This window comes from Phyllobates terribilis, unplaced genomic scaffold, assembly GCF_046119375.1.
Source record: "Phyllobates terribilis strain yellow unplaced genomic scaffold, ASM4611937v1 Scaffold_2__4_contigs__length_985480577, whole genome shotgun sequence".
NCBI lineage: Eukaryota > Metazoa > Chordata > Amphibia > Anura > Dendrobatidae > Phyllobates > Phyllobates terribilis.
The window spans coordinates 891,544,539-891,688,717 of NW_027362762.1; positions in this window are offsets into that span (position 1 = coordinate 891,544,539).

Below are 144,179 nucleotides of genomic sequence, written 5' to 3' on the forward strand. Positions count from 1 at the left end.
CAAGAAGCCCAAATATTTTTTCAGAGCTAGATGCAGAAAAAAATTATATTCAATTTGCAACCTGATGGGAGGTCACTATAGATGGACTAATAGAACAAGTCCCACACACAGCTAGAAGCCCAAATATTTTTTCAGAGGTAGATGCAGAAAAAAATTATATTCAATTTGCAACCTGATGGAGGTCAGTATAGATGGACTAATAGATCAAGTCCCACACACTGCTAGAAGGCCAAATATTTTTTCAGAGCTAGATGCAGAAAAATATTATATTCAATTTGCAACCTGACGGAGGTCAGTATAGATGGACTAATAGAGCAAGTCCCACACACTGCTAGAAGGCCAAATATTTTTTCAGAGCTAGATGCAGAAAAATATTATATTCAATTTGCAACGTGGTGGAGGTCAGTATAGATGGACTAATAGAACAAGTCCCACACACAGCTAGAAGCCAAAATATTTTTTCAGAGGTAGATGCAGAAAAAAATGTAATTCAATTTGCAACCTGATGGAGGTCAGTATAAATGGACTAATAGATCAAGTCCCACATACTGCTAGAAGGCCAAATATTTTTTCAGAGCTAGATGCAGAAAAATATTATATTCAATTTGCAACGTGATGGAGGTCAGTATAGATGGACTAATAGAACAAGTCCCACACACTGCTAGAAGGCCAAATATTTTTTCAGAGCTAGATGCAGAAAAAAATTATATTCAATTTGCAACCTGATGGAGGTCAGTATAGATGGACTAATAGTACAAATACCACACACAGCTAGAAGCCCAAATATTTTTTCAGAGGTAGATGCAGAAAAAAATTATATTCAATTTGCAACCTTATGGAGGTCAGAATAGATGGACTAATAGAATGATGCTATGCCCAAAAGGTTTTACTTCTCTAGGTGCAGCAAAAAAATTGGTATTCTATACACAGGTGGTGTAGCTTGCAACACAGATAGGCTACTCCACTGACTAACACACTCTGCAATAGGCCAAAAAGGATTAGCTTTGTTAGATTTAGCCAAATGTTGTGAAAAAAACTTGCACAGCACTGGCACACACCTGCCTGTCAAAAACTGATAGGAACTGATCTAACTTAGTCCTGAAAAGGACTGCAATTACAATTAGTCTTTACTCCCAACCTATCTATTTAAGAGCACAGACCTGCCTGATAAAAGTCATAGGAAATGCTGTAACCTAGTCCTTAAATGGACTGCAATCACAACTATTCCCTACTCCCAAGCTATCTGTAGATTTGTGCGAAAATTGGCTTGAAATTAACAAGGTATAAGCGCACACAGCAACAGCGGTGCCGTCTAACACGCAGCTGCAGCAGTGAGAAAATGGTGGCGATGGGGAAAATGGCTGGGTCTTATAGGGCAAGGACATGTGACATACACTGCCAATGACACATGCCCTTGCTTGTGTGAAAAAAAGCACTTCGCTCCGTGTGTGCGCTGCTGATAGGCTGACAGATTGAACCTCCCCACTGTAAATGCGGGAAAGAGAAAAAAAAAATGGAGATCTTCATTATTCCTGCAGAGATCCATCCCCTGCCCCTCTCCCCGCCCCGCTGTACACTCAAACTGCGTATTAACGTTAATTATCATCATTACTGAGAAAAAATCCAGTTATGATTTTGGTGCACGAACAGTTATCGAACATAACCTCGAACAGCCGAATTTTTTTCAAATCGTTCGTGTTCGACGAACGGCTCGAACACCGCCCAAAACAGCTCGAATTTGAGATTGGCGAACAGTTCAAGTCGAACACCGCTCATCTCTAGTCATAAGTAGAGATGAGCTGTGTTGGACTTGAACTGTTCGCCAAATTGAATATAATATTTTTCTGCATCTAGCTCTGAAAAAATATTTGGGCTTCTAGCAGTGTGTGGGAGTTGTTCTATTAGTCCATCTATACTGACCTCCATCAGGTTGCAAATTGAATATAATATTTTTCTGCATCTAGCTCTGAAAAAATATTTGGGCTTCTAGCAGTGTGTGGGACTTGTTCTATTAGTCCATCTATACTGACCTCCATCAGGTTGCAAATTGAATATAACATTTTTCTGCATCTAGCTCTGAAAAAATAATTGGGCTTCTAGCAGTGTGTGGGACTTGTTCTATTTGTCCATCTATACTGACCTCCATCAGGTTGCAAATTGAATATAATTTTTTTCTGCATCTAGCTCTGAAAAAATATTTGGCCTTCTAGCAGTGTGTGGGACTTGTTCTATTAGTCCATCTATACTGAACTCCATCAGGTTGCAAATTGAATATAATTTTTTTCTGCATCTAGCTCTGAAAAAATATTTGGCCTTCTAGCAGTGTGTGGGACTTGTTCTATTAGTCCATCTATACTGACCTCCATCAGGTTGCAAATTGAATATAATATTTTTCTGCATCTAGCTCTGAAAAAATATTTGGCCTTCTAGCAGTGTGTGGGACTTGTTCTATTAGTCCATCTATACTGATCTCCATCAGGTTGCAAATTGAATATAATTTTTTTCTGCATCTAGCTCAGAAAAAATATTTGGCCTTCTAGCAGTGTGTGGGACTTGTTCTATTAGTCCATCTATACTGACCTCCATCAGGTTGCAAATTGAATATAATATTTTTCTGCATCTAGCTCTGAAAAAATATTTGGCCTTCTAGCAGTGTGTGGGACTTGTTCTATTAGTCCATCTATACTGACCTCCATCAGGTTGCAAATTGAATATAATTTTTTTCTGCATCTAGCTCTGAAAAAATATTTGGCCTTCTAGCAGCGTGTGGGACTTGTTCTATTAGTCCATCTATACTGACCTCCATCAGGTTGCAAACTGAATATAATTTTTTTCTGCATCTACCTCTGAAAATATATTTGGGCTTCTAGCTGTGTGATGGACCTGTTCTATTAGTCCATCTATACTGACCTCTATTAGGTTGCAAATTGAATATAATATTTTTCTGCATCTAGCTCTGAAAAAATATTTGGCCTTCTAGCAGTGTGTGGGACTTGTTCTATTAGTCCATCTATACTGACCTCCATCAGGTTGCAAATTGAATATAATATTTTTCAGCATCTAGCTCTGAAAAAATATTGGCCTTCTAGCAGTGTGTGGGACTTGTTCTATTAGTCCATCTATACTGACCTCCATCACGTTGCAAATTGAATATAATTTTTTCTGCATCTAGCTCTGAAAAAATATTTGTCCTTCTACAAGTGTGTGGGACTTGTTTTATTAGTCCATCTATACTGACCTCCACCAGGTTGCAAATTGAATATAATTTTTTTCTGCATCTACCTCTGAAAAAATATTTGGGCTTCTAGCAGTGTGTGGGACTTGTTCTATTAGTCCATCTATACTGACCTCCATCAGGTTGCAAATTGAATATAATATTTTTCTGCATCTAGCTCTGAAAAAATATTTGGCCTTCTAGCAGTGTGTGGGACTTGTTCTATTAGTCCATCTATACTGACCTCCATCAGGTTGCAAATTGAATATAATATTTTTCTGCATCTAGCTCTGAAAAAATATTTGGGCTTCTAGCAGTGTGTGGGACTTGTTATATTAGTCCATCTATACTGACCTCCATCAGGTTGCAAACTGAATATAATTTTTTTCTGCATCTAGCTCTGAAAAAATATTTGGGCTTCTAGCAGTGTGTGGGACTTGTTCTATTAGTCCATCTATACTGACCTCCATCAGGTTGCAAATTGAATATAATTTGTTTCTGCATCTACCTCTGAAAAAATATTTGGGCTTCTAGCTGTGTGTGGGACTTGTTCTATTAGTCCATCTATACTGACCTCCATCAGGTTGCAAATTGAATATAATATTTATCTGCATCTAGCTCTGAAAAAATATTTGGCCTTCTAGAAGTGTGTGGGACTTGTTCTATTAGTCCATCTCTACTGACCTCCATCAGGTTGCAAATTGAATATAATATTTTTCTGCATCTAGCTCTGAAAAAAATATTTGGCCTTCTAGTAGTGTGTGGGACTTGTTCTATTAGTCCATCTATACTGACCTCCATCACGTTGCAAATTGATTATAATTTTTTTCTGCATCTAGCTCTGAAAAAATATTTGGCCTTCTAGAAGTGTGTGGGACTTGTTCTATTAGTCCATCTCTACTGACCTCCATCAGGTTGCAAATTGAATATAATATTTTTCTGCATCTAGCTCTGAAAAAATATTTGGCCTTCTAGCAGTGTGTGGGACTTGTTCTATTAGTCCATCTATACTGACCTCCATCACGTTGCAAATTGATTATAATTTTTTTCTGCATCTAGCTCTGAAAAAATATTTGGCCTTCTAGCTGTGTGTGGGACTTGTTCTATTAGTCCATCTATACTGACCTCCATCAGGCTGCAAATTGAATATAATATTTTTCGGCATCTAGCTCTGAAAAAATATTTGGCTTCTAGCATTGTGTGGGACTTGTTCTATTAGTCCATCTATACTGACCTCCATCAGGTTGCAAATTGAATATAATATTTTTCGGCATCTAGCTCTGAAAAAATATTTGGCCTTCTAGCACTGTGTGGGACTTGTTCTATTAGTCCATCTATACTGACCTCCATCAGGTTGTAAATTGAATATAATATTTTTCTGCATATAGCTCTGTAAAAATATTTGGCCTTCCAGCAGTGTGTGGGACTTGTTCTATTAGTCCATCTATACTGACCTCCATCAGGTTGCAAATTGAATATAATTTTTTTCTGCATCTAGCTTTGAAAAAATATTTGGGCTTCTAACAGTGTGTGGGACTTGTTCTATTAGTCCATTTATACTGACCTCCATCAGGTTGGAAATTGAATATAATTTTTTTCTGCATCTAGCTCTGAAAAAATATTTGGCCTTCTAGCAGTGTGTGGGACTTGTTCTATTAGACCATCTATACTGACCTCCATCAGGTTACAAACTGAATATAATTTTTTTCTGCATCTAACCCAGACAATAGTTTTGGCCTAATACCACAGTTTGGCCAGTCAGCTCTGCTCGGTTCCCATCCATTGTTTTTTTGTGCAAACAACTCCAGAGTTGTGAATTAGTTAACCACCAAAATGAGTGGAAAAAGGCCTGCTGCTGGTGGAAAGGGGAATAGGCGTGTTGGGAAGGGGAAAAAAGGTTGTGTCCGTGGAGTAGGTGTTAAAGCAACAGTAACATCTGCAGAAGAAAGACCATCTTAGAGCAAAACTAAAATGTCTACTTCTTTTAGAGGACAATGTGATAAGATCCCTTTCTTACGGCCACGCCAATCACTACAAATTCCAGATGAGGCACAAAAACAGCAGGTGCTTCAACGGATATCAAGTGCTCCTTTAAGTGGGCTCTCCTCCACATCAACTTCAACATCACAAATAATCCAGTCCTCAAAGGTGTCACCCCAATCGCACTTGCTTCCTCACAGCTCCCAAATCTCCAGTTGCCCGTCTGAGTATGAGGTAGAACAGATGGTTGAGTCTGCAGAGCTGTTTACTCATATTATAGCCTGGGAATCAGAGGTCGACTCCAGGGCTTCTGTGAATCCAGACAAGGAAATGATCTGCACTGATGCCCAGAATCTTTATGAGTCGGATCCAGGACCAGAATCAGAATGTTCTGACCATAATGTAGACCCTCATTCACAAACTGTAACTCCTGTTGGTGGAGACAATGAGGAAGACGATGATGAGACTCAAATACCTGATTGGAGCGACAACTTTAGTTTTTTGTCAGGGCAGGAACAGGTTGTCTCTGAGGACGACGGGTGTGATCACACACAGGGTGATGATGATGGTGTTGGAGATCCCACTTACTGTCAACCCACAGTCAGCCAAGAGATGAGGTCAGCAGAGGAGGTGGAGGAGGATGCTATTGACGACGAGGTCAGGTTGCGCCTTCCTGGACAGAGACGTATTACTGGAAGCACGTCAACAACTGCATCCTCAAACACAACTCTGCCTCGGATCACAAGTCGTGGTGGCTCTTCAGGTCGCATGGGTGCTAAGCCTTGCATAGCCTGGGCATTTTTTCAGATCGATAAAGATGACCCAACTCGTGTTATCTGTAACATTTGTCAGCAAAAGCTAAGTAGAGGCCAAAAAATACATAGTTTGAGTACTTCATGCATGAACCGGCACATGGACATGAAGCATAAGTTGCAGTGGGAAGCTCACTGTGCTACAATGCGGCCTAGTCGGCCGGGCCAACCACCGTCTGCCCCATCTTGTGCATCTGCGGCCTCTTCATCCTCTGTGACTGGGGTGACAGCAGTCACACCTGTTTTGGGACGCAGACCTGTCACCTCTTTACCCGCAACAGCCAGTGTGATTGTCAGGTCATCATTTTCTTTGGAGGTGGTAACACCAGCTGGTGTTGAGCGCTGTCCGACATCGATAATACCACCTTTGGATCAAGGCAACCTAACATGTCCGCCTGCATCTTCCTCACAGACCGGCAGTTTGCCGGGGACACCCTTATCAACCCCGTCTAAGCACAACAGCCAGCCCTCAGTCCCTCAGATGTGGACAAGTAAAAGACCATTTCCTCCTAGCCATGAGAAAGCTAAGAGGTTGAATTTCACCATCTGCAAGCTCTTGGCTACAGAAATGCTGCCTTTCCGCCTGGTGGACACAGAGGATTTTCCAGACCTTTTGTCCGTCGCAGTGCCCCAGTACCAGATGCCCAGTCGGCACTACTTCTCAAAGAAAGGTGTGCCTGCGCTCCACCAGCATGTCGCACACAACATCACCGCTTCTTTGAGAAACTCTGTGTGTCACAGGGTGCATTTCACCACAGACACTTGGACGAGTAGGCATGGACAGGGGCGTTACATGTCGCTGACTGGGCACTGGGTAACTATGGTGACAGCAGGACAAGGGGCTGCTGTCCAAGTCTTGCCGTCCCCACGAGTTGTGCGTCAATCCTCTTTATGTCAAAGTTCCTCCACTGCTTCTGCCTCCTCAACCTCCTCTCGGTCCTCCACCTGCACCCAAAGCCTGTCTGGTCATGCCACAAGCTTTCTAACTGCGCAGAAGGGATCCTGCACACCTCCTTACTATGCTGGCAGTAGGGCTCAACGTCATCAGGCAGTTTTTACTTTGAAATGTCTGGGAAATGTGAGTCACACAGCTGAGGAGTTGTGGTCAGCTCTGGAGAACCAATTCCATGAATGGTTGTCTCCACTGGACCTGAAACCAGGGAAGGCTGTGTGAGACAATGCTGCAAACCTGGGTGCGGCCCTTCGCCGGGGCAATGTCACACACGTGCCTTGTATGGCTCACGTGTTGAACCTGGTTGTCCAGCAATTTTTAGCCCACTATCCCAGACTAGGTGGCCTTCTGCAGAGGGCACGGTCGCTGTGTGCTCACTTCCGCCGTTCGCATCCCGCAGCTCAGCGACTTACATCTCTACAGAAGTCGTTGGGCCTGCCACTTCACCGTCTAAAATGCGATGTGCCTACCCGATGGAATTCAACTCTGCACATGTTGCAGCGACTGTGGCAGCACCGACAAGCCCTGGTGCAATACGTTCTGACGTAAAGCCTGGGCCAACGGGATCCAGAAGTTGGGCAAATCACGCTGGAGGAGTGGTCTCAGATAAGGGACCTATGCACCCTTCTGCACAGTTTTGAAATGGCGACGAAGATGTTTAGTGGTGACGATGCCATTATCAGCATGAGTATTCCGGTTATTTACATGCTGGAGCACATGTTAAACAGAATTCGGAGTCAGGTGGTGGCACAAGAGCAGGTGGAGGAAGTAGAGGAGGAGGAGCTGTGTGCGGAAGGGCTAACATCTGCAAGGTCCAGACGGTCGGCAGCACCAAGGCGGCAGGCATGTGAGGGTGGGGGAGATGGTTTTACCAGGGCGCATGGTAGCAGCCAAACTAGTGATGAAGGTGCAGGAGCCCAGGAAGAAGTGGAGGACGAACTGATGGAAGACTCATCAGATGAGGGAGACCTTGATCACATTTCTGTTGTGCGAGGTTGGGGGGAGAGGACAGAGGAAGGAAGCATGATTGTTACCCCGCCACCAACACAACAGGGACTTGGTGCTCCTGGATGTGCAAGACACATGAGTGCCTTCTTGCTGCACTACCTGCAACATGACCCTCGAATTGGGAGAATTAGAAATAATCCTGACTACTGGGTTGCCACACTGTTAGATCCCCGATACAAAAGTAAATTTGCAGAAATAATTCCTGCCATAGAAAGGGATGCATGCATGCAGGAGCATTAGCAGAGACTGTTGCAGAATCTTACATGAGCTTTTCCACAAAACACCAGTGGTGCACGTAGTGAATCTCACAGTTCCAACTTGCCAACCGTGTGACCGTCGAGTGTTCAGCACTCAAACCGTAGCAGAAACACAGTATCTGCTGGTAACATCAATTTTGCGGAATCATTTCACCACTTTTTTAGCTCATCCTTTGTAAGGCCACAGGAGACAAGAAGTCTGACACATAGTCAACGCCTAGTGACGATGGTACAGGAGTTTCTCCAAGTAAACATTGAAGCCATGACTGTGTCACTGGACCCTTGCTCTTTTTGGGCTTCCAATCTGGATAAATGGCCGGAGCTCGCCACTTACGCCTTGGAGAATTTGTCATGCCCCACAGCCAGCGTACTGTCTGAACGTGTGTTCAGCGCTGCTGGTGGTGTGCTGACAGATAAGCGCACGCGGCTCTCCACTGATAATGTAGACAGACTCACGTTCATAAAGATGAACAAATCATGGATCCAAAACGACTTTTCTACCCCTGTGTCATCCTGGGGAGAGTAAAAGCTTGATGATTGGTTAAAATCACCTCACCAACCATTTTAAGCTTTCAAATTACTTATCATGTTTATCTGTATCTTGGCTGGAAAATAATTTGGGCTTTGTAGCAGTGTGCAGTACTGATTCTATTAGGCCATCTATACTAAGCTCCACCAGATTTAAAATTAATAATAATTTTTAGCTGCATCTAGCCCGGAAAATAATTTTTGGGCTACGAGATGCGCAAGACACATAAGTGCCTTCTTGCTGCTCTACCTGCAACATGACCCTCAGATTGTCAGAATTCGAAGTAATCCTGACTTCTGGGTTGCCACACTCTTAGATCCCCCACACTCTTCGATCAACCTTTTCATTTTATAAAGACCAAAAAAATGGTCATTTTTGAAATTATAAGCATTAGCAGGTTATTAGAAACTGAAATCAAACAGTTTTCAACTCAAAACTTTGTTCTAGGTGATGTTACATTTGCACATAGGACCCCTTGTTCGAAAGGAGCTTCTGAACTCTCTCGTCCATTGAATTTGTCAGGTTTTGGATGGTTTCTGCTTCAATTGTTTTGCATGAGGACAGAATACCCTCCCAGAGCTGTAACTTAGATGGGAACTGCCTACCGCCATCATAGACACTCCTTTTGATGATGCTCCAGAGGTTCTGAATGGGGTAGAGGTCAGGGGAGCATGGGGGTCACACCATAAGTTTGTCCCCTTTTATGCCCATATCAGCCAGAGATGCAGATGTGTTATGTGCAGCACGAGACAGTGCATTATCATGCATGAAAATGATCTTGCTGCGGAATACACGGTTCTTCTTCTTGAACCATGGCAGGAAGTGCTGTTTGAGAAACTCCACATACATTATGGAGTTCATCTTTACCCCTTCAGGGAACCTAAAGGGGCTGACAATCTCTCTCCCCATGATTCCAGCCCAAAACATTACTCCACCTCCTCCTTGTTGGCGCTGTAGCCGTGTTTGCGTGGGGTGTCCATCAACCATCCATCCTCCACTCCATCCATCTGGACCATCGAGCGTTGCACGGCACTCATCCGTGAACAAAACAGTTTTGAAATCAGTCTTCATGTAATGTTTGGCCCACTGGAGCCGTTTCTGCTTGTGTGCAGTGGATAGAGGAGGTTGACAGGATGGCGTACGCACAGCTGCAAACCTCTGAAGGACCCTGCATCTTGTTGTTCGGGGGACGTCGGAGGCACCAGCAGCTTCAAAAACTTGTCTGCTGCTATGACAAGGCTTTTTTGCCGCTGCTCTTTCAACCTGACGTAATAGCCTGTAGGAAAGAGTCCTCAATTTGCCCTTATCAGCACGCACACGTGTGTACTGTGATTCAGCTACATACTTCTTTATTGCCAAGACACTTCATCCTGATCATCGCACAATGTTGATTGTAGTCATTCCTTGACCTAAACACTCCACAATTTGTTGCTTCTCAGCAGCCGACACATCCTTTTTCTTTCCCATTTTGGCAGAAAATGTAGGCTGCTTAATAATGTGGGACAGCCTTCTTAAGTAGTCTTGCCATTCATTGGACACACCTGCCAAACTAATTAGCACAGGTGTCTGCAATTGCTTACAGTGATATAAAGAGCCCTGACACACATCACCATCAATGAGTTTAATTGACAAACAAACAAATTCTTCCCTTATCACTCCTAAACACTTTTTGCATAATAATTTGGAACACAGTGCACATGTGCTTTTCCGCAAAACACCAGTGGTTCACGTAGCGAATCTTACAGTTCTAACTTGCCCACCGTGGTCTGTATGGAGTTGTTCAATAAAGGGCCCAAAATTAAGATAACATAGACGAGAGAGGTCTCTATGAATAGGAATTCCTAAGAATTTGATACCCTGTGAGGGCCAGGCAAAGGGAAAGTTGGACTTGATGGAATCTTGTATGGATTTGGGGAGGGAGACATCGAGGGCCTCAGACTTCGCTGTAATGATTTTAAAATTTGTCCATTTAACAAAGTGATCTATTTCAGCCATAACAGCAGGGATGGATATATGTGATTGAGTGATATATACTAGGACATCATCAGCAAATAGAGAGCACTTGTACTCGGTGCCTCCCACCTCAATCCACCTAATATTGGGGTTATGGCGAATTGATGAGAGCAGGTGCTCCGTCACTAGGATGTATAAGAGAGGGGAAAGAGGATATCCCTGCCTTGTCCCATTGGTGATTATGAAAGGTGATGAAAATGTTCTGACGCGCCCCCTGGACCTTGGGACATCCGGAGCCGGACCCGTTTTGGTGGATGCTGGTGGTTGTAGTCTCCGTGGCGGCGACCCGGTTCCGTGGCTCAGGGCGGTCAAACCAGTGGCGGAACTATTTATGTGGTTTTGATGTTTAAATGTCTGACTACGCCCCCCGTGGATTGCGGTCAGAGTGAACCGCCGCTGCAGGGCAGACCGCTGAGGCTGGTGTTGTGGGTGCAGCAGAGCGTAGCATAACTCCCCACGGGAGGAGTATAGCCTCAGGGCAGTGTATTCGGAGGATGGGGGTGATGGTGCAGGGCAGCAGCAGTAACGACACGGAGTCAGTGATGCAGTCCAGGGCCTTTACTCACAGTTCTTATTATCCAGACCACTTCTACAGGTAACGGCTGCCCACGTCGTACTGTGCTCACCAGGTGAGGGGCTCAGACAACTCCCAGATAATTTTGTCTGGCCTTTCTTACCAACCCTTCTGTCCGGCTGCCTCGGGCCTCCTCTTGGTAAACTTGGCGCCAGCTTCCCTGACCCTATGTGCTGCCCTCCTAGCGGGTGTAGCGAGGGGCTGCGCCAAATAAAATGTCACAGCCTCCGGTTTCTAGCTGAGGGTCGTTTCCCACCTCCACTAGTTTCAGGGACCGGTCTCCCCCTTTGGCCTGACCCCTCCACGCAGGTGGATTCGGGCGTGCGGTGGCGACTCGCCCGTCCACACCCCTGGGATCCCTTCATTCCTCATTCCTGGAGCCTTCTCCGCTCCTCTTCCTTCTCCCTCTTCCAGGCCTGGGCCTCTGTTACTAGGCCCGCCTCTGGAGCAGAGCTCATGCAGAGCCCCTGCTCCCTGTCACTTCTGCTCAGACTTCTCTGCACTGAACTAAGATGGTGCCCACCTTTTATACTCCCTTCCCAATGCACCCAGGAACTGCTTCCTCCCTTCTCCTGCACTACAGGGTTCCCCTTCCTCAGTGTTCCCTCCCCCCACTCCAGCCAGGGACAGGAACTGTCGTGCCCATCTCAGTGGCATATTGGTCGCGCTGCCCCACGGCAATGTGGTGTAATGCATGCAGGTGTCGGGGTCCTGATCCACACTCCATCCTTACCTGAGAGTGAGATATCACACCGCTGGGTGAGGTGCAATACCTCTGCAGCAACCGAGCCCTCGGGGTGCTACAGTTCCATTTATCTTCAGCCTAGGTGACGCATTCCGATACAGGGCCGTGATTTTGACTATAAAAGGGTCCCCTAGACGCCTACCCCAAGCTTTTTAAGAGAATAATATAAGGCGTGCCAGGAGACTCTATGGAATGCTTTCTCAGCATCCAACGAGAGTATCTAATTGCAAATTTTTAACTGCATCTAGCCCAGGAAATACTTTGTGCCTAGTAGCAGTGTCTTCTAGTCAGCGGATTATCCCGGCTGTTAAGCAAGCTACACCACCTGTAGTTTGGACACTTATTTTTTTCAAAGGAAATGCTTCGGGACCACGGGATACTCAGTGAAGAGCATCAGGAGGCACCCCAAGGCATAGGGGCTGGGACTGGCGGTTGGACGCCTTGCGGTGGACAGCCGAGCTCTATCCTTATAAAAGCTTTTCAACTGCAGCAGCTTTAGTGGACGCTACTGGAGCTGGAATTACGCGGCTGCTGGCATGAGACTTGCCCTTCAATAGATCATTGTAAAAGGATTTAAAGTGTATTCATTCAAATTAGAGAGACAATTTAAATTAAAAGCTTAGAGCTGCCTCCACCACAGGGGGGCTCGCTCGACCCACCAGCGGACAGGCACCAGTATTGGGAGAGAGGGGCTGGCCGTCAGGGTCCACCGCGGCTCTGGCACAAACGGAGGTGGCACGGGCATGAACGGACTGGCCGTGTCGGCTTCTCACTTTTTGGATTTTAGAAGGGCATGACATGCCTATATCTGTGTCTCCCCCTCCTTTTACTCCTCCACCTCTTTTCTTTTCGCATGACTATATGTAGTTGTCACTTTTCCATGTGTTAGTTATGTCTTCTGAGCAGTTTGTCAGCTTTTGGACTCCTTTGAAGGTGTTTTCTATGTATTTCTATGTGTTTTTGTTTGCCTGCCATTGGTTTTAACGGTGTTCGAAGGTGTTCGACGAATAGTTCGACGAACAGTTCGGCGAACACAAGGGTGTTCGACGAACCGAACCGAACTCGAACACTACGGGGGTGGCTCAACACTGGTCATAAGCAAGTATTTGTACAGTACAGATATAGAGGACTATTAAAGGGAATCTGTCAGCAGGTTTTTGCTATGTAATCTGAGGACAGAAGGAGATAGAGATTGAAACACAGAATTCAGGGATGTGTCACTTGTCAAATTGTGTGCAGTTGTTTACAAACTGTGAAGAATTTATCACTAAGAGATTAAAATTGCTGGACTAGTATAGAAAATAAGCAGCTCACTGTTTATGGTCTTTATACAACCCCTGGCAAAAATTATGGAATCACCGGGCTCGGAGGATGTTCATTCAGTTGTTTCATGTTGTTGAAAAAAAGCAGATCACAGACATGGCACAAAACTAAAGTCAGTTCAAATGGCAACTTTAGGGCTTTAAGAAACACTAAAAGAAATCAAGATTAAAAATGTGGTACTCGGTAAGGGTAATTTTTTTCAGACAAAGCAGAGGGAAAAAAATTATGGAATCACTCAATTCTTGGGAAAAAATTATGGAATCACCCTGTAAATTTTCATTTCCAAAACTAACACCAGCATCAAATTAGATCTGCTCATTAGTATGCATCTAAAAAGAAGTGATCACACCTTGGAGAGCTGTTTCACGAAGTGGACAGACATGAATCATGGCTCCAACACGAGAGATGTCAATTGAAACAAAGGAGATGATTATCAAACACTTATAAAAAGGCAAATCATCATGCAATGTTGCAAAAGATGTTGGTTGTTCACAGTCAGCTGTGTCTAAAATCTGGACCAAATACATATATTTGATCTGTGATCTGTTTTTTTCAACAACATTAAACAACTGAATGAATATCCTCCGAGCCCGGTGATTCCATAATTTTTGCCAGGGGTTGTACATGGAGAGCCTGGAGTGGACGGGTTTAGCTTTCTCAGCTCTGCTTTATGTAAAATTTTAACTCTCTGCTTGTGTCAAAATGGCTGCACCAAGTAAACTAAGTGATACATAATTAAATTCAGCTTCTCTTTGCCTACATCAAGCTGCTCGCAGATGACGTAGCAAAAACCTGTTGACAGATTCCTTTTAAATGCATGGAGGGTGTGTGAACAGATGCTATGAGGATCCTGATTTGGAAGAATATTTTGTAAGGGAAAAACAAGAATAGTTACATAAGTGAGGTGAGGCGATAGCTAAGTCTAAAGAAAAGTGTTTTTGGGCCACGATTAAACCTGTTGGTATTGGTAATTAATTGAATTGTCCTGAGATGCGAGAAGTCTTGGAGATGGGAGTGGTCGGTTTGGATAATTGAGGACCTTAGGTCTTTAGTGGGATGAAGGGTACTTGTAGAGTGGTAGACAGAGATGAGGGAGGAGATTTAGTGTGGTGAGAATGATAAGTTTATATTGGACCCTGGAGTGGTTGGTTAATCAGTGCAATGACTGGCACAGGGAAGAGACATTGGTGTAGCGTTTGGCGAGGAATATGATTCTGGCTGCTACATTAAGGATGAATTGGAGAGGGGAGAGTTTGGTAAGAGGGAGACCGATTAGTAGAGAATTGCAATAATTCTTGCGAATAGGATTAAGAACAATAGTAAATGTTTTTGTTGAGTCAAAGGTAAGAAAAGGATGAATTGAAGAGATGTTTTTGTAGGTGACATGAGCAAGCAAGTGATCGGATGTTGGAGTTGAATAAAAGATCTGAATGAAATATGACCCCAAGACAGCGGGCATGTTGCTGGGGAGTCATGATAGAATCACACCTGGAAATGGCAATAATAGTAGAGGTGGGAAACACAAGGAGTTTAGTTTTAGACAGAGGAAGGACATAATGTTAGAGTCAGCGGAAAGACAATCACTAGTATTTTGTAGTAATGCATGGGTGATGTCAGGTGATGATGTGTATAATTGTGTCACCAGTGTAGAGATGGTACTGAAAACCGAATCTACTGATAGGGATGGTGTACAAGGAGAAAAGGAGATGACCTAGAACTGAGCTCTGAGGAACCCCAACAGTAAGGGGAAGAGGAGAAGAAGAGGGGCCAACAAAAGATGCAGTGAAGGAGCGGTTAGAGAGGTAGGAGGAAAACCAAGAGAGAGTGGTATCCTTGAGGACGATAGAGCAGAGCATAGTGAGGAGGAGCTGGTGATCCAGTGTCAAATGTGCAGAGAGATCCAGGAAAGCCAGCAAGGAGTAATGATGACCATTAGATTTAGCTGTTAGAAGATCATTAGAGACTTTAGTAAGAGCTGTTTCAATAGAGTGTAAGGAGCGAAACCAGATTGAAAAGTATCAGGAAGAGAGAGTTAAAATAATCACTAATTCTCTTGCATGGATTTCAATTAATGCCATTAAGTAACATAGGCAGGAAAGTCTAGCAATTTCCAGATGCAAAAATAACACAAAGCTATTACTGAATCTTTTTATCATCTAGCATATTGTTCAGTACAAGGCCAAACAATTACTTCTAGGACATGAACCAAACTCGACTAATTACTGCACCGAACAAAGGGCAAACTGGTGGTAGTTTGTCGATATTTATTTATTTGAATAAATTAAGTATACAAATTCTTACTGAACTGTGTGGAACAATAAAAGATGATAAGAAATTATCTTATATCTGGTAACATTTTTATAAAAAAAATATCTAAATAAATATTTTCATGCCCAAAAAAGACAAAAGTTGTGCAAGCTTCTGAAGCACAGAGGCTCTTCATCAGGCGTAATTACACATGCTACAAAAATATAATTTTTCTGGTTCGCCAATAAATCACTCCTAGAATACTTTCATCTTTTTTCAGCTTAAAAGTATTTACAAAGAATACCAAACTGTGTGAAAGAGGTTTTCCAGGACTTTAAGGCAGAAGTCACATGACCGTTGATTCTCTCATGAGAGAGAATTGGATTGATTATGCTGATGACACTGTGATCAGAATTTTAGCCAAGTGTCTGTTTATTGTGATCTGATTTTTTTCACATGAGAGAATAATATCACAGGTTTGTAAAATATGGAAAACTTAATTTCTCCATCTTCTCCATTCTCTGTGTCCAGGTATATTGGACTGCACTCAAATGACATCCAAGTGCAGTCTGAAGTTTCACATGAATCCATAGATTGGAGTGGGTGTGTGTGACCAGAATTACGGAGCCACTCACAGCATGCTGCAATTTTTTTCTCATGCTAAATTGGCATGAGAAAAAAAGCAGATCTCCACTGCCCCATTGTATGACATTAGTCCGAGTGCTATCACACATCAAACATCAGATAGCACTCGTCCGAGTTATACGCTGATTTGAGCGAACCCTAACACTGAGATTTTATCCTTTTCATATGTCATCGATATCAGACTCCCAGAACCCCATCAATCAACTGATGAAACTAGGAGTGGAGAAGGGGTATTTGCACAGATCTATACATTGCATAGTGGCTGTGAACACAAGCTATCTTTTCCTTTCTGTTACAGTGGTGTGAAAAAGTGTTTGCCCCCTTCCTGACTTCTTATTCTTTTGCATGTCTGTCACACTTAAATATTGCAGATCACAAAACAAATTTAAATATTAGACAACGATAATACAAGTAAACACGGAATGCAGTTTTTAAATGAAGGTCTTTATTATTAAAGGACAAAGAAATCCGAACCTACAGGGCCCTGTGGGAAAAAGTGATTGCCTCCCCCACCCCCCATTAAAACATAAATTAACTCTGGTTCATCACATCTTTGGGAATCTGAGTTCAATTTCCCTAGCCACACACACTCCTGATTACTGCCACACCTGTTCTCAATCAAGAAATCACTTAACTAGGACCTGACTGACAAAGTGAAGTAGACCAAAAGATCCTCAAAAGATAGACATCATGCTGAGATCCAAAGAAATTCAGGAACAAATGAGAAACAAAGTAATTGCGATCTATCAGTCTGGAAAAGGTTATACATCCATTTTTAAAGCTTTGAGACTCCAGAAAACCACAATGAGAGGCATTATCCACAAATGGCGAAAACATGGAACAGTGGTGAACCTTCCCAAGAGTGGCCGGCTGACCAAAATGACCCCAAGAGCACAGAGAAAACTCATCCAAGGGGTCACAATAGATCCCACAAAAACATACAAAGAACAGCAGGCCACACTTGCCTCAGTTAAAGTCAGTGTTCATGACTCCACCATAAGAAAGAGACTGGCCAAAAATGGCATGCATGGCAGAGTTCCAAGATGAAAACCACTGCTGAGCAAAAACAACATAAAGGCTCATCTCAGTTTTGCCAGAAAACATCTTGACAATCACCAAGACTTTTGGGAGAATACTCTGTGGACTGACAAAACAAAAGTTGAACTTTTGGAAGTTGTATGTCCCATTACATCTGGCATAGAAGTAACACAGCATTTCAGAAAGGGAACATCATACAAACAGTAAAATATGGTGGTGGCAATGTGATGGTCTGTGGCTTGTTTGCTGCTTCTGGACCTGGAAGACTTGCTGTGGTAAATGGAACCAGGAATTCTGATGTCTACCAAAAAATCCTGACGGAGAATTTCTGGCCATCTGTTCGAGACCTCAAGCTGAAGCGCACTTGGGTTATGCAGCAGAACAGTGATCCAAAACACACCAGCAAGTCCACCTCTGAATGGCTTAAGGAAAACAAAATTAAGACTTTGGAGTGGCCTAGTCAAAGTCCTGACCTTAATCCGATTGAGATGCTGCGACATGACATTAAAAAAGCAGTTCATACTCGGAAACCATCCATTGTGGCTGAATTACAACAATTTTCCAAAGATGAGTTTGCCAAATTTCCTCCAGAGTATTGTAAAAGACTCATTTTCAGTTATTGCAAATGCTTGACTGCAGTTGTTGCTGCTAAAGGCAGCCCAACCAGTTATTAGGTTTAGGGGTAATCACTTTTTCATACAGGGCCCTGTAGGTTTGAATTTCTTTTTCCCTTAATAATAAAGACCTTCATTTAAAAACTGTATTTTGTGTTTACTTGAGTTATCTTTGTCAAATATTTAAATTTGTTTCATGATCTGAAACATTTAAGTGTGACAAACATGTAAAAGAATAAGAAATCGTGAGAAGGCAAACACCTTTTCACACCACTGTATATAGCAAAGAGCTTACAATACTATTTACATTTTTGTTTGTTCAGTCAAACACAGGTTAAATGTTGCTAACCCAGAAATCAAGTGATATTAACATGATTACGTTAGAACTATCTCCATGGCATAAGAGTCTGACCCTAGTTTTGATAATACTGCAGTATGCCTTGTGTTGATGTGGCTTCCCAGCCACTGGTTAAGAAACACTCCTGAGTCATGTTAGTGGTAAAGTTATACTGTACAATGGTAAAAATAGTTATTGGCACTAAATAATTTTCCATGAATAATATTTGGAGATCTATCAGTTTTTTATGTCTTCAATACATAGAAATGTCATTAATTTTAGAAAGGGTGTACTGTATGTCCTAAACAATCAAATTGCCTCCCCCCTTGATCTAGATCAGTTTCATGGTATTAGTGTTAGATGGTACACTTCTTATAAACATTTTAAAAATGGACCAATGGCATTACTAAAATATATACTGTCATCAGTGTTTTCTGCCATCCTCCCTCTTCCAACAATAGCATCAAGTGACCACTGAAGACAAGCAGCAGCTGCTGATAGGATGCAAAAGTCATGTTCTGTCCAAACCAGAAGAAAGAACTAGGAGACTGTTTCTTCAGTCTCAAACAGAACCGTTCTCTCCCAGCCAGAAAACAAACTGAGTAGACTTATGGGGGATGCTGGCAGCAGCATGGAGGAACAGTTAGAAATGAATGAATTGAATTCTAATTGAATTTTACAAAAATTCACTTTCGCCCAAATAAGGATTTTTTGTAATTCACTTCCACACAGAGTAAGCAAAATCACCATTGCCTGCCATTTTTCTAGATCGTAAAGGGCCATCAAAAGGTTAAAATATATATAAAAATACTTATATCCACCTTACTGCTCACCTCTTCGGTCACTCCACTCCTCACTGTCATCCATACGGCTCTTGCAGAATCTTTGATCACCGCTGCTCATCTAAAATCCCCAGCTCTGCAGATGCATGCAAGGTCACGGCACATGTGGTGGCATCATGACTAGTGTTGAGCATTCCGATACTGAAATATCGGGTATCGGCCGATATTCACGGTATCGGAATTCCGATACTTAATTCCGATACTTTTAGAATATCGAATACCAAAATCGGAAGACCCCATAATGCCTGCACTCTGCAGTGTCTCTGAAGGATGACAAGCTGGATGGCAGCACTCAGCTGCGATCTAGCCTGTCATCAGAATGCCATCCCAGCGTGAGACAATTCTCCTGATTGTTTAAAAGCCGGCGGGCGGTAAAAAGCCGGCGGGCGGTAAACAATCACACAGCCCCATACTGCTTCCCCGCAGCCTCCCACCCCGATCCTCCGCTCCCCCCATCCTGATCGTAAGTTAGGACCGGGCGGGGAGCGCAGCACCATGGAGCGGGGAGCAAAGACCCGGGCGGGGAAGCCGGCAGTGAAAAGACTTCACCGCCGGCTTTCCCGTTCTGTGCTGCGCTTTCCCGCCGGTTATTTCAAATGAACAGCTGAGGTATCCGCTGATGCCGATCAGCTGTTCATTTGAAGTAGCCGCGGTGCCCTCAGAGGTTTCATGTGAGTTCATGCTTGACTGCATTGCATGAACTCACATGAACTTTCCCACGGCCGCACAGGTCAGCCTCACCTCCCAGACCATCAGACCCGTCATGATTAGTGTGTGCGGGTGTCTGTGCGATGTCTGAGAGTGTGTGCGGGGTGTCTGTGCGATGTCTGCGGGTGTGTTCGGTGTCTGTGCGGGTGAGCGCGGTGTCTGTGCGATATCTTCGGGTGTACGCGGTGTCTGTGCGATGTCTGCGGGTGTGTGCGTGCAGGCAGACATAGGCCGATGTGACACTACTACTCCCATCGGCCTATGTCTGTCCCCCGTCCACTCGTGCCAGCAGGATCAGCTCGATGGGAGTAGTAGTTCCCATCAGCCTGATCCTGCTATTTAAACTGCCCCATATGTTATTTTGCCCCTATACACATCTTTTATTCTTTTAGGCCCCCATATATATTTGTTTTTGGTCCCCAATAAATTTTAAATACATGTCATTGGTGGCTAGTGGTTACCTAAAATAAATTAGTTTATACATTACCTGTCCCCGCCGATCGCCATCTAAAATGAAGTAAAAAATAAAAAATACACCTATACTCACCTAGACACCTAATTCCCCGAAGCCATCGATCTCCTGTAATAAAATATAAAATAATAAACCACAACCTTATCCTTACCCCTCCGTAGTAGTCCATGAGTGTCCCACGAAGATCTCCAGTTTAGAGCAGCCACATAGAATGTGACCGCTCTGAACCGCTGCCGCCACTAGAATGATGGGGCCGTAAAGCAGCCCCGTCATTGCATAAGCGGGTTCGCCGGAGTTCAGGCAGCGCTGCTCCAGTTAGCTCCTTTACGGCCCTGCTGTACCGTGAGAAATTCCCACGGTACAGCAGGGCCGTAAAGGAGGTCACCGCAGCAGAGCTGCCTGAATGCACTCCGGTGACCTCAGTCAGGGGCTCACGCTGCTGGGAGCGGACGTGTTCCCGGCAGTGTGAGCTTACAGCAGCCATGCACAGCTGTCACCATCTCCAGATGTGACAGCTGTGCATGGGAGATCAGCGCAGGAACGTGGACAGGTAACTATTTTTTTTAGTAAACTAAGAATTAAATAAAATGGTGTGTTTTATTTCAAATAATTTTTTTTTTTCTGGCTGTAGTGTGTGTTTTTTCTTTTTAACACTTTGTAGGTTAGTAATGGGGGTGTCTTATAGATGCCCATCATTACTAACCTGGGCTTCATGGCAGCTGGCGCTGACATGAACCCCACCACTATTACCCCCTGCCACCGCACCAGGGCAGCGTGGAAGAGCGAGGCTAAGTGCCAGAATTGGCGCATCCTATGGATGCGCCATTTCTGGGGCGGCTGATGGCTGGTGTTTCTAGCCTGGGAGGGGGCCAATATTCATGGCACCCTTCCTGGGCTATTAATATCAGCCCCCAGCTGTCTGCCTAGCCTTTGCTAGCTATTAAAATAGGGGGGATCCCACGTCATTTTTTTGGGGGGGTCTCCCATTTTAATAGCTAGTAAAGGCTAGGTATTCAGCTGGGGGCTGATATTAGTAGCCTGGGAAGCTCCGTGGGTATTACCCCCTTCCCAAGCTTCAAACATCTGCCCCAGCCGTCTGCTTAACCTCCCCTAGAGACTAAAATTATGGGGGATCCCACGCCAATTTTTTTTTAATAAATCCTTTATTTTAACACTAAATGACACTTGAGGGGTTAATAAAGATGCAGTCCCTAAATTATTATTTATTTTTTAATTAATTTTTCCCAAAAATGTTGACGTGGGCTTTGCCATATTTTTGTATGCCAGCCAGGTACAGCATCCAGGAATGAGCTGCCCCCAACTCCCAGCTGCCTATTTGTACCTGGCCGGACACAACAATATAGGAAAGCCCTTTTTTTCTTTATTATTTCATGAATTTCATGAAATAATTAAAAAAAAAAAATACGTGGGGCTTCTCCCTATTTTTGTGTCCAGCCAGGTACAGCTAGGCAGCTGGGGGCTGGAATCTGCAGCGCAGGGAGGCCCAAGCTTTCTGGGGCCCCTTCCTGCTGCAAATTGCAGTCCGCAGCCACCCCGGAAATGGCAGGTTTATAGAAGCGCCATTTTCTGGCGCTGTACCCAACTCATCCAGGGCCCTGGTGCGGTGGCTCACTGGGTAATAAAGGGGTTAGGGCAAGCTTGGTATTATCAGCTGGCCCTAAGCCTGAAATTCATGGGGTTACACCAATATTAGACATGACCGCCATGAATTTCTAGCAAAGTATTTTAAAAAAACACAACACCCAGAATAAAGTCCTTTAATTGAAATAAACACACAATTCTTTAATGTTCTCAATTACACCATACTTACAGTCACGCCCATTCCAGCTGAAGCCAACGATCTCCTGCAATAAAAGTAAAATAATAAAGCAACATCATCCTTACCTTTCCATGGTTCCCTGGACAGCTTCAGCTCCGCTACATCGAGATGACAGGCTGGATCACAGCAGAACGCTGCCATCCAGCATGTCATCCCGCAGACACTGAGAAGCGCAGGCATGCTTGCGCTCCTCAGTGTCTGGCTGTGACGGCATCCAGTAGAGCCGAGTCTCTCACGCTCACCGCATGCGCAGGAGAATTCTCTCACGCTGCCAGTGACGTGCAAGAGGTGAGCTGAGTTCATTGTCGGCTCATCTTTATGCCGTCACAGCCAGACACTGAGGAGCGCAAGCATGCCTGCGCTTCTCAGTGTCTGCGGGATGACAGGCTGGATGGCAGCTTTCTGCTGTGATCCAGCCTGTCATCTCGATGTAGCAGAGCTGAAGCCGTCCTGGGAACCGTGGAAAGGTAAGGATGATGTTGCTTTTTTATTTTTCTTTTATTGCAGGAGATCGTTGGCTTCAGCTGGAATGGGCATGATGGTAAGTATGGTTTAATTTAGAACAATAAAGAATTGTGTGCTTATTTCAATTCAAGGATTTTATTCTGGGTGTTTGTGTTTTTTTTAACTTTGACTATGGGGTTAGTAATAGGGGTGTCCCTTCAAAAAGAGAGCGAAAAGTGACGCCGGAAACTATCGGCCGGTGAGTCTGACGTCCGTTGTGGGCAAAATTTTTGAAAGCTTCATTAAAGAGGCAATTACGGAGCATCTTGATGCTAATAATCTTTTAATCCCGAACCAACATGGATTCATGAGGAATCGCTCCTGCCAAACAAACCTGATTGACTTCTACGAGGAGGTTAGCTCTCGAGTAGATCAGGGGGAACCAGTGGATGTCGTGTATCTCGACTTCTCAAAAGCGTTTGATAGCGTGCCACATAATAGGTTGGTATACAAAATGAGAATGATGGGGCTGGGGGAAAATGTCTGCAAGTGGGTAGCTAACTGGCTAAAGGATAGAAGGCAGAGGGTGGTTATAAATGGAATATACTCAGATTGGGTAAGCGTCACTAGTGGGGTACCACAGGGGTCTGTACTAGGCCCAATGTTATTTAATATCTTTATTAACGACATAGTCAACGGGAGAAATAGTAAAATATCAATATTTGCAGATGACACAAAGTTATGTAAAACAATTAATACAAAAGAGGACAGTGCAGACCTACAGAGGGATTTGGATAAGCTGGGTAGGTGGAGCATTAAATGGCAAATGAGGTTTAATGAGGAGAAATGTAAGGTCCTACATATGGGAAGGAAACATGGAAGTCACCAGTACTCACTGAATGGGAAATCATTGGGGAATTCAGAGATGGAGAAGGACTTGGGCATCTTGATTGATAGCAAACTAAATTGGAGTGCCCAAAGTGAGGCCGCTGCTGTAAGGGCAAACAGGGTAATGAGATGTATCAGAAGAGGTATAGCTGCAAAGGATGAGAACATTGTTCTTCCACTGTACAAAGCACTGGTCAGACCACACTTGGAATACTGTGCTCAGTTATGGGCCCCAACATATAGAAAGGATATAAATGAGCTTGAAAAGGTACAAAGGAGGGCAACAAAATTAATAAAGGGAATGGAGGGACTGCAATACCCAGAGAGGTTGGCAAAACTAGAACTATTCAGCCTGGAAAAGAGAAGGTTGAGGGGGGACATAATAAATGTGTACAAATATGTTAGGGGACAGTATAGAGATCTTGCCCAGGATTTGTTCAAAAGGAGGGATATTACGGTAACAAAAGGGCACTCACTAAGACCGGAAGAGAAAAGGTTTCAGCACCAGCATAGGAAGGGGTTCTTTACGGTAAGAGCAGTGAGAATATGGAATTCACTGAGTGAGGAGACGGTAATGTCGGATTCACTACACCAGTTCAAGCGGGGACTGGATGCATTTCTAGATACCAGGCAGATTTCAGCATATACTTAAAAATAAAATAAAATAGTAGGTTGATACAGGGATTTATTCTGACTGCTGGTTTCAGAGTCGGGAGGGAATTTTCCTCAGGTGAAGATTGGCCAAATCATTTGGGGTTTTTGCCCTCCTCTGGATCAACTTTAGCAATTACAGAACTAACAGGTCGAACTTGATGGACGCAAGTCTTTATTCGGCTTTACAAACTATGTTACTATGTTACTATGTTGATGTCAGCTGGCATTATAAGCTTACATCAACCCCAGCCCTATTACCCCACTGCCACCGCTACAGGGCAGTGGGAAGAGCGAGGCTAAGTGCCAGAATTGGATGCGCCATTTCTGGGGCGGCTGACGGCTGGTGTTTCTAGCCTGGGAGGGGGCCAATATTCATGGCACCCTTCCTGGGCTAATAATATCAGCCCCCAGCTGTCTGCCTAGCCTTTGCTAGCTATTAAAATAGGGGGGACCCCACATCATTTTTTTGGGGGGGTCCCCCATTTTAATAGCTAGTAAAGGCTAGGTATTCAGCTGGGGGCTGATATTAGTAGCCTGGGGAGCTCCGTGGGTATTTTCCCCTTCCCAGGCTTCAAACATCTGCCCCAGCCATCTGCTTAACCTCCGCTAGAGACTAAAATTACGGGGAACCCCACGCCATTTTTTTTTTTAATAAATCCTTTATTTTAAAACTAAATGAGATGTACAGTAATCAACACTATCACTGTACTTCTTATATATGTGATTGACATGTTTCTATCTCTCTAATCTATGTGTGATGCTCTATTCTTTCTGTTATAAATTGTCGGGTACCTATGCTGAATTGCCGGCCGGCTTTTTTAAATAGACGGTGCATGAAAACACTGTTATTTTTTTAAATAAATCCTTTGCACTAAATGACAAGTACAGTAAGCAACACTGTCACTGTACTTCATATATATGTGACTGACATGTTTCTATCTATCTAATCTATGTGTGAAGCTCTATTCTTTCTGTTATAAATTGTCGGGTACCGGTGTATGCCGCTGCTGAATTGCCGGCTTTTCATGTTTCACTGTGAGCACTGTTCCCATCGATTTGGGCAACCACCTCCCCCAATACATTCTACATTATTGTTAGTTGTTTTCCTTCATGTAGAATTAACCTACAAGGAAAGAAAGGGTTTATTTTCATTCCGATATTTGTGTCCCATTGACTTTCATTGGTTTCCGGTATCGGAATCGGCGATATCCGATACTTTTTGGGTATCGGCCCAATCCAATCGGATATTTCCTGATATCGGAAGGTATCGCTCAACACTAATCATGACGAAGCGACCTTTCACGCGGTGATAAGAAAATGAGGTGAGGACAGAATGGGTGATAGTGAGGAGTGCAGGAGCTAATGAGGTGCTTGGTAAAGTGAATAGAAGGATTTTTTTTATTTTTTACAACTTACATTTATTATTCTCTGGGGTAAATAGAGACTCCAGAACATAATGAAGGGACATTAAATTCGCAGAGAATAAGTTGTCAGGCTGGGTGCCGGGAAAAAATGCATGAACAGGCAAAATTGAATTTTGCCTGATCTGTATATCTCTAGTTCCCATTGTTTTTTTTTTTATCTTAGATTAGCCATAGACTTATTTTTAAACTGGACATGCATTTTAAGAACACAATGGACTGGCTATTTGCTTTACAAAATAACTCCCAATAGGTATGAAAGCATCATGACCCTTGTGTTAGTTTTCTAATGTTGGGGTGATTCACATCTCAGCTCCCACCTATTAATGGTCACATATGCTACCTCAAGAGGAAAAAAATAAAAACTCACTAGAAACAGAAAGGGTATGTGTAAGCGGTGAGCAGTGGAATCTGCCTAAAAAATATTTCAGAAAGCAGTCAAACGCATAAACATTTACATATTTATGTAAAAACAACTTGCAGTGCATATGTTCAGGCTTTGGAACATCTTCAGGCTCTGGTTGCTAAAAATTCAAAACAGTTAAATGAAGAAACCTGACTATTCTTGATTTGTCTGAAGAAGTGAAGCCAACCCTGATAGCCCACAGGGATCGTGGGACAATGTCATGTAAGCCCCGGGAGAACCAGTACCGACACTGCTGGGATAGCGCCATCACCGAATGTGAGTATACAGTCATGGTCGAAAGTGTTGGAACCTTGAAATTGTTCCAGAAAATAAAGTATTTTTCCCAGAAAATTATTGCAATTACTCACATTTTGTTATATACATGTTTATTTCCTTTGTGTATTGCAGCAACACAAAAAAATTGAGAAAAAAAGGCAAATTGGACATAATTTCACACGACACCATAAAAATGGGTTGGATACAATTGCTTGCACCTTCAACTTAATATTTGGTTTTGCACCCTTTGGAATAAATAATTGCAATCAAGCAGTTTTTCTAACCATCAACAAACTTCTTACACATCTCAACTGGAATTTTGGACCACTCTTCTTTTGCAAACTACTCCACGTCTCTCATATTTGAGGGGTGCCTTCTCCCAACAGCAATTTTAAGATCTTCCCACTGGTGTTCAATGGGATTTAAATCCGGGCTCATTGCTGGCCACTTCAGAACTCATTTTCCTGATGCAAGACCCATGACATAGGACACAAACCCAGCTTTGCTACCCTGGGCAATACATTGCAACCTAAAATCTTTTGGTAATCTTCAGATTTCATCATTCCTTGTACACAGTAAAGGCATCCAGTGCCAGAGGAAGCAAAACAACCCCCCAAAAATATTTGAGCCTCCATCATATTTAACTGTATGTACTATATTCTTTTCTTTATAGGCCTCATTCCATATTAGACTAATGTGCTTTACCAAAAATCTCTATCATTGTCTCATCTGTCCACAAGACACTTTCCCAGAAGGATATTGGCTTTCTCACATACATTTTGGCAAACTGCAGTCTAGTTTTTTTAAGTGTCTGTGTCAGCAGTGGGGTTCTCCTCGATATCCTGCCAAGCCATAGAGTTTCATTTCATTCAAATGTCGACAGATAGTTCCTCCTGACGCTGATGCACCCTGAGCCTGCAGGACTGCTTGAATTTCTTTGGAACTTGATTGAGGCTTTTTTTCCACCATCCGGACTATCCTGTGTTGCAACCTTTCATCAATTTTTTTCTGCTGTCAACGTTCAGGGAGATTAGCTATATTGCAATGGATTGTCAACTTTTTGATTATTTTGCGCACCGTCGACAAAAGAACATCATGATCTTTGGAGATGGACTTTTAACCTTTAGATTATTGATTATTAATTTTCAACAATTTTGGCTCTCAGGTATTCAGACAGTTCTCTTCTCCTTTTTCTGTTCTCCATGCTTAGTATTGTATACACAGACAATCAATGAAAATATTGAGTCAACTTCTCCGCTTTTTAATCTGGCTTCTGGTGTAATTTTCATTTTGTCCACACCTGTTACTTGCCACAGGGGAGTTTGAACAAGCATCTCATGCTTGAAACAAAGATGTGTATCCACAATTTTGTTAAGGTGCCAACAATTTTGTCTGGCTGGTTTTTGGGGCTTTGTGTGAAATTATGTCTATATTGCCTTTTTTCTGTTTTTTTTTGTGTTGTTCCAATACATACAAAGGAAATAAAAATGTATATAACAAAACGTGTAATTGCAACCATTTTCTAGTAGAAATACTTTATCTTCTGAAACAATTACAAGAGTGCCAACAGTTTTGGCCATGTAGGTATTATTATCTTACTAGGGCGAACATAGGTATTTAGAAGCAGCAGACAACCCCTTTAAGTCTATGTCTGACAATAGTGTATTTTCAACATAAATTAGGAACTTAAATATATAATAATATAAATAATTAAAAAAGATATAAAAAAAATGGCTAAAATCATTATATAAAATAATTATAAGGAAGATCTATTTTCTTGTTTCACATCGATTGCATTTATGGTAATGTCTGTGAATAATGTATTTTGTTGAATAGGTTTGAATCTTTAAGCCAGTCTACTACATTCAGTATCGAAAGGTCGTGATATTCAGGCTGTGTGGTCATAAATTAAATAAAGTAAAAATAAAAACTCAAATCTTTCTATTCTGCAATTACACTTTGGGCCAATAATGTATTCACGACCACGATTCCCGTTATCTGTCTAGATAATATCAATGCACAGTAAAATAATAAAAATAAAACTATCTGTCTGCAAATTAGACTCCGGGACTAAGGGTGCGAGCAGTGAAAGTGTAATATGTAAAACATAGCGGTGTGTGACAAACATTTTTGTTGGATAAATACAAAGATTAGAAGGAAACGCGTGATTAATGGAAGATCACTTTACTGGGAAAATTAAAGAATAAGAAAATAATCCTGAAATAATTACATTCTTTAATTAAGATAATTCACCAGTGAATGCTTTCCAGTCCTGAATGAGCGCAGAAGTGACATCCTCATTTTTCAGACAGTCTTGCTGTAGGATATTGAAGACTATATTTAGCTTCTTTTATAATAGCTGCTTCCTTTTACAACAGGATTTTGTGAATTTGGAGATAATAATTGGAAATGTACTGTTTTTTCAGTAGCTTTTTTTTTTTAAGCTGCTGAAAATATACATATAGCAAAGACATGTGTGTAGACCTTGTATGAAGGCACATAGGATTCCTATGAGTCTGTATTATTGAACTGTTAGTTCTCCGTGTGCTGAAATACCTTGCATCATATTGTCCACCTAAAGCAACATTCTACCTCTGTAGCACATGAAAATTAGCAACTTCCAAGAGGAAGAAATCTGACCATCTGGTGCTCCCTATCGAAGGTAGTTACCATATAAGTCAATGTCGAGCCTAATCCAAGCCTAGCCAAATGACGTAGCCAAAAGGAAAATACCTCCATTTGCAGAAAAGTATTTCAGGGTTCTAGAGTTTTTGACTTACAGGATGGTTACCTCCAATAAATAGCACTTGATAGCCATCTTTCTTCCTCTTGAATAGAGATGAGCGTTGTTCTACTCGAACTGTTCGCCAATCTCAAATTCGAGCTGTTTTGGGCGGTGTTCGAGCCGGTCGGCGAACACGAACAATTTGAGAAAAATTCGGCTGTTCGAGGTTATGTTCGATAACTGTTCGTGCACCAAAATCATAACTGGATTTTTTCTCAGTAATGATGAAAATTAATGTTAATACGCAGTTTGAGTGTACAGCGGGGCGGGGGGAGGGGCAGGGGATGGATCTCTGCAGGAACAATGAAGATCTCCATTTTTTTTTCTCTTTCCCGCATTTGCAGTGGGGAGGTGCAATCTGTCAGCCTATCAGCAGCGCACACACGGAGCGAAGTGCTTTTTTTCACACAAGCAAGGGCATGTGTGATTGGCAGTGTATGTCACATGTCCTTGCCCTATAAGACCAAGCCATTTTCCCCGTCGCCACCATTTTCTCACTGCTGCAGCTGCGTGTTAGACGGCACCGCTGTTGCTGTGTGCGCTATACCTTGTTAATTTCAAGCCAATTTTCGCACAAATATACAGATAGCTTGGGAGTAGGGAATAGTTGTGATTGCAGTCCTTTTAAGGACTAGGTTACAGCATTTCCTACGACTTTTATCAGGCAGGTCTGTGCTCTTAAATAGATAGATTGTGGGAGTAAAGACTAATTGTAATTGGAGTCCTTTTCAGGACAAGGTTACATCAGTTCCTATCAGTTTTTGCCAGGCAGGTCTGTGCCAGTGCTGTGCAAGTTTTTTTCACAGCATTTGGCTGAATCTAGCAAAGCTAATCCTTTTTGGCCTATTGCAGAGTGTGTTAGTCAGTGGAGTAGCCTATCTGTGTTGCAAGATATACCACCTGTGTATAGAATACCAATTTTTTTACTGCACCTAGTGAAGTAAAATCTTTTGGGCATAGCATCATTCTATTAGTCCATCTATACTGACCTCCATCAGGTTGCAAACTGAATATAATTTTTTTCTGCATCTAGCTCTGAAAAAATATTTGGGCTTCTAGCAGTGTGTGGGACTTGGTCTATTAGTCCATCTATACTGACCTCCATCAGGTTGCAAATTAAAAATAATTTTTTTCTTCATTTAGCTCTGAAAAAATATTTGGGCTTCTAGCAGTGTGTGGGACTTGTTCTATTAGTCCTTCTATACTGACCTCCAGCAGGTTGCAAATTGAATATAATTTTTTTCTGCATCTAGCTCTGAAAAAATATTTGGGCTTCTAGCGGTGTGTGGGACTTGGTCTATTAGTCCATCTATACTGACCTCCATCAGGTTGCAAATTAAAAATAATTTTTTTCTGCATCTAGCTCTGAAAAAATATTTGGGCTTCTAGCGGTGTGTGGGACTTGGTCTATTAGTCCATCTATACTGACCTCCATCAGGTTGCAAATTGAATAAAAAAATTTTCTGCATCTAGCTCTGAAAAAATATTTGGGCTTCTAGCGGTGTGTGGGACTTGGTCTATTAGTCCATCTATACTGACCTCCATCAGGTTGCAAATTAAAAATAATTTTTTTCTGCATCTAACCCAGCCAATAGTTTTGGCCTAATACCACAGTTTGGCCACTCAGCTCTGCTCGGTTACCATCCATTGTTTTTTTGTGCAAACAACTCCAGAGTTGTGAATTAGTTAACCACCAAAATGAGTGGAAAAAGGCCTGCTGCTGGTGGAAAGGGGAATAGGCGTGTTGGGAAGGGGAAAAAAGGTTGTGTCCGTGGGGTAGGTGCAGAAGAAAGACCATCTTCCAGCCAAACTAAAATGTCTACTTCTTTTAGCGGACAATGTGATAAGATCCCTTTCTTACGGCCACGCCAATCGCTACAAATTCCAGATGAGGCACAAAAACAGCAGGTGCTTCAACGGATATCAAGTGCTCCTTTAAGTGGGCTCTCCTCCACATCAACTTCAACATCACAAATACTCCAGTCCTCAAAGGTGTCACCCAAATCGCACTTGCTTCCTCACAGCTCCCAAATCTCCAGCTGCCCGTCTGAGTATGAGGTAGAACAGATGGTTGAGTCTGCAGAGCTGTTTACTCATACTATAGCCTGGGAATCAGAGGTCGACTCCAGCGCTTCTGTGAATCCAGACGAGGAAATGATCTGCACTGATGCCCAGAATCTTTATGAGTCGGATCCAGGACCAGACGCAGAAGGTTCTGACCATAATGTAGACCCTCATTCCCAAACTGTAACTCCTGTTGGTGGAGACAATGAGGAAGACGATGATAAGACTCAAATACCTGATTGGAGCGACAACTTTAGTTTTTTGTCAGGGCAGGAACAGGTTGGCTCTGAGGACGACGGGTGTGATAACGCACAGGGTGATGATGATGAGGTCGGAGATCCCACTTACTGTCAACCCACAGTCAGCCAAGAGATGAGGTCAGCAGAGGAGGTGGAGGAAGATGCTAGTGACGACGAGGTCAGGTTGCGCCTTCCTGGACAGAGACGTAGTACTGGAAGCACGTCAACAACTGCATCCTCAAACACAACTCTGCCTCTCACCACAAGTCGTGGTGGCTCTTCAGGTCGCATGGGTGCTAAGCCTTGCATAGCCTGGGCATTTTTTCAGATCGATAAAGATGACCCAACTCGTGTTATCTGTAACATTTGTCAGCAAAAGCTAAGTAGGGGCGCAGACCTGCCACCTCTTTACCCGCAACAGCCAGCGTGATTGGCAGGTCATCATTTTCTTTGGAGGTGGTAACACCAGCTGGTCTTGAGCGCTGTCCGACATCGATAGCACCACCTTTGGATCAAGGCAACCTAACATGTCCGCCTGCATCTTCCTCACAGACCGGCAGTTTGCCGGGGACACCCTTATCAACCCCGTCTAAGCACAATAGCCAGCCCTCGGTCCCTCAGATGTGGACAAGTAAAAGACCATTTCCTCCTAGCCATGAGAAAGCTAAGAGGTTGAATTTCACCATCTGCAAGCTCTTGGCTACAGAAATGCTGCCTTTCCGCCTGGTGGACACAGAGGATTTTCGAGACCTTATGTCCGTCGCAGTGCCCCAGTACCAGATGCCCAGTCGGCACTACTTCTCAAAGAAAGGTGTGCCTGCGCTCCACCAGCATGTCGCACACAACATCACCGCTTCTTTGAGAAACTCTGTGTGTGACAGGGTGCATTTCACCACAGACACTTGGACGAGTAGGCATGGACAGGGGCGTTACATGTCGCTGACTGGGCACTGGGTAACTATGGTGACAGCAGGACAAGGGGCTGCTGTCCAAGTCTTGCCGTCCCCACGAGTTGTGCGTCAATCCTCTTTATGTCATTTTTCCTCCACTGCTTCTGCCTCCTCAACCTCCTCTCGGCCTTCCACCTGCACCCAAAGCCTGTCTGGTCATGCCACAAGCTTTCTAACTGCGCAGAAGGGATCCTGCACACCTCCTTACTATGCTGGCAGTAGGGCTCAACGTCATCAGGCGGTTTTTACATTGAAATGTCTGGGAAATGTGAGTCACACAGCTGATGAGTTGTGGTCAGCTCTGGAGAACCAATTTCATGAATGGTTGTCTCCACTGGACCTGAAACCAGGGAAGGCCGTGTGCGACAATGCTGCAAACCTGGGTGCGGCCCTTCGCCGGGGCAATGTCACACACGTGCCTTGTATGGCTCACGTGTTGAACCTGGTTGTCCAGCAATTTTTAGCCCACTATGCCAGACTAGATGGCCTTCTGCAGAGGGCACGGTCGCTGTGTGCTCACTTCCGCCGTTCGCATCCCGCAGCTCAGCTACTTACATCTCTACAGAAGTCGTTGGGCCTGCCACTTCACCGGCTAAAATGCGATGTGCCTACCCGGTGGAATTCAACTCTGCACATGTTGCAGCGACTGTGGCAGCACCGACAAGCCCTGGTGCAATACGTTCTGACGTATAGCCTGGGCCAACGAGATTCAGAGGTGGGGCAAATCACGCTGGAGGAGTGGTCTCAGATCAGGGACCTATGCACCCTTCTGCACAGTTTTGAAATGGCGACGAAGATGTTTAGTGCTGACGATGCCATTATCAGCATGACTATTCCGGTGATTTACATGCTGGAGCACATGTTAAACAGAATTCGGAGTCAGGTGGTGGCACAAGAGGAGGTGGAGGAAGTAGAGGAGGAGGAGTTGTATGCGGAAGGGCTAACATCTGCAAGGTCCAGACGGTCGGCAGCACCAGGGCGGCAGGCATGTGAGAGTGGGGGAGATGATTTTACCAGGGCGCATGGTAGCAGCCAAACTAGTGAGGAAGGTGCAGGAGCCCAGGAAGAAGTGGAGGACGAACTGATGGAAGACTCATCAGATGAGGGAGACCTTGATCACATTTCTGTTGTGCGAGGTTGGGGGGAGAGGACAGAGGAAGGAAGCATGATTGTTACCTCGCCACCAACACAACAGGGACTTGGTGCTCCTGGATGCGCAACACACATGAGTGCCTTCTTGCTGCACTACCTGCAACATGACCCTCGAATTGTGAGAATTAGAAATAATCCTGACTACTGGGTTGCCACACTGTTAGATCCCCGGTACAAAAGTAAATTTGCAGAAATTATTCCTGCCATAGAAAGGGATGCACGCATGCAGGAGTATCAGCAGAGACTGTTGCAGAATCTTACATGTGCTTTTCCACAAAATACCAGTGGTGCACGTAGTGAATCTCACAGTTCCAACTTGCCAACCGTGGGACCGTCAAGTGTTCAGCACTCAAACCGTAACAGAACCACAGTATCTGCTGGTAACATCAATTTTGCGGAATCATTTCACCACTTTTTTAGCCCATCCTTTGCAAGGCCACAGGAGACAAGAAGTCTGACACATAGTCAACGCCTAGAGACGATGGTACAGGAGTATCTCCAAGTAAACATTGAAGCCACGACTGTGTCACTGGACCCTTGCTCTTTTTGGGCTTCCAATCTGGATAAATGGCCGGAGCTAGCCACTTACGCCTTGGAGATCTTGTCATTCCCCGCAGCCAGCGTTCTGTCTGAACGTGTGTTCAGCGCTGCTGGTGGTGTGCTGACAGATAAGCGCACGCGGCTCTCCACTGATAATGTAGACAGACTCACGTTCATAAAGATGAACAAATCATGGATCCGAAACGACTTTTCTACCCCTGTGTCATCCTGGGGAGAGTAAAAGCTTGATGATTGGTTAAAATCACCCTACCAACCGTTTTAAGCTTTCAAATTACTAATCATGTTTATCTGTATCTTGACTGGAAAATAATTTGGGCTTTGTAGCAGTGTGCAGCACTGATCCTATTAGGCCATCTATAATAAGCTTCACCAGATTTAAAATTAAAAATAATTTTTAGCTGCATCTAGCCCGGAAAATAATTTTGGGGCTCCGAGATGCGCAAGACACATAAGTGCCTTCTTGCTGCACTACCTGCAGCATGACCCTCATATTGTCAGAATTCGAAGTAATCATGACTACTGGGTTGCCACACTCTTAGATCCCCCAAACTTTTCGATCAACCTTTTCATTTTAATAAAGACCAAAAAAATGGTCATTTTTGAAATTATAAGCATTAGCAGGTTGTTAGAAACTGAAATCAAACAGTTTTCAACTCAAAACTTTATTCTAGGTGATGTTACATTTTCACATAGGACCCCTTGTTCGAAAGGAGCTTCTGAACTCTCTCGTCCATTGAATTTGTCAGGTTTTGGATGGTTTCTGCTTCAATTGTTTTGCATGAGGACAGAATACCCTCCCAGAGCTGTTGCTTAGATGTGAACTGCCTCCCGCCATCATAGACACTCCTTTTAATGATGCTCCAAAGGTTCTGAATGGGGTAGAGGTCAGGGGAGCATGGGGGTCACACCATAAGTTTGTCCCCTTTTATGCCCATATCAGCCAGAGATGCAGATGTTTTATGTGCAGCATGAGATGGTGCATTATCATGCAGAAAAATGATCTTGCTGTGAAATACACGGTTCTTCTTCTTGAACCATGGCAGGAAGTGCTGTTTGAGAAAATCCACATACATTATGGAGTTCTTTAGCGCCTTCAGGGATCCTAAAGGGGCCGACAATCTCTCTCCCCATGATTCCAGCCCAAAACATTACTCCACCTCCTCCTTGTTGGCGCTGTAGCCGTGTTTGCGTGGGGTGTCCATCAACCAGCCATCCTCCACTCCATTCATCTGGACCATCGAGCGCTGCACGGCACTCATCCGTGAACAAAACAGTTTTGAAATCAGTCTTCATGTAATGTTTGGCCCACTGGAGCCGTTTCTGCTTGTGTGAAGTGGATAGAGGAGGTCGACAGGATGGCGTATGCACAGCTGCAAACCTCTGAAGGACCCTGCATCTTGTTGTTCGGGGGACGTTGGAGGCACATGCAGCTTCAAAAACTTGTCTGCTGCTATGACAAGGCTTTTTTGCCGCTGCTCTTTCAACCTGACGTAATTGCCTGTAGGAAAGAGTCCTCAATTTGCCCTTATCAGCACGCACACGTGTGTACTGTGAATCAGCTACATACTTCTTGATTGCCAAGACACTTCATCCTGATCATCGCACAATGTTGATTGTAGTCATGCCTTGACCTAAACACTCCACAATTTGTTGCTTCTCAGCAGCCGACACATCCTTTTTCTTTCCCATTTTGGCAGAAAATGTAGGCTGCTTAATAATGTGAGAGAGCCTTCTTAAGTAGTCTTGCCTTTCATTGGACAGACCTGCCAAAGTAATTAGCACAGGTGTCTGCAATTGCTTACAGTGATATAAAGAGCCCTGACACACATCACCATCAATGAGTTTAACTGACAAACAAACAAATTCTTCCCTTATCACTCCTAAACACTTTTTGCATAATAATTTGGAATGCGGTGTACATGTGCTTTTCCACAAAACACCAGTGGTTCACGTAGTGAATCTTACAGTTCTAACTTGCCAACCGTGGTCTGTATGGAATTGTTCAATAAAGGGCCCAAAATTAAGATAACATAGATGGGAGAGGTCTCTATGAATAGGAATTCCTAAGTATTTGATACCCTGTGAGGGCCAGGCAAAGGGAAAGTTGGGCTGGATGGAATCCTATATGGATTTAGGGAGGGAGACATCGAGGGCCTCAGACTTCGCTGCATTGATTTTGAAATTTTACCATGTAACAAAGTGATCTATTTCAGCCATAACAGCAGGGATGGATATATGTGATTGAGTGATATATACTAGGACATCATCAGCAAATAGAGAGCACTTGTACTCGGTGCCTCCCACCTCAATCCACCTAATATTGGGGTTATGGCGAATTGATGAGAGCAGGTGCTCCGTCACTAGGATGTATAAGAGAGGGGACAGAGGACATCCCTGCCTTGTCCCATTGGTGATTGTGAAAGGTGATGAAAATGTTCTGACGCACCCCCTGGGCCTTGGGACACCCGGAGCCGGACCCTTTTTGGTGGATGCTGGTGGTTGTAGTCTTCGTGGCGGCGATCCGGTTCCGTGGCTCAGGGCGGTCAAACCAGTGGCGGAACTATTTATGTGGTTTTGATGTTTAAATGTCCGACTACGCCACCCGTGGATTGCGGTCAGAGTGAACCGCCGCTACAGGGCAGACCGCTAAGGCTGGTGTTGTGGGTGCAGCAGAGCGTAGCATAACTCCCCACGGGAGGAGTATAGCCTCAGGGCAGTGTATGCGGAGGATGGGGGTGATGGTGCAGGGCAGCAGCAGTAACGACACGGAGTCAGTGATGCAGTTCAGGGCCTTTACTCACAGTTCTTATTATCCAGACCACGTCTGCAGGTAACGGCTGCCCACGTCGTACTGTGCTCACCAGGTGAGGGGCTCAGACAACTCCCAGATAACTTTGGAGCGCTTCACAGGACCCCCTTTGTGTGTCCTTTGTCTGGCCTTTCTTACCAACACTTCTGTCCGGCTGCCTCGGGCCTCCTCTTGGTAAACTTGGCGCCAGTTTCCCTGACCCTATGTGGTGCCTTCCTAGCGGGTGGAGCAAGGGGCTGCGCCACATAAAATGTCAGAGCCTCCGGTTTCTAGCTGAGGGTCGTTTCCTGCCTCCACTAGTTCGGGGACCGGTCTCCCCCTTTGGCCTGACCCCTCCACGCAGGTGGATTCGGGCGTGCGGTGGCGACTCGCCCGTCCGCACCCCTGGGATCCCTTCATTCCTCGTTCCTGGAGCCTTCTCCGCTCCTCTTCCTTCCTTCTCCCTCTTGCAGGCCTGGGCCTCTGTTACTAGGCCCGCCTCTGGAGCAGAGCTCATGCAGAGCCCCTGCTCCCTGCCACTTCTGCTCAGACTTCTCTGCACTGAACTAAGATGGTGCCCACCTTTTATACTCCCTTCTCAATGCACCCAGGAACTGCTTCCTCCCTGCTCCTGCACTGCAGGGTTCCCCTTCGTCAGTGTTCCCTCCCCCCACTCCAGCCAGGGACAGGGACTGTCGTGCCCATCTCAGGGGCATATTGGTCGCCCTGCCCCACGGCAATGTGGTGTAATGCATGCAGGTGTCGGGTCCTGATCCACACTCCATCCTTATCTGAGAGTGAGATATCACACCTCTGGGTGAGGTGCAATACGTCTGTAGCAACCGAGCCCTCGGTGCTACAGTTCCATTTATCTTCAGCCTAGGTGACGTATTGTGATACAGGGCCGTGATTTTGGCTATAAAAGGGTCCCCTAGACCCCTACCCCAAGCTTTTTAAGAGAATCATATATGGCGTGCCAGGAGACTCTATGGAATGCTTTCTCAGCATCCAACGAGAGTATCTACTTACAAATTTTTAACTGCATCTAGCCCAGGAAATACTTTGTGCCTAGTAGCAGTGTCTGCTAGTCAGCGGATTATCCCGGCTGTTAAGCAAGCTACACCACCTGTAGTTTGGACACTTAATTTTTTCAAAGGAAATGCTTCGGGACCACGGGATACTTAGTGAAGAGCATCAGGAGGCACCCCAAGGCATAGGGGCTGGGACTGGCACTAGGATGCCTTGCGGTGGACAGCCGAGCTCGATCCTTATAAAAGCTTTTTAACTGCAGCAGCTTTAGTGGACGCTACTGGAGCTGGAATTACGCAGCTGCTGGCATGAGACTTGCCCTCCAATAGATCCTTGTAAATGGATTTAAAGTGTATTCATTCAAATTAGAGGGACAATTTAAATTAAAAAGCTTAGAGCTGCCTCCACCACAGGGGGGCTCTCTCGACCCACCAGCGGACAGGCACCAGTATTGGGAGAGGGGGGCTGGCCGTCAGGGTTCACCGCGGCTCTGGCACAAACCCGGCGACACGGAGGTGGCACGGGCAGGAGCGGACTGGCCGTCTCGGCTTCTCACTTTTTGGATTTTAGAAGGGCATGACATGCCTATTGTAACATACCTGGCGGCGTCCTTGCATAGTGGTCCATCTCCCACTGTGCAAGAGCGCGCACTTGATCTCCTGTCCAGAATGTCTCTCTGGCTTCCCTCCATGCTGTCTGTTTGTGTCTGTTTCTGCTGCTTAAGGGCGGCGCCCGATCACTTCCTGCTTTTTGTACCTGCTGTGGGTCACACCTCTTGTGCGTCCTCAGCCTATTGCTGTCTGTCACCTGGTATATAGCTCAGCTGCTCCCATCTATTCCTGCCTGAGCATAGTGTTTCATTCAGTGTGTGCTTGCACTCTGAAGGTGCCAGGTCCTGTTCTGTGTTCTCTTGTCTGCCTATCCTGGAGGCTGTATTTCCAGGCCTGTCTGAACACGCTCCTAGCCTGTTCCTCCTGCCTTCTAGGGGCCGATTACCTAGACCTGCTCCTGTATCTTGTCTGTCCTGTCTGAACACGCACCTTGCCTGTTCGTCCCGCCTCTCTGGGGGCCGTATTCCCAGACCCGCTCCTGTATTCCGCTGCAGTGTCGGTCTCCTCCGTACACTCAGTTCCAGTCTGAACTCTCTCCTATCCTTTACCTGTTTTGCCTCTATGTCCGTTCCCTTCCTTTTTCTGCAGAGTCTGAACTCGTACCTAACTCCTGCTTGTTGTCTCTGTACTCCCGTTTGTGAGTTTGTGGTCCACTCGCTACTTCTCTGCTAGTACCCTGTGGGTGTCTGGCTCTGCCTTTCCCTTCCTGTCTGTTCCGTGTGAACAGAGCCCTGTCCCCCCTACTCAGCCTAGCCTGCTCTGACTCCTTTGCTCACCGCTCCGGTGGTTCTAGCCTGCTCTGACTCCTTTGCTCACCGCTCCGGCGGTTCTAGTCTGCTCTGACTCCTTTGCTTACCGCTCCGGCGGTTCTAGCCTGCCCTGCTTCTGCCCACTGCTCCGGCAGTCCTGTTCTGCCCTGCTTCTGCCCGCTGCTCCGGCAGTCCTGTCCTGCCCTGCTTCTGCCCGCTGCTCCGGCAGTCCTGTCCTGCCCTGCTTCTGCCCGCTGCTCCGGCAGTCCTGTCCTGCCCTGCTTCTGCCCGCTGCTCCGGCAGTCCTGTCCTGCCCTGCTTCTGCCCGCTGCTCCGGCAGTCCTGTCCTGCCCTGCCCTGCTTGTGCTCGCTGCTCCTGCAGCCCCGTCCTGCTCTGTTCTTGCCCACCACTTCGGGCGTTCCCTCTCTGCTGTGGTTGTCTACCGCATCTGCGGTTCTGTGACCCAGTCTGTACTGGGTCTTAACCTTTCTGTGCTCCAGCCCGTCCTTTCGGCCAGTACCTCCCTGCCTGCATACTCGCCTGTATCCACCCATCTGCATACCTGCCGTGTTTGCTTATATCCACCAGTCTGTGCCAGCCTAACCTGCCTGTTCCTGAGTCCCAGTGTGTACTGGGTCCTATCCCGCCTGTGTTCCTACCTGCTAGTGCCTCCCTGTCTGCACTCTAGCTGTGCTAGCCTGTACCCCTCTGCCTGTATTGTTCCTGAGTCCCAGTGTGTACTGGGTCCTATCCCGCCTGTGTTCCTACCTGCTAGTGCCTCCCTGTCTGCACTCTAGCTGCGCTTGCCTTTACCCGCCTGCCTGCATACCAGTCGTGCCTGCCTGTACCCTCCAGTCTGTGCGCCAGCCTAACCAGCCTGATCCAGTAATCCCTGTGTGGGTCAACCCCCGTGTCCGGAGTTTGACCTGGAGTAGCACCTGGTCCCTCTGCCCGGTTTCTCCCTGGTGCACTGGCGTCGTATGCCGTCGTGCCATCTTGGTCGGATCGGGCAGATACTTAGTTACGCCCCTCCAGGCACTCTCCGGTTCATGGTCCAGTGGAATCACTACAATCACACGCACACGCCGCTCAGCCCGGGCGTGTGCATAACAGCAACAGCATCCTCAGGCCATGGTTCCCGTTGAGCCCCACGGCCTTCGCTCTCTGAGAAGTTTTCCAGCGAATACATGCATTAAAATAAATAAATAATTTATTTTTTTTTTTCCTTTAGCTGAGTTCCAGGCGAATTACGCACCCGTCCTGATGGATCTATCTGCTCTCGTTCCCGCGGATCCGCTACGTTATTATGGGGATCGTAGACAAAGTAGTGCATTTGTGGAGCAATGCATGCTACACTTCAAGTTCTACCCTCTATGTTTTACCACCGATCAGGTTAAGGTGGCATTCATTATGTCTTACCTGGCGGGTGATGCCTTGGAATGGATCAACCCCCTATATGAAACACAGGATCCGATCCTCCTGGACCTAATGGCCTTCCTGGTGGCCTTTCTAATGGTCTTCGATGATCCTAACCCGGAGGCTCCTGCTGAAGCTTCACTTCCCAATATCCCGGAGCAGCCCCAATGGGTAATGTGTGTGGGTAGCGCAATAGTCCTCCAGCCCAATGAGACTACTGCCCACCCAGAATCCTCACAGGGTGACTACGCTTTCCGGAATACTTCTCCCAACCTCAAGAGGCAGTCCAGACGTGCTAGACGTAGAGGCAAGCCGTCACGCCAGGGTCTGTCCTCCCTGAGACCTCCTGACCCCAACCTTGAAGTCCCTACTGAAGCTTCATCTCCCTGTATCCCGGAGAAGCCCCAACGGGTAATGTGCGTGGGTAGTGCATCAGTTCTCCTGCCCGAAGAGACTTCTGCCCATCCAGACTCCACACAGGAGAACTTCCTGCACCCGGCATCAGATGCTTCACCCACTTTAACCGGTGTGCATGTCCAAGGATGCTCCAAAGCTGTGGTTACCTCAGAGTCTGTGCACCTCTACTACCTGGCGGAGGACCCCCTGTTGCCTCCTGAATCCTCCGGGATACCACTCGATGACAAATGGAGAGAGAATTCTCTACACCCGGTACTCGATACTTTGTCCGCTTCGTCCTGTGAGCCTGACAATGGGTACCCCAAAGTGGTAGTTACCCCTGAGTCTCTACACCCCTCCGACCAGGCGGAGGACCTCCAGTTGTCTCCTGAACCCTTCGGGGTGCTACCTGGTAGCGAAAGGACAGAGACTCTCCTATACTCTGTACCTGATACCTCGCTCGCTTCGTCCAGTGAGTCCAACCTAGTGTACTCCGAAGCAGAGGTTACTCCCGAGTCTCTACACCCCTCCGACCAGGCGGAGGACCTCCAGTTGTCTCCTGAACCCTTCGGGGTGCTACCTGGTAGCGAAAGGACAGAGACTCTCCTATACTCTGTACCTGATACCTCGCTCGCTTCGTCCAGTGAGTCCAACCTAGTGTACTCTGAAGCAGCGGTTACTCCCGAGTCTCTACACTCCTCTGACCAGGCGGAGGACCTCCAGTTGTCTCCAGAACCCTTCGGGGTGCCACCTGGTGGTAAATGGACAGAGACTTTCCTATATCCTGGATCTGATACCTCGCTTGCTTCGTCCAGTGAGTCCGACCTAGTGTACTCTGAAGCAGAGGTTACCCGTGAGTCTCTACACCCCTCTGACCAGGCGGAGGACCGCCAGTTGTCTCCAGAACCCTTCGGGGTGCCACCTGGTGGAGAATGGACAGAGACTTTCCTATACTCGGTACCCGATACCTCGCCTGCTTCGTCCAGTGAGTCCGATCTAGTGTACTCTGAAGCAGATGTTTTCTCTGAGCCTCTGCACTCTTCTGACCCTGCGGAGGACCTCCAGTTGTTTCCTGAATCCTCCGGGGTACCACCAGAAAACAAAGAGACAGTGACTTTTCCTCATTATGTACCTGATAACCCGTCTATTTCTTCCTGTGAGCTTGACAAGATGTACCTCGAAGCAGAGATTACCCCCAAGTCTCTGTCCCCCTCCAACCCGGTGGAGGACTTCCAGTTGTCTCCTGTACCCTCTGGGGTACCACCTGAAAATATGTGGAGAGAGACTTCCTTGTGTGCTGTTCCTGGTACTCCACCCGTTTCGTTTGTTGCTAAGGGTGGCTGGATGGGAGGTAGCATCCTAGCTACCCAGAGGAGACCAGTTTTTCCGGTGGACAGGGGAAGTGATCTCTTCGAAGTGAAGAATTGGCCCTCGAATTCCCTGTGGAAGATTCTGGCAGGCCTGAAGAAGAGGGGGCGTAAGGGGGGGGGTACTGTAACATACCTGGCGGCGTCCTTGCATAGTGGTCCATCTCCCACTGTGCAAGAGCGCGCACTTGATCTCCTGTCCAGAATGTCTCTCTGGCTTCCCTCCATGCTGTCTGTTTGTGTCTGTTTCTGCTGCTTAAGGGCGGCGCCCGATCACTTCCTGCTTTTTGTACCTGCTGTGGGTCACACCTCTTGTGCGTCCTCAGCCTATTGCTGTCTGTCACCAGGTATATAGCTCAGCTGCTCCCATCTATTCCTGCCTGAGCATAGTGTTTCATTCAGTGTGTGCTTGCACTCTGAAGGTGCCAGGTCCTGTTCTGTGTTCTCTTGTCTGCCTATCCTGGAGGCTGTATTTCCAGGCCTGTCTGAACACGCTCCTAGCCTGTTCCTCCTGCCTTCTAGGGGCCGATTACCTAGACCTACTCCTGTATCTTGTCTGTCCTGTCTGAACACGCACCTTGCCTGTTCGTCCCGCCTCTCTGGGGGCCGTATTCCCAGACCCGCTCCTGTATTCCGCTGCAGTGTCGGTCTCCTCCGTACACTCAGTTCCAGTCTGAACTCTCTCCTATCCTTTACCTGTTTTGCCTCTATGTCCGTTCCCTTCCTTTTTCTGCAGAGTCTGAACTCGTACCTAACTCCTGCTTGTTGTCTCTGTACTCCCGTTTGTGAGTTTGTGGTCCACTCGCTACTTCTCTGCTAGTACCCTGTGGGTGTCTGGCTCTGCCTTTCCCTTCCTGTCTGTTCCGTGTGAACAGAGCCCTGTCCCCCCTACTCAGCCTAGCCTGCTCTGACTCCTTTGCTCACCGCTCCGGTGGTTCTAGCCTGCTCTGACTCCTTTGCTCACCGCTCCGGCGGTTCTAGTCTGCTCTGACTCCTTTGCTTACCGCTCCGGCGGTTCTAGCCTGCCCTGCTTCTGCCCACTGCTCCGGCAGTCCTGTTCTGCCCTGCTTCTGCCCGCTGCTCCGGCAGTCCTGTCCTGCCCTGCTTCTGCCCGCTGCTCCGGCAGTCCTGTCCTGCCCTGCTTCTGCCCGCTGCTCCGGCAGTCCTGTCCTGCCCTGCTTCTGCCCGCTGCTCCGGCAGTCCTGTCCTGCCCTGCTTCTGCCCGCTGCTCCGGCAGTCCTGTCCTGCCCTGCTTCTGCCCGCTGCTCCGGCAGTCCTGTCCTGCCCTGCTTCTGCCCGATGCTCCGGCAGTCCTGTCCTGCCCTGCTTCTGCCCGCTGCTCCGGCAGTCCTGTCCTGCCCTGCTTCTGCCCGCTGCTCCGGCAGTCCTGTCCTGCCTTGCCCTGCTTGTGCTCGCTGCTCCTGCAGCCCCGTCCTGCTCTGTTCTTGCCCACCGCTTCGGGCGTTCCCTCTCTGCTGTGGTTGTCTACCGCATCTGCGGTTCTGTGACCCAGTCTGTACTGGGTCTTAACCTTTCTGTGCTCCAGCCCGTCCTTTCGGCCAGTACCTCCCTGCCTGCATACTCGCCTGTATCCACCCATCTGCATACCTGCCGTGTTTGCTTATATCCACCAGTCTGTGCCAGCCTAACCTGCCTGTTCCTGAGTCCCAGTGTGTACTGGGTCCTATCCCGCCTGTGTTCCTACCTGCTAGTGCCTCCCTGTCTGCACTCTAGCTGTGCTAGCCTGTACCCCTCTGCCTGTATTGTTCCTGAGTCCCAGTGTGTACTGGGTCCTATCCCGCCTGTGTTCCTACCTGCTAGTGCCTCCCTGTCTGCACTCTAGCTGCGCTTGCCTTTACCCGCCTGCCTGCATACCAGTCGTGCCTGCCTGTACCCTCCAGTCTGTGCGCCAGCCTAACCAGCCTGATCCAGTAATCCCTGTGTGGGTCAACCCCCGTGTCCGGAGTTTGACCTGGAGTAGCACCTGGTCCCTCTGCCCGGTTTCTCCCTGGTGCACTGGCGTCGTATGCCGTCGTGCCATCTTGGTCGGATCGGGCAGATACTTAGTTACGCCCCTCCAGGCACTCTCCGGTTCATGGTCCAGTGGAATCACTACAATCACACGCACACGCCGCTCAGCCCGGGCGTGTGCATAACACCTATATCTGTGTCTCCCCCTCCTTTTACTCCTCCACCTCTTTTCTTTTCGCATGACTATATGTACTTGTCACTTTTCCATGTGTTAGTTGCGTCTTCTGAGCAGTTTGTCAGCTTTTGGACACCTTTGAAGGTGTTTTCTATGTGTTTCTATGTGTTTTTGTTTGCCTGCCATTGGTTTTAACGGTGTTCGAAGGTGTTCGACGAACAGTTCGACGAACAGTTCGGCGAACACACGGGTGTTCGACGAACCGAACCGAACTCGAACACTACGGGGGTGGCTCAACACTACTCTTGAATAATTCTAATTTGCATAGATTTTTATGCAGAGAGCATTGCCTCTAAATCTCCTTATGCCTGTTTGGCGCTCTCCTCAAGCACGGGAAAAAACTTCTCTCTAGATCTCTGCAACATTGCATAAAATTAAATTTGCCAATTTTTTTTCTCATGTACTCCAGGTAAAGGTGTAATAACGCCCTTCTCGGGGCTGATTTACCAATGATATCTAATAGTCAGACAGTGGAAAGTTAGGCAGACAGGCTTAAAAGCACCAGATTTATCACACTGTCTCATGCTGTTTGATAAATCTTTAGATTGTCTAATCTTAATTTACACCATCTATTAGTAGGCTTACTTTGGCATACTTTTAGCATAATTTAAGTGCACGAGGCCACAATTTTGATCACTACCCTCTCCCCATCAAAACACACCCCTGATTTGATTAGTCAATGTCAAGATTCTTTCCTAGGTCCTACTTGAAAATGGTTGTCCCTTTCTTTGGGATCCAGCGATGTTCTGCTCCACTTCTCCATGATTTTTCCCCTCTGCAGACTCTGTGGGTCATACTGCGCTCTGCGTGAATCGGAAGTGAATTTAACAATGTAAATCTATGGAACATCAGAATGAGGCTTCATGGATTTACAATGGAAAACAAGCTTCTGGTTCATGTATAGCATTACCCTGATAGTCTGAATTGAGGTGACGTCACTGAAAGGAAGAGTGGATCGGCGCTGGATCCCGGAGAATGCAGCGGTTGATGAGTATATTAATACACTCACACTACACATCATTCACAAATATTCTGTAAAGGGAATTTTTCAGAATGTGAGGCAGTGACTGGGATCATAGATGAGGGACGTTATATATCCCCAGAATGTGTACAGAGACCTATTAAATCCATTGGAGTGCATTGCAGTCACAGACACACCTGCGGCTGGAATGCAGGAATTAAGGTGAGCATTGACCTGGTCAGGCTATCTGGCTAAGGCAGGTTAGTAAAACCCGGCAGGGCCTTCATTTCTTGGAGGAGACTACAGGAAGGCAGTGGGGCGGCCTCCTCCCTCCAACCCAGGTTTTCCAATGGCTCTTGCCACAGGTCCTTTAAAAACCCTGCATTAAGGATTAGTGTTGTTCAGTGTTGGGACCTGCTAGGAGCATAGCAGGAAAGATCGGCGGGGCTGTGTGTAGCTGAACCCACGCCTGGGAAGGCTCTGCACCCGTCAGGCTCTGAGCGGCCCAGCGCGGCCATTGCTCATGGCAACCATTATTTATGGACTTATGTTAACCCCGCTGCGAACCGGACTTTCTCTTTACCCGTAAGTTGCTGAATAAAAGCTGTTTATGTTGGACTTGCTTGGGTCGCTGCCTCAGTTACTGCAGGGTGTGAACACCGCCACCTTACAAAAAGGATCAACCTTCCAAAGCCGTCAATATGGGCATGTAGGTTAAAGAAAGTTGAATAAAATAATACCTTGATACTTGAAATCGGATGTCTTATTCCAGAGAAATCCATGTTTTCTTATACTTATTTTTAATAAAAGGGGTCATTTCCAGTGTCATGTTTAATGGCCGCTCTCTGTTCTGATCTCACTGCAGAGCTGTGTGTGATTATAACTGACACATCTGCAGGTAACTCTCAGCTTCAGCTTCCATCTCACAAGCAGCCAGTGTTGCAATACAGCAGAGCTGTGAGAGCTGCAGCAATTGTATTTGTAAGAAGACAAAGTTCAGTTCTATTGTTCTGTGTTAGCGACATGTCTCACATTGGTAACACCCCCTTTTATTAAAAATAATCTCTGGAAGCAGATTCTTATGCAGATCAGTGTTCGGCCCATAGATTTTAACAGTACATTTACATGTAATAAAAACAAAGATTTATCTGGAATAAGCCATCAGATTGCAGATATTAAAGTATCATTTTATTCAGCATTCTATGACCTACATGTCCATATAGATGGCTTAGAAGGGTTGATCCTACTCACACATTCCCTTTAAAGATGACCTATCATTAGCTCAAAAGCAGCCTCTTGTTGCTCTTGTTTTATTCTCACTGCTCCCCACAGTTTTTTTTTTAAATCCATTATATGGTTCCAGAAATATGTTTTTTTATTTAGCACTCATTTTTATGTTTTTTTCATTGGACAGTGGTTCACAGGATCCTCTGGGGCGTGTCTTTAGTTGCTCTGCATAATTACCCTGTGAACCACGTCTCCTTGGTAAAAACCATAAAAGGCAGCACTAAATAAAAAGAATCATATCTCTGGAACCACACTGTATGAGGGATTTTAGAAAAGCAGAAAATACTTTGGGGAGCAGCAGGAATAAAATAAGAGTAAAAACAGCCCATTTTTGGTTATAGTTTTTTTAAATGGCCAAGATATTGTGTGATGGCAAGCTCCTTAGAACTGGGTGTGGCTATGAAATCTGAATTTATGGTACTATAAAACAGTAGACCCATCACAGAAATTATAGCCACATGTTACCATTTTGAGAATACACTTTTCTGTGGCCATAGACAATTTTTTTAGTGCTCAACATGATATGATTTAATAAGCTAAAATAAACTTTCACTGAAATATTGTAATGTTTGTTAGTATGTATGTTTGTATTTATTACCATCAGGTTCTTACTGGAGAGTCCGTTCTGAATAAAACAGCATATTTATTTAAAATATTCTCTCATGTAAAACTTTCCATAATACTTTGAGCATTAATATTCAACATGCATTGAATTTCTAAAAACACAAATTTTAATCAATAGAGGTATAAAAAAAAGGTAGATGTAATCTCCACATAGTACAGTCAATCCCCCTGTGTTTGCCGGAATATTGTACAACTGAGGGACATATGTAAAGTAGTGTATGAAGGACAGCATCTCAATACTTAAAGTAAGAGCTTTTAGAACAATAGGAAATACTGAAAAACACCGCAGAACATGTAAAATTAAATCTTATCATTAAAACTGTCTCCAAAACAGGAGATTTTTCATATTAGAAATCTAATTCTAAACCCCGGGTTGGACTAGCCCACAGGAGAACAGGAGAATCCTCTGGTGGGCCCCTGTGCAGGAGTGAATCACTATGAAAAACAAAGGCAGCATCTTATTCATTTAACAATCTACCAAGTTCATTGTTATATAGATTTGTGATTGCAGATAATGTCACATTTGCCTGTAGGTGAAAAGTGAGGCCCTGGAGTTTGTTACAGGTGGGCCCTTGGCACCCCAGTCCGACACTGCCTAAATCTAATACTTATTTACTAAGTATTTTTATTTCATCATAACATAAATAATAATATATTTAACTGTCAGCATTTTCTCATAAAACTGTATAGTTATTTAATATACTCTATGCAATCTCAACCTTCCTAGACTTCATATAGCAATGGCATATATCAAGGAGAAGGAACCCCATTGTTAAGATGAGTCCTACATCATGGTGCTAGATTTAATTTATTTCCTTTCTTATTATTATCTTTAGGAAATGTATGAAAACACTATAGGAACATACCCTGCCGATGCAGATGTTTTCCTTGGTGAGATTCAATCCCAGATCCCCAGTGCTGCAAGCAGCAGTGTAATCACTGAGCCACCATGCTTTCGTTTTGCAACTTTTCACAAAGGACCCGCTCACGGGAAAAAAAAAGCAATGGAAGGTTATTACAAAAAATCTCCTTTGCACTGTTTAAATAGATGGGGGCATTATGTAGTGTAGTGGACAACCTCTTTAATCAATATTTTTTGTTGTAGGTGTATTATGTTCCAAACATCTTGGAGAACTAACCACAGATGTTCTTTGGATGTAGCCTTCCGTAAATCCTTCTGTCTTTTCATGTAATTCCAGACAGACTCAATGATGAGATCAGAGCTCTGTGGGGCCACATCATCACTTCCAGAACTCCTTATTATTCTTTACACTGAAGATGGTTCTTAATGACATTGTCAGTATGTTTGGGGGTCGTTGTCCTACTGCAGAATAAATATGGAGCCAGGAAGATGCCCCACCCCGCAGTGGATACGTGTCTGCCTGTATTTCTCATTATTTAGGACATCATTAATCTTGATCAAATCCACAACAACATTTGCTGAAATGCCGCTTCAAATTTCAAGGAACCTCCACCATGCTTGACTGCTGTTTGTAGACACTCATTATTGTACTACACTCCAGGCCTTCGGTGTACAAACCAACTTAAGGAGATCGGACTGACCGCTCTATAGCATGTAGACATTTATGCTCGCTACACACTTTGTCAGTCTCAATATAATCTATTTTTATGAACTGGTGTATGATAAGCATAATGTTTTATGCACTCGCTTTGCATTGCTAGAGTGTGATGTGTACAGTTCATTATGTAGTGGCTACTTTAACCATGGTCCTCATTACTTTTCCCTGTGTGTAATCTACATTTTTTTTTACTAAACTATACACAAGTGCTCACCAAGCTTGTATCAGAGTTTTATTGATAATCTTTGGGGTTTGTGGGCTCCTCAGTTTTTTTAGGCATTTTCAAGAACACATGGAATAGCAGTTGAGCACTTTTGTAAAATCAAAACTTTATTATGATGAATCAACAGATTAAAAATTAATACACAGAGCCATAGTTTGATGTAAAAGAAATGCCAGCATGCTGCACAATTCCAACTACTTAGTTTTTTGTTACAGTAAAGCTCTGGTTTAAGGTAGGGAAGATTTAATTATATAGGTTGCGTTCATGTAAGAAAAGTAATTTATGGAGATTTTTTTTAATGAATAACCACCAGTCACATCTATTTTACTGAAAATTATTATGTTGGGTAGAGAGCAAAGGAGAAGGTCAAGAATATAGACATCAAAGTAGAGGGAGAGAAAAAGAAAAAGAAAGAAGGAAAGTAATAAAGAAGGAAAGAAAAAAGGAAGGAAGAACAAAAAGAGGAACGAAAAAGAAAGATAGAGAATGAAAAGAAGAAAGAAAGAGAAGAAAAGAAAAAAACAGAAAGGAAAGAATAAAAGGAGTAAAGTAAAAATGGAGAAAAGAAAAAAGTAAGAAAGTAAGAAAGAAAGAAAAATGAGGAAAGACAGAGAAAAGACAAACAAAATATACTATAATGAGAGTGATAGAGAAAAAGAAAGAAAGAAAGAAAGAAAGAAAGAACGAAAAAAGATAGACATAAGGAAAGAGAGAGGGGGAGAAAAGGCAAACAAAAAAGACTAGTGGGAGGGAGGAGAGAAAGAGCAAGAGAAGGAATGATTAAAATTTAGAGTACGGTATTTATAGGAAAGTCGTAGAAGAAAGAGAAGGGACAAAAGAATGTTAGGCAAAAGAGGTAGGGTGAAGCGGGAAGAGAAAAGAGAGAAAGAAAGAGAGAAAGAAAGCAGGAAGATAGGGAAAGGGAGATCTTGCACATACTGTAAATACATTCCGAGGTATTGAAATACTAGAGTGATGTTGTCTAAACTTCACTTTCTATTACCATTATGTTTAAAGCGTATACACTATTCTATTTATTAAAAGAAATGCCATCCTCTACAGCACATCATAGGTGGTGTAGTCACTCTAAAACTGCATAATGCATAAATCAAGGTGAAGTGTCAGCAGTTTTCTGCTCAATTGATAATGTGGGGCTTTGAACATATGCCATCTGCAATTTGTCAGGCTACTTTGCCCCTATTTATTCCCGTAAGAATTCATTTTGGAAATTGCAGGAGTTAGGATGAAGTTACACAATGCAGCATTACAAAGAAATATATCAATTTATACTTGCCGAGCTGTCATCTCTCTGCCTTTCCTCTGTGTCAGAACGCCCTCAAGGTATATAGTGTTTAGAAATATAATAGCCTTAAGAAATATATTTATGAGCATCACTTAGAGAATTGAGTTGAATAATTCTGGTTCACATTCACAGGCATTAAAGTTAAAAGCTCGTTCATAGCTCCAACACTGCCAGCCTTCAAGGATAGAATATGAAGTGATAATCTAAAAGCTCAATTTAGCCAGTCGCTATATGAAGAACCAAGAGGAGATGATTGTGTTTTGGCAAGATGTCCACGTATGAGAAAAGCAATATGGAATTTGTGAAAGTAATGCAAATTATTACTTTAATGGACTGAGTATAAAAAATGAAATAATGAAACTAAAAAGCAAAAACTCCAAAAGGAAGACAAGAAATACCCAAGCTCTGTTACCTGGATCCAATATCTCCATTCCATAATGGCAAAAGTAAAGGCCCGAGATGATCACTTTTTTTGAAATTTGTATTTGCAAGCTCCTGCAAATTTTTCCAAAATATTCTAATCATGGCAAAAAAAAAATCACCGCAAATCACAGGTACGAAAATTGCCCTGAAACGATATCTATAGTATTCTAAGGTCTCCTGAGCCTGTATCCAACCCCTTTCAAGCTTTTTAACATAAACACCATCTTGGTAATAACAAAGGAACCTCTTCAAAAAGCCATGGTTAAAGTCTATAACCTTTTATATAACTAAGGTAAAGCAATGTTTTTCAATGCTGTTTTTGGCACACACTATTTGTACAATATATTCAGAGGTTTTTTTGTGTTTTTCTCTATTTCTATTGCTAATTTATGAGTTGTGACATCCTTTCAATAAACAGATTTACCCCAAAATGGTTTCTGCACTGCATCTCCTGCTTTGGCTTTTATACTGGCTATGAAAAGTTGTGATATGCCATATGATGTGCTTTACTATGTGATGGAAAGCCGACCTGATTGTGCTCGAGATCATGTGAGCCTTCTCTGGCTGATGCAATCTTCTGCATTCTGTAAAATAGCAGCAAGCATTTTTGACAATTTGCACAAATCAAATTTTAAAATGGTCAAATTTGCGCATTTCTTTTTATCACATGCTTTAAAAAACATTGAAAAAAATCAACACAATGTCCCTATAGCTTGTTCTCCCACTGATGTCAATATGAAGCTTATTCAAAGAGTATTTGAAGTGTTATTTATATGGATTGCGGATCAGAATCTGCTAAAAAAAAATCCACAATCTGAAAATGTTTCTTGAAAGGCATATTGTTATTTCAAAGATGATTGGAATTAACCCCTTCAACCCCCAGCCTGTTTTGAAATGTTACAATTCTGACCAGTGTCACTTTATGAGGTAATAACTCTGGAACTCTTCAACATATCCTTGAGATTCTGAGACTGTTTTTTTTTCATGACACATTGTACTTAATGGCAGTGGTAAATTTAAGTCAATATTTAAATTTTGCAATTTTCAAACTTTTAATTTTTATGATCATAAATCAAATAGTTAAACAGGCACTACTGCTGTCTGTGAGAGCGGGGGCTCGGGTATCATGTAAGCCGAGCTCCAGCCTGCGATCACAGGGGCATAATCGCTGTGACATACGTATACGTCATCGGTCAGGATCCCCTATCCGACCATAACGTATAGGTACGTCAATTGTCTTGAAGGGGTTAGAAACCTTAAAACATTTTTTTGAACTATAGTATGAAGTTTTGTCTTATTTTCTGTTGTTGAGTCAGGAATCTCCAAGTGTAAATTTCTAAGCATTCGATTTGCTGCATATTATTATTATTATATTATAATTGTAATTATTATATTGTAAAAGTGAAGGAGTATAGTGAAGGAGCGTCTGAATACAATGCTCCTTACTAGGCTATTTTTACTGTTTACATACAATCAGTATTTTATTAGCAGGAGAATATTACTAAAGTGTAAAGTGCGCGAGAGCAGTAGTCATGACCGAACTGCTGTCCGGTTACTCTCAAGCACTTTACATTAGAACAGTGTCCCATTACCCTGTGTGCTGTCAGGTGTTGGGTGCATCACACTCACTTGTAGGCTGCAGGCTTCCACTGTCTCCAGGTCTCCATCCTCAGGAGCCGCCACACACAATTCAGGGAACACCAAGTTCATTGCAACAAGCAAACGTTTACTAGTCAGTCCAAGTCCATCAAGTGGTAACACATGCGATAAGGCACAGCACTTAACATTCTTTGCTTTCTCAACACAACACATCTTCAGCCCTACCATTTGTTCCTCCTTGAGCATCCCTCTGCTCACTGGCTCTGTTAGCCCCAGGGATCTCCCTTCCTGCTTGGTGGTGCACCCGGGATCCATTAACTTCTGTCTTGCTGGGTATCTGTCCACCTTCCCCTGTACATGAAAGAACATGATGTGCCAGGCAGCCCCTATGTCAGACCTTGGGCTCCAGGCATGACAGGAGAGTCTGCTCGGAATTCTAGTTTGGTGTCCCACTGCCTCGACTGGTAGACACATGCTGACCCTAGCAGCCCACTGGACTTGAACTTGGACTTGTCACTGCACTTCTCCATATCACTATATCTCTATATCTATATCAGGAAGTGCCCACCTTTTATTAACACTAGTCCCCTCCTACTGGGCTAGTTCTATCCATTAACTATATCCTATACTTTATTATCCTATAGACTAAACCTATTGTCCTAATCTAATCCTGTGTCTACCCTGCACTATGCAATACTCACATTATATATTAACACTTTACATTACTTATATGCTGTACATTACCTTCACATAACATAGAAGACGCACATCGCTATTCACATTACATAGGGAAATCACATAACACTTGTACACATGGTGCGATTGTTGTCTTCAGGGGGTAGGAATGCAGCAGAACAGTCCATCATTATCACAAAAGGACAATTGGCCTCATGCCTCCTGATCAAGCCAAGCGATTCCCCCCCCCACTCCGGTTTAGCTTTCTGTCACCATATACAGTACACAGTAAGCTGATAATCACGTGTGCGTGTGTGTGTGTGTATGTGTGTGTGTGCGTGTGTGTGTGTGTGTGTGTGTGGACTGGCGGGGTTATACAGAGCTCAACAACTGAGCTCTGCTAGAAATGCAGCAGAGAAAACTGTGATTCTATCATAACTACTGCACCCAGTAACCTAAGTGATACATAGTTGGATTCATGGTGCCAGCTCCTGCATCATGGTACAGTCAGATTACATAGCAAAACTTGCTGGCAGATTCTCTTTTAATAAAAGGAAATTAATGAAATTACTGATTTAAAATCTACCGGAAATATGCAGCAAAATTGACACATCACATTATTTGCAGATTTGATTGAGATAAAGAAAAACTAACAAATATGAGGTCAATCCACAACAGAATTAACATGTTGCAGATTTTTACATTTCTGTACTGACAGATTGAACACATCTAGGTGGCTCAGTGGTTAGCACTGCAGCCTTGCAGCTGTGGGGTCCTAAATTCTAATCCCACCAAGAAAAAATCTGCAAAGCATTTGTATTTTCTCCCAATGCTTGTGAGTGTATCCAGGTTTCCTGCCAGACTCCAAAGACATACTGATAGGGTATTTTGATTGTGAGCCAAAATGGGGACAGTGATGATAATGTCTGTAAAGTGCTGCGGAATTAGTGGCGCTTTATAAGTGAGAAAATAAATAAACTTGCATGCTTCTGCAATACACTGAAACATAAAAATTGATTAGTATTTACAAAACCAATGAACAAAATTTCTATTAAATCAACATAATTGTACGTTAAAAAAATGTAGGTTTTTCTATGCTCTGTGGATTTCACTTGCTGAAATAACCGGGGAATACTTACAAAATATCAGGTTCAAAGTATTAGTGTATACTGTAAAAATCATTTTCTCCTATGATGCCCAACCTTTAGCTGAACATCACATGAAAAATCACATGACAAGCATGGGGGTCTTCAGCCATCCACTGGTGTCAAAACAACCCACTGGTTCCACGTGATCAAGTCACATCAGGGGAAATGTGCATCGGAACGATTGCCCAGGTTGGATCGTGGCTCTTAAATGGCTCTGTTGCTGATTGACAGTGGTAACTAATAGATTAACAGCAGCGATTGGAAATAGCTTTGCTTGCTGCTGTTAATGGCAGATGTCGGCTATGTAATACAGACAACATCTGCACTGTGTGGAGCAGGCTCAGCTTCTGAGCCCGCTTCATAGTTTCTCACACACTTCATGATGTACTAGCATGTCATGGAGTGTTTTGGAGTTAATGAGAGCCTGTCACTAGTGATGAGAGCGTATGTTCGGTTAACCCTATTGGCGACTATGCTCGGGCGAGCACCGAGTATCTTCAGCGTGCTCGATGATATGTTTGAATCACTCCCGTGTGCATGATTTGCGACTGTTTGACAGCTTTAATACATGTGCAGAATGCTTGTTTCTTAAGTATTCCTCACATGTATTAAAGCTCTCAAACAGTCGCAAATCATGCACACAGGAGTGATTCAAACATATCACCGAGCAGCTGTAAATACTTGGTGCTCGCCCTAGCATAGTCGCCAAAAGGGTTAACAGAACATACTCGCTCATCACTACCTGTCACCTATGAAAATACAATTTACCTTCAGACCATTACTATAATGTCTGCAGGTAGATAGCTTTTTTGTAGCTGACAGTTTCCCTTTAAACCATCTTATCCTTGCTTCTTTCTTAAATTTGATATGGTAATCTTGAGGCTGGAGTGCAATAATTGCCATGAAACTTTAGAACAAAACTTGGAATTTGTCCTATTAGGAGTTGGGTACATGGCCAGTACTTGCCTCCAATGCTTTTTTAAGCTTGGATACTACAATGAACTTTAGTAAATTTGTGGTTTTCAGCTGCATTATCTTTAGTGTTTTATTGATTGGTACATTCATTTAAGATTATATTTGATACAGTCTCTAATCTTCTTTTGCAATTGTGTTCTGCTGTAGATTATAACCATTAAGATTGCAGCCTGTCATAAACATTGAGGATTGCAGCTTACACAGAACACAAACACTCAAATAACAATCAATATAAATGGCTGAAATATACAGGTTAAAAAATAATACATTTCTATGTAATTACAACTGAAACTTGAATAAGACATATTAGATCAATTCTAACAGCACTTTAGCTGCTCAATTTGTATGGAAAGGCTGCATCCGATCAGTGGGTGCTGATTGGCTGCAGCGATCATACGACGTTGTTTATGCCAGTGGCATGGCATGGATGATATGGGATATTCATAGATATGGTTGTCCTAGGTGCCAAAGTCTATGGGGATAAAAACTACATGCAATTGTGCCGCCCCGCTGTAAATTATCAGCTACTGCAAACTCCTCTACTTGCAGCGGCACAATGTGAGCCCATCTGGCGCTGCTTATGAAAAGCAGGGTAGGTGAAGTGATCTTTGTCGACTGTTGCTATACACTGCAAAAACTCATGGTACCATGCAAATTTGAACACTTTTTGATTTTATTCACCAGGATCGCAAAAAAAAACCTGCCCGGCCACCATGTTAGTGAATCGTAAAGATTTGGCAAGTGGTAAAAAAAGCAAGAAAAAAATAATATACAAACTCACCACTCACCTCACTAGCCGCCCTGCTGTTCCCTGCTGTGAATCTGGTCCTCTGAACTTCTTCTTTCAGTCATGATGCATCTGCTTGTTCTCAACTATAGGCCAGGACTTCCAGCTGTGACCAGGTCTCAGGGGTCACTATGCGTCATGAGCTTGCCACGTTTTGATGTCACGACGTGTGCTGCAATGCCACAATGTGCTCTTCTTACATGTATTTGCCCACTTTTTTGCCCTCCCCTTCATCTGGCCTCTTCTTTCCTCCTTCTGAGGCTTCCAGCTCCTAGTTGGCCTCTGATGTTACAGTAGACTCTGACTAGGACTTATATGACACACATTGTGACATCATGACCTATGTCATGACATTAGAGGTCTACTCAATGCTGGAAGCCCGAGCATAAAGATGGCCAAAGAAAGCTAGAAGAAGGAGGAAAGAAGAGGAGGGCTGCGGCATTGGGAAAAATGAACAGTGAGGTGAGCATTTTTTTTAGCATTATGTTATGAAGTTTGGAGGGACCCCAGAGAATAATAAGAATAAATTTGCTGCAAAGCAAATTTCCCTGCCAAATTAGAATTTCGTCAGGTTCGCACATTTCCAACAGATATATATTGACATACAGTATTTGCTGTTCCATTCACTTTCTGTTCAGAGCTGCATTCCCTCTATTTGAATATGCATTTTCTGTACAAGCAACATCAATAAAAAATGAAACATATCAGAACACAGCATCAGTAACTGCCACATGGGATTTGTGGCAATAAGATGATGTCAAATTGTATCAGAATCTTATGATACTGTTTTAGATCTATAATAATACTTTTAATAAAGGTCCTGACTTGTGTGTACAGAGAGATTGTTATTGATTATCTAGTTAAACTTTTACGACTCAGTAATTACTCACTAAAAATGATTTGATTAATTTTCTAACTCCCTACCGGCAAACATTTATGATAGCCACAATTAATGGAAAGTGCTTTTCAGAGAACAGGTTTGTTGAACTATGAAGCGTGCAGCGGAAAGTGTTTAGATCAGTAACACCAAGGATAATTCATATTTACTACCCTTTTCCAAATAGTAATATCACATTTTAGGGTGACAGATCCATAAAATTAGATTTTTTCAAAGTTATTGAATAGGAATTTTACATACAATGCCACCTGAAGTGAATTTCAAATACCATATGGTTTATAGATTCAATATTATAGCCCCGATTCATCAATACTGCAATTGTAGAGATGAGTGAATCACTGAATTCTTATCAAATTTCACAAATTCAGAATTGGCAGAATCCATTTTTTTTTTCTTGTGGTTTGATACTGGTACCATTCTGTTGTCTTCAAAAGTGTCTGGAATGGGGTTGAAAAAAAATCACATGTCTCTTGCCCTCATCTTGTCAATGGAGCCCATATCTTGGACATTCCAGTCCAGTCTTGATTCATATGCCACCTGTCTTCTTCATTCCACGGGTCGGGTCTTTGGTGCTTTTGTTAACCACTACGCCTCACAACATCATGAAGTGGTATGTCATGACAATGAGTAAGGCTTAGTGTCATGGGTGTGTCAGGTGTAACAGACAGTTGCTCTGGTTCTGGCGACAGAAGGTCACTGCATTTGCATTGCAGATGCCTTCTTAATCCTTCTTACTTTTGGACCCAGCAGCAACCTCCCTCCTGCTCTGATTGACACACCCTGGTCTGGGTGTTTATAAACTCTCAGTCTGCTTCAGGGAGTCGCCAGTGATATTCTAAGTTTCCCTTGTGCAGACTTGGTCAATAGCAGTTGGCTAGCTTCCTCTCTGGTGCCCTTGGAGGACGTTTGGTGTTATCTCCCTGGTGTCTGCTCAAGCTAAGTTTTCTTCCTTTGTTTGTCTCCCTTGTTGTCTTTAGTTTATAGTAGGAACTGTCCAGTGCTCACCCCCCCTCCCTATCTAGGGCTAAGCTCTAGGGACATTCAGGGCTTAGGTTCCTGCTCGGCGATAGGTGTGGAACCTATATAGGGACGGTGTGATAAGTAGGGTAATATTAGATCTGCCTAGGGGTCTCCACTCCCTCTTTCCCTAGCCTTTGGGCTACCTTCCCCTCATCCCTTTGAGTTGCTCTTAGTCTTTCTCACACCGTGTGTGACATTTAGTCTGTCTAGACCTTATCAAAACCAAAGAAATAAGTTTTAGCATAAGTTGGCATACATGAAATGTGTAAGAGCAAACCTAGAATAAAAACTAATGAGCATATATCCTATAGTTAAGTGTATAATAATACACGTAAATAACATAGAGTACTTAGTTACCATATTTTGATCATAAAGCAAAAAAGAAATCCCAGTGTGACAAGGTGTATCCAATCGGGTTGGACCTATCCTGTTTTTGGTATTAAAACCTTACTTTGTGTCAACCAATCGCAATGTAGATAAGGGCAGAGCAGGACACGGGTTCAACTGTTCAGACACCTGTGCATGGGAAGTTATATAGATGAAATACCTGGCTCAGAAAGCGGGGCCACGCCTCTGTTTGTGCAAAGAACAAGAAACTACAGCAAAACCAAAGAAATAAGCAGGTGCATAAGGTGGTATTTGTTCAATATGAAAGAAGATCCTGATTGGGTACACCTTTTTGCAGTGGAATGACTTTTCCATTTTTTGGATCAAAATAGTGATAACTAAGTTATTTACATGTACTATTACTATTCACTAGTGTTGAGCGAGCACTAAAATGTTCGGGTGCTCGAAACTCGGGCCGAGCTCGCAGTGATACTCGGGTGCTCGACCCGAGCAATGAGCCCAATGTTAGTCTATGGGAGACCCGAGCATTTTTGCGGCGGCACCCCCGGCAGTCTTTTAAAAGCCTAACAAGTGCCCAAAACGATAGTGACAGTGCTCAAATGACATGGGGACAGCATGAGGATTGCCCCAGGAAGCATTTCTGACACCCAGGTCACTGCTGTCAACAGCGTGGTCATAGGTATTATGCCACTGTTAAGGGCTCAAAATAAAACATTCAAAAACTAAACTGAAAGTGCTTTCTGTTATGCACATGCCCAGGCTGACTGGCATGTGCGTGATTTAGTGATTCCACTGTGCCATGAACCGGAGAGTGCCTGGAGGGCCATAACTAATATCTACCCGATCCGACCAAGGTTGCACGATGGCTATCGACGCCATGCACCAGGGAGTAACTGAGCAGAGGGACCAGGTGCTACTCCAGGCCAGACCACAGACACGGCTGTTAACCCACATTGGGGAATACAGGAACAGGCAGGTTAGGCTGGCACACAGACAGGTGGGTATTCGCAGGCACGGCGGGCATGCAGACAGGTGGGCACAGGCAGGCACGGCTGGAGTGCAGACAGGAGGATACTGGCAGGCACGACTGGTATGCAGACAGGAGGGTACTGACAAGTACGGCTGGCGTGCAGACGGGGAGGTACTAGCGAGTTGGAGCACAGGCTGGATAGGGTCCAGTACAGTGCGGTAGACAAGCAGAGAAGAGAGGAACCGATGGAGAGGTGAGCAAGCAGAGCAGGGAGAAACCGCCAGAGCGGTGAGCAAGGCAGAGCAGGCAGGAACCGCTGGAGCGGTGAGCAAGGCAGAGCAAGCAGGAACCGCCGGAGCGGTGAGCAAGGCAGAGCAGGCAGGAACCGCCGGAGCGGTGAGCAAGACAGAGCATGCAGAAACCGCCGGAGCGGTGAGCAAGGCAGAGCAGGCAGGAACCGCCGGAGCGGTGAGCAGGGCAGAGCAGGCAGGAACCACCAGAGCGGTGAGCAAGGCAGAGCACGCAGGAACCGCCGGAGCGGTGAGTAGGGCAGAGCAGGCAGGAACCACCAGAGCGGTGAGCAAGGCAGAGCACGCAGGAACCGCCGGAGCGGTGAGCAAGGCAGAGCAGGCAGGAACTGCCGGAGCGGTGAGCAAGGCGGAGGAAGCAGGAACCGCCGGAGCGGTGAGAAAGTCAGAGGAGGCAGGAACCGCTGGAGCGGTGAGCAAGGCAGAGCAGGCAGGAACCACCAGAGCGGTGAGCAAGGCAGAGCAGGCAGGAACTGCCGGAGCGGTGAGCAAGGCAGAGCGGGCAGGAACCGCCGGAGCGGTGCGCGAGGCAGAGAGGACAGGGCTCTGTTCACACTGAACAGACTGGAAGGGAAAAGTAGAACCAGATACACACAAGGTACTTGCAATGAAGTAGCTAGTGGACTCTAAACTCACAAACGGAAATACAGCGACAACGAGTAGGAGTTAGGTGCAGGTTCAGACTCTGCAGAAAAATGGAAGGTAAGGACATAGAGAGAAACAGGTAACAGGCTAGGAGAGTGTTCAGACAGAAACTGAGTGTTCAGACAGGAACTGACACTGCAGTGAGATACAGGAGCGTATCTGGGTATGCGGCCCCCAGAAAAGCGGACGAACAGGCTAGAAGACACAGATAACAGGTCTGGGTATGCGGCCCCCAGAAGGCGGGATGAACAGGATAGGAGCGTGTTCAGACAGGCCTGGGTATACAGCCTCCAGGAAGTCGGACAGGCAGGAAAAACAGAACAAGACCTGGCACATCAGAGGCAAAAAGCCCTCTGAGGAAAAGAGTTGCTCAGGCACCAGCTACAAGGTGGAGCTGGTTTAAATATCCAGTGATAGACAGCAATAGGCTGAGGAAGCATTAGGGGTGTGCGCACAGCAGCTACAAAAAACAGGAAGTAACCGGGCCGCCGCCCTAAGCAGTGAGAACAGAGACAAACAGACAGCATGAATAGAAGCCAGGCTAGCAGACTGGACTGAAGATCAAGTTTGCTATCTTGCATAGTGAGAGATGGTGCACCATGGAAGCCCGCCACCAGGTATGTTACACTTTCCTGTGAAATATGTTAAGGAAGTTCCTTTCCAGGGTAAAGACTTGTGTATAAGGTAAAATAAATAACCCCCCAAATAAATACTCCTCCACACCTTGGGCTATGTTCACAAGTAGCATTTTTAATGCATTTTTGCACTTTTGTATTGCTTTCAACCGTGACAAATGCATTCACCGGAAAATGTCATTTTAACATTTTACAACCTTATCTGGCCATGTGCTGTGTGACACATGCATACAGTGCTAAAAAGACATGGGAACAGCATGGGGAAGACCCCTGGAAGCATCTGTGACACCCAGGTCACTGCCTAAAAGTGTGCCCATCAGAAGTCATCCTTGCTGCATCAGAAGATGCAGACTTGCAACTATCCCCGTGCAAGTTCTTGCCCCAGAGCAGTGTTCAATTGTACCTCCCCCATTCCTTGCAATGCAAGCGCAAATATGCAGCCAACCACCCACCCACCCCCAGGCTGCAATACCATACTGCTTGCTTGCACTTGAAATTGGGCCGTTTAGGCATGTGGAGGCGGAATCTGGCCACCACGTCATGGCTGCGTTGGCGGCCTGGTATCCATACTCAATCCCTAGCCGCCCGGCGGCCGGGTGTCCACACTCGGTCCCCAGCCGCCAGCGGGCGGCCCGGTGTCCATACTCGGTCCCCAGCGGCCCCACGGCCAGGTGTCCACACACGGTCCCCAGCCGCCTGGGAGCAGCCAGGTGTCCATAAACGGTCCCCAGCCGCCCCTATTTCTCCTTGGAACTTCCCCCCACACACTTTTCTTAGCCCGGCCTGCTTTAGGGCAGCATTGGACGAGCCCACCAGAGAACCAAACTAATCCGGTGGGCCCTGGCATCTCCATCAGGGGAGTTGAGAGTGCCAAGGTGAAGAGCATGATGATGATGATGATAGAAGTTAGCATCTGCTTTGTTTTCTTGGAATGCAAGCGTAAGTGTGCAGCCTGCCACCCACCCACCCCCAGGCTGCAATACCATACTGCTTGCTTGCTTGCACTTGAAATTGGGCCTTTTAGGCATGTGGAGGTGGAATCTGGCCACCACGTCATGGCTGCGTTGGCAGTCTGGTATCCATACTCAGTCCCCAGCAGCCCGGTGGCCGGGTGTCCACACTCGGTCCCCAGCCGCCTGGGGGCGGCTGGGTGTCCATACTCGGTCCCCAGCCGCCCCGCGGCCGGGTGTACACACACGGTCCCCAGCCACCTGCGGGCAGCCGGGTGTCCATAAACGGTCCCCAGCCGCCCCCATTTCTCCTGTCAACTTCCCCCCACACACTTTTCTTAGCCCGGCCTGCTTTAGGGCAGCATTGGACGAGCCCACCAGAGAACCAGACTCCTCCGGTGGGCCCTGGCTTCTCCATCAGGGGAGTTGAGAGTGCCAAGGTGAGGACCATGATGATTATGATAGAAGTTAGCATCTGCTTTGTTTTCTTGGAATGCAAGCGCATATATGTAGTAGCGGCTAGGCCTGAGGTCGTCAGCGTTTTGGCGCATATCCTACCTCCTCCGAGGATTGCTGGATATTTTCCTGCTACTATCCCAGTTCTATGACTCCCGTTAAAGCAAAGCTTCAGGTGATAAATGATGGATGAGGTAGTGGCAAAGGAGAAAGAACAGGAGGAACAGGGACCATTCACATAAATATCAGGCCAGTCAACCACATATGTAGGATATGTTTCTGTAACTAAAGGAGCGGTTCGGCTACACAGTTATAGGGCATACAGTGAGTGCAATGCCTACCAAAAATTTTGAGGCACTCCAATGGCCCTTGGAAATGACATGGAGGTCAGAGGGCCTTAACTAAGCCGTTTTTTCCATTTATAGCAACTGGATCTCCTGTACACTGTTGGCCTAAGCAGTGAATGGAAGGCTTTCGAAAAATTATGAGGAACTGCAGTGCCCCATGAAACAGACGTGGATTACAGCATACTAAAAACCTTCTACCCATTATTGGGGAGTTGGACTCCCTTAGTTTTCTCCTTTGCATTGAAAAGCAAAAGCTGACTAAAATTAGGAAGAAATGCAATGCCCGTTGGAAGAGTCGTGGAGGTTAGAGGTAATTAAAAACAACGGTACTCACCAGCCAAGGTTTCAAGAAAAAATGCACACCAGGACACGGCCGGCCCCCTTTTGTTAGAAGGAGGTAACACAGCTACAGAATGCAGAATGAATGCTGCCCAGCACTAAAACTGCACACAGATGAAACTTGCAATAGGGTGCAATTCACACACTCGCGGCACCGTGCCCAGCCAGCATCCTATTACACGGTGCCGCGAGTGTGTGAATTGCACCCTACTGCAAGTTTCATCTGTGTGCAGTTTTAGTGCTGGGCAGTCGCCCCTCCAGTGAGAGTGGATGAGGGCGATTGTTCATCAGCATTCTGCAGCTGTGTTACCTCCTTCTAACAAAAGGGGGCCGGCCGTGTCCTGGTGTGCATTTTTTCTTGAAACCTTGGCTGGTGAGTACCATTGCCTTTTGCTATTTTCTAAAAATTTTGTCTATTGTTCTGGCTATGCTGTCTGTTTTTAATGTTAGAGTAGGAACTCGCAAAACCGTGAGGACCCTTGACGATGGGTTGCGAGCTTACGTATTTTGGCCAAAATATCAACTAATACCTCATATGATATTTTTTGCACTTTTTTTATCTGCCAGGGCACGGCCAGGCCCAGTAATGGTGACCTTGTGAGTTGGGGCTTCACAACTCTGCGATGCACGAAAAGGGTGCCGGGCATCCCGCCTAGTCGAATAGTAGGGGCGTGTAATAGGATGCTGGCTGGGCACGGTGCCGCGAGTGTGTGAATTGCACCCTACTGCAAGTTTCATCTGTGTGCAGTTTTAGTGCTGGGCAGTCGCCCCTCCAGTGAGAGTGGATGAGGGTGATTGTTCATCAGCATTCTGCAGCTGTGTTACCTCCTTCTAACAAAAGGGGGCCGGCCGTGTCCTGGTGTGCATTTTTTCTTGAAACCTTGGCTGGTGAGTACCATTGCCTTTTGCTATTTTCTAAAAATTCTGTCTATTGTTCTGGCTTTGCTGTCTGTAATTAAAAACAACATTTCAATGCCCCTTGGAAGAGCTGTGGAGCTCAGAGTGGCTTAAGAAGATGCTTTTAATGCCCCTTTGAAGAGATGTGGAGGTCACAGTAGCTTAACAAGATGGTTTTAGTGCCCCTCGGAAAAGACGAGGAGGTTCCAGTAGCTTAACAAGACGGTTTGAATGCCCCTTGGAAGAGACGTGGAGGTCACAGCACCTTAACAAGACGGTTTTAATGCCCCTTACAAGAGCCATACAGTACAGCATCTTAAAATTATTATTCCCATTATTGGGGAGTGTGTCTCCCATAGTATTTGCGTATGCCTTCCAAGCAAAAGCTGCCAAAAATTAGGATGGAGGAATTTGCAATGCCCCTTACAAGAGTCATGCAGTACAGCATATTACAAACATTATTCCCATGATTGGGGAGTGGGTCTCCCATAGTATTTGCTTTTGCCTTCCAAGCAAAAGCTGCCAAAAATTAGGACGGAGGTACTTGCAATGCCCCTTACAAGAGCCATGCAGTACAGCATATTACAAACATTATTCCCATGATTGGGGAGTGGGTCTCCCATAGTATTTGCTTATGCCTTCCAAGCAAAAGCTGCCAAAAATTAGGACAGAGGAACTTGCAATGCCCTTTACAAGAGCCATGCAGTACAGCATATTACAAACATTATTCCCATGATTGAGGAGTGGGTTTCCCATAGTATTTGCTTATGCCTTCAAAGCAAAAGCTGCAAAAAATAAGGACGGAGGAACTTGCAATGCCCCTTATAAGAGCCATGCAGTACAGCATATTACAAACATTAATCCCAATAATGGGGAGTGGTTCTCCCATAGTCTTTGCTTATGCCTTCCAAGCAAAAGCTGCCAAAAATTAGGAGGAAATGCAATGCCAGTTCGAAGAGTCGTGGAGGTTAGAGTTAATTAAAAACAACATTTCAATGCCCCTGGGAATAGCTGTGGAGTTCAGAGTGGTTTAACAAGATACTTTTAATGTCCCTCAGAAGAGACGTGGAGGTCCCAGTAGCGTAACAAGATGGTTTTAATGCCCCTCGGAAAAGTGGTGGAGGTCCCAGTAGCTCAACAAGATGCTTTTAATGCCCCTCAGAAGAGACGTGAAGGTCCCAGTAGCTTAACAAGATGCTTTTAATGCCCCTCGGAAAAGTGGTGGAGGTCGCAGTAGCTTAATAAGACGCTTTTAATGACCCTCAGAAGAGACGTGGAGGTCCCAGTAGCTTAACAAGACACTTTTAATGCCCCTCGGAAAAATGGTGGAGGTCGCAGTAGCTTAACAAGATGCTTTTAATGCCCCTCAGAAGAGACGTGGAGGTCCCAGTAGCTTAACAAGACACTTTTAATGCCCCTCAGAAGAGACATGGAGGTCGCTCTAGCTTAACAAGACGGTTTTAATGCCCCTCAGAAGAGACGTGGAGGTCCCAGTAGCTTAACAAGACGGTTTTAATGCCCCTTAGAAGAGACCTAGAGGTCCCAGTAGCTTAACAAGACACTTTTAATGCCCCTCAGAAGAGACGTGGAGGTCGCAATAGCTTAACAAGACGTTTTTAATGCCCCTCAGAATAGATGTGGAGGTCCCAGTAGCGTAACAAGATGGTTTTAATGCCCCTCGGAAAAGTGGTGGAGGTCCCAGTAGCTCAACAAGATGCTTTTAATGCCCCTCAGAAGAGACGTGAAGGTCCCAGTAGCTTAACAAGATGCTTTTAATGCCCCTCGGAAAAGTGGTGGAGGTCGCAGTAGCTTAATAAGACACTTTTAATGACCCTCAGAAGAGACGTGGAGGTCCCAGTAGCTTAACAAGACACTTTTAATGCCCCTCGAAAAAATGGTGGAGGTCGCAGTAGCTTAACAAGATGCTTTTAATGCCCCTCAGAAGAGACGTGGAGGTCCCAGTAGCTTAACAAGACACTTTTAATGCCCCTCAGAAGAGACATGGAGGTCGCTCTAGCTTAACAAGACGGTTTTAATGCCCCTCAGAAGAGACGCGGAGGTCCCAGTAGCTTAACAAGACGGTTTTAATGCCCCTCAGAAGAGACCTAGAGGTCCCAGTAGCTTAACAAGACACTTTTAATGCCCCTCAGAAGAGACGTGGAGGTCGCAATAGCTTAACAAGACGTTTTTAATGCCCCTCAGAAGAGATGTGGAGGTCCCAGTAGCTTAACAAGATGCTTGAATGCCCTTCGGAAAAGTGGTGGAGGTCGCAGTAGCTTAACAAGATGGTTTTAATGCCCCTCAGAAGAGACGTGGAGGTCCCAGTAGCTTAACAAGATGCTTTTAATGCCCCTCAGAAGAGATGTGGAGGTCTCAGTAGCTTAACAAGACGCTTTTAATGCCCCTCGGAAAAGTGGTGGAGGTCGCAGTAGCTTAACAAAATGTTTTAATGCCCCTCGGAAAAGTGGTGGAGGTCGCAGTAGCTTAACAAGACGCTTTTAATGCCCCTCGGAAAAGTGTTGGAGGTCGCAGGAGCTTAACAAGACACTTTTAATGCCCCTTACAAGAGCCATACAATACAACATCTTAAAAATATTATTCCCATTATTGGGGAGTGGGTCTCCCACAGTCTATGCCTCTGCGTCCAAGCAAAAGCTGACAAAAATAAGAACGGAGGAACTTTCAATAATGGCCACACGGACCACGGTCACCCTGGTGGTATAGTGGTGGTGGAGGCTGAGGATAAGGAGAAGAACATAAAACAGCCGAAATGAGGAAGCGTATACCCATGTGTGGGTGAGAAGCGGTGCATGTGAATACACCTCCCGAAAAAACACAGTGGATTTGACTTTATGTTACTGTGCTGTCATTTGGTGGTGATGAGAAGTCTGGCCCAATCCAGCCCTTGTTCATTTTGATAAGGGTCAGCTTGTCAGCATTGTCAGTTGACAGGCGAGTGCGCTTATCAGTTGTAATTCCCCCAGCGGCACTAAAAACACGCTCCGATAACACGCTAGCGGCAGGGCAGGCCAGGACCTTCAAGGCATACAGAGCGAGTTCATTCCAAGTGTCCAGCTTGGATACCCAATAATTAAAAGGCACAGAGGAATCATGGAGGAGGCTGGCACCGTCGGCAAGGTACTCCCTCACCATCTTTTGAAACTTTGCAATCCTTGTGAGAGTACCCCGCGCCTCAGGGCCTGTAAGCTGGGCTGGTCTGAGAAAACTGTCCCAGAACGTTGACAGTGTTCCCCTGCCTCTGCTGGATTGAAGTTGCCTCTCTCTCGCTTGTACACCTTGGTTGGTCAATGAACTGTGACCTTTGCCGCTAGCGTGTTCAGATGGGAACTTTTTTAACAGTTCTGCAGCAAGGGCCTTCTGGTACTGCCCCATTTTTGTAGACCTCTCCACCTCAGGAATTAGAGAGTGAAAGTTCTCCTTGTAGCGGGGTCTAAAAGTGTCACCCACCAGTAATGACTTTCACCCAACATTTTGACAACGCGATGGTCACGGTTAAGGCAGCGTAACATAAAGTCAGCCATGATTGCCAGACTGGTAACGGGCAAGACTTCTGTGTCCTCACCAAGATGACGACTGACCATGCTCTCCTACTCCTCCTCCTCCTCCCCCCTGTCCTCAGGCCACCCACACTGAACCGCCGGAATGACAGTTGTACAGGTACTAGCGTCTACAGCGCATGATACAAGCTCCAGTTCTTCCTCTTCCTCCTCCTCCTCTCCCTCATTTTCCCCCAATGTTCATTGGGATGAGATGAGGCTGGGCTGTGTGTAAGCGACCGCTACGGCTTCTTGATCCATCTCATCATACTCTGGTTGCAATGCCTCCTCTTTAATTCTCTGCAGAGAGCGTTGCAAAAGACAGACAAGTGGAATGCTGACGCTAATGATGGCGTCATCGCCACTTATCATCTGGGTGGACTCCTCAAAGTTTGTCAAGATGGTACAAATGTGAGACATCCTGGTCCACTCCTGAGGTCTTATGTGTGGAGTCTGATCTGAATATGGATGGCCTTGTTGCAGCTGGTACTCCACAACTGCTCTCTTCTGCTCACAAATCCGTTGCAACATGTGGAGGGTAGAGTTCCAATGTGTGGGGACATCACACACCAGTCGGTGTGAAGGAAGCTGCAAATGCTGCTGCAACACAGCAAGGGCGGCGGAAGCTGTAGCCAACTTGTGAAAATGAGCTGACAGGCGGTGTACTTTGACGAGCAGATCTGGCAACTCGGGGTATGATTTAAGAAACTGCTGAACCTCGAGGTTAAGCACATGAGCCAGGCATGGTACGTGTGTGATCTCGCCTCGCCTCAGAGCCGCCACCAGGTTACGGCCATTGTCACAAACAACCATGCTTGGATGTAGGTTCAGCAGTCTCAGCCACAGATCTGCCTGCCCTTTCACAGCTGTCCACAATTCACAAGCAGTGTGAGGTTTCTCACCTAAGCTTATGAGTTTCAGCACAGCCTGTTGCCACTTGGCGGAGGCAGTGCTGCAGTGCTTCCAGCTTGTAACTGACGTGTTGATATCTGAGATGGAGGCTGAACATGAGGAGGAGGAGGATGATGCGCAGGAGCTGTACACTGTGGGGGAAAATCTGACTGACATAGGGCCCGTAATCCTCGGTGTGGGGAGGATATGTTCCGTCCCAAGGCCCGGCAGGGTCCCGGCTTCCACTATGTTTACCCAGTGTGCCGTCAGGGAGATGTACCATCCCTGGCCACAAGCACTTGTCCACGTGTCCCTTGTCAGGTGGACTCTCCCACTAACTGCGTTGTTGAGGGCAAGGCAGATGTTTTGGGACACGTGCTTGTGTAGTGCGGTGATGGCACACCGGGCAAAATAGAGTCGGCTGAGGACCGAGTACCGAGGGACGGCCACCGCCATAAGGTTGCGGAAGGATTTCCTCTCCACCAGCCTAAAAGGCAGCATTTCCAATGCAAGCAGTCGTGAAATGTGCGAATTTAGGACTGTGGCCTGTGGGGCGTTAGCTGCGAATTTCTGCTTTCATTCAAAGGTCTGTGATATGGACTATTGAACGCTGCGTTGGAACGTAGACTTTGACGTTGATGCTGTTTCTTGAGAAACTGCCATAACAAGTGAAGACTGCGAGGAGGTGGCATCTTTGCATGCAGTATGGACAGGAGATTGCCTTGCACACACAACAGGGGGTTCTATTGCACGCACGATAGCGGAAGAAGCAGTGGTGACACCCGCTGACACTGGTCGTGGACCCTGGGGTTCACCCCACAAAGTTGGGTGCTTTGCTGCCATGTGCCTGATCATGCTGGTGGTGGTCAGGCTGGTAGTTTTGTCACCCCTGCTGATGCTGGCATGGCAGGAGGTACAAATGGCCTTTTTGGGGTTATCAGCAGAGTCTTTAAAAAAATTCCAGACTCTGGAAGACCTACCGCTTGTACTGGCAACGTCCCTCGTGTTGATGTTACGGGGAACGGTTGCCCGCCTTCTGTCTGAGGCCACCACACTGCTTCTTCCTGCCTGTTGGGGTACTCAGCCTCCCTCCCCCTGTGTGCTGCTGGCCTCACTCTGCATGTCCTCCTGCCACGTTGGGTCAGTTACTAGATCACCCACCACCTCCTCCTATTCCACTTGCGCACCACGATCCTCCTCCTCACTTCCTGGCAATTGTGTCTTGTCATCGTCCACCTCTTGTGACAAATTGCCAGCGTCGAATTCCTGTGGCCGTGGCTGTTCAAATATTTGGGCATCGCTACATGCGATCTCCTCCTCCAGCAGGAGAGAGGCACAAATCTGGAAATGGAACAGTGAACAGCTCTTCAGAGTGTCCAAGTGTGGGATCAGTTGCTGTCTGATGACACTCGGCATTGTGGGAGGAAGGAGCATCAGGGTGAGGTCGAGACTCACGGCTACTAAGAGTCGACCGTGTGGAAGACAGGCCGGAGGTGATGGTGCCCAGGTAACTGGAAGTATTATCTGCTATCCAATTAATAACCTGTTCACACTGATCAGTTCGCAATACTGGTGTTGTTTTGTGCTTCCCTAGTAATTCGGTCAAGAAGTGGGAGCGAGAAGATGTGGCTTTTGGTTGTGGCACATTTTCACCTTGGCCACGTCCTCTGCACGCACCATCACCAGAACGTCCACTTCCACGTCCCTTGCCACGCGCCTTGCCCATTGTAAAGGAAGTAAAATAGCTTACACTCGCACTATCAATGGAAAAAGGGTAATAAAATTAGATTAGAACCGTGGAAGAGTAAAACAACAGTTCTATTTCTCTGGCCTACACCCGACTCTTTTAAACAATCTGAACAATCAGGGAGAAACTATTACTGTTTTTATTTACGGAAAAAATACCAAAAGCTGAATAATAGAGATTTCTTACCGTGGAACAGCAAAACCACAGTTATAATTTACTGGTGTATACCAGACTTTTTTAAATATATATGTTTGCGGCTGAACAGTGAGCGACACACTCAAACTGTTTATTTTAGATACGAATGGCCCAAAAGTGGATAATACAGAGGTTTGAACCGTGGAACTGCAAAACCACACTTGTATTTCTCGGGCCTACACCAGACTATTTTCAACAGATATATTTGTGTCTGAACAATCAGGAGACACTATTATTTTTTTTTTTTACGGCAAAAAATGCCAAAAGCAGGATAACAAAGATTTTTTACCGTGGAACAGCAAAAGCACACTTCTGTCTCTCTGGCCTACACCAGACTATTTTCAACAGATATATTTGTGTCTGAAAAATCAGGGAGACACTATTATTTTTTTTTTTACAGCAAAAAATGGCAAAAGCAGGATAATAGAGATTTTTTACCGTGGAACAGCAAAAGCACTCTTCTGTATCTCTGGCCTACACCAGACTATTTTCAACAGATATATTTGTGTTTTGAAAATCAGGGAGACACTATTTTTTTTTTTTTTTTACGGCAAAAAATGCCAAAACAGGATAATAGAGATTTTTTACTGTGAAACAGCAAAACCAAAGTTATAATTTACTGGTGTATACCAGACTTTTTTAAATATATATATTTGCGGTCAGCCAATCACTGTAATGCCCTCAAACAACATGGCTGCGGCATTACAGTGACTGGCTGGCAATCCCTGCATGTTCATTGGCTCTGTAAAGAGCGCCAAACATGCAGGGTGGAGACCCGAGCTCCCGCCCGAGTAACCCGGAAATGCTCGGTGATGCTCGTGCAAGTACCGAGCAGTGTCGAGCATGCTCGCTCAACACTACTATTCACTTATTTACTTACTATAAGGTATAAGCTCATTTTGTTTTTTTTTAGTGTTTTGACTAGACCTTATGTGGAGAAATGGTGTGCATCTGTCCTTTACCTAAGGACATCTTGAGGCCTTGTCTGTCCCGGAGGCCCAAGAGGACCACTATAAAAGGTTATTTAAAAGATAAGAAAGTTGTAGGTGATAACTATTAACTATTCGTATTTTATTCTTTAGTTTATACAAGTCTCTTTGTAATATTTCTCTAAGTACTAAAAGTTTCTCCTTTCACTAAAACATAAAAGCTAACAAAAGTAATTATTATGCACTTACAGAAGCATATTAACAAGGAACATAATTAATTAAATTCATATAAAAACACAACAGGGGTGATTTTTAAAAGGGAAGACTGGATATGAAGATAAATTATAAAATTTATTAGATTAGAAATTTTCATTGCAAGATGTTAATACTAAAATGCAAACTACTGTAGAATTGTGAATCCAAATGAGTATAGTATGTCTGGATAGTGTACATTGTGTTTGTGGTCACTGTCATGGGTTTACACTCAGAACGTATACAACCAAAAGTGACCACTGACTGTATGGATGTCTAGACATCTGTCCACCATAGAAAACCATTGCAAAAAAAAAAATCACTCAGATCAATTAGCCAAGGATCAAGTTAAAGTCGAATGTCCTGAAATTGAGATTTAGTTTGCAAAAAAAATACTTGCCCGCCATAATTTCCCAAACTACTGAACCATCATTTGCCTTTTTGCTCAGGCTTCCTATGATGCCCTGCAACTATGACTTGTTATGGATTATCCTACCTTATACAGTGGTGGTCAGTACCTGGGCCATGACAGCTCAGCAGTTCATAGAGGAGCACAGTTTGTACGACAGTCATTTTCAGTCTCCGGAGTAACTGGCTATGTCTCTCTCTTCTGTAGATTGTGAGCTTTTATGGTCAGCGGTCTTCTCTCTCTGTCATGTAAAGTGTAAGCTCTTATGTTCAGCGTGGTCTTCTCTCTCTCTCCTGTACAGTGTAAGCTCTTATGGTCAGCAGAGTGCTCTCTCTCCTGTAGAGTGGAAGCTCTTATGTTCAGCAAGGTCCTCTTTCTCTCCTGCAGAGTGTAAGCTCTTATGGTCAGCAGGGTCCTCTCTCTCTCCTGTAGAATGTAAGCTCTTATGGTCAGCAGGGTCCCCTCTCTCTCTCTCTTACAAGCTTTCTGATGTTGAAATTCTGGAAAAAATTTGTGGAAAATTCCTCAAAGTCAGTGAATTGGAATGTCAAAAGATTTACTCATCTCTACCACTCAGTATGTTTTATTATGGCAATCCTCTCAAGTAGTAAAGCTTAGTCTGCTTTGCTTTCAGATAAAGCAAAATAAATAATATGCAGATGCTTAACAGCAAGATGGATGTAAAAAAAAACACACGTTTTGACCTTCTCATGAAGAAAAGTCTAGGGCAACATAATATGTTCCAAGAAATCATGTATTTTCACAAAGTAATGAACGTAATGAGCTATTTTCTTTAGCTTTCTAATTGATCACATGGACTGCAGCATCAGAGAATAATTTGCTTATATATATCATCCCAACTTTCATGTGGCAGGATGAAACGTAAATGGTGGTAATACTACAAATAGGCACAGTTGCTCAAATGTAGCAGAGGCGAGAGAGCCTTTAAGAGAACTCTTATATGATGCTTCAAAGATGGAGAGAGACTGCCATCTGCTGGCCAGACACAGTCAAGCGGAACCAAGATACACAAGGGAAGTTGAAGAGAGAGCAGATTTAGATGCTGGACCCGATCAGGTGACTTCCAGGAAGGAGTTCCTGGAGATAAGAGGCCAGCGCCCCGTGTGGCAGGCCTAAGCCAGAGGTCTGTGAGGTGCCACAGCCGGGCGCCGGTGGAAGACCTCCTGATCCCTCACAGATGTCTCCCGAGTGCTGTGCCTGCTGATGAGACTCGGAGCCTGCTTGCGGTGCTGAGTGAGTTCACGGAACCCGATCTCGCCCGCCGACAGACGAGGTCTGGACCCCCCTACCCAAGGCTTGAGAGATTCCCTCCAACAGCAAAGGAGAGAGGAGTTGAGAGACAGCTGAGCCAGGAAAGTCACGCCAGTGAAAGCAGAGAAGCTGCATAGGTGAACAGGGCGGTCACTTCTACTGTTCACTCACGGTACCGGGGCCAATTGGGTTTAGGTACTCAGGTTGGGAGGGGAACGGTTGGGGTTAAAGGAGCTCAACGTGATCTAATTGAATTTGTCCGGAAAAGACTTTTGGCCTAGCGGGAATAACCAGTGACCCCCGCCAGGACCATTTGCAAAGTTAAAGAACTCACGTGGTGTCTCCCATGACTGAGGGCACCACATTACTTTGAGAGACTTCGTATCTTGCTAATATTTCAAATTACTGTTCATTACCCTTGTTGCCAATCCCTTGTTCAGAATACCTGTTATATATATATATATATATATATATATATATATATATATATAAACTGTTTATATTCATCTCTGTGACTCGGTCCAGCCGGAGCCATATACCCCTGGGGGCTATGCTCAGCCATCTTCCCAAGTTCACGGGGGATGGCATGTCACTGTGGGACTGGGTAGAATGACTGAGAAGAATGCTACGCATGTATCCCCTCGATCCCCTAGCCCAGGGGGAACAGGCCCTCCTAACCCTTGATGGAGAGGCCCGGCAGACTGTGATGTACTGCCCACCAGGGGACCGTGACACCGTGGACAAAGTGATAAAAATTCTAGAGGACATGCACGGTGACACCACAGATCTGGGACACTTGCGCCTACGGTTGTTTCAGCGGGTCCAAGGGGAAAATGAGACAATAAATCAGTATGTTAATGCATTGCAGGAAGTGACGGCCCATATCACTAATAAGGCTCGAGACGGGAACCGAGGACTGGGACCATTAGATGAAGTGTTGCATGACCAACTGATTGCTGGCTTGAAAGACCCTTCCCTGAGGCAGATCTTGAAGGAGTGGCTTTTCAGCCTTCTCCATTTCAGCCTTCATCTGGGCTTCCTGGAGGTAGGGGCTGAAGCTAGAATCCTGGAGAAAGAAGTTCCTGTTCTCAAAGCCACAGTTAGAAGTCGTGAGGCAATTGCCCCTGGATTCACTAACAAAGAGCCTGATTGGGTACGGGAAATACGTCGGGAAATTCGAGATATTCGGGGTGAGTTGAACGCTATCAGAAAGACCCCTGCTGCCCCCTTGCCGATGGACCATACCGCCCAACGCGGACGGAGACCAGCGCGAGAAAGACATTCCTACCAGGCCCCAGCATGGCATGTACCCGACCTATCAGTAGAACGAGGACCAGAGTGTTGGACCTGCGGCGGTAGCGGGCATATCTCCAAAGACTGTCCAAACCGAGAAAGGAAGAGGAGGGGACAGCCGTTAAACTAAAATACCCCACGGTTGTGGAGCATACAGTGGGGTCTCGAGCTTCAGAGAGTGGAAGAGGGAGCTCTGAAGACATTGTCTCCGAGAGGCCCATTATCTGGGCTGAATTCAATGGGCAGCGGATCCGCTGTCTAATGGACACTGGGTCTCAAGTGACCACTATGCCTGAGACGTATTTCCAAAGTCACTTTCCTGAAGTTGCTCGTTCCTGGTGGGAACCTACTGTCAAACTGGTGGCGGCTAATCAACTACCTATCCCAGTAGCGGGAGTAGTATGGATGTCTGTCCGGGCATGTGGAAAGGACCTCGGTCAGAAAGGGATCGTACTGACCACAGGGCCTGGAGGCGATGGGCCCATTGTAACCCTGGGCATGAATGTGCTGAAGGAGGTCGGACAGTTCCTGGCTGAGGGCTGTGACAAAAACAACTGGACCCGTGCCACTCGAGACCCAGCTAACAAATGAGTATTCGAGCATCTCGTGCGGGTCAGCCAAATTCAAAAATTGCCCGCTACCTCTCAGTATCTTGGTAAGGTATCGATACCACCCGAAGCCACAATGACACTGCCAGTGGGACAGACTGTACTCACGTTACCGGTGCTGGCACATGTGTCCTTAGAAGGTGTGGACATCCAAATTGAACCAATGGAGGGAGAGGAAGCGCCCTCTGGACTCCTGGTTGCTTGGACCCTGGCCACCGTGCGGCAGGGTCGAGTGCCCATGCATTGCATCAATCTAAGTGGCACGAGTTTACAATTGTTGCCCCGACAAGAGGTGGCGCGAGTGTGTATAATGCCAAAGGCCCTTACCAGAGCTGACGCTATAAGCCTGGCACCTGTAGAAGGAGAGCCATGGACCCTGGAGGTGTGCCTCAACAACCAGGAGAATGGAAGAGAACCCTTGGCTGGGCGCCACCTCTTGGAGAAAATGGAGGCTAATCTTACTGAGTTTTCTGCTGGACAAGTAAGGCAGATTGAACAACTTCTACAGCGATATCAGGGAGTGTTTGGACAGCATGAAGACGATTTCGGGTGCACTCAGGACATTCAGCACGAAATACCCACCGGAAATACTGCTCCCATCCGAGAGAGATATTGTCAGATCCCGCCTCAAATGTACCAGGAGGTGAAAGAGCTGTTGGCCCACATGTTGCTGAACGGCGTGATCCGCGAAAGTCAGAGTCCTTGGGCGGATCCTATAGTGCTGGTCGGGAAGAAGGATGGTAACCTGAAATTCTGTGGAGACTATCGGAAGCTGAATGCCTGTACAGTACGGGACTCATATCCACTCCCCCGAATTGAAGAGTCTCTATCTGCACTAGGAAGCGCCAAGTTCTTCTCTTCCCTCGACCTGGCCAGTGGTTATTGGCAGGTCCCAGTAGCTGAGAAGGATCGTCCGAAGACAGCTTTTGTTCTCCCTGTGAGCCTGTTTGAGTTCAATCTGATGCCGTTCGGGCTAACAAATGCGTCGGGAACCTTCCAAAGACGGATGGAGAGATGCTTGGGGGATTCATCTTTGAAGCCTCTTTAATATATCTGGACGATATAATTATCTATTCCACTACGTTTCAAGATCATCTCCGCCGACTGGAACAAGTGTTAGAACAGCTTTAAAGGCACGGCCTGAAAATTAAGTCTCGAAAGTGTCGTCTCTTCAAGCGATGAATTGAATATCTGGGGCACACTGTGTCCAGTGCAGGAGTGCACCCCACTGTGGAGAAAGTAGCTGCCGTGCAGCAGTGGCCCACACCCGCCAATCTAAAAGAACTGAGGGCATTTCTGGGGCTCGCTGGATACTACCGCAGGTTCATTAAAGACTTCGCTAAGATTGCGATCTCGCTCAATGAATTGCTGAGAGGAACGGCTGGGGGAGCCAAGCGGCAGCCCATTCAGTGGAGCCCACAACAAGAAGAGGCATTCCGAGCATTGAAAATGGCGCTAACTGATGCCCAAATTCTGGCCTACGCTGACTTTTCGCAGCCTTTTATGTTGTACACTGATGGAAGCTTGCATGGACTGGGAGCAGTTCTGTCTCAAGTGCAAGGAGGAAAAGAGCGGGTGATCGCGTTTGCCAGCAGGTCGCTCCGAGATACGGAGAAGAATCCGGACAATTACAGTTTGTTTAAGCTGGAGCTACTGGCACTGGTGTGGTCCATGACCGAGAAATTTGCTGAGTACTTGTCAGGGTCAGAAGTGCAAGTGCGGACAGATAACAACCCTTTGGCCCACTTGGAGAATGCCAAACTGGGCGCGTTAGAGCAGCGGTGGGTCGCAAGGATGTCCAAATACCAGTATAAAATCGCCTATCGGTCCAAGGCCCTGAACACTCATGCAGATGCCCTGTCCCGGGTCACTCAGACGGGGCCAAAGAGGGACAGAGATGAGGAGCTCGAAGGTGATGAGATTCCGGATTTCAGCCAGTTCGCCGCTGCCGTGGTCGAAGCCCAGGAGATCAGAGAGGAGCCGAAGCCCACTCAAATTCTGGGTCGCTCCAGAGACGAGTGGATACATCTGCAACAATCCGACCCAGAGCTGGCAAAGCTGAGAGAATGGTCTCCCTTGGTCAAAGACCCGACCAGGAAGCAAGAGCCGCTTCACTTCCAACTACCCTACAAATCCTAGGCCAGTGGGAGAGGCTCTTCCTGAAGGATGGCTTGCTATGCCAAAGAATCCAGCTACCTCGAGAGTTTGATGTTACCTGGTAGGTAGTAGTTCCAGGAGCGCTGGTAATGCAGCTAGCCCAGGAAGTTCATAGAAGAGGTGCTCACTTCGGCATAGAGAAGACTTTTCGGTGGTTGCAACGGCTGGTGTATTGGCATCAACTGCGGCAAGAAGTCGAGGGGGTCTGCCGAACATGTCTCCAGTGCGAGGTGAACAAGCCTAAGGAACAAAGAGCTCCCATTCAGACCATCCGAAATTCTGCCCCCTTGGAAGTCCTGATGATTGACTACCTGATGATAGGAACTTCATACAATGGTTATGGACACTGTTTAGTCATGACTGATCACTTCACCAAGTGCGCAGCAGTGACGCCTACCAATGACCAGACAGCAGAAGCCGCAGCTAAGGCCATCTGTCAGGATTTCATCCGGATTTATGGGTGCCCGAAGCGGATACATTCTGACCAGGGGGCCTGCATCGAAGGACGAGTGATGGATGAACTATACTGCATCTATGGGATCAACCGATCCCAAACAACGCCTATCACCCTCAAGGGAATGGCGCATGCGAGCGCTTCAACCGAACCCTGTTGCAAATGTTGCGAACACTGGAAGCGGACAAAAAGATGAAGTGGTCCAAATTTGTGTCCGAGCTAGTGTGGGTGTATAATAATCGAGTTCATGCGACTACTGGCTACACCCCTTACATGTTGCTGTTTGGAAGAAGTGGGACAGAAATTACTGAACTGGAGCTAGACTCAGAAGACTCCGGCCCGGGCAGTAGCTCAAGTACCTGGATTCCAGAACACCAGCGTCGGCTCCATACAGTGAGATGATTGGTTGCTCAGAAGTTTCAGGAAGTCGAGCATGCAGATCGGCCCCCGACCTCAGGTGGATCACTCCAGCCAGGAGACCATGTACTGGTAAGGGTCAAATGATTTGGGAGTAAACTGGACCATCATTGGGAGGTGATACCATATTGGGTGGTGAAGAAGGTTCACCCAGACAACCCAGTCTACGAGGTTAGGCCTGAAGGGGATGACGCCGCGACACCTAGGGTGTTGCACCGCAATATGCTGCGACCTTGCTCCTCTGAAGCAGAAGCCTGTAACGAGGTTGGGCCCTCAAACGAATTGGCTGGAGTGCCACATACAGGAACCTTGGGGGATGAAGAAGGATGTGCCACAATGCAGTTGGGCCCGTAAGAACCGTCGATGCCAACCCCGAGTGGAACCCAGAATGAGTCGAGAAGTGACTTGCAATCCCCAGTGGTTGATTCATCGGATATCCCGTAGTCACCTCCGCAGGAGAAGCCCCGCAGAACTGAGCGGGCTAATGCCGGGATTCCTCCTAACCGGTATGCTCAAGAAGAATTTATCTGGTCTCAGATTCAACAGAAAACGCAGGAGTGTGCTCAACTCCTGTCTGAACTTGCACTGCCTGGAAAGAGACATCAATTCTGCAATAAATCCACTCGCTCGAGGACTAGCGAACAAAAAGAAGGGAGGAATGTAGTAGAGGCGAGAGAGCCTTTAAGAGAACTCTTATATGATGCTTCAAGGATGGAGAGAGACTGCCATCTGCTGGCCAAACACAGTCAAGCAGAACCAAGATACACAAGAGAAGTTGAAGAGAGAGCAGATTTAGATGCTGGACCCGATCAGGTGACTTCCAGGAAGGAGTTCCTGGAGATAAGAGGCCAGCGCGCCAAGCATGAGCAGTTTTTGGCGCCAAGCAGCAGAGAGGAGGAGACGCGTTCTCTGCGTGCTGAGTAGAGTTGAGCCACCCCCGTAGTGTTCGAGTTCAGTTCGGTTCGTCGAACACCCGTAAGTTTGCCGAACTGTTCGTCGAACACCGTCGAACACCGTTAAAACCAATGGCAGGCAAACAAAAACACATAGAAACACATAGAAAACACCTTCGAAGGTGTCCAAAACCTTACAAACTGCTCATAAGACATAACTAACACATGGAAAAGTAACAAGTACATATAGTCATGCGAAAAGAAAAGAGGTGGAGGAGGGAAAGGAGGGGGAGACACAGATATAGGCATGTCATGCCCTTCTAAAACACAAAAAGTGCGAAGCTGACACGGCCAGTCCGTTCCTGCCCATGCGACCTCCGTGTCGCCGGGTTTGTGCCAGAGCTGCGGTGGACCCTGACGGCCAGCCCCCCTCTTCCAATACTGGTGCCTGTCCGCTGGTGGGTCGAGCGAGCCCCCCTGCGGTGGAGGCAGGTCTCAGATTTTTAATTTAAATTGTCTCTGTAATTTGAATGAGTACACTTTTTAAATCCTTTTACAAGTATCTCTTGGAGGGCAAGATTCATGCCTGCAGCCGCGGTAGCAGGAAGAGGAAGAGGCGGAGCCTACCGTGTGCTGCTGTGTTTGGGGGGTGGAGAGAGCTCCTGGGAAGGGAGGTTTTGCTTTTCCATCTGGGACTTTTTGTCTGCCCCCTTCCCAGGAATGCAGGCTTGTCCTGGGATTGGCCTCTGGGGCTGGGCCCCCGGCTCCTGCCCCCCGGTCCAAGCTGGCGGGGGGCGGGAGGAATACCATCCCGGCCGGGATGACCAGGTCCGGAAAAGGCAGGGAGTCCAGCAAGAAGACCAGAGGGACCCCCGAGGCCACGGCCGCGGCGGCTCCTCCCCCCGGAGGTAGGCCGAGTACGAGCAGGGGTGCTGCTGCGGTGCCCCTTGAATGGGGCACCAAGGTGGCGAAGGAGTCCATGGTCAGCTATGGCTCCCGCACCTCTGCGAGTATGTGACGCATCTAGGAAGCTAAAATTCCTCTGGGAGGGTAGCTCAGGAGAGGTCCGACAGGGCCTCTAGCAGCAAGAAGCCTGAGCTATCTGCCGCGGTCAGGAAGATCAAGAAAACCATTGAGGAGGTGGAGAATCGGCGGTGTACCATACTTGCCGGCAGCGGGCCATTCCGAGAAAAACTCGTGAATGTTGACCGGTTCAGAGCCATGGCCGGTGGATCTCTGGAGGGGTCGTGGAGCTCCAGCCAGATGGTGGCGGTAGAGGATGAGGAGGAGGAAGAGGACTGTGAGGAGGAAGTCGCGCCCTACCCGCCATCTGGTGGCCTGGTAAGTGATCTCCAGGCGTCGCATAGCGGGATAGCCCCCGAGCAGATGGCTCTCCGGTCAGATTCTAGCCCTTCAGAGGGCAGCGGGAGCGAGGGGGAGGATGAGGAGGGTGGTAGTAGCTGCAGTGAGGGGGGCTGCCTCGTCATGAAGCAGATCCGGCAGATCGAGTCCCCAGTACATTTTAATCAGCTGATGTTCGGGGATGAGATCTGCGAGGACGAGGCAACCGGGAGGGGGATGAAGAGGAAAGCAAAGAAGGCAAGGAAAAAAAAAATAACATCTGTTGCACATAAATTTGTTTTGTTCCCCTCTCTGGGGCCCCCCAGTCCCGTTGTGCGGCACCCGCTACCCACCCCGGCTCGGGCCCTGTTGTGGGTCCGCAGCGAGGGAGCGGGGAGACTATAGGCCATGGCATGCAGAGCGCCGCCTTTGTTTGCAGTAATGAAGGTAATGTGTCGAATGTGTCTGACATGGAGCATGGCACGGAGGGCGGCCCGGCGGTGGGCAAAAACCATGGTGGTTCTCAGGCTGGGTCCCCTGTGAGAGAGGGGGCTGGCCTGGCACCTGGTGTGCCTGCTGGCGTGCGGGGGGCGGCGAGCGTAACTGCCGCTGCCATCTGCACTGCTGGCGGCACACGGCAGCCGGGCCGCATCTCCGGCGGCGTATGCTGGGAAAGTGTCTGGGTCCCTCACTCACGGATCCGTTAAAAAATCTGGATCACTTTTGGGGACCCAGGCACATAGTACGGCATCTGGCAGGGCAAAAAGTGCTGGGCCGGCGACTCCGGCAGAGCCGTTTCGTAAAAGGAAGGTGGTGGGGCCTGCTCCCCTGGCGGGGTCCGTGGCGAAGTCGGGGCCCCCGGTGCAGGGGCCCAGTATTTGGACGGTGCTGGGGGCTCCGCCACCGGTGGACGCCGAGGGGGAGTGGCCTAGCCTGGGGTCGGCCGCCGGAGTTGCTGTGGCCAAGGGAGTGACAGTGGGGGGTGCTGTGCCTCCGGGAATTGGTGCCGCTGGACCGGGGACCCCTGAGAGTAGACCCGGATCTGGGTCGGCTTTGGGGGTCCAGTTGAGGTCGTTTTGGGGGGGCGTGGCCTCCCTGGCGTCCCCCGCCCATGTGGGAGTGGCCTCAGAGGGTCGCACTGCACTGCCGGTGCAGGGGGCGTGGCTTTCTGGGCAGGGCCCGCCCACGTGGGAGTGGCCACAGTGAGCAGTACTGTGCTGCTTAGCGCCGGCGGCTGCTCCTGGAGCAGCAGAGACCGCAGCTTCAGTCAGTGCCAGTGGGGGGGCTGCAGCCGTGGTGAATACAGGTGCCTGCGTGTCGGGGTCCCCTGTGTCTGGGGGCTTACCTGGGGCAGGGGCTTCGGCAGTGCAGGTCTCCAAAAGGGCTGCAGCAGGGCTGGTTGGTGCAGGGGGAGGAGCTACACCTGGCTCTTTTCCTGCCTTTAAGACAGGAAGCTCCAGGCATACTTGCAGCAGTAGTGCTGCCCTACTTAACCATGAAGTGTGGTACTTAAAGGGCCAGCAGCACTGAGTATGCAGAACCCCCCGGCAGGGAAGATGCCACCAGCAGGTGGCAGTACTGTCACTGATAATATGGACGGTGGTGAAACTGCGCCCAGAAAGTGCACCCAGAAAAAGAAAAACGTTGACCCCAGAGCGCATGGGAGTGGGAGCAGGGTGAGTGGGGTGACCGTGGATACAAATGGTGATGGTGTGGGTTTGGAAGTGGCTGTGGCTGAGGATGCAAATGGCGGTGTGTCTGCAGCAGGGGGCATGAATGGAGCATCTGTGCGTAGCGGGGAGCACGGGGAGGGGGCTGGTCCATCTGCCCCCCCGGCCGCGAGTCCCCGGAGTTTTGCGGGGGTAGTGGCCGGGGCCTCGGGGTCTTCTCGGGGGGTTTCCTCGCCCCAGGACCTCAGGGATGGTGACTTGCGATGCTGTTTCCTGAAGGCTCTCAAAAAGGGAGAACGGACGATCATGGTAGAGGGAAGAGAGGTGGACCTGGCTTTTTGGCTGGATAGGCACGGCCAAGCTGCCTTCCAAGATAAAAAGGAGGGTGAAACGGTATGGTCCCTCCCGACAGCCGGGCAGGGGGTGGCCAGGAGGAATGTGGTCCGTCTTCGGTGGAGGGGCAGTGAAGCGTGCCGCCAAGAGCGAGGGTCGTGGAGCTCCTCCTGAAGATGGACTTTAGGGCGACTGACATCTTTGCCCTGATCCATCCTTTTGGTACCCCCATCTTTGACATCAGTTTTGTTCGGCCGGAGGGCTTAGAGCTTTTCTGGTCGAATTTTTAACTGGTGAAGGGGGAGCCCGGCTGGCGAGACTTTGCTATGCAGGCAGTGTCTCGCCAAAATGGCGTAAAGAGGGTGACCGTTCTAACAAGTAACGAGTCACTCTCTGGGATCAATATAATGATGTGGCTTTCTCGCTATGGGGAAGTCACTGAGGTCACAAAGAAGAACAGGGACGAGTTCGGCATTTGGTCAGGGGGCTGGACCTTCATGATGAGGTTGAAGGTTTCAGGTGGTACTGTCACCCACATCCCCGCCTCAGCTTTTCTGGGGAGGGACAGGATCTTGATCTTCTACCAGGGGCAACCGAAGGTCTGCCACAGGTGCGGTGACCCCTGCCACTTCAGCGTGGGCTGTAAGGTGCAGAAATGTGCCTTGTGTGGCGGGGTAGGTCATCTGGCCGCGGCCTGTGGTGACATTAGGTGTCACCTGTGTGGTGATCTAGGTCACCCGTATAGCCGCTGCCCCCGTTCCTTTTCCTACACCATCTCTGGCTTGGCGGGGGAGAGCCGTGGGGGGGTCCCCAGCGGTGCATCTTCTGCTGGAACTGGATGTGGGGGCAGGAGGGGAGCTGAGGGGTCAGTGAAGAAGGGCGAGGCGAATACATCTGCCCACCAGTGGCAACAGGTGGGGCGCCGAAGGGGTAGGGGGCAGGATAAGCCTCAGGTTACTGGCGTGATGGCTATCCCCTCCCCGAAGGTTGCTGCTGGAGCCTCTGAGGTCCTGGGGGAGGAGGCGGTGAGCGAGGAGATCAGGAGGATGGAGAGAGAGGAGGCGGCTGCTTCTGATAACTCCTCCCAGTATGAAAGTCTGGATGAGGAGGTGGTGGAGCAGCCCAAAAAATCGGGTGACAAAAGTACCAGTAGTCAGAGGAAAAAACAGGAAAAGGGTAAAAAAATCTAAAGCCCCCCCCCAACTGCTACGGTGCCTACGGAAGGGCTTACCGGCTCCCCTCTGATCCCCCTCTCCAATCGGTTCCAAGCTCTCGATGACTCTGCTGTGTCGGAGGTCGGGGGTAAGGAGCCGGAGACAACATCTGAGGTGCCTTCAGAGGGCGGCCTGGTACGTTCCCCCTGGGGACTCGGTTGCCCCTGGGGGGGGACTGCCCCGGGGTCCAGAGGTGAGGAAACCTGTGCTGGGAAGGAGGTGTCCGATGCTGGAGGGGTGGGCATGGACACCTCGGTATCTCTAAAGAGGAGGGGTGACTCGGGCTCCTCCTCAAACAGCGAGAAGAAGAAGGGGGGTACGGTGAAAAAGAAGGCCATCTAACTCAATCACCCATGATGGCGGAACCTACACCGTTGACTCTGGCGTCGATTAATGTCACCAGTATAAAGTCAGATGCAGCCAGATTTACGGCCTTTGATTTTTTTCACCCGAGTTGAGGCTGACATTTTATTTCTGCAGGAGACCAGACTAACGGACATGGGGGCCATTTAAAAAGCAAAGAGGGAGTGGAGGTGTGGGCCCTCATACTGGTCTCTTGCAGCCGAGCTGTATAGCGGGGTAGCGGTCCTTTTTAAGGCCGCTTCGGTGGAATGCAGACGGGTGATTGAGGTAGAAATGGGGAGGTGCTTGGTTCTTGACGTCTTCATGAGGGGAAAGGAGCTCCGGCTCATTAATATCTACGGACAGCAGTCTAAGTGGGACCGTAAAAGTCTCTTCATGAAGGTCAAGCCCTATCTTTTTTCGAGCCGGCAGGTGGTCTTTGGTGGGGATTTTAACACTATAACTAGATCCCGTGATAGGGGAGGCCCCGGAGACCGGCTGGCTTATGATAGCATAGCCCTGAATAGCATAGCAAGTGAAGCTCGCCTGGTGGATGTCCACATCCGCCACACCCCAGGTCACGGGGGTTTCTCCTTTCATAGGGGTAGCAGTAGGTCTAGGATAGATAGTTTTTTTTTAAAGGAGGAGGCCGTGTCTGCTGTTGAGTTGGAATTCTCCGACCACTGTTTAATTTTCTTTTCCTTGAATGTTACAGAGACCCCCCGGATGGAGAGAGGCCTATGGAAGCTGAATTCGTCCCTGTTGGAAGAAGCGGATGAAAGACAATCCTTTGAGGAATTTCTTCAGAGCCAGGTACCTCTTTTGGGTCTCTGTAGTACTAAGTCTGAGTGGTGGGAGATCTTCAAAAGAAGGGTTGCAAGGTTCTTCCGTCAGCTCTCGAGCCTCAGGGGCCTGAAAAGGTCCCACCTGTATCGGGATCTGGGGAGGAAACTCGAGCAGCTCGTCTCGGCTGGAGGGGACTGCGAGGAAATCCCCAGGGTGAAGACCTTGCTCAAGGGGTGTCAGTATGATAGTTTTTGAGAGGGATTTCGGGAGGTACTGCTCGCACGACCCTTACAGGAACTGCAGGATGTCAGTGAGTTGTAAGGTGGTAACAGGACTGATCGACAGTACGGGGTCCCTGAACAGATCCAAATCAGGGATCCTGGAGGTGGTCAGATCCTTCTACTCGCACCTCTTGGGGAGGAGGGTACCTGATCGGGATGAGATGTCGGCTTTCCTGGCTGAAACCATCCCCGAGCCAGGGGATGACCCCTCTCTTCATGTTTTGGCAGAAGTAATCAGGGAAGAGGAAGTGATACGGGCGATTGATGGGCTTCGGCCCAAAAAGTCGCCTCGTCCGGATGGCTTAACATCCGAGTTTTACAAGACCTTTAGGGACTCTTTGGTCCCCCTCTTGACTGAGGTGTTTAATGAGTGTCTCTCCTCGGACACTCTGCCCAGTTCAATGAGGAAGTCAGCCCTGATTATCCTGTCAAAGGGTAAAGACTCGTCCCGCATGGAGAATTGGCGTCCCATAGCGCTTCTCAATATGGACCGAAAGGTTCTGGCAAAGGTGCTTTTTAATCGGTTGGTGAAATTTGCACCCCGGCTCCTTTCGAGGGCCCAGCACTGCTCTGTTCCAGGCCGCAGTACATTTAGTGCTGTGCTCGGTGTCTGGGAGGCAGTGGAGCAGAGCAGGGCAGGTCACTGGAAGGGCTACTTGCTGTCCTTAGACCAGGCGAAAGCCTTTGACCGGGTTAACCATGAGTACCTTCTGAGGTACGGTCTGCCCGGGAGGTTTGTTGATTGGTTGAGAGTGTTATACAATGGGGCAGAGACTTTTCCGTTCGTGAACGGTTGGGTCGGATACCCTTTTGAGGTGAATTCTGGTGTCCGCCAGGGCTGTCCTCTGAGCCCACTGTTATACGTGTTCGCGATCGACCCCCTTTTAAGGAGGGTGGAGCGTGGACCGTTGGTGGGAGTCAGGATGGACCAGGCAGAGCCAGAGGCCACCTTGAGGGTAGTGGCATACACCGATGATGTTTCCCTTTTTGTATCCTCAAGAGGGGAGGCAGATTGGGTCATGTCTGAGGTTGAGCGCTACTCGGTGGCATCTGGGTCCATGATCAACCCCGATAAGTGTGAGAGTCTCTGGCTGGGAGGGGGAGATCCTAGTTTTGATCTCCCAGACACTCTTCCAGGGCCTCAGGCCACAGCAAAAATTTTAGGCATCAGTTTCGGCCCGGGGGAATATCCCCAGCAAAATTGGGAGGGCAGACTTAAGATCGCTGCCCAGAAGGTGGATCAGTGGAAGAGTTGGTCCTTGACCCTAAGGGAAAGGGTTAGCCTGGCCAAGGGTTATTTGCTCCCTTTATTAATATATCTGGGCAGCGTCTGCATCTTGCCAGAGCCTCTTTGGACATGGATCTACAGCCTGTTCTTCCAACTATTATGGGGGAATAGGCTGAACCTAATCAAGAGGGAGGTCACGTACCGCACGAGGAGACTAGGAGGGTTGGGTATGGTCAACCCAGTGGTGTTCCTAGTAAACACCTTTATTAAGGCAAACATCGCCAACCTCTGGTTAGAGAGGGCTCCTCCGTCGGTATTCTCCTGTAGGGGGTGGTTTCGGCCTTTCTTCCAGGAATGGGAGACAGGAGGGCAGGTGAAGGACCTTCAAACGCCTCATGGGCATCTTCCGGCTTATGCTACCCCGGTTCTGAAGGTGATCCGCCGGTGGGGTCTGGGAGTGTGGGAGATCAGAACCTTGTCAAGGAGATTACTTGACAATAGGGTCCTGTTGACCCACTTTCCGATGCCCCTGGCGCTCAAGGATTGCCCGAGCCGGGATCTGGAGGTAGGGGGTGGGTTATTGATCTCTAAGAAAATCCCTTTAAAGTTTTGGGACTTGGCTTGGCGCTGCTTCCATGGGAGACTGTATGTGAGGGACAACCTGAAGTACAGTAACTCTGATGACCGGGATTGTCCCCGCGAGGAGTGTGGCGGCATGCTCGAGAGCATGGAGCACTTCCTGCTTCAGTGCCCCTTTAATAGAGAGGTCTACAGTAGGGTGGGTGCTTCCATTGGCTGGTCCAGGCTGGCAGGCCTTTCCTATGCGGAGTGGGCCTATGGGGCATTCAGGTCCCTTGGTGGCCGAGATCGGGGCACTGTTTTCTTAGTTAGCCTAGTGACTAGGTTTTACACATGGATTGCACAGTGTTTAGTGTCCACCAAGCAGAAAGCCCTCCCCCAGGAAGAGGTAATTAGGAACATCCTGGGTGACCTGGCAAAAGTGCGTTCGCTGGAGTATGAGAGGCTGGGTGCAGGGAGGGCTTCCCTTCTATGGAGGGGGTTCTCATTTAACGTGCCCTAGGGAGAGTTAGGGTACTTGTGTCTGTGATAGGGTTAGTTTAGTCCCTTTCTATATTTTATATTTTTTTGTAGGGTCAGATAGTTGTGTAGGGTCAGGGAGGGACAGATAGGCAGATAGGGAGAGTCCTTAGGGATAGTTAGTTAGTATTAGGTTGGTAGTGAGGGTCAGTGAGGGACAGGTAGGGAAAGATTGGTAGGGCGGTAGGGACATGGTTTTCTTTTTCTTTAATAGGCAGGGACAGGGTGTTGTGTGTTAGATTAGGGGGAGAGCCTCTGTAGTCTCCAGTTCCCTGGTGGTGGGCTGCTCCCCTCACATTGAAGGTTTTTGTTTTGCGGTATTGGAATCGGAATATAGGGCTTACAAACACTGAACTTGGGTCTGATTTTTGATTTATTGATGATTCTTTGTGGTTAGTTTATATTATCATGTCATTGCTAAGTATATTGTTAAAACAGACTTGTTATGTTGTGTATTGTATGTATATGTGTATTGTATGTATATTTATGTGTATAGCGGTTGGGTGGGGGATTTCAGGGGGGGAGGGGGAAGGAGTGTTTTGTAAAAGGACGTCCTGCGGGAAAAAGGACCCTTTTTGCGTGTATATGGCCACAAACTTCCGTGGGACCTTGTTGGTGTTAAGAGGCCACAGACTTTCGTGGGACCTTGCGTGTTTAAAAATGGTGGTGGGGAAAAAATAAAAGAAATTAAAAAAATAAAATAAATAAAAAAAAAATAATAATAAAAAAAAAAAATTTAATAAAAAAATTGTGTGTGTAGAGTGTTAGTTTTGGCCGGGTGGCCCATCTCTTATTTTGGGCGGTGGGCCAGTTATTTAGTTTTCCTTTTTGGGGTTAGGTGTGAATGTGCAGGTATGAATGTTGTGGATGTCAGGGGTCTTGTGCGCTTTAGGGCATGGCCTGGCTGGTAGGTACGGAAGGTCTTCCCTTGCTGGGGGGTCTTTTGGAAAAACGAGGACGTTTTGTGTCTTGTGTTTAGTGTCAAGTGTCATGTGTTAGTTTGTTGGACTCTGTATAATTTTGGATTTGGGCTTGTCTTGCTGGGGTTTTTGGTTTTTCTTGTATAATGTTTGTATTTGTGGTTTGTATTTGTGGTTTGTTTTTGTGTTTTTGTACTTTTATAAATAAAAAAAGAGTTCCAGCTCCAGTAGCGTCCACTAAAGCTGCTGCAGTTAAAAAGCTTTTATAAGGATCGAGCTTGGCGGTCCACCGCAAGGCGTCCTACCGCCAGTCCAAGCCCCTGTGCCTTGGGGTGCCTCCCCGATGCTTTTCACTGAGTGTCCAGGGGCCCGAAGCATTTCCTTTGAAAAAATTAAGTGTCCAAACTACAGGTGGTGTAGTTTGCTTAACAGGTGGGATAATCCGCTGACTAGCAGACACTGCTACTAGGTCCAAAGTATTTCCTGGGCTAGATGCAGTTAAAAATTTGTAATTAGATCTACAGGCGGTGGCTACTCCGCTGACTAGCAGACACTGCTACTAGGCCCACAGTATTGCCTGGGCTAGATGCAGTTAAAAATTTGTAATTAGATAATCTCGTTGGATGCTGAGAAAGCATTCCATAGAGTCTCCTGGCACGCCGTATATTATTCTCTTAAAAAGCTTGGGGTAGGGGTCTAGGGGACCCTTTTATAGCCAAAATCATGGCCCTGTATCGCAATCCGTCAGCTAGGCTGAAGATAAATGGAACATTTTCACCACCTTTCATAATCACCAATGGGACAAGGCAGGGATGTCCTCTGTCTCCTCTCTTATACATCCTAGTGATGGAGCACCTGCTCTCATCAATTCGCGATAACCCCAATATTAGGTGGATTGAGGTGGGAGGCACCGAGTACAAGTGCTCTGCATTTGCTGATGATGTCCTAGTATATATCACTCAATCACATATATCCATCCCTACTGTTCTGGCTGAAATAGATCACTTTGTTACATGGTCAAATTTTAAAATCCATGCAGCGAAGTCTGAGGCCCTCGATGTCTCCCTCCCCAAATCCATACAAGATTCCATCCAGTCCAACTTTCCCTTTGCCTGGCACTCACAGGGTATCAAATACTTAGGAATTCGTATTTATAGAGACCTCTCCCATCTATTTTATCATAATTTTGGGCCCTTTATTGAACAGCTCCATAAAGATCTTACTTCTAGGATGGTGAAGGATTTTTCCGGGTTTGGCAGAATAAGTATACTAAAAATCAACGTTCTACCTAAACTCTTATACCTCTTCCAAACCATTCCCGTGGTAATTCCCTCAAATTTTTGGAAAAGACTATGCAAAAGCTTTTAGTCTCCCCAGGATGCCACAGGTGGGGCAGATGGTGGTTCTCCTGGCCCGCTAGGCCGCATTGTAGCACAGTGAGCTTTTCACTGCAACTTATGCTTCATATCCATGTGACGATTCATGCATGAAGTACTCAAACTATGGATTTTTTGGCCTCTACTTAGCTTTTGGTGACAAATGTTACAGATAACACGAGTTGGGTCATCCTTAGCGATCTGAGAAAATGTACAGGCTATGCAAGGCTTAGCACCCATGCGACTCTGCTACTAGCAATACTATCAAATGATTGACTGGGTTAGATGCAGAGCATCTGGGTTTGGTTGGGGGTCCCCACAGTCTGCCTAGGCTGGATGCAGCTAAAAATTCTCATTAGATACACAGCGGTGCAGCTTGCTTCTCAGCTGGGATAATACACCCAAAGTATTGGTAGACTCTATACTAAATAAGGAAGGATTCACTGACTGTGGTGGCCCCTCCGTGGGCCATGGCGATTGGTGGAGATTTGGTGGATGATTATAGGAGAAAGCTCCTTAATAGAGAAAGTTGGTGGATTTATACTTTAAATTCACGTGTACCAGCGGGTTTAAACATCAGACATGATTTGATGTATCATTCTGAGTGATCATTTATAGATTATTATTATATAAATGTTCCTTTTTTCTTCCTTTCTTTTTCTTTTTGATTATTTATATTTATATGCATTGTTTCTATGCTATACGATTTTAACATGGTATGTGTGTTTAAATTTCTGATTAACTCAGCCTTGAACAGGTGCATAGCAGGACATGACATATAAATACCACTTCCTTGCTGTTTTTTTACTATGCAATGATTAAGAACTCGTATATATATTGTGCAGAAAGAAGGGTGAAAGTCTGCCAAGGCGGGAGGAAATTGGAGTTTCATAACACATATTTGAACTGGAGAGGTATTAGAGGCCTGCAATGGACACAGGTAATAATGGAGGTAATCAAGGTAGGGAGAGAGGCAAGAGGTCCGGTCATCTTAGTTATACAGGCCGGGGGAAACGACATAGCTTATCACAACAGCACATAACTAATGGCAATAATGAAACTAGACACTGAGCGCTTCAGAGATTTTTTTCACAAAACTAACTATAGTATGGTCATAGATTGTGCCGAGAACGGTATGGCAAGGTGCGTGAGACATCACGGCCATTGAACGTACAAGGCAGGTAATAAATATTCGGATGGCAAAATTTATAAGAGACAGAGGCTGTGTAGTGATATGACACCGACAACTGGAAGGAGATAAAGCAGGCCTCATACGGCCTGACGGTGTTCACTTAATGGATATTGGACTGGACATATTCCTGTCAGGACTCCAGGACTGAGTGGAACAAGCCTTAAGGGTGATGGATGGGGGTTGAAGTCCTGCATACGAGTAAGCAGGATCCTCCGTGGTCTGGAAATAGAAAGGACATGTTGGAGAGTTACACTTGTTGGCCAACTTGCCGTTGTGGAGACTGGAGACACAGAGCATGCTGCAACAAGCTGAATTATTTTAGAAATAAAATGCATTTCTAATGGAATGAGTATAAACAGTTAATAAAGCTGTGACCGATCCTCACCCATCCAGTTGTAAGAGTTACATGATTGTATTGTCAATGAAAGGGGGGCGTTAGGGGGCTGGGCATCTGGGTTTGGTTAGGGGTCCCCACAGTCTGCCTAGGCTAGATGCATTTAAAAATCATTATTAGATACACAGGCGGTGCAGCTTGCTTCGCAGCTGGGTTACTAGGCTGACTAGCAGACACTGAAGCTTTGGAGCAGACCTCTGAGTAAACAGCTCTTCAGACTCAACCATCTATGCTACCCCAAGCCATAGTGTATGTATTTTCTTATGGTTAAAAGGGGGGGGGTGGAGACCCAACCCACCTCTAATTGACGATGGCAACGTCACGTAAAACAAAGCAAGGGGACTCCAAAAAGAGTCTCCATTTTTTCCAAAAATTTGTGGCACAAACACCATTTAAGTGGCATCAATTGCCCCAGAGTTGCTTAAAATGGTCGGATAGAATGAGTACCACACACTGCTACTATGCCCAAAATTATTTTCCAGGCAAGATGCAGCTAAAAATATTAGTAATTTGCAAGCTGATTGAGCTTAGTATAGATGGCATAATAGAATGAGTACCCCACACTGCTACAGGCCCAAAATTATTTTCCAGACAAGATGCAGCTAAAAGATATTAGTAATTTGCAAGCTGGTGGAGCTTAGTATAGGTGGCATAATAGAATGAGTACCCCACACTGCTACTATGCCCAAAATTATTTTCCAGACAAGAAGCAGCTAAAAATTATTAGTAATTTGAAAGCTTAAAACGGTTGGTGAGGTGATTTTACGAAATCCTCAAGCTTTTACTCTCCCCAGGATGACACAGGGGTAGAAACGTCCTTGCGGATCCATGATTTGTTCATATTTATGAATGTGAGTCTGTCTACATTCTCAGTGGACAGCCGCGTGCGCTTATCTGTCAGCACACCACCAGCAGCGCTGAACACATGCTCAGAGAGAACGCTGGCTGCGGGGCATGACAAGATCTCCAAGGAGTAAGTGGCGAGCTCCGGCCATTTATCCAGATTATAAGCCCAAAAAGAGCAAGGGTCCAGTGACACAGTCATGGCTTCGATGTTTACTTGGAGATACTCCTGTACCATCGTCTCTAGGCGTTGACTATGTGTCAGACTTCTTGTCTCCTGTGGCCTTGCAAAGGATGGGCTTAAAAAGCTGTGAAATGGTTCAGCAAAATTGCTGTTACCAGCAGATACTGTGTTTCTGTTACGGTTTGAGTGCTGAACACTCGACATTCCCACGGTTAGCAAGTTAAAGCTGTGAGATTCACTACGTGCACCACTGGTGTTTTGTGGAAAAGCACATGTAAGATTCTGCAACAGTCTCTGCTGATACTCCTGCATGCGTGAATCCCTTTCTATGGCAGGAATTATTTCGGCAAATTTACTTTTGTACAGGGGATCTAAGAGTGTGGCAACCCAGTAGTCAGGATTATTTCGAGGGTCATGTTGCAGGTAGTACAGCAAGAAGGCACTCATGTGTCTTGCGCATCCAGGAGCACCAAGTCCCTGTTGTGTTGGTGGCGAGGTAACAATCATGCTTCCTTCCTCTGCCCTCTCCCCCCAACCTCGCACAACAGAAATGTGATCAAGGTCTCCCTCATCTGATGAGTCTTCCATCAGTTCGTCCTCCACATCTTCCTGTGCTGCTGCACCTTCCTCACTAGTTTGGCTGCTACCATGCGCCCAGGTAAATCCATCTCCCCCACCCTCACATGCCTGCCGCCTTGGTGCTGCTGACCGTCTGGACCTAGCAGATGTTAGCCCTTCGGCATACAACTCCTTCTCCTCTACTTCCTACATCCTCTTGTGGCACCACCTGACTTCGAATTCTGTTTAACATGTGCTCCAGCATGTAAATCACCAGAATAGTCATGCTGATAATGGCATCGTCAGCACTAAACATCTTCGTTGCCATTTCAAAACTGTGCAGAAGGGTGCATAGGTCCCTGATCTGAGACCACTCCTCCAGCGTGATTTGCCCCACCTCTGGATCCCGTTGGCCCAGGCTATACGTCAGAACGTATTGCACCAGGGCTTGTCGGTGCTGCCACAGTCGCTGCAACATGTGTAGAGTTGAATTCCACCGGGTAGGCACATCACATTTTAGCCTGTGAAGTGGCAGGCCCAACAACTTCTGTAAAGATGTAAGTCGCTGAGCTGCGGGATGCTAATGGCGGAAGTGAGCACACAGCGACCGTGCCCTCTGCAGAAGGCCATCTAGTCTGGGATAGTGGCCTAAATATTGCTGGACAACCAGGTTCAACACGTGAGCCATACAAGGCACATGTGTGACATTGCCCCGGCGAAGGGCCGCACCGAGGTGTGCAGCATTGTCGCACACGGCCTTCCCTGGTTTCAGGTCCAGTGGAGACAACCATTCATGAAATTGGTTCTCCAGAGCTGACCACAACTCCTCAGCTGTGTGACTCACATTTCCCAGACATTTCAATGTAAAAAGCGCCTGATGACGTTGAGCCCTGCTACCAGCATAGTTTGGAGGTGTGCAGGATAGCTTCTGCGCAGTTAGAAAGCATGTGGCATGACCAGACAGGCTTTGGGTGCAGGTGGAGGACCGAGAGGAGGTTGAGGAGGCAGAAGCAGTGGAGGAACTTCGAGATAAAGAGGATTGACGCACAACTTGTGGGGACGGCAAGACTTGGACAGCAGCCCCTTGTCCTGCTGTCACCATAGTTACCCAGTGCCCAGTCAGCGACATGTAATGCCCCTGTCCATGCCTACTCGATCTGAAAAAATGACCAGGCTATGCAAGGCTTAGCACCCATGCGACCTGAATGGTGAAATGCACCCTGTCACACACAGAGTTTCTCAAAGAAGCGGTGATGTTATGTGCGACATGCTGGTGGAGCGCAGGCACACCTTTCTTTGAGATGTAGTGCCGACTGGGCATCTGGTACTGGGGCACTGCGACGGACATAAGGTCTGGAAAATCCTCTGTGTCCACCAGGCGGAAAGGCAGCATTTCTGTAGCCAAGAGCTTGCAGATGGTGAAATTCAACCTCTTAGCTTTCTCATGGCTAGGAGGAAATGGTCTTTTACTTGTCCACATCTGAGGGACCAAGGGCTGGCTGTTGTGCTTAGACGGGGTTGAGAAGGGTGTCCCCGGCAAACTGCCGGTCTGTGAGGAAGATGCAGGCGGACATGTTAGGTTGCCTTGATCCAAAGGTGGTGCTCTCGATGTCGGTGAGCGCTCAACACCAGCTGGTGTTTCCAGCGCCAAAGTAAATGATGACCTGCCAATCACGCTGGCTGTTGCAGGTTAAGAGGTGGCAGGTCTGCGTTCCAAAACAGGTGTGACTGCTGTTCCCCCCAGTCACAGAGGATGAAGAGGCCGCGGATGCTCAAGATGGGGCACACGGTGGTTGGCCCGGCCCGCTAGGCCGCATTGCAGCACAGTGAGCTTCCCACTGCAACTTGTGCTTAATATCCATGTGCCGGTTCATGCATGAAGTACTCAAACTATGGATTTTTTGGCCTCTACTTAGCTCTTGGTGACAAATGTTACAGATAACATGAGTTGGGTCATCCTTATCGATCTGAAAAAATGCCCAGGCTATGCAAGGCTTAGCACCCATGCGACCTGAATAGCCACCACGACTTGTGGTCAGAGGCAGAGTTGTGTTTGAGGATGCAGTTGTTGACGTGTTTTTCAGTACTACGTCTCTGTCCAGGAAGGTGCAACATCACCTCGTCGTCACTAGCATCATCCTCCACCTCCTCTGCTGACCTCATCGACTGGCTGACTGTGGGTTGACAGGAAGTGGGATCTGCAACCTCGTCATCATCACCCTGTGTGTTCTCACACCTGTCGTCCTCAGAGCCAACCTCTTCCTGCCCTGACAAAAAACTCAAGTCGTCGCTCCAATCAGGTATTTGATTCTCATTAGTGTTGAGCCACCCCCGTAGTGTTCGAGTTCGGTTCGGTTCGTCGAACACCCGTGTGTTCGCCGAACTGTTCGTCGAACTGTTCGTCGAACACCTTCGAACACCGTTAAAACCAATGGCAGGCAAACAAAAACACATAGAAACACATAGAAAACACCTTCAAAGGTGTCCAAAAGCTGACAAACTGCTCAGAAGACACAACTAACACATGGAAAAGTGACAAGTACATATAGTGATGAGAAAAGAAAAGAGGTTGAGGAGTAAAAGGAGGGGGAGACAAAGCTATAGGCATGTCATGCCCTTCTAAAATCCAAAAAGTGAGAAGCCGACACGTTCAGTCCGCTCCTGCCCGTGCCACCTCCGTGTCGCCGGGTTTGTGCCAGAGCCGCGGTGAACCCTGACGGCCAGCCCCCCTCTCCCAATACTGGTGCCTGTCCGCTGGTGGGTCGAGCGAGCCCCCCTGTGGTGGAGGCAGCTCTAAGCTTTTTAATTTAAATTGTCTCTCTAATTTGAATGAATACACTTCAAATCCATTTACAAGGATCTATTGGAGGGCAAGTCTCATTCCAGCAGCCGCGTAATTCCAGCTCCAGTAGCGTCCACTAAAGCTGCTGCAGTTAAAAAGCTTTTATAAGGATCGAGCTCGGCTGTCCACCGCAAGGCATCCTACTGCCAGTCCCAGCCCCTATTCCTTGGGGTGCCTCCTGATGCTCTTCACTGAGTATCCCGTGGTCCCGAAGCATTTCCTTTGAAAAAATTAAGTGTCCAAGCTACAGGTGGTGTAGCTTGCTTAACAGCCGGGATAATCTGCTGACTAGCAGACACTGCTACTAGGCACAAAGTATTTCCTGGGCTAGATGCAGTTAAAAATTTGTAATTAGATACTCTCGTTGGATGCTGAGAAAGCATTCCATAGAGTCTCCTGGCACGCCATATATGATTCTCTTAAAAAGCTTGGGGTAGGGGTCTAGGGGACCCTTTTATAGCCAAAATCACGGCCCTGTATCGCAATATGTCACCTTGGCTGAAGATAAATGGAACTGTAGCACCCTGAGGGCTCGGTTGCTACAGAGGTATTGCACCTCACCCAGAGGTGTGATATCTCATTCTCAGGTAAGGATGGAGTGTGGATCAGGACCCGACACCTACATGCATTACACCACATTGCCGTGGGGCAGGGCGACCAATATGCCCCTGAGATGGGCACGACAGTCCCTGTCCCTGGCTGGAGTGGGGGGAGGGAACACTGAGGAAGGGGAACCCTGTAGTGCAGGAGCAGGGAGGAAGCAGTTCCTGGGTGCATTGAGAAGGGAGTATAAAAGGTGGGCACCATCTTAGTTCAGTGCAGAGAAGTCTGAGCAGAAGTGGCAGGGAGCAGGGGCTCTGCATGAGCTCTGCTCCGGAGGCGGGCCTAGTAACAGAGGCCCAGGCCTGGAAGAGGGAGAAGGAAGGAAGAGGAGTGGAGAAGGCTCCAGGAACGAGGAACGAAGGGATCCCAGGGGTGCGGACGGGCGAGTCGCCACCGCACGCCCGAATCCACCTGCATGGAGGGGTCAGGCCAAAGGGGGAGACCGGTCCCCGAAACTAGTGGAGGCGGGAAACGACCCTCAGCTAGAAACCGAAGGCTGTGACATTTTATTTGGCGCAGCCCCTCGCTACACCCGCTAGGAGGGCAGCACATAGGGTCAGGGAAACTGGCGCCAAGTTTACCAAGAGGAGGCCCGAGGCAGCCGGACAGAAGGGTTGGTAAGAAAGGCCAGACAAAGGACACACAAAGGGGGTCCTGTGAAGCGCTCCAAAGTTATCTGGGAGTTGTCTGAGCACCTCACTTGGTGAGCACAGTACGACGTGGGCAGCCGTTACCTGCAGACGTGGTCTGGATAATAAGAACTGTGAGTAAAGGCCCTGGACTGCATCACTGACTCCGTGTCGTTACTGCTGCTGCCCTGCACCATCACCCCCATCCTCCGCATACACTGCCCTGAGGCTATACTCCTCCCGTGGGGAGTTATGCTATGCTCTGCTGCACCCACAATACCAGCCTCAGCGGTCTGCCCTGCAGCGGCGGTTCACTCTAAACCGCAATCCACGGGTGGCGTAGTCGGACATTTAAACATCAAAACCACATAAATAGTTCAGCCACTGGTTTGACTACCCTGAGCCACGGAACCGGGTCGCCGCCACGAAGACTACAACCACCAGCATCCACCAAAAAGGGTCCGGCTCCGGGTGTCCCAAGGCCCAGGGGGTGCATCAGAACATTTTCATCACCTTTCACAATCACCAATGGGACAAGGCAGGGATGTCCTCTGTCCCCTCTCTTATACATCCTAGTGACGGAGCACCTGCTCTCATCAATTCGCCATAACCCCAATATAAGGTGGATTGAGGTGGGAGACACCGAGTACAAGTGCTCTCTATTTGCTGATGATGTACTAGTATATATCACTCATTCACATATATTCATCCATGCTGTTATGGCTGAAATAGATCACTTTGTTACATGGTCAAATTTTAAAATCAATGCAGCGAAGTCTGAGGCCCTCGATGTCTCCCTCCCCAAATCCATATAGGATTCCATCCAGTCCAACTTTCCCTTTGCCTGGCCCTCACAGGGTATCAAATACTTAGGAATTCCTATTCATAGAGACCTCTCCCATCTATGTTATCTTAATTTTGGGCCCTTTATTGAACAACTCCATGCAGACCACGGTTGGCAAGTTAGAACTGTAAGATTCACTACGTGAACCACTGGTGTTTTGTGGAAAAGCACATGTACACTGTGTTCCAAATTATTATGCAAAAAGTGTTTAGGAGTGATAAGGGAAGAATTTGTTTGTTTGTCAGTTAAACTCATTGATGGTGATGTGTGTCAGGGCTCTTTATATCACTGTAAGCAATTGCAGACACCTGTGCTAATTAGTTTGGCAGGTGTGTCCAATGAAAGGCAAGACTACTTAAGAAGGCTGTCTCACATTATTAAGCAGCCTACATTTTCTGCCAAAATGGGAAAGAAAAAGGATGTGTCGGCTGCTGAGAAGCAACAAATTGTGGAGCGTTTAGGTCAAGGCATGACTACAATCAACATTGTGCGATGATCAGGATGAAGTGTCTTGGCAATCAAGAAGTATGTAGCTGATTCACAGTACACACGTGTGCGTGCAGATAAGGGCAAATCGAGGACTCTTTCCTACAGGCAATTACGTCAGGTTAAAAGAGCAGCGGCAGAAAAGCCTTGTCATAGCAGCAGACAAGTTTTTGAAGCTGCTGGTGCCTCCAGCGTCCCCCGAACAACAAGATGCAGGGTCCTTCAGAGGTTTGCAGCTGTGCATACGCCATCCTGTCGACCTCCTCTATCCACTTCACACAAGCAGAAACGGCTCCAGTGGGCCAAACATTACATGAAGACTGATTTCAAAACTGTTTTGTTAACGGATGAGTGCCGTGCAGTGCTCGATGGTCCAGATGGATGGAGCGGAGGATGGCTGGTTGATGGACACCCCACGCAAACACGGCTACAGCGCCAGCAAGGAGGAGGTGGAGTAATGTTTTGGGCTGGAATCATGGGGAGAGAGATTGTCGGCCCCTTTAGGATCCCTGAAGGCGCTAAAGATGAACTCCATAATGTATGTGGATTTTCTCAAACAGCACTTCCTGCCATGGTTCAAGAAGAAGAACCATGTATTTCACAGCAAGATCATTTTTTTGCATGATAATGCACCATCTCATGCTGCACATAAAACATTTGCATCTCTGGCTGAAATGGGCATAAAAGGGGACAAACTTATGGTGTGACCCCCATGCTCCCCTGACCTCTAACCCATTCAGAACCTCTGGAGCATCATCAAAAGGAGTGTCTATGATGGCGGGAGGCAGTTCACATCTAAGCAACAGCTCTGGGAGGATATTCTGTCCTCATGCAAAACAATTGAAGCAGAAACCATCCAAAACCTGACAAATTCAATGGACGAGAGAGTTCAGAAGCTCCTTTCGAACAAGGGGTCCTATGTGAAAATGTAACATCACCTAGAATAAAGTTTTGAGTTGAAAACTGTTTGATTTCAGTTTCTAATAACCTGCTAATGCTTATAATTTCAAAAATGACCATTTTTTTGGTCTTTATTAAAATGAAAAGGTTGATCGAAAACTTTGGGGGATCTAAGAGTGTGGCAACCCAGTAGTCATGATTACTTCGAATTCTGACAATATGAGGGTCATGTTGCAGGTAGTGCAGCAAGAAGGCACTTATGTGTCTTGCGCATCTCGGAGCCCCAAAATTATTTTCCGGGCTAGATGCAGCTACAAATTATTATTAATTTTAAATCTGGTGGAGATTAGTATAGATGGGCTAATAGGATCAGTGCTGGACACTGCTACAAAGCCCAAATTATTTTCCAGTCAAGATACAGATAAACATGATTAGTAATTTGAAAGCTTAAAACGGTTGGTAGGGTGATTTTAACCAATCATCAACCTTTTGCTCTCCCCAGGATGACACAGGGGTAGAAAAGTCGTTTGGATCCATGATTTGTTCATCTTTATGAACGTGAGTCTGTCTACATTATCAGTGGAGAGCCGCGTGCGCTTATCTGTCAGCACACCACCAGCAGCGCTGAACACACGTTCAGACAGAACGCTGGCTGCGGGGCATGACAAGATCTCCAAGGCGTAAGTGGCTAGCTCCGGCCATTTATCCAGATTGGAAGCCCAAAAAGAGCAAGGGTCCAGTGACACAGTCATGGCTTCAATGTTTACTTGGAGATACTCCTGTAACATCGTCTCTAGGCGTTGACTATGTGTCAGACTTCTTGTCTCCTGTGGCCTTACAAAGGATGGGCTAAAAAAGTGGTGAAATGATTCCGCAAAATTGATGTTACCAGCAGATACTGTGGTTCTGTTACGGTTTGAGTGCTGAACACTTGATGGTCCCACGGTTGACAAGTTGGAATTGTGAGAATCACTACGTGCACCACTGGTGTTTTGTGGAAAAGCACATGTAAGATTCTGCAACAGTCTCTGCTGATACTCCTGCATGTGTGCATCCCTTTCTATGGCAGGAATAATTTCTGCAAGTTTACTTTTGTACAGGGGATCTAACAGTGTGGCAACCCAGTAGTCAGGATTATTTCTAATTCTCACAATTCGAGGGTCATGTTGCAGGTAGTGCAGCAAGAAGGCACTCATGTGTGTTGCGCATCCAGGAGCACCAAGTCCCTGTTGTGTTGGTGGCGAGGTAACAATCATTCTTCCTTCCTCTGTCCTCTCCCCCCAACCTCGCACAACAGAAATGTGATCAAGGTCTCCCTCATCTGATGAGTCTTCCATCAGTTCATCCTCCACTTCTTCCTGGGCTCCTGCACCTTCCTCACTAGTTTGGCTGCTACCATGCGCCCTGGTAAAACCATCTCCCCCACCCTCACATGCCTGCCGCCTTGGTGCTGGCGACTGTCTGGACCTTGCAAATGTTAGCCCTTCCGCATACAACTCCTCCTCCTCTACTTCCTCCACCTCCTCTTGTGCCACCACCTGACTCCGAATTCTGTTTAACATGTGCTCCAGCATGTAAATCACCGGAATAGTCATGCTGATAATGGCATCGTCAGCACTAAACATCTTCGTCGCCATTTCAAAACTGTGCAGAAGGGTGCATAGGTCCCTGATCTGAGACCACTCCTCCAGCGTGATTTGCCCCACCTCCGGATCTCGTTGGCCCAGGCTATACGTCAGAACGTATTGCACCAGGGCTTGTCGGTGCTGCCACAGTCGCTGCAACATGTGCAGAGTTGAATTCCACCAGGTAGGCACATCGCATTTTAGCCGGTGAAGTGGCAGGCCCAACGACTTCTTTAGAGATGTAAGTCGCTGAGCTGCGGGATGCGAACGGCGGAAGTGAGCACACAGCGACCGTGCCCTCTGCAGAAGGCCATCTAGTCTGGGATAGTGGGCTAAAAATTGCTGGACAACCAGGTTCAACACGTGAGCCATACAAGGCACGTGTGTGAAATTGCCCCGGCGAAGGGCCGCACCCAGGTTTGCAGTATTGTCGCACACGGCCTTCCCTGGTTTCAGGTCCAGTGGAGACAACCATTCATGAAATTGGTTCTCCAGAGCTGACCACAACTCCTCAGCTGTGTGACTCACATTTCCCAGACATTTCAAAGTAAAAACCGCCTGATGACGTTGAGCCCTACTGCCAGCATAGTAAGGAGGTGTGCAGGATCCCTTCTGCGCAGTTAGAAAGCTTGTGGCATGACCAGACAGGCTTTGGGTGCAGGTGGAAGACCGAGAGGAGGTTGAGGAGGCAGAAGCAGTGGAGGAACTTTGACATAAAGAGGATTGACGCACAACTCGTGGGGACGGCAAGACTTGGACAGCAGCCCCTTGTCCTGCTGTCACCATAGTTACCCAGTGCCCAGTCAGCGACATGTAACGCCCCTGTCCATGCCTACTCGTCCAAGTGTCTGTGGTGAAATGCACCCTGTCACACACAGAGTTTCTCAAAGAAGCGGTGATGTTGTGTGTGACATGCTGGTGGAGCGCAGGCACACCTTTCTTTGAGAAGTAGTGCCGACTGGGCATCTGGTACTGGGGCACTGCGACGGACATAAGGTCTCGAAAATCCTCTGTGTCCACCAGGCGAAAACGCAGCATTTCTGTAGCCAAGAGCTTGCAGATGGTGAAATTCAACCTCTTAGCTTTCTCATGGCTAGGAGGAAATGGTCTTTTACTTGTCCACATCTGAGGGACCGAGGGCTGGCTATTGTGCGTAGACGGGGTTGATAAGGGTGTCCCCGGCAAACTGCCGGTCTGTGAGGAAGATGCAGGCGGACATGTTAGGTTGCCTTGATACAAAGGTGGTGATATCGATGTCGGACAGCGCTCAACACCAGCTGGTGTTACCAACTCCAAAGAAAATGATGACCTGCCAATCACACTGGCTGTTGCGGGTAAAGAGGTGGCAGGTCTGCGCCCCAAAACAGGTGTGACTGCTGTCCCCCCAGTCACAGAGGATGAAGAGGCCGCGGATGCACAAGATATGGCAGACGGTGGGTGGCCCGGCCGGCTAGGCCGCATTGTAGCACACTGAGCTTCACACTGCAACTTGTGCTTCATGTCCATGTGCCGGTTCATGCATGAAGTACTCAAACTATGTATTTTTTGGCCTCTACTTAGCTTTTGATGACAAATGTTACAGATAACATGAGTTGGGTCATCTTTATCGATCTGAAAAAATGCCCAGGCTATGCAAAGCTTAGCACCCATGCGACCTGAAGAGCCACCACGACTTGTGGTGAGAGGCAGAGTTGTGTTTGAGGATGCAGTTGTTGACGTGCTTCCAGTACTATGTCTCTGTCCAGGAAGGCGCAACCTGACCTCGTCGTCACTAGCATCTTCCTCCACCTCCTCTGCTGACCTCATCTCTTGGCTGACTGTGGGTTGACAGTAAGTGGGATCTACAACCTCATTATCATCACCCTGTGCGTTATTACACCCGTCGTCCTTCACGCCAACCTGTTCCTGCCCTGACAAAAAACTAAAGTTGTCGCTTCAATCAGGTATTTGAGTCTCATCATCGTCTTCCTCATTGTCTCCACCAACAGGAGTTACAGTTTGGGAATGAGGGTCTACATTATGGTCAGAACCTTCTGTGTCTGGTCCTGGATCCGATTCATAAAGATTCTGGGCATCAGTGCAGATCATTTCCTCGTCTGGATTCACAGAAGCGCTGGAGTCGACCTCTGATTCCCAGGCTATAGCATGAGTAAACAGCTCTGCAGACTCAACCATCTGTTCTACCTCATACTCAGACGGGCAGCTGGAGATTTGTGAGCTGTGAGGAAGCAAGTGCGATTGGGGTGACACCTTTGAGGACTGGAGTATTTGTGATGTTGAAGTTGATGTGGAGGAGAGCCCACTTAAAGGAGCACTTGATATCCGTTGAAGCACCTGCTGTTTTTGTGCCTCATCTGGAATTTGTAGCGATTGGCGTGGCCGTAAGAAAGGGATCTTATCACATTGTCCGCTAAAAGAAGTAGACATTTTAGTTTGGCTGGAAGATGGTCTTTCTTCTGCAGATGTTACTGTTGCTTTAACACTTACCCCACGGACACAACCTTTTTTCCCCTTCCCAACACGCCTATTCCCCTTTCCACCAGCAGCAGGCATTTTTCCACTCATTTTGGTGGTTAACTAATTCACAACTCTGGAGTTGTTTGCACAAAAAAACAATGGATGGAACCGAGCAGAGCTGAGTGGCCAAACTGTGGTATTAGGCCAAAACTATTGGCTGGGTTAGATGCAGAAAAAAATTATATTCAATTTGCAACCTGATGGAGGTCTGTATAGATGGATTAATAGAACAAGTCCCACACACAGCTAGAAGCCCAAGATTTTTTCAGAGGTAGATGCAGAAAAAAAATATATTCAGTTTGCAACCTGATGGAGGTCAGTATAGATGGACTAATAGAGAAAGTCCCACACACTGCTAGAAGGCCAAATATTTTTTCAGAGCTAGATGCAGAAAAAAATTATATTCAGTTTGCAACCTGATGGAGGTCAGTATAGATGGACTAATAGAACAAGTCCCACACACAGCTAGAAGCCCAAATATTTTTTCAGAGGTAGATGCAGATAAATATTATTTTTGATTTGCAACCTGATGGAGGTCAGTATAGATGGACTAATAGAGAAAGTCCCACACACTGCTAGAAGGCCAAATATTTTTTCAGAGCTAGATGCAGACAAAAAATTATTTTCAGTTTGCAACCTGATGGAGGTCAGTATAGATGGACTAATAGAACAAGTCCCACACACAGCTAGAAGCCCAAGATTTTTTCAGAGGTAGATGCAGAAAAAAAATATATTCAGTTTGCAACCTGATGGAGGTCAGTATAGATGGACTAATAGAGAAAGTCCCACACACTGCTAGAAGGTCAAATATTTTTTCAGAGCTGGATGCAGATAAAAATTATTTTTAATTTGCAACCTGATGGAGGTCAGTATAGATGGACTAATAGAGAAAGTCCCACACACTGCTAGAAGGCCAAATATTTTTTCAGAGCTAGATGCAGAAAAAAATTATATTCAGTTTGCAACCTGATGGAGGTCTGTATAGATGGATTTATAGAACAAGTCCCACACACAGCTAGAAGCCCAATATTTTTTCAGAGGTAGATGCAGAAAAAAAATATATTCAGTTTGCAACCTGATGGAGGTCAGTATAGATGGACTAATAGAGAAAGTCCCACACACTGCTTGAAGGCCAAATATTTTTTCCGAGCTAGATGCAGACAAAAAATTATTTTTAATTTGCAACCTGATGGAGGTCAGTATAGATGGACTAATAGAGGAAGTCCCACACACTGCTAGAAGGCCAAATATTTTTTCAGAGCTAGATGCAGAAAAAAATTATATTCAGTTTGCAACCTGATGGAGGTCAGTATAGATGGACTAATAGAACAAGTCCCACACACAGCTAGAAGCCCAAATATTTTTTCAGAGGTAGATGCAGATAAAAATTATTTTTAATTTGCAACCTGATGGTGTTCAGTAGAGATGGACTAATAGAACAAGTCCCACACACAGCTAGAAGCCCAAATATTTTTTCAGAGGTAGATGCAGAAAAAAATAATATTCAGTTTGCAACCTGATGGAGGTCTGTATAGATGGATTAATAGAACAAGTCCCACACACAGCTAGAAGCCCAATATTTTTTCAGAGGTAGATGCAGAAAAAAAATATATTCAGTTTGCAACCTGATGGAGGTCAGTATAGATGGACTAATAGAGAAAGTCCCACACACTGCTAGAAGGCCAAATATTTTTTCAGAGCTAGATGCAGAAAAAAATTATATTCAGTTTGCAACCTGATGGAGGTCAGTATAGATGGACTAATAGAGAAAGTCCCACACACTGCTAGAAGGCCAAATAGTTTTTCAGAGCTAGATGCAGAAAAAAATTATATTCAGTTTGCAACCTGATGGACGTCAGTATAGATGGACTAATAGAACAAGTCCCACACACAGCTAGAAGCCCAAATATTTTTTCAGAGGTAGATGCAGATAAAAATTAATTTTAATTTGCAACCTGATGGAGGTCAGTATAGATGGACTAATAGAACAAGTCCCACACACAGCTAGAAGCCCAAATATTTTTTCAGAGGTAGATGCAGAAAAAAATTATATTCAGTTTGCAACCTGATGGAGGTCTGTATAGATGGATTAATAGAACAAGTCCCACACACAGCTAGAAGCCCAATATTTTTTCAGAGGTAGATGCAGAAAAAAAATATATTCAGTTTGCAACCTGATGGAGGTCAGTATAGATGGACTAATAGAGAAAGTCCCACACACTGCTAGAAGGCCAAATATTTTTTCAGAGCTAGATGCAGAAAAAAATTATATTCAGTTTGCAACTTGATGGAGGTCAGTATAGATGGACTAATAGAAAAAGTCCCACACACTGCTAGAAGCCCAAATATTTTTTCAGAGCTAGATGCAGAAAAAAAATATATTCAATTTGCAACCTGATGGAGGTCAGTATAGATGGACTAATAGAACAAGTCCCACACATAGCTAGAAGCCCAAATATTTTTTCAGATGTAGATGCAGAAAAAAATTATATTCAGTTTGCAACCTGATGGAGGTCTGTATAGATGGATTAATAGAACAAGTCCCACACATAGCTAGAAGGCCAAATATTTTTTCAGAGCTAGATGCAGACAAAAAATTATTTTTAATTTGCAACCTGATGGAGGTCAGTATAGATGGACTAATAGAGAAAGTCCCACACACTGCTAGAAGGCCAAATATTTTTTCAGAGCTAGATGCAGAAAAAAATTATATTCAGTTTGCAACCTGATGGAGGTCAGTATAGATGGACTAATAGAACAAGTCCCACACACAGCTAGAAGCCCAAATATTTTTTCAGAGGTAGATGCAGATAAAAATTATTTTTAATTTGCAACCTGATGGAGGTCAGTATAGATGGACTAATAGAACAAGTCCCACACACAGCTAGAAGCCTAAATATTTTTTCAGAGGTAGATGCAGAAAAAAAATATATTCAGTTTGCAACCTGATGGAGGTCTGTATAGATGGATTAATAGAACAAGTCCCACACACAGCTAGAAGCCCAATATTTTTTTAGAGGTAGATGCAGAAAAAAAAATATATTCAGTTTGCAACCTGATGGAGGTCAGTATAGATGGACTAATAGAGAAAGTCCCACACACTGCTAGAAGGCCAAATATTTTTTCAGAGCTAGATGCAGAAAAAAATTATATTCAGTTTGCAACATGATGGAGGTCAGTATAGATGGACTAATAGAACAATCCCACACACTGCTAGAAGCCCAAATATTTTTTCAGAGCTAGATGCAGAAAAAAATTATATTCAATTTGCAACCTGATGGAAGTCAGTATAGATGGACTAATAGAATGATGCTATGCCCAAAAGATTTTACTTCACTAGGTGCAGTAAAAAAATTGGTATTCTATACACAGGTGGTATATCTTGCAACACAGATAGGCTACTCCACTGACTAACACACTCTGCAATAGGCCAAAAAGGATTAACTTTGCTACATTCAGCCAAATGCTGTGAAAAAAACTTGCACAGCACTGGCACAGACCTGCCTGGCAAAAACTGATAGGAACTGTTGTAACCTAGTCCTGAAAAGGACTGCAATTACAATTAGTCTTTACTCCCACAATCTATCTATTTAAGAGCACAGACCTGCCTGATAAAAGTCGTAGGAAATGCTGTAACCTAGTCCTTAAATGGACTGCAATCACAACTATTCCCTACTCCCAAGCTATCTGTAGATTTGTGCGAAAATTGGCTTGAAATTAACAAGGTATAGCGCACACAGCAACAGCGGTGCCGTCTAACACGCAGCTGCAGCAGTGAGAAAATGGTGGCGACGGGGAAAATGGCTTGGTCTTATAGGGCAAGGACATGTGACATACACTGCCAGTGACACATGCCCTTGCTTGTGTGAAAAAAAGCACTTCGCTCCGTGTGTGCGCTGCTGATAGGCTGACAGATTGCACCTCCCCACTGTAAATGCGGGAAAGAGAAAAAAAAATGGAGATCTTCATTATTCCTGCAGAGATCCGTCCCCTGCCCCTCCCCCCACCCCGCTGTACACTCAAACTGCGTATTAACATTAATTTTCATCATTACTGAGAAAAAATCCAGTTATGATTTTGGTGCACGAACAGTTATCGAACATAACCTCGAACAGCCGAATTTTTCTCAAATCGTTCGTGTTCGCCGAACGGCTCGAACAACGACCAAAACAGCTCGAATTTGAGATTGGCGAACAGTTCGAGTAGAACAACGCTCATCTCTAATTGTCATCATCGTATTCCTCATTGTCTCCACCAACAGGAGTTACAGTTTGGGAACGAGGGTCTACATTATTGTCAGAACCTTCTGCGTCTGGTCCTTGATCCGACTCATAAAGATTCTGGGCATCAGTGCAGATCATTTCCTCGTCTGGATTCACAGAAGCTCTGGAGCCGACCTCTGATTCCCAGGCTATAGTATGAGTAAACAGCTCTGCAGACTCAACCATATGTTCTCCCCCGAACTCAGACAGGCAGCAGGAGACTTGGGAGCTGTGAGGAAGCAAGTGCGATTGGGGTGACACCTCTGAGGACAGGAGTATTTGTGATGTTGAAGTTGAGGTTTAGGAGAGCCCACTTAAAGAGCACTTGAAATCCATTGAAGCACCTGCTGTTTCTGTGCCTCATCTGGAATTTGTAGCGATTGGCGTGGCCGTAAGAAAGGGATCGTATCACATTGTCCGCTAAAAGAAGTAGACATCTTAGTTTGGCTGGAAGATGGTCTTTCTTCTGCAGATGTTACTGTTGCTTTAACACCTACTCCACGGACACAACCTTTTTTTCGCTTCCCAACACGCCTATTCCCCTTTCCACCAGCAGCATGCCTTTTTCCACTCATTTTGGTGGTTAACTAATTGACAACTCTGGAGTTGTTTGCATAAAAAACGATGGATGGGAACGGAGCAGAGCGGAGTGGCCAAACTGTGGTATTAGCCTAAAAGGATTGGCTGGGATAGATGCAGTAAAACAATTTTATTACATACACAGGTGGTGGAGCTTAGTATAGATGGACTAATAGAATAAGTCCCACACACTGCTACAAGCCCAAAATTATTTTCCGAGCTAGATGAAGATAAAAAATATTAGTAATTTACAAGCTGGTGGAGCTGAGTATAGATGGCCTAATTGAATAATGCTATGCCCAAAAGGATTTACTTGGCTAGGTGCAGTAAAAAAAATTGTATTCTATACACAGGTGGTGTAGCTTGCAACACAGGTACGCTACTGCACTGACTAACACACACTGCAAGAGGCCAAAAAGGATTTGCTTAGCTAGATTTAGCCAAAGCTGTGAAAAACACTTGCACAGCACTGGCACAGACCAGCTTGGCAAAAAGTCCTAGGAAATTCTGTAACCTACTCCACAAAAGGACTGCAATTACAACTAGTCCCTACTCCCAAGCTGTCTATTTAAGAGCACAGACCTGCCTGCTAAAAGTCATAGGAAATGCTGGAACCTAGTCCTCAAAAGGACTGCAATCATAACTATTCCCTACTCCCAAGCTATCTGTATATTTCTGAGAAAATTGGCTTGAAATTAACACTGAAAGTATAGCACACACAGCAACAGCGGTGCCGTCTAACACGCAGCTGCAGCAGTGAGAAAATGGTGGCGACGGGGAAAATGGCTGGGTCTTATAGGGCAAGGACATGTGACATACACAGCCAATGACACATGCCCTTGCTTGTGTGAAAAAAAGCACTTCGCTTCGTGTGTGCGCTGCTGATAGGCTGACAGATTGCACCTCCCCACTGTAAATGCGGGAAAGAGAAAAAAAAAATGGAGATCTTCATTATTTATGCAGAGATCCCCCGCCCCGTTGTACACTCAAACTGCGTATTAACATTGATTATCAGCATTACTGTGAAAAAATCCAGTTATGATTTTGGTGCACGAACAGTTATCGAACATAACCTCGAACAGCCAGATTTTTTTCAAATCGTTCGTGTTCGCCGAACGGCTCGAACACCGCTCAAAACAGCTCGAATTTGAGATTGGCGAACAGTTCGAGTCGAACACCGCTCATCTCTAGTGCTGAGAAGCCACGTGTGGCAGGCCTAAGCCAGAGGTCTGTGAGGTGCCACAGCAGGGCGCCGGTGGAAGAGCTCCAGATCCCTCACAGATGTCACCCGAGTGCAGTGTCAGCTGAGGAGACTCCGAGCCTGCTTGCAGTGCTGAGTGAGTTCGCGGAACCCGACGTCGCCCGCCGACAGAGGCGGTCTGGACCCCCCCAACCCAAGGCTTTAGAGATTGCCTCCAACAGCAGAGGAGAGAGGAGTTGAGAGACTGCTGAGCCAGGAAAGTCACACCAGTGAAAGAAGAGGAGCTGCATACGTGAACAGGGCCGTCACTTCTACTGTTCACTCACGGTACCGGGGCCAATTGGGTTTAGGTACTCAGGTTGGGAGGGGAACGGTTGGGGTTAAAGGAGCTCAACGTCATCTAATTGAATTTGTCCGGAAAAGACTTTCGGCCTAGCGGGAATAACCAGTGACCCCTGCTAGGGCCATATGCAAAGTTAAAGAACTCACGTGGTGTCTCCCATGACTGATGGCACCACATTACTTCGTATCTTGCTAATATTTCAAATTACTGTTCATTACCCTTGTTGCCAATCCCTTGTTCAAAATACCTGTTATATATACAGTACAGACCAAAAGTTTGGACACACCTTCTCATTTAAAGATTTTTCTGTATTTTCATGACTATGAAAATTGTACATTCACACTGAAGGCATCAAAACTATGAATTAACACATGTGGAATTATATACTTAACAAAAAAGTGTGAAACAACTGAAAATATGTCTTATATTATAGGTTCTTCAAAGTAGCCACCTTTTGCTTTGATGACTGCTTTGCACACTCTTGGCATTCTCTTGATGAACTTCAAGAGGTAGTCACCAGAAATGGTCTTCCAACAATCTTGAAGGAGTTCCCAGAGATGCTTAGCACTTGTTGGCCCTTTTGCCTTCACGCTGCGGTCCAGCTCACCCCAAACCATCTCGATTGGGTTCAGGTCTGGTGACTGTGGAGGCCAGGTCATCTGGCGTAGCACCCCATCACTCTTTCTCTTGGTCAAATAGCCCTTACACAGCCTGGAGGTGTGTTTGGGGTCATTGTCCTGTTGAAAAATAAATGATGGTCCAACTAAACGCAAACCGAATAGAATAGCATGCCGCTGCAAGATGATGCGGTAGCCATGCTGGTTCAGTATGCCTTCAATTTTGAATAAATCCCCAACAGTGTCACCAGCAAAGCACCCCCACACCATCACACCTCCTCCTCCATGCTTCACGGTGGGAACCAGGCATGTAGAGTCCATCCGTTCACCTTTTCTACATCGCACAAAGACACGGTGGTTGGAACCAAAGATCTCAAATTTGGACTCCTCAGACCAAAGCACAGATTTATACTGGTCTAATGTCCACTCCTTGTGTTCTTTAGCCCAAACAAGTCTCTTTTGCTTGTTGCCTGTCCTTAGCAGTGGTTTCCTAGCAGCTATTTTACCATGAAGGCCTTCTGCACAAAGTCTCCTCTTAACAGTTGTTGTAGAGATGTGTCTGCTGCTAGAACTCTGTGTGGCATTGACCTGGTCTCTAATCTGAGCTGCTGTTAACCTGTGATTTCTAAGGCTGGTGACTCGGATAAACTTATCCTCAGAAGCAGAGGTGACTCTTGGTCTTCCTTTCCTGGGGCGGTCCTCATGTGAGCCAGTTTCTTTGTAGCGCTTGATGGTTTTTGCAACTGCACTTGGGGACACTTTCAAAGTTTGCCCAATTTTTCGGACTGACTGACCTTCATTTCTTAAAGTAATGATGGCCACTCGTTTTTATTTACTTAGCTGCTTTTTTCTTGCCATAACATTCGAGTGCTATGCGAGTGTGCATTTTTTTCCTCAACTAGCATCCGTATGCCATCCGTATGACATCCGTATGCAATGCTTTTTTAACATCATCTTTTACACACTGTAATTCTCTAATGTAATTTAAAGCTAGTTTACAAAATTAATAAAGCAATCTTATATACAGACATAGATAGATAGTTAGACAAATAGATCAGATAGATTACGTAAATTACATAGATAGAATAGATGTACAGAATAGATAGAATAGATACAAAGAATGAATAGATAGAACTGCTAGATAGATATGTAGAATAGATAGATATTCTGTAGTTATTTAATGTCACAAGCTCCCTATATATAATAAACCAACACCCTTTAGTGCCACATGGTGTTTTTAGCCTTATTAAACCAATTCAATAAATATATAATTAAAAAAAAAATGACATGGGGTTCCTTCTATATTTTGATAACTATCCAAGGTAAAGCAGACAGCTGCAAAGTTATATTATCAGGCTGGGAAGATCCCTGGTTAAGGGGCCCTTCCCTGCCTAAAAATTCAAGCCTACATTCCCCTTAGAAATGACGCATCACATGAGATGCTCCAATTCTGATACTTGGCCCAGCTCTTCCCGACTGCCCGGGTGCGGTGGCAATCAAGAATGTCAGATGGCATCAAGCCCAGGGGTTAGTAATGGAGAGGCATCTGTCAGACACCCCCATTACTAATCCAGTAAGTTAAAATAAAAACACACACACACACACAAATTATTTTAAAAAACACCCCCCGATTCTAGCCTTGTTTCACCAATTTATTTAAAAAAAAAAAACATCCAGTCTAAGGAAGTACTCCATAAATGGGAACTTGAAAGACATAAAAAGAGAGAGGTCAATAAATAAATTCAAGAAATACTCCCTCATTCACCTCATTTTTTATTAAAATAAAAAAAAAAACGCAGGTCCGACATAATCCATGGCATTCTCACGACGTCCACTGATTCAGTATTGCAACCTATTGTTACGGATCTGGGTGGTGGAACCTCTGTGCTGTGATACAAGGAGGGACCAGAGGGGCGCAACTAAGTGCCTACCTGGACCGACCCCGGCCACATGGCAGCTTAGTGTACTCCGTGAACCAAGGAGGGACCGGGAAGGTGAACCAGGTGCCACTCTGGTACCGACCTTGTGTGAGAGCAGGAGACTCCCACGGGACTGATGGCCGAAGCCGACAGGCACAGCAGATGAGCTCTGCTGGTAGACAGGCAGGTAATGCGGATAGACAAGCAGGTGGGCACGGCAGACAGACAGGCAGGCGGGCACTGCTGCTTGACAGGCAGGTGGACACGGCTGATAGACGGGCAGGCAGGTACCGCTGATAGACAGGTAGGTGAGCACAGCTGATAGACGAGCAGGAGGACACAGCTGATAGACAGGCTGGCGAGCTCAGGAACCTGAGGGCTGTAGAGAGTGTTAGCACACACAACAACCTTGCACAGGCACCTCCATTTTGGAGGAGGTGCCTTATATAGGGGCTGTCCTCTGGCCATTGGCCGGCGACTCTTAGGATGGGGTGCACGGCCCCTTTAAGAGGGAGGGAGCGCATGCGCATGTGCTCCATAAGTACAGTGCCCGGGGAACTGCGGGTGGTGCTCGCACCCCAGGCAGATGCAGCAGGGGATGCCGGACCGGGACCGCGGCAGTGAGGGATTAGCATCTCTGCCCAACAGGAGGCAGACACACCAACACTACAGTACCCCCCCTTTACGCCCCCTATTCTTTAGGCTTGCAAGAAATTTTTCTAGAAGACGAGGAGCATGAATGTTCTCCCTGAGCTCCCAAGACCTCTCCTCAGGACCAAACCCCTTCCAATCCACATGAAAGAAAGTCTTTCCTCTTACTCTCTTGATGTCCAAAATGTTCTCTACCTCAAAGACGTCCTCAGCGGAGACTGGAGCTAGAGTGGTACCTGGATCGTCAGAGAAAGGATTAAGGACAACAGTCTTGAGGAGAGACACATGAAAGGCATTGGGAATCCGTAAGGAGGCAGGTACTTTCAGCTTGTACGCCACTGGATTTATTTGGTTCAGAGTCTCGAAAGGACTGATGAACCACGGGCCCAACTTGTATGATGGTATCTTGAGACGGACATATTTGGAGGAAAGCCAGACCTTGTCTCCCGGATGAAATAGAGGCAGATCTAGACATCTCTTATCAGCATGCTTCTTCATCCGCTCAGAGAACTGAAGAAGCGCTGATCTAGTGTCTTCCCAAATCACCGAAAAGTTACTGACGAGAGACTCCGTGGCAGGATTGTCCACTGAAGAAGAGACGGGAAACAGAATTCGGGGGTGTTGACCTTAAACCATGGAGCATTACAGGGACCGAAGGGCATCACGCAGTACTTGTAGTGACCATCCCGATTGTTGAATGCCGTCTTCCACTCGTCTCCCTGATGAATCTGGACCAGATTGTACGCCCCACGAAGATTGAGCTTAGTGAAAATCTTTGTGCCTTTTAGGCAGTCAAACAGCTCCGAGATGAGAGGCAGGGGGTACTTATTTTTGATGATAATGTGGTTTAGGCCCCTATAGTCGATACATGGACGAAGAGAGCCGTCTTTCTTTTTGACAAAGAAGAATCCTGCTCCAGCCAGAGAGGTGGATTTCTGGATGAATCCCCTAGCAAGATTCTCCTCTATATACTCAGACATAGTATGGGTCTCAGCCAGTGACAAGAGGTAGATTTGCCCGCGAGGAGGTGAAGCACCAGGTATTAGGTCGATGGGGCAATCATACGGCCTATGAGGTGGTAGTGTCTCTGCCTCCATTTTATCAAAGATGTCCGCATATGACCAGTAGGGTACTGGCAGGCCAGTAAGGATAGCTGAAGTAGACGGAAGTCGAGCAGGACGAACCGGAACAGGACAGGACTTATGACATTCCTGACCACAACGGTGCACCTCACCCAAGCTCCAATTCAGGACGGGCTCATGTCTCTGTAACCAAGGCAGACCAAGCAAGAGGGGATGAGAGAGACCGGACAGCACGTAGAAGGAGATCCTCTCCGAATGTAACATTGCCACCTGAAGAGTTACAGGCTCAGTGACAAACAAGATGGTCTCAGAGAGAAGCTTTCCATCCACAGAGGAAACTACTAAAGGATCAGCCAGACATATGGTAGGAATCTGATATCACTCCACAACGGCCTGTTGAATGAGGTTCCCAGCGGCTCCGGAATCCAGATAGGCAGTCTCGAAGAAGAGGATGTTATCACTGGTAACCGAAACGAACAGTGTCAAGGGCGGAGAGGAAGAACTTTTGCCTAGGACGACCTGTCCGAGCGGTCATAGACACTGGAGTTTCCCGGTCTCACCGGACAGGAGCTGATTAGATGCTCTATACTTCCACAGTAGAAGCAACTCCCCTCAGCGGGCGGGCCTCCTGGCGAGACTTGACAATCTTAACTTGGTCTATTTGCAAAGACTCTGGAGAATACACTGGAGGGGATGCTGGTTGCGAGACTGGCCTTTGGAAGGCTGGTGCGAGGCGCAGGGATCTTCTCTCATGGGTCGCCTCCTTAGAATGCTCCAGAAAACGGATGTCGATCTGTGTAGCTAATGACACCAGGTCGTCCAGAGAGGGAGGTATGTCACGACCGGCTAGCTCACCCTTGATCCGTCCAAAAAGACGCTCACAAAAGGTGGACACTAGAGCCTTATTGTTCCAGGCAAGTTCAGATGTGAGGGTGCGGAAATGCATGGCAAACTGTCCCACAGAGAGACTCCCTTGGCAGAGTTGAATATATTTGTACGGGCTCATCGAACACCTTCCGGAAAGCCTGGAGGTCGGACACCAGAGGATACCTTCTCTCCCACAGAAGGTTAAGCCACGCCAATGCCTCTCTGGTGAGATAATACATGATGAATGCCACCTTGGCCTGGTTGGAGGCGAACTAGTGTGCCAGGAGCTCAAAGTGCAGCATGCACTGATTAATGAAGCCCCGACATAGGGCAGGGTCACCACCAAAACATGGAGGAGCAGATAGCCGGCTTCCTAAGCCGGATGCCACAGCGCCACTGGGTTGAGGTGCTGCCGGAACGGGTGCCGCTTCGTTAGAGGCGGACACAGTCGGGGTGGACAGTACGTTCAAGTAGGAGTTGACTGTCCGCAGATAGGACAGGATAGTATCCTGTTGGCATCTCTGGCGAGAGACCTCTTGGTACAGGTCTGAGAGCGAAGAAGCCTGGGAGCCACCGGATTCCATGGCCTGTGCAAACTGTTACCGATCCGGGTGGTGGAACCTCTGTGCTGTGATACAAGGAGGTACCAGAGGGGCAAAACTAAGTGCCTACCCAGACCGACCCTGGCCACACGGCAACTTGGTGGACTCCGTGAACCAAGGAGGGACAAGGAAGGTGAACCAGGTGCCACTCTGGGACTGACCTTGTGTGAGAGCAGGCAACTCCCATGGAACTGATGACCAAAGCCGACAGGCACAGCAGATGAGCACGGCTGGTAGACAGGCAGGTGGGCACTGCAGATAGACAGGCAGGCGGGCACGGCTGATAGGCAGGTGGGCACGGCTGATAGACAGGCAGGCGGGCACAGCTGATAGGTGGGCAGGTGGGCACATCCGATTTACAGGCTGGCAGGCATGGCTGATAGACAGATAGACAGGCTGGCGGGCACTAGAACCTGAGGGCTGTAGAGAGTGCTAGCACACAAACAACAACCTTGAACAGGCACCTCCATTTTGGAGGAGGTGCCTTATATAGGGGCAGTCCTCCGGTCATTGGCCGGGGACTCTTTTTAACGGCGCGCAGCCCCTTTAAGATGTAGGGAGTGAGCTTGATGAGTGCTGTAGTTACTGATGTCATAACTGTTCAGTAAATTTTATCTCGGCAGCGCTCAGCAGGTTAGTAACGGTATTAACCTGCAAATTAATATTTTTGCTAGTGACAGGTTCCCTCTAACTACCGTTGACGCTAATGCACCCATGTGTAGAAATCTACTGTAGTATTAGATAAATGCATGTGCTTTTTGCATTTTTTTTTATTTATACAAATGTCACTATTTGCTATTGTGACACCCCAGGGGTCTGGTTGCCACAGTGATAGAGATATTACGTCTGAGAGCAGGTGGGAGGTCCTTTGGTCAGGGATCCTGTGCATGCCACACCTCCTGCCCAGTCTTGGGAGGGGAAGGACTTCCCCTATATAAACCCGGGGCTGAGGCAGAGTGAGTGAGAAAGAAGACAGAACAAGAGTAGAGAAGAGAAGCAGCATAGCAAGAAACATCAGGAGCTCTGTGGGGAGCAGTGTTACAATGAGTCAGGGGCTGGCAGCTACAGAGCTCGCCCTGACTGAGAAGATTTCTTACCGGACCCGGAGTCCGAGGCTGTGGGGACTAACTCCTACCCAGCAGCAGAAACCGTCCGGCAGAGGATTTCAGGTCCTCTGGCCCAGAAGCCCGAAGGCACGGTCACACGCGTGGGACCAGCACCGCCATCGTGGAGCGGAAGCCATTAGAAGGCCCCGAGTCACCGGCCATACGGGTGAGCACCACACGGTACACTCAGGGACGTGGGCTACTTATTCCCGCCTCTAGCAAGGTAGCCAGAAGAGTACAGTTAGTTGGGAAGGCCTACAACTCCGCCTGGCCAGGGGAGATCCCATCTGCTCAAGGACTGACCAGGCCCCTATCACTAGCAAGTACTCCGGGAGGGTCTATCTTTGTCACCAGTAAAGACCCTGAACTACACCGCACCGTCTCTGAGTGGTTCCTGCTACCCCCATCATCCACGTCGGCTGCCCTGAGGCCATACCCCTCCCGTTGGGGGTTATACCATCCACGCTGCACCATCCTTCCACCGGCCTCAGCGGTCTGCCCTGCAGCGGCAGCTCCATAGCTGCATTCAATGGGTGGCGTAGTCACCAACCATCTACTGCTAGTACATCGCCGCTCAGTTTGACTCCCTGGGCGCGGACCGGGTCGCCGCCACGAGACTACAACCCTCAAGAGATCCGGCTCCGGGTAAGCTCCCGCGTGCGCAACGCAGCGCGACACAGGCCCAGGGGCGCGTCAACTTTGGCGTAGTCGGCAGGATTTCGTGCCCGCAACCACCGGGTACTGCGTGCCTGAAAAGCAAAGACTGTTCAAACTTACCAGTGGTGAAGATTCCCGCTATCCGTGGAGGTTTCCCGCCATCCGGCGCCATCTTCTACCTTCTTCCCGCCATCCGCGAAGTTTTCCCGCCATCCGGCGCCATCTTCGACCTCCTTCCCGCCATCCGTGGAGTTTTCCCGCCATTGGACGCCATCTTGAGGACGCCGCGTGGGAAGAAGAGGGGCGTGGACTCCGAAAGCGCGCGAGAACTGAAGCCCCGCCTCACGTCCGGACGTTGCGTAGGGTCCTGGAAGGAGCCCAGCAGACGCCGACGTCACCGGAGCGCGACGGAAGGTCCTCAACCCTGACGATCCACTGCGGAGCCGCGGCCTACGGAACAGGATCATCGCAAGGTAGGCCACGGTCCACTAGGGGGGAGGAAGATGTCGGATACGGAGGAGAGCTTCACTGCCTCAACACCCGCCAGCGCCACCGCTGCTGCAGTTATGCCCTTCACCATGCCCTATATCCCGGGAGCAGCTTGGCTACCCCAGTACTCAGGGGAGTCACATACCCTGCATGACTTTAGAGAAAAGCTGGATAGCCTCTTCCAGGTGTACCCCCTCACAGAAGAGCAAAAAGTGAGCATCCTGGTGGCCCAACTAACCGGGGCAGCCAAAAGGGAAGTAAAATCCTGGCCACCTGGGAGGAAGACTGTCGCAGGGATACTAACCCGGCTGAAGGACACCTTTGATACCCGCACCTCAGCCGAGATTAAGCTTAGATTCTACGGGTGCAAGCAGCGAGCGCATGAGAGTATAAGGGACTATGCACTAAACCTACAAGAGGCCCTGAGGGCCATAAAGCAGACCGACCCTGATGGGGTGGGAAACGAGGACAGGCTGTTGACTGAACAATTTATAGAGGGTTTATATTGCAATGCCCACCGAACCCAGTTGCGGGCAATGGCCTTACAGGATCCCCATCTGGACTTTGCACAGTTCAAGGACAGAGCCATCCGGGTGCTCCGAGAACCGGCACCGGGTGGCGTTGTGACCCACAGGCGCCCAGCTATCACTTACCACCAGGAGGCGGCGCCCTTGTCGGCAGGGCCTGTGGGAGCTGATGCGCAGGCTTTGGACAATGACCCGGCTCCAGACCTACGCCATCAGGTCCAAGAGCTAGCTAAGAGCGTTGCTGCGCTAACCCGAACTGTGCAGTCTTTACAGGTTTCCACCCCAGGGAAGATCCAGCTGGCATCCGGACCGGAGGACATCCCGTGGCGTCGACCAAGGAGGACCCCACCGGCCAGAGGAAGACCCAGTGACCGATACAGCGAGGACGGACGACCCATCTGCCGCCGCTGCAATCAACCCGGACATATGGAAAGGTACTGTTCTTTAAACGGGCACAACCTGGGGTAGAGGGCCAACCTCCAGGAAAAAGATCACCAGGCCCATCGAACTGGCGCGACAGATATGTGGGAGGACGTCCAGTCTTGCCTGTGGTACTGGATGGCATTCCCATGAGTGCCCTACTGGACACCGGGTCACAGGTCACCACTATCCCGTACGTGCTCTTTAAGCAGTACTGGAATGACTCGGATATTACCCGCTACCCTGACGACGACTTGAGTATCATCGCCAGCAATGGCCAGCCCGTGCCACAGATCGGATTTAAAGAGGTGACCATCAAAATCGGTAGAGTCGAACTGGCAGCACAGGGACTGATCATTGTAGACATTGACAAACATGAGAGCCACCCAAAAATAACTCTAGGAACTAATGTAATTGAGAATTGTCTTGCAGAGGTGATTTTCCTTCTACAGCAGGTTGCCAAGAACGCCAGCTCCGGCGAGCAGCGAGTGCTCCAGAAAGAGATCCGGGCACTGATGCGACGGCAACAGGTGGAACTCTCCGGCGGTGAGATTGGTAGCGTAAGAATGTGTGACCCTTTCCCTATTGCCATGACCCCAAAAAGCGAAATGATGATTTGGTGCCGGGCAGCTATTGGTCTGAGAGGTAGAGATTACCAGGCAATGGTAGAACCAGTTTACTCAGACAGTAGGCCCACCATTTTGACAGCACGGGGGGTGGTCAATGTACGCCATGGGAGGGTGCCCGTTCGCATAATCAATATCGGGGAGAGGGAAGTGTACCTGCCCCGGTATGCCACGCTAGCAAAATTATATACCATCAACCAAAACTCTATACAGTCTGTGGAACCCTTGCCTCCATCTCACCCGGAGGAAGGTAACGGCTCTAAGAAAGTAATGGAGGATTGGTGTCAGCAACTACACTTGGGAACTGACTCCACTCCCTCCCACCAGAAACAGGGAGTCTACCGGGTGGTTCAAGAGTATGAGAGAGTGTTTAGTAAACACCCGTTAGACTTCGGGCGAGTCAAGGGGGTAGAACACCGCATCCCCACGGGAGATCATCCTCCCATAAAAGAGAGGTATCGACCCGTACCCCCTGCACATTACCAACACGCCAAGGGGATGCTTAGAGACATGAAGGAGGCTGGGGTAATCCGGGATAGCTGTAGCCCCTGGGCAGCCCCGCTAGTTTTAGTCAAAAAGAAAGACAACACCATGAGGATGTGTGTAGATTACCGGAAAATCAACCGTATCACACACAAGGATGCGTACCCCTTACCAAGGATAGAGGAGTCATTGGCTGCTTTAAGATCTGCTAACTTCTTCTCTACCTTGGATCTCACTAGCGGGTACTGGCAGGTTCCTGTAGCAGAGGTGGACCGGGAGAAGACCGCATTCACCACCCCGATGGGACTTAGTGAGTTCACCTGCATGCCGTTCGGACTCTGCAACGCCCCAGGAACCTTCCAACGATTAATGGAGTGCTGTCTGGGCCACAGAAACTTCGAGACGGTCCTGTTGTACCTGGACGATGTCATCGTATACTCCAAAACTTATGAGGACCACCTGAAACACCTGGCGGAGGTGTTCGAAGCTCTGGCGAGTTACGGCCTAAAGGTGAAACCCTCCAAGTGTCACCTCCTGAAACCAAAGGTGCAGTACCTGGGACACGTGGTGAGCGCTGACGGAGTGGCTCCCGACCCCGATAAGATCACCGCAATTAAGGGATGGCCAAGCCCCTCCAGCGTAAAAGAAGTGCGGCAGTTCCTCGGGTTGGTAGGCTACTACCGAAGGTTTATTCCCGGTTTCACCAAAAAGGCAGCGCCTATGCAGGACCTCCTGATAGGCCAGTCCCGGAAGGCCAAGAACCAGAAGCCGCCCTTCAAATGGGAAGAGCTAGAAGAAGAGTCCTTCCGCCAGCTGAAGATGGCCCTCACGGGGGATGAAATCTTGGCGTACCCGGATTATAGCCAGCCCTTCATCCTCTACACCGACGCCAGTAACATCGGGCTAGGAGCCGTACTGTCCCAGATCCAGCAGGGGAAAGAACGAGTAATCGCCTACGCCAGCCGAAAACTGCGACCCACCGAAAGGAACCCCGAGAATTATAGCTCATTTAAGCTAGAGTTCCTGGCCGTGGTATGGGCAGTCACTGAGCGCTTTAAGCATTACCTTGCTTCTTCCCGGTTCACCGTGTACACGGATAACAACCCGTTGACACACCTGGACACGGCAAGACTCGGTGCCCTGGAGCAGAGGTGGATGGCCCGTCTGTCCAACTACGAGTTCATAATCAAATACCGGGCAGGGCGCTCCAATACTAACGCGGACGCCCTGTCCAGGATGCCCAACCTGCCGGACGAAGGAGAAGATCCGGAGGGACTGGAAGAAATTGAACTCCCTGCGTTCCACCGTCATGGGACTATCCAGTATTCCCACCGGGTAAGGAGTAAGCAGGCTGCTACGTTGAACCCCTTACCTCACTACAACTGGGCGGAAACGCAAGACAGCGACCCTGCCGTCCGACTGGTGAAGGAGATGCTGACTCGGCCGGAGGCTCGCCTTGAACCAGACGCTCCGGAGGAAGCCAAACAACTATGGGCAGAGAAGAGTCGACTGTTCCTTTACAAAGGGAAGTTGTGCCGCAGAATGGTTAACTCCCGGACGCATGAATTACTCTGGCAAGTAGTGGTGCCACGAAGAGACGCAGCCATGGTGATGGAGGCATACCACGACGGAGCTGGACACTTCGGGTGGAAGAAGCTGGAGTTCCTGCTGCGCGAGCGATTCCACTGGGTAGGCATGAGGGGAACCATTGAGAAGTGGTGCAGAGACTGTGGCCCGTGCAACATGAGAAGGAAGGACCGCGCCAGCCAGAAGACTCCCCTGCAGTCCATCGTCACCCGGCAACCGTTGGAACTGGTAGCCTTGGATCATGTAAAACTGACCCCAAGCAGAAGTGGCTACGTCTACGCGTTAACCATCGTGGATCATTACTCCCGGTTTCTGGTTGTCGTCCCCGTCAAGGACTTAACGGCTCAAACAGCAGCTAGAGCCTTCCAGCAGCACTTTTGCCGTCCACACGGGTACCCGGACCAAGTGCTGACGGACCAGGGACCTGCCTTTGAAGCGGAGGTCTTCCAGGAATTCTGCAATCTGTATGGCTGCCGGAAGATAAGGACGACACCCTACCATCCGCAGACTAAAGGACTTTGTGAAAAAATGAACCAGGTGGTAATGGATCTTCTAAAAACATTGCCCCTGGAAGAACGCAGTCTGTGGCCTGAAAAGTTGCCCGATCTGGTGGACCTATACAACCACATCCCGGTAGGTTCCACCAACTGTACCCCGGCTTACCTAATGAGGGCAAGACCTGGTAAGTTACCTGTTGACCTGGAAATGGGAGTCCTGACACCCGAGGACACTTCACCAGAAACAGACTGGGACACAGAGAGGCAGCAGCAGTACCGGAGAGTACAGGAGAGCGTGGAGCGAAGTCTCTGTCAGGCTAGGGAAAGACAAGAGAAAACTTACAACCAGTATGCTCCCGCTGTTCCCCTGGTACCCGGAGAGCAGGTCTTGAAGAGGAAGAGACGGCTCCACAAGTTGGACGACCAGTGGGAGAAGGACCCGTACACCGTACTGCCCTCAAGCCACGAAAACCCGAAGGTCTGTACCATCAGTAAAGACGGAGGGGAAACCACAGCCATTGTATCCCGGGACCACCTGAAGAAGTGTCCCGAACAACTGAGGAACCCTGAAGAGGAACAAGAAGACCATCGACCCGTAGAGGAAAGGGAAGATATGGTTAGTACCGTGCTCGGGGACTTCCCTCGGTCTTGGACTCAAGTCAATGGTGCAGTTGTGGTACCCGTACTCACCTTCCTCCAACCATCATCCCAAGAACCTACGGAGCAACCGGTAGAGCTGGAAGAACAGCCGGTCCAGGAGGCAGAAGACTCTACACAAGCAGACCCGGAAAATCAACCCTCTGCTTATAGTGAGCATGCCATACCCCTAGTGAGCCAGAGGGCCCATGGACAGCTGCCCAGTTTACCCTTGGCAGCTCCTACACCCTGTAGTTCAGGGCCAGACAGTCAGCTCCGTAGGTCCACTAGGGCCACTAGAGGCCAGCTACCCGCACGTTGGAGGATCTAAATGTTTAAGCTATCTTATAATGTTTACTTGTTTATAGTTGCATGTGTATAATTTTGTGTTTCTAGTTCTTTTTAGGAGTCCTTGGTGGATTTACCGGGAATCCTTGTACATAGTTGGAGCGTAACCCAGGATGGACTAAAGACTGTTAAGGACTCGGGGCAGGACAGGCCCCTACCTGGTTACGTCTCCCTGTTTTGGTGAAATGGACACCTTGCTTTTCAAAACTGCACCCGGTTGCGGACACGCCGTAACCATCTTATGTGTTTTTCTTATTGTATTGTTATTGTTATACCTTGTTATGTTTTTCTAAAAAAATATGTTTAGTCCCGGAGTACTAAATTTCACTAGGGGGGAATGTGACACCCCAGGGGTCTGGTTGCCACAGTGATAGAGATATTACGTCTGAGAGCAGGTGGGAGGTCCTTTGGTCAGGGATCCTGTGCATGCCACACCTCCTGCCCAGTCTTGGGAGGGGAAGGACTTCCCCTATATAAACCCGGGGCTGAGGCAGAGTGAGTGAGAAAGAAGACAGAACAAGAGTAGAGAAGAGAAGCAGCATAGCAAGAAACATCAGGAGCTCTGTGGGGAGCAGTGTTACAACGAGTCAGGGGCTGGCAGCTACAGAGCTCGCCCTGACTGAGAAGATTTCTTACCGGACCCGGAGTCCGAGGCTGTGGGGACTAACTCCTACCCAGCAGCAGAAACCGTCCGGCAGAGGATTTCAGGTCCTCTGGCCCAGAAGCCCGAAGGCACGGTCACACGCGTGGGACCAGCACCGCCATCGTGGAGCGGAAGCCATTAGAAGGCCCCGAGTCACCGGCCATACGGGTGAGCACCACACGGTACACTCAGGGACGTGGGCTACTTATTCCCGCCTCTAGCAAGGTAGCCAGAAGAGTACAGTTAGTTGGGAAGGCCTACAACTCCGCCTGGCCAGGGGAGATCCCATCTGCTCAAGGACTGACCAGGCCCCTATCACTAGCAAGTACTCCGGGAGGGTCTATCTTTGTCACCAGTAAAGACCCGCACCGTCTCTGAGTGGTTCCTGCTACCCCCATCATCCACGTCGGCTGCCCTGAGGCCATACCCCTCCCGTTGGGGGTTATACCATCCACGCTGCACCATCCTTCCACCGGCCTCAGCGGTCTGCCCTGCAGCGGCAGCTCCATAGCTGCATTCAACGGGTGGCGTAGTCACCAACCATCTACTGCTAGTACATCGCCGCTCAGTTTGACTCCCTGGGCGCGGACCGGGTCGCCGCCACGAGACTACAACCCTCAAGAGATCCGGCTCCGGGTAAGCTCCCGCGTGCGCAACGCAGCGCGACACAGGCCCAGGGGCGCGTCACTATTGTTAACTATAGTGGTGAAATCCATTTAAGCTCCAATGTGATTTTAGCCTGTGACTAACTTATTGAAATAAAGTCTCTCCCCATGAATTTAAAGAAGTACTCCAGCAATTTGTTTTGCAAATATAATGCTGCCTCATCATTAATATTCTATACGTGTAATTTATTTTGAACCATCTCTGCTACATCTACTGTACACAATTTCCCCTCTTTATTAGGAGAAGTTGGTTCATGAGATTCTTAGTCTGTCTACCAGTCAAGAACATATGCTATTGTGTAGATAGGAAATCAGTCTCTGACATCCTGTGAACTACAGAATGACGTTATAACCATTCATATCCTTCCTTGCAGTGACATAATTAAAGTCTGATATTTCTGGGGCAAAATTTGGACCTGGGCCCCCACCTACATGTTGGTCAAAAGGATTAGTCTTTGTAGCTTTCTAAATCCTATAAAGACATGCGTGTGCCCCACCTTCCCCCATAATGTAGTAATGTCCCCCATCCTGTACTAATGTCACCTGTTCTGAGCCCCTGCCCAGTATAATGTCCTTCATCCTGAGCCACTTCTGGTAATAATGTTCCCCATCCTCTGCCCCTTCCAGTGATAATGTCCCCCATTCTAGGCCCCTTCCATTAGTATATATACCCCGTTTTGGCCACTTCAAGTAATACATATCCCCTATTCTGCACCGCTTCCTGGTATAATGTCCTATCTCCTGTGCCCATACTGTAATAATGCTCCACTTTTTCTCATCTTCCCCCACTACCATGATGCGCAGTGTCCTTTTCTATAGCTGGCACAGCGGTCAGCAGCTGACTTCAGTGCTCCTGCTATGGCCAATGCATGATGTCACTACCATGTGCCATCAGTGACTGGCATGCCGACGTCCACTGCCAGTATTTAATTGCCGTCAGCATATATTGTGGTGGCGGACCAAGCGGGGCTCTGTGTCGCAATGCACTTCAGCTGAATTGGAATCCTCTGACACACATCCAGCTGAAACAGGTGCTGGCGTTGGAGAGCTCCCCTCCCTCATGGGCCCAGTCACACCCTCTGCAACCTCAATCATTATACCCCTCCTTTCTGGCTGCTCAAATCCTCCCCATATTCTCGCCCAACCCAGCTGCAACCTGCTTATCCTTTAAGATGTTCTGCCATGTAGCCAAAGATATAGGTGATGAAACTGTGTAAAGATATTGGTGAAGAAAAGCTGTGTTTTCTGCCCATAGCAATCAATCATTGAAAATATTCCATCTTGCATGATAAGAAATTTAGTGCACATTTGGGGACCTATATCAGAGGGTAAGAAGAACAACCCAGACATGGTACATCGAATACAAAAGGTACAGGCAAAGCACCCACAAAAATCTATTAAGTTATTGTTTAATAATAGCGTATGATGCTCAATTAAGGTAAAAAATTATTTCTGGAGTGCTTCTTTAATTGTAGTAAGAACAAATAACTTTAATGCAAGAGCTGGGAAAATTTTAATAAGCCAAAAATTAGTTTAATAAAGAACACCATTAAATAAAAATGACCTACAATAAAAGGGTCCGAGAATTTGTGTTAACCAACAATATTTAGCACTGAACTCAATTTGTATGAAGGGAGCAGCAACTTAAAAGTTTTACTACTTAACACAAGAAACCGTGCGTTAATGACTTCCAAAGTTTAAATCAAGAGTGAAATAGCTCGTTAAAATAATAGGGAATATCCCTGACAACTTGTGTAAAGCTGAACAGAAAACAGTCAAGCATAGCAAATCTGCTCAGCTTGATGCATCCTCAATGCCTTTTCTAAGGTTCTTTAATATTGCAAAAAAGTAACAAGCTGGAAAGCTTTACACTCTGTTCCACCTACTTCAAGAAAATAATGGAACAAATAACATCTGTTTCTTTTTCTGATACTGGTTGGGAAGTAAATCGGAGCTGAGATATCTCTCCTGAGCTGTGGTGAGTGATGCCACAAGAATAAGAAATGAACTTTGGAATGTAATGGTCTATGTAACCTCAAGAACTGTCAAATCTGAGGCTTCGCGAGAGTGACGAGTCCTTTTCTTGCAACTTCAGTTTAAATGATAAACAACTTTAAAGAACGGTGATGCAAGTGCAATTCCTTCCCTTGCTTTATTTTCAGTTATACAACCCCTGGCAAAAATTATGGAATCACCGGGCTTGGAGGATGTTCATTCAGTTGTTTAATCTTGTTGAAAAAAAGCAGATCACAGACATGTCTCAAAACTAAAGTAATTTCAAATGGCAACTTTAGGGCTTTAAGAAACATTAAAAGAAATCAAGATAAAAAATGGGGTACTCAGTAAGGGTATTTTTTTTCAGACCAAGCAGAGGCCTAAGCAGAGGCCTAAGTAGCCTTCAGAAACCGTATTACACTTGTTCATGGATTGTGTCTGATATTGCAGCTCAGCTCAATTCAAGTGAATGACAAAACCTATGGATAAAAATGACACTGTTCTTGGAAAATTGCACCCGCGTTTCTCTAATATCATATCACATCTTTACTGCTAGAAAAAGTAAAATTGATTTGCCAGATTCTCTTTAGTACAGTCATATGCTGGAAATAGCAAACAAATATAACTGCTCTTTGAGAATGCTGAGGCCTCATTCAGAAGCCTGTGATTTTTCACAAATGCAAGAAAGAGTGTGTTATGACTATTTTTCATCTGATTTTCATCAGTGTTTGGTGAATGTGTCAGTTTTTACCATCAGGGATTTTCATAAATAAAAAAATATACGAATGAATTAGAACGTTTCCCTTGTTCATTATAATGTTAATCACGGACAGCATATGAATTGCACACTGTCAGGGATCACTACACAGAAACGACACCCGGGAGATCATGCGATATCTCGCCGTGCCGTCACACTGTCAGTATTTCATCTGGAATCGCGACCACGCGATCCAGACTACTCGCTACATGGATATCAGCAAGTGGCCAGTGAGAGTATGGCGTCACACTTCTGGGTTCCGAAGCCTGGAATCTGTGTTTATGCCCTCTGTACCGTCACTGTCAGCTTCACGATTGCCAGATTATTATTATTCTCTGCCACCACCGGCTGAGTTTGAATTATACTATAGGCCTGGCCGGACGCCTGTGTTTTGGTAGCATATATGGCTTCAGGGAAGGGAACGATTACAAGACAAAAGAAACAGAACTATTACATGTTATATTTAATCAAACTCATCACTCGTTGATCGCAGAAGCGTGCAAATGACGCCATTTTTTCCTTTATCATTTTATCTTCAGTTAGAGACCACACATTGCATAGCTGCAGTCTGCTACTCTGGTGTTTTGCGCTACAGCTCAATGTAAGGTTTTTCAGTGGCAGAAAAAATATCCCTATCATTCTGTCGCTGATTTTGCCTCTAAAATTAATGGTCCCAATATTGCCTGACGTATGGAACTCACAATATTTCATATTTCATTTCGTAGTCGGATTGTCTGGAGATTTCTTTGTTAAGCTCGGAAAAGCAACTTTCCCAGTTAAAAGCAAATTAATGCAATCCTGCCAGTAATTACCCCCCTGCATGTGCCAGGGACAAGAGCTTGCATCCTAATGAAGTTATAACACTCCTTGGCTGACATTTGTTTATGTAAGCTATTTCTCAGGCATGTGTTAATTGGGTTTTTTGTGCTGAGCAAAAGGGGAATAAGGGAGGGGGGGTGAACATCTATGTCAGGCAAATATGGAAGAACATTTTCCTGACTTAATATTTCCCGGACATCTCCCCCTCTTTGAGGTGATGTAAGGGGTGATTTACAGATCGCCCCTTTAAGCCCACCTCCTGGCCCACCCTTCCTGCTGATCCGACAAGCCCCAGACCCACTTGCCCACCAACCTGAGGGTCCAGCATTCCGATCACCCTGACTGGTCTGGGATACATTTTCCCCACACCTCTAACAAACTATGAGTACCTTCCTCCTATACCCCTGACAGACAGGGGGACACACTTCCCCTATGATCCCCGTGTTTCTCCCCATCCCTTCTCATCACCTCTGGAGCCGTGCTAATCATGGGGCAACTACCACCGACCATGTCACCATCTGGCGTGACACTGGTCACCTGCTTCCTAGTGTCTGTGCCTGCTCCCCTTGCCCCTAGCACTTATGCTGGATCTCTTTAGGGAATCCTCAGCAGTATCACCCCGCGGGGTGAGGTGGCTGAGTTCCCCTTTACCACAACACACATTTTTATTATACATGACATTGATATTATTGACAGTGGCATTATATGACATACCAGATCTGGGAGGGTTGTCAGGAATGTATCGGGCAACCAACAGTCCCAGATCAGTTAACAATAGCACATTAGTGGGGAGATTCTTCGACACCCCCACTTCCCTTAACTTCCTCCCCGCACACCAGCTCAGGAAAACTTGGGCCATCGGTATGGGAAGGCGAACGCCCCCAAACCCAGTGACAGTCAGAGGCTTTCCAGGGATGAGTTCCTCTGGTAAAACGAACTCAAGGTGGATGAGGGTACGCTCTGGTCCAGTGTCCTTAAGGCCGACAGTGATGGTGTTGCCCATGGTAACGGGTTGTAAGTTCTCCCGGGCCCGGCCAACCGTTCCACCCACCAAAAGAATGGCTGCTGTGGGCCCTGGGGCCTCAGATGTGGTGTTCATCTTCTGCCTCTCCGGGCAGACAAGGCTGATGTGACCCCTTTGGTCACAAGTATAGCACTTACGGGAGTCAAACGCAGTTCAGGTGCCGGAAGATAGGGCAGAACCCGCTGAGGGCCAGCTGTCTGGAACACTGGGGATAGTTGAAGACTTACCACCTTTTCAGCTGGCAGTGGCTGACTTCGGCACCTCTGGTGTGCAGTTGGCCTCATAGGCATCTGCGATCTGGGCTGCTTTGGTGGCTTCCTTCGGCTCCCGGTCCAGCACAAACTGTCGCACTTCCACTGGGCAAAGATGAAGAAACTGGTTCTTCACCATCAGATCACTCAGGTCCTCGAAGTTGGTGACTGACAGTCCTTGGATCCACTGCTCAAAGTTGGTTCTGAGCCCATCTATCAAATCACTGTAGCTATCATTGGGTCCACGTTGGAGGGCTCTGAACTTTTTCCAATAAACTTCAGGAGTCAGCTGGTACTTTTTTTATCAGGGCCTGCTTGACGGTCTCGTAGTCTCCATCTTGCTCTCGAGGGAGGGAACCAAACACCTCCAGAGCTTTTCCCCGGAGCCCTGGGGTTAAGTACCTTGCCCACTGGTCCGTAGGCAGCTAATACTGCTTGCAGGCCTTTTCAAAGCCTCGAACAAATGTGTCCAAGTCCCTATATTTCACCATTACAGGAAAATGCTCAGGATGGGGTTTAAAGCTGTTGGTGCTGTTGGACTCATGGGTCTGTGTGGTGGAGGTCTGCAGCTGGATTCGGGCTAGCTCCAGCTGGAACTGTCGCTGCTGCTCAGCAGCCTGTCGGGCAGCTTGGGCCTGCCACTCAGCAGCCTCTTGTTGCTCTGCTCGCTCCTGTTGGTCAGCTTTGGCCTGCTGCTTTGCTCACTCCTGGAACTTCAGGATCAGCTGCAGTCATCCATCACGAACATCTGTGGCGAGCTGCACCAGGGCCACCTGCAGGTGGTGGTCCACACTACCCTGGCTGTGGGTATGGCTGGCAATCACAGGTGGGACCCCTGCAACAGCACCATCCGGGCTATGGCTGGCTGCCCCATCATCAGGGCTCTGCTGTAGGACTGGCTCTGCCGCACCTTGCAACATTTCAGCAATCATTTGGGCCTTGGTTTTGCCCATGGGGTCAATATGTCACAGCTCACAGAGAGCAGTGATAATAGCCTTCATCTGCTGGTGATACCAGGGCTCTTCAAGTGTAGCCATTATTGCCAAATAAAAGATAGGATAAAAAAAAGAGAAGGGAAGGGGATGCAACTGCTACATGTTGCAACATACCTGGTGGCGGGCTTGCATGGTGCACCATCTCTCACCATGCAAGATCGCAAACTTGATCTTCAGTCCAGTCTGCTAGCCTGGCTTCTATTCATGCTGTCTGTTTGTCTCTGTTCTGACTGCTTAGGGCGGCGGCCCGGTTACTTCCTGTTTCTTGTAACTGCTGTGGGCACACCCCTAATGCGTCCTCAGCCTATTGCTGTCTGTCACTGGATATTTAAACCAGCTTCACCTGGAAGCTGATTCCTGAGCAACGCTATCATTCAGTGTGCTCCTTGTCTCTGAAAGTGCCAGGTCCTGTTCTGTTCTTGTCTATTTCCGCCACTCAGGGGACTGTATTCCCAGACTGGCTCCTGTATCTCTTTCAGTAGCAGTTCCTGTTTGAACTGTACCCTAGCCTGTTCGTCCCGCCTTCTAGGGGCCGCATACCTAGATCTGTTATCTGTGTTTTCTTGCCTGTCTGTCCGCCTTCCTAGAGGCTGTATTTCCAGGCCAGTCTGAACACGCTCCTAGCCTGTTCGTCCCGCCTTCTAGGGGACTCATACCTAGATCTGTTATCTGTGTTTTCTTGCCTGTCTGTCCGCCTTCCTGGAGGCTGTATTTCCAGGCCAGTCAGTACACTCTCCTAGCCTGTTACCTGTCTTTCTCTATGTCCGTAAATTCCCTTTTTCTGCTGAGTCTGAACCTGAACCTAACTCCTACTCGTTGTCGCTGCACTCCTGTTTGGCAGTATAGAGTCCACTCGCTACTAGTGTTGAGCCACCCCCGTAGTGTTCGAGTTCGGTTCGGTTCGTCGAACACCCTTGTGTTCGCCGAACTGTTCGTCGAACTGTTCGTCAAACACCTTCGAACACCGTTAAAACCAATGGCAGGCAAACAAAAACACATAGAAACACATAGAAAACACCTTCAAAGATGCCCAAAAGCTGACAAACTGCTCAGAAGACATGACTAACACATGGAAAAGTGACAAGTACATATAGCCATGCGAAAAGAAAAGAGGTGGAGGAGTAAAAGGAGGGGGAGACACAGATATAGGCATGTCATGCCCTTCTAAAATCCAAAAAGTGAGAAGCCGACACGGCCAGTCCGTTCCTGCCTGTGCCACCTCCGTGTCGCCGGGTTTGTGCCAGAGCCGCGGTGGACCCTGACGGCCAGCCCCCCTCTCCCAATACTGGTGCCTGTCTGCTGGTGGGTCGAGCCCCCCTGCGGCGGGGGGGAGTAACATCTGCAGAAGAAAGACCATCTTCCAGCCAAACTAACGTGTCGACTTCTTTTCGTGGACAATGTGATACGATCCCTTTGTTAGGAACACGCCCATCACTACAAATTCCAGATGAGGCACAAAAACAGCAGGTGCTTCAGCGGATATCAAGTGCTCCTTCAAGTGGGCTCTCCTCCACCTCAATTTCAACATCACAAATACTCCAGTCCTCAGAGGTGTCACCCCAATCGCACTTGCTTCCTCACAGCTCCCAAGTCTCCAGCTGCCCTTCTGAGTATGGGGTAACACGGATGGTTGAGTCTGCAGAGCTCTTTACTCATACTATAGCCTGGGAAACGGAGGTCTGCTCCAGAGCTTCTCTTAATCCAGATGAGGAAATGATCTGGACTGATGCCCAGAATCTTTATAAGTCGGATCCAGGACCAGATGAAGACGGTTCTGAGCATAATGTAGACCCTCGCTCCCAAACTGTAACTCCTGTTGGTGGAGACAATGATGAAGACGATGATGAGACTCAAATATCTGATTGGAGCGACAACTTGACTTTCCGGTCAGGGCAGGAAGAGGTTGGCTTTGAGGACGACGGGTGTGATAATACACAGGGTGATGATGACAAGGTTGGAGATCCCACTTACTGTCAACCCACAGTCAGCCAGTCGATGAGGTCACCCAGGCCTTTGCCTGGCCTTGGGGATGTCGCGGTGGTCGGCTCCCTGGCCCGTACCCTGGGGTCACTCTTTAAATGGGGGGATAATTGTTAATTTTATAAGAGTTCGTGACGCCACCTGTGGTATCTGGTGAGAAGCACCAGCGCTGCTGCAGTCCACTGAGGCCTGTGATAAGGCAGCTCGATGGTATAGCTCCCCACAGGTGGAGCTAGGTCTCAGGGCAGCGAATGCAGGGGGAAAGCAGGACAGGCGAGACCCAGCTGGGTCAGAGCAAGAACGGGAACGGACACAGTAGTCACTTCAGTACCTTTTACTGGAGGAAATTCAGGCACATCCCGGAGCACTGTAGGGTGAAGGGTGCATATCAGGATCCTCCCCGATGAGCGGGTGTAGGGCCTCCTGTTTCTTGCCTCTGCGTAGTAAGTTTCTGACCTGCCTGGAGCTAGGCCAAACTTTGTCTCTGTCCTGCGCTGGCTGACCTTTTGGTAGGGCCTTCTCTTGGAGTTCACGCTCCCAGTATGCGGAGCCTAAGCGTCTCCTGGCTCTGTTACGTATCAGCACCTTAGCAATCCTGGGACTTGTAGTTCTCCAGGGATTCCGGTTATGCCTTACTGGGTCATAGAGATCCCGGTAAGCTCGGATCCGGTGTCCGGTAAATGTTTCGGGGTAAGCTGGTTAAGCTCCTCTGCCCCTTATGTACTAACTCGCCACTCGCCTTCGGCCTACTCGGGCCTTCACTAGGCTATTCACACTAACGGCAGCTTGCCGCGCTTCACCGATCTTATGGCGCCGGCACACCTTAAGCTCTATCTGGGCTCCCTGAATCTAGCTAGCAGGAGCCTTGTGCTCCACTGCTGAACTATTAACTGAGTTCTCTAGACTAGACTGAGCTCCACTGCAGACTGACCTCTCTTAGGCTTCTCTACTGCAGGAACTCTTCAGAGGAACTGAACTGCCTAGCTCCACCTTCCCTATTTATATCCCTAACGGGCTCCCTCTGCTGGTCTGAGGTGGAAGGTGGAGATGTGTGAATGTTTATGGGGGCCTCTTGTGGAGGATTCCATCAATACACTCTTCTAGGATCTGTGATACCAAGCGCAGCGGGGTGTCACAGATGCTATTGACGACGAGGTTAGGTTGCGCCTTCCTGGACAGAGACGGAGTACTGGAAGCACGTCAACAACTGCATCCTCAACCACAGTCGTAGTGGCTCTTCAGGTCGCATAGGCTCTAAGCCTTGCATAGCCTGGGCATTTATTCAGATCGATAAGGATGACCCAACTCGTGTTATCTGTAATATTTGTCACCAAAAGCTAAGTAGAGGCCAAAAAATCCATAATTTGAGTACTTCATGCATGTACCGTCACATGGATATGAAGCATAAGTTGCAGTGGGAAGCTCACTGTGCAACAATGCGGCCTAGCAGGCTGGGCCCACCACCGTCTGCCCCATCTTGTGCATCCGCGGCCTCTTCATCCTCTGTGACTGTGGGGACAGCAGTCACACATGTTTTTGAACGCAGACCTGCCACCTCTTTACCTGCAACAGCCAGTGTGATTGGCAGGTCGTCAGTTCATTGGGAAGTGGAAACATCTGCTGGTGTTGAGCGCTCTCTTACATCGAGAGCACCACCTTTGGATCAAGGGAACCTAAAATGTCCGCCTGCATCTTCCTCACAGACACCCTTATCAACCCCGTCTAAGCACAATAGCCAGCCCTCGGTCCCTCAGATGTGGAAAAGTAAAAGACCATTTCTTCCTAGCCATGAGAAAGCTAAGAGGTTGAATTTCACCATCTGCAAGCTGTTGGCTACAGAAATGCTGCCTTTCTGCCTGGAGGACACAGTGGATTTTCGAGACCTTATGTCCGTCGCAGTCCCTCAGTACCAGATGCCCAGTCGGCACTACTTCTCAATAAAGGTGTGCCTGCGCTCCACCAGCATGTCGCACAGAACATCAACGCTTCTTTGAGAAACTCTGTGTGTGACAGGGTGCATTTCACCACAGACACTTGGACGAGTAGGCATGGACAGGGGCATTACATGTCGCTGACTGGGCACTGGGTAACTATGGTGACAGCAGGACAAGGGGCTGCTGTCCAAGTCTTACCGTCCCCACGAGTTTTGCCTCAATCCTCTTTATCTCGAAGTTCCTCCACTGCTTCTGCCTCCTCAACCTCCTCTCGGTCCTGCACCTGCACCCAAAGCCTGTCTGGTAATGCCACCTGCTTTATAACTGCGCAGAAGGAATCCTACACACCTCCTTACTATGCTGGCAACAGGGCTCAATGGCATCAGTGTTTACTTTGAAATGTCTGGGAAATGTGAGTCACACAGCTGAGGAGTTGTGGTCAGCTCTGGAGAACCAATTTCATGAATGGTTGTCTCCACTGGACCTGAAACCAGGGAAGGCCGTGTGTGACAATGCTGCAAACCTGGGTGCGGCCCTTCGCCGGGGCAATGTCACACACGTGCCTTGTATGGCTCACGTGTTGAACCTGGTTGTCCAGAAATTTTTAGCCCACTATCCCGGACTAGATGGCCTTCTGCAGAGGGCACGGTCGCTGTGTGCTCACTTCCGCCATTCGCATCCCGCAGCTCAACGACTTACATCTCTACAGAATTCGTTGGGCCTGCCAGTTCACCGGCTGAAATGCGAAGTGCCGACACGGTGGAATTCAACTCTGCACATGTTGCAGCGACTGTGGCAGCACCGACAAGCCCTGGTGCAATACGATCTGACGTGTAGCCTGGGCCAACGAGATCCAGAGGTGGGGCAAATCATGCTGCAGGAGTAGTCTCAGATCAGGGACCTATGAAGTTGACGCGCCGCCTGGGCCGTGGGGTACCCTGAGCCGGACTGGTAGACTCTGGGGATTGTAGTCACTGTGGCGGTGACCTGGTCCGTGACCCAGGGCGGTCAATCCAACGGTAATATATATATATATGGATTTTATAATGTCCGACTACGCCACCTGTGGAGTGCGGCCAAAGGGGCCGCCGCTGCGGAACAGTCCTCTGAAACTGGTGGTTTTGCAGCAATGGTATTATTACTCACCATAGGTAGAGTGTAGCTTCAGGGCAGTGTGGGTGGATGATGGTGGTTGTAGTGCAGGGAGTCAGTAATGAACACAGAGTCCGTGTGATGCAGTCCCAAGATCTTTACTCACAGTTGTTGCAGTCCAGATTACAGGTACCAGAGCAATCTCACCCGTCGTGCTGTGCATACTCAGTGAGGGGCTCAGTCCACCCCCAGATAGCTCCGGAGTACATAGCAGGACCCCTTCTGTGTGTCCTTTCTCTGGCCTTCTCCCTGCAACTCACACCCAGTGACACTTCTATCCGGTATCCTCGGGCCTTGGCGGGCGGCTTGTGTTCTGTCCCCTGGGTCCTATGTGGCTACCTTCTTAGTGAGACTGGTGTGGACTTTTGCCTGCAGTACATGAAATGCTGCAGCCTCCGGTTTCTAGTTGAGCCTTGCTGTTTCTCCTCTAGTTGAGGGACCACTTCCCCTTATCTGGCCTGACCCCTCTACCTCCTGGTAGCAGCGGGAGTAAGGGTGGCCTTCTGCACGGCCCGTAGCCCTAGGGTCCCTTCGGTTCCTGGAGCCTTCCTGCTCCCACTCCTCTCTTTTCTCCTTGAGTCCTGGGCCTCCCAGGCTAGGCCCGCCTCCGGAGCAGATCTCATGCCGAGCCTCTGCTCCTGTCACTTTTCCTCCTCTGACTGGCTTGCTCTTTCTAAGATGGCTTCCTATTTCTACTCTCTCTGTCATGTGCTCCCCTAAACTGCTCCCCTAAGCACCCACTACATAGGACCCTCCCACCAGCTAGGGACCTGGGACTGTGCTCTCCCTTAGGAGCAATCTCGCCCTACCCCCAGTGCGGGTATGTGTTGGATGCAGGTGTTAGGGTCCCGAGCCATACGCCTTCCTTACCTGAGGGTGAGAAACCACACCTCTGGGTGAGCTGCAGTAACTCTGTGGCGACTGAACTCTCAGGGGTGCCACACACCCTTCTGCACAGTTTTGAAATGGCGACGAAGATGTTTAGTGCTGACGACGATGCCATTATCAGCATGACTATTCCGGTGATTTACATGCTGGAGCACACATTAAACAGAATTCAGAGTCAGGTGGTGGGACAAGAGGATGTGGAGGAAGTAGAGTAGGAGTCGTATGCGGAAGGGATAACATCTCCAAGGTCCAGACGGTTGGCAGCACCAAGGCGGCAGGCATGGGAGGGTGAGGGAGAGGGATTAACCAGGGCGCATGGTAGCAGCCAAACTGTTGAGGAAGGTGCAAGAGCCGAGGAAAAAGTGGAGGATGAACTGGCGATGGGCATGGAAGACTCATCAGATGAGGGAGACCTTGATCACATTTCTGTTGTGCGAGGTTGGGGGGAGAGGGCAGAGGAAGGTAGCATGATTCTTACCTCGCTACCAACACAACAAGGACTTGGTCCTCCTGGATGCGCAAGACACATAAGTGCCTTCTTGCTGCACTACCTGCAACATGACCCTCAGATTGCAGAATTCGAAGTAATCCTGACTACTGGGTTGCCACACTCTTAGATACCCGGTACAAAAGTAAATTTGCCGAAATAATTCCTGCCATAAAAAGGGATTGACGCATGCTGCAGTATCTGCAGACGATGTTGCAGAATCTTACATGTGCTTTTCCACAAAACACCAGTGGTGCACGAAGTGAATCTCACAGTTCTAACTTGCCAACCGTGGGACTGTCGAGTCTTCATCACTCAAACCGTAACAGTAACACAGTATCTGCTGGTAACAGCAATTTTGTGGAATCGTTTCACCACTTTTTTAGACCATCCTTTGCAAGGCCACAGGAGACAAGAAGTCTGACACATAGTCAATGCCTAGAGAGGATGGTGCAGGAGTATCTCCAAGTGAACATCGAAGCCATGACTGTGTCACTGGACCCTTGCTCATTTTGGTATTCCAATCTGGAAAAATAACCGGAGCTCGCCACTCACGCCTTGGAGATCTTGTCATGCCCTGCAGCCAGTGTTCTCTCTGAACGTGTGTTCAGCGCTGCTGATGGTGTGCTGACAGATAAGCGCACGCAACTGTCCAATGAGAATGTAGACAGACTCATGTTCATAAAGATGAACAAATCATGGATTCACAAGGACTTTTCTATCCCTGTGTTATCCTTGGGAGACTAAAAGCTTGAGGATTTGGTAAAATCACCTCACCAACCATTTTAAGCAACTGTGGGGCAATTGATGCCACTTAACCCTAGAACGCATGACCATAAAAATCTACACTTTCATATACCTGGGGCCTTTTAGGCCCGTGTGCAAATAACATGGAATAACTCAAACTCAAATGACAAACAACTATATACATGAAGAATACCTAGAGTTTCAAAATTCTAACTAAAGTAATCTTGCAGAAAATAGAAAACAATTAACAGGGCGGGACTGCGAGGCCCCAGGTATGCGTTCTAGGGTTAAGTGGTGTCTGTGCCACAATTTTGGGAAAAAATGGAGACTCTTTTTGGAGTCCCCTTGCTGTGTCTTACATGACGTTGGCATCGTCAATTCCAGGTGGGTTGGGTCGCCCCCCCCCCCCTTTTAACTGTAAGAAACTACATACAATATGGCTTGGGGTAACACAGATGGTTGAGTCAGAAGAGCTGTTTACTTAGAGGTCTGCTCCAAATCTTCAGTGTCTCCTAGTCAGCGTAGAATTTTTAACTGCATCTAGCCTAGGCAATACTTTGGGCGTAGTAGACCGGCTGCGAAGCAAGCTGCACCGCCTGTGTATCTAATAAGAATTTTTAAATGCATCTAGCCTAGGCAGACTGTGGGGACCCCCAACCAAACACAGACGCTCAGCCCCCCTACCGCCCCCCTTTCCTTGATAATACAATAATGTAACTCTTACAACTGGATGGATGAGGATCGGTCACAGCTATATTAACTCTTTATACTCATTCCATTAGAAAAGCATTTTATTTCTAAAATAATTCAGCTTGTTGCAGCATGCCCTGGGTCTCCACTCCGGCAACTTGGTCAACAAGTGTAATTCTCCAACATGTCCTTTCTATTTTCAGGCCACAGAGGATCCTCCGTACTCGTATGCAGGACTCTGACCCCCACCCATCACTCTTAACGCTTTTTCCACTCCGTCCTGGAGTCCTGACAGGAATATGTCCAGTCCAATATCCATTAAGTGAACACCGTCGGGCCGTATGAGGCCTGCTTTATCTCCTTCCAGTTGTCTGTGTCGTACCACTACACCGCCTCTGTCTCTTCTAAATTTTGCCATCTGAATATTTATTACCCGCCTTGTCCGTTCGATGGCCGTGATGTCTCGCGCACCTTGCCATACCGCTATCGGCACAATCTCTGACCATACTATAGCTAGTTTTGTGAAAAATTCTCTGAAGCGCTCAGTGTCTAGTTTCATTATTGCCATTAGTTATGCGCTCTTGTGATGACCTAGGTTGTTTCCCCCGGCCTGTATAACTAAGATGACCGGACATCTTGCCTCTCTCCCTACCTTGATTACCTCCATTAGTACTTGTGGCCATAGCAGGCCTCTAATACCTCTCCAGTTGAAATATGTGTTATGAAACTCTAATTTCCTCCCGCCTGGGCGGACTTTCGCCCTTTTTTCTGCCCAATATATATACGAGTGGCCTATCACCCACACTGTTGGCATAGCGTCACCTGTAAAAGAAACAAACCACGTTAGGATAACAAGTCCGGTCTTATGTATCTTGCCAAACACGTGGATCGCCATCTCCCTATCCTCTGAACTTCCGTTTCTGACAGTCCTGATCTTGCTGCTTCCGTGGCCGCGCCTATGCGGAATGAGTGTGTCCCGTAATCTTTGGGGTGGTTCCCTGCCGATGTTATGCATTTATTAAATATAGCTTGGAACTGGTATCTTGATAATGGCGTTCCATCAATATGTGATGGGAAGAAATTACTTTGTGATCTGATGGTTGGATATGTTTTTACTATTGTTACCCGACTCAGTGTACCGTTTGTGGGTTGTAGAAGTACCCAAGTGCCCTTGCCCGCTGGAACCGTTTTTGATTTGTGTATGCGTAGACGTATTGCATTATTGGCTATGACTACGTCCTGGTGTAATAAGCCTCCACTGGTGGTAATTTTGAATTGAGGGACTAATTCGCTTATGCATTGCGCCCCGAAGAAGGCGATCACAAATGTAGTAGACAGTAGTGTTTCTTCAAATTGTGAGTGTCATGTTAATGGTGTTAGGGATATGATGTGAGAAATCAGTTTTAGTGACACGGGACGGGACGTCTACACTCCTGTCTTGGCTGACCCCTTTTCCACCCTTTTATGGATTGTCTGATGATGAATCTTTGGCACATCTCCCCAATTCAGTAGTTGGAAGTGAAATGCTACTCCGGTCAGACACCGCTGCGCTGATGCCCCTGATATGCCCGTCATCATTAGCTGGTGGAGAAATTCTATGGTGACTTGTGATCTGGCTTGTTCACATTGGTCAACCCGTCTGCCTGCTACTAGTCGTGTCCACTCTTCCCATGCCTTACCGTATGCTTGCCACGTCGACGGGGCAACTGAAGCTCTGATTAATGGCATCAACTATTCGCCACTAGATCCCATAGGGAAGGTGGGCAACTGTTGCCCGATGGGTGGGCGTTGTGGAAGAGCTCTGTGAAAATCTGCCAATTGAATTGTTATAAAGCGTTAGCAGCAGCTTTAGACCCCTCAGCATAGTGGCTAGCGCGGACCCATACATTGTGTTTTAGGCACAGGAATGCTAGCCTGTGTAGTAGGCCTAGCACTGGGAGAGACGATGATGCCATCTTATTAATGCAGTGCGCTAGGCTGGTGTTTTTTGTTATGAAGCGTACATTTTTGTAAGCCAGGAGCGCGCCCCATATTTCTATTGCTACCACTATTGGGAAGAAAAATTATTTTCAGGGCTAGATGCAGCTAAAAATTATTATTAATTTAAAAGCTGGTGGAGCTTGGTATAGATGGCCTAATACAATGAGTCCCACACACTGCTAGAAGGCCAAATATTTTTTCAGAGGTAGATGCAGAAAAAAATTATTTTCAGTTTGCAACCTGATGGAGGTCAGTATAGATGGACTAATAGAACAAGTCTCACACACTGGTAGAAGGCCAAATATTTTTTCACAGGTATAAGCAGATAAAATTTTTTTTTAATTTGCAACCTGATGGAGGTCAGTATAGATGGACTAATAGAACAAGTCCCACACACTGCTAGAAGGCCAAATATTTTTTCAGAGCTAGATGCAGATAAAAATTATTTTTAATTTGCAACCTGATGGAGGTCAGTATAGATGGACTAATAGAACAAGTCCCACACACTGCTAGAAGGCCAAATATTTTTTCAGAGCTAGATGCCGATAAAAATTATTTTTAATTTGCAACCTGATGGAGGTTAGTATAGATGGACTAATAGAACAAGTCCCACACACTGCTAGAAGACCAAATATTTTTTCAGAGCCAGATGCAGAAAAAAAATATTTTTAATTTGCAACCTGATGGAGGTCAGTATAGATGGACTAATAGAACAAGCCCCACACACTGCTAGAAGGCCAAATATTTTTTCAGAGCTAGATGCAGATAAAAATTATTTTTAATTTGCAACCTGATGGAGGTCAGTATAGATATACATGGACTAATAGAACAAGTCCCACACACTGCTAGAAGGCCAAATATTTTTTCTGAACTAGATGCAGATAAAAATTATTTTTAATTTGCAACCTGATGGAGGTCAGTATAGATGGACTAATAGAACAAGTCCCACACACTGCTAGAAGGCCAAATATTTTTTCAGAGCTAGATGCAGATAAAAATTATTTTTAATTTGCAACCAGATGGAGGTCAGTATAGATGGACTAATAGAACAAGTCCCACACACTGCTAGAAGGCCAAATATTTTTTCAGAGCTAGATGCAGATAAAAATTATTTTTAATTTGCAACCTGATGGAGGTCAGTATAGATGGACTAATAGAACAAGTCCCACACACTGCTAGAAGGCCAAATATTTTTTCAGAGCTAGATGCAGATAAAAATTATTTTTAATTTGCAACCTGATGGAGGTCAGTATAGATGGACTATTAGAATGATGCTATGCCCAAAAGGTTTTACTTCACTAGGTGCAGTAAAAAAATTGGTATTCTATACACAGGTGGTGTAGCTTGCAGCACAGATAGGCTACTCCACTGACTAACACACTCTGCAATAGGCTAAAAAGGATTAGCTTTGCTAGATTTAGCCAAATGCTGTGAAAAAAACTTGCACAGCACTGGCACAGACCTGCCTGGCAAAAACTGATGGGAACTGATGTAACTTAGTCCTGAAAAGGACTGCAATTACAATTAGTCTTTACTCCCACAACCTATCTATTTAAGAGCACAGACCTGCCTGATAAAAGTCGTAGGAAATGATGTAACCTAGTCCTTAAAAGGACTGCAATCACAACTATTCCCTACTCCCAAGCTATCTGTAGATTTGTGCGAAAATTGGCTTGAAATTAACAAGGTATAGCGCACACAGCAACAGCGGTGCCGTCTAACATGCAGCTGCAGCAGTGAGAAAATGGTGGCGACGGGGAAAATGGCTGGGTCTTATAGGGCAAGGACATGTGACATACACTGCAATGACACATGCCCTTGCTTGTGTGAAAAAAAGCACTTCGCTCCGTGTGTGCGCTGCTGATAGGCTGACAGATTGCACCTCCCCTCTGTAAATGCGGGAAAGAGAAAAAAAAAATGGAGATCTTCATTATTCCTGCAGAGATCCATCCATTGCCCCTCCCCCCGCCCCGCTGTACACTCAAACTGCGTATTAACATTAATTTTCATCATTGCTGAGAAAAAATCCAGTTATGATTTTGGTGCACGAACAGTTATCGAACATAACCTCGAACAGCCGAATTTTTTTCAAATCGTTCGTGTACGCCGAACGGCTCGAACACCGCCCAAAACAGCTTGAATTTGAGATTGGCGAACAGTTCGAGTCGAACAACGCTCATCTCTACTCGCTACTTCATTGCAAGTATCTTGTGTGTATCTGGTTCTGCCTTTCCCTTCCAGTCTGTTCCGTGTGAACAGAGCCCTGTCCCCTCTGCTCTGCCTTTGCTCACCGCTCCGGCGGTTTCTGCCCCCTCTGCCTTTGCTCACCGCTCCAGGCAGTCTTGCTCTGCTCTGCCTTTGCTCACCGCTCCAGGCGGTCTTGCTCTGCTCTGCCTTTGCTCACCGCTCCAGGCGGTCTCGCTCTGCTCTGCCTTTGCTCGCCGCTCCAGGCGGTCTCGCTCTGCTGTGCCTCAGCTCACCGCTCCAGGCGGTCTCTCTCTGCTCTGCCTTAGCTCAACTTTCCAGGTTGTCTCGCTCTGCCTTTGCTCACTGCTCCTAGCGGTCTCGCTCTTCCCTGTCTTTGCTCATCGCTCCAGGCGGTCTCGCCCTGCTCTGCTCTTGGTCACCGCTCCAGGCGGTCTCTCCCTGCTCTGCTCTTGTTCACCGTTCCGGCGGTCTCGCTCTGCTCTGCTTGTCTACCGCATCTGCGGTTCTGTTCCTGAGTCCCAGTCTGTACTGGACCTTATCCAGTCTGTGCTCCAACGTGCTTGTGCCTCCCCGTCTGAACGCCAGCCGTACTTGTCAGTACTCCCCTGTCTTCATACCAGCCGTGCCTGCCAGCATCCTTCTGTCTGCACTCCAGTCGTGCCTGCCAGTGCCCACCTGTCTGCATGCCAGCCTAACCTGCCAGTTCCTGTATTCTCCTGTGTGGGTCAACAGCCATGTCCGGGATCTGACCTGGAGTAGCACCTGGTCCCTCTGCTCGGTTCCTCCCTGGTGCACTGGCGTCATTAGCCGTCGTGCGACCTTGGTCAGATCGGGTAGATACTTAGATACGCCCCTCCAGGCACTCTCTGGTTCATGGTCCAGTGGGATCACTAAACACGAACACTCCAGTCAGTCCGGGCGTGTGCATAACAGTTTGCTCATGCCATGGTTCCCGTTGAGTCCCACGGCCCTTCGCTCTCAGAGACAATTTGAATCCGTGTCCTGCGAATTCGTGCATTAAAAAATAAATAAATAAAAAAAAAATTTTCTCTAGCTATTGCCCAGGCGATGTACGCACCAGTCCAAATGGAGCTTTCTGCACTCGTTCCTGCAGATCCGCCACGGTACTATGGGGATCCTAAACAAAGCCGTGCTTTTGTGGAGCAATGCATGCTGCAGTTCCAGTTCTATGCTCACTATTTTCGACTGATCGGGTTAAAGTGGGATTTATGATGTCCTACCTAGCGGGTGATGCCTTGAAATGGGTCACCCCCCTATGGGAAGCATGGGATCCTATCGTCCTTTACCTACAGGCCTTCCTGGTGGCCTTTCTAATGGTCTTCAATGACCCCAATCCTGAAGCCTCTGCTAATGCTTCACTTCCCAGTATCCCGGAGCAGCCCCGATGGGTAATATGTGTGGGTAGCTCACCAGTTCTCCAGCCCGAAGAAACTGATGCCCACCCAGAATTCACACAGGATGACTACGTTCCGCAGAATACTTCTCTTCCCAACCTCAAGAGGCAGTCCAGACGTGCAAGGCGTAGAGGCAAACCATCATGCCAGGTTCTATCCTCCCAAAGACCTCTTGTTCCCCAGCCTGCAGAAACAGCTATCCACACTGAATCCGTGAAGGTTGACCATGTTCGTCAGGCAAAGCAGAGGCCGGAACTCAGTCACGAAATCAGATTGCAGTCCCGCTGCGGTTGTTTGGGTCCCCCTGACGGTCTTTGTCCAGTGAAGGTTGGAGAATCCCAAGACATTAGGCCTGTAGGAGAGGCTGTCCTGGGCATTGGTGTTTCCTCTCCACAGATGACCATGACTGTCTCCGTGGCAAGTAAAAGCCTCGGATTAATCGGAAGTTTCGGCTTAAAGCCTTGAAGAGTCAGTGTCTGATTCCCGTCCGAAAACTCCAGAAGCTGGATTGGGCATTGTCTGCAGAAGGACGAGCCCTACTCAGAAACAGTCAAAAGATGTCTGTACAAATTAAGCTCCAGATTGGAGCATTACACTTGAAGAAGCTTTCCTTTCAGGTGCTGACTGGTTTACCCACAAGTCATCCAGAGCCGAGAAATCTAGTGCCCGCTCAGGTCTGGAGACCTTGCATGGTGTATCGTGGGGGACTGTTAAGGTACAAGGGGTGTCCAGTCCCCATATCTTCAGGAAAGTCAGCAATGTCTTCTTTCTATTCACCAGATCTCCTAGTCGCTGACTCGCTGTGAGCTGAAGTCTCCG